At 33.6% G+C, this 100,985-nt stretch overlaps 7 protein-coding genes across 9 annotated transcripts; 4 read left to right on the top strand and 3 right to left on the bottom strand.

Moving 5' to 3' along the window:
- Positions 1-9,602: 9,602 nt before the first annotated feature.
- Positions 9,603-13,127, top strand: LOC133296580 (ras-related protein RABA1f-like). The gene is made up of 2 exons (XM_061495593.1): positions 9,603-10,024; positions 12,487-13,127. The coding sequence occupies exons 1-2, from the start codon at positions 9,804-9,806 to the stop codon at positions 12,917-12,919; spliced, it is 654 nt and encodes a 217-aa protein (XP_061351577.1). The 5' UTR covers positions 9,603-9,803; the 3' UTR covers positions 12,920-13,127.
- A 1,670-nt stretch (positions 13,128-14,797) lies between these two features.
- On the bottom strand, positions 14,798-17,682 carry LOC133296582 (uncharacterized). Its single transcript, XM_061495595.1, has 8 exons — positions 17,556-17,682; positions 16,965-17,002; positions 16,058-16,138; positions 15,832-15,915; positions 15,702-15,736; positions 15,427-15,512; positions 15,144-15,209; positions 14,798-15,045 (listed from the first exon to the last, which is right to left on the bottom strand). Exons 1-8 carry the CDS (start codon positions 17,620-17,622, stop codon positions 15,011-15,013), a joined length of 492 nt encoding a protein of 163 aa, XP_061351579.1. The 5' UTR covers positions 17,623-17,682; the 3' UTR covers positions 14,798-15,010.
- Positions 17,683-32,379: 14,697 nt separating this feature from the next.
- Positions 32,380-34,598, top strand: LOC133296581 (transcription elongation factor 1 homolog). Its single transcript, XM_061495594.1, has 5 exons — positions 32,380-32,505; positions 33,271-33,393; positions 33,574-33,644; positions 34,079-34,100; positions 34,221-34,598. Exons 2-5 carry the CDS (start codon positions 33,281-33,283, stop codon positions 34,282-34,284), a joined length of 270 nt encoding a protein of 89 aa, XP_061351578.1. The 5' UTR covers positions 32,380-32,505; positions 33,271-33,280; the 3' UTR covers positions 34,285-34,598.
- A 3,757-nt stretch (positions 34,599-38,355) lies between these two features.
- Positions 38,356-43,966, bottom strand: LOC133296579 (transcription factor VOZ1-like). 3 transcript variants are annotated; one of them, XM_061495589.1, is made up of 5 exons: positions 43,770-43,966; positions 42,916-43,163; positions 42,566-42,715; positions 39,532-40,033; positions 38,356-39,400 (listed from the first exon to the last, which is right to left on the bottom strand). In XM_061495589.1, the coding sequence occupies exons 2-5, from the start codon at positions 43,141-43,143 to the stop codon at positions 38,847-38,849; spliced, it is 1,434 nt and encodes a 477-aa protein (XP_061351573.1). In that variant the 5' UTR covers positions 43,144-43,163; positions 43,770-43,966; the 3' UTR covers positions 38,356-38,846. The 3 variants fall into 3 exon arrangements, with proteins under 3 accessions (XP_061351573.1, XP_061351574.1, XP_061351575.1); XM_061495590.1 differs by having other exon boundaries at positions 42,916-43,174; XM_061495591.1 differs by lacking the exon at positions 43,770-43,966 and adding an exon at positions 43,591-43,725.
- A 15,744-nt stretch (positions 43,967-59,710) lies between these two features.
- LOC133296583 (histone H3.2-like) lies at positions 59,711-60,296 on the top strand. The gene has a single exon (XM_061495596.1). It carries the CDS (start codon positions 59,794-59,796, stop codon positions 60,202-60,204), a length of 411 nt encoding a protein of 136 aa, XP_061351580.1. The 5' UTR covers positions 59,711-59,793; the 3' UTR covers positions 60,205-60,296.
- Positions 60,297-60,584: 288 nt separating this feature from the next.
- Positions 60,585-62,044, bottom strand: LOC133296584 (probable glucan endo-1,3-beta-glucosidase A6). The gene is made up of 2 exons (XM_061495597.1): positions 60,742-62,044; positions 60,585-60,622 (listed from the first exon to the last, which is right to left on the bottom strand). The coding sequence occupies exons 1-2, from the start codon at positions 61,952-61,954 to the stop codon at positions 60,585-60,587; spliced, it is 1,251 nt and encodes a 416-aa protein (XP_061351581.1). The 5' UTR covers positions 61,955-62,044.
- A 23,510-nt stretch (positions 62,045-85,554) lies between these two features.
- Positions 85,555-86,783, top strand: LOC133296585 (isoflavone-7-O-methyltransferase 9-like). Its single transcript, XM_061495598.1, has 2 exons — positions 85,555-86,319; positions 86,487-86,783. The coding sequence occupies exons 1-2, from the start codon at positions 85,555-85,557 to the stop codon at positions 86,781-86,783; spliced, it is 1,062 nt and encodes a 353-aa protein (XP_061351582.1).
- The last annotated feature ends 14,202 nt before the right edge of the window (positions 86,784-100,985 follow it).

The following is a 100,985-nucleotide window of genomic DNA, read 5'->3' on the forward strand; positions in this document are numbered from 1 at the left end:
TATTTGGAATCGGATACCGAATCCATTGAAGAGTTTGATTAAGAGGTTTGTAATTGGTAACTAACCGTGGAGTTCCACGCTCAATTTCAGATTGCTTATTGACATAGAAGGCAGAACAAGACCAAGGACTCTTGCTCTTCCCGATGAGACCTTTAGCAAGGAGATCAACAATTTCTTTTTGACAAAAGGCAAGAAGTTCACCACTCATTTGAATTGGACGAGCTTTGGTTGGGATTTGCCTTTCATTAAAATCCTTTTCATAGGGAAGATCTACGATATGTTTTTTCCTTTGCCAAAAAGAATTCGGAAGATCAAAACAGATTGTATTTTGGATTTGTTCAAGCAAAACTTTGATCTTTTGTTGAACTTCAGGCTGCTTTAACTGATTTTCAATATTCTTAAAATTCAAATCTCTCATGATGGGTTTCTTAAGAAATTTAAAAATAATTGGTTTGTCCAAATGATAAGTAATTATACCCTCATCTGTGATAGTTAGAGAAAAAAGAGATTTGATGAACGGAGTTCCAAGAATAACTCCATTTTTTAGGTTTTTAACAAGGAGAAACGGTGTTTCAACTTTTAAATTATCATTTTCAATGATTGCTTTAGAAAGTTTATAATTAACCTGAAGTTTTGAACCACTAGCAGTACTAAGCCGTTCAGAAGTCTTTTCAAAATATTTAGTAGGAATTAGACCTTCTTGAATGCAGTTTGAATCTGCCCTTGTGTCAAACAGAGCTTCAATTTCTAGGTCAAAGTTACCTACATTGAGTTTGATTGGGATGTAAAATTTTTGAATTGTTAATTGATTAATTAATCCTAAAAATTCTTCGTCTTTAAGATTTTTATCTTCATCAGGTTTAGACAGAGTATTTTCCATACTCGTTCCTGTTGATTCTTCATTTTGTAATTGAAGAAGGATGTTCTGATGAGTTTGTTGTTGTTCTTTGATTTGTTTAACTTCAGTTTTGAGAATATTGATCTCATACTGAAGATCTTGGACAGTTATAGGTTTGACAGTAATACTCTTTTCTAGTTTTTTAAGAGTATCTTTAAGATTAAACTTATTAGGAACCAACAACTCTTTAGATTTTGAAGAACTGGTTTCCAAAGATGATTTTAACTTTGCTAAGTAAGCTCTCTTTTCTTGGGGATTACTGATTGAATCTATGACTTCGAACAAAAGATCTTGTTCTTTAGTCAGGACATTAATTTCTTGTGAGGACTGTGAATCCTCACTAGAAGATAAATCATCTTCATGGATTTGATTTAAGTCTTCAGGAGATTCTTTTCCAGATTCTTCATCAGAGGATTGGATTAGAAGATTATTGATTTGTTCTTCAATAGATGGATCTAAGTTTAGGTTATTTAGTTTCTTCTTAAGCCTACAATATTTACTAATATGACCAGGTTTACCACAGCTATAGCAAATAGTTGGCTTAATTGGTTTGGATGTATTTTGTGATCTATTTGTTTCAGTATTTGGCTTAGGATTTTTATTTTTAAACCTTTTATTGTAATTTGGTTTCTTACGAAAATTCCTAAAAGTTTTAACCTGTTTTTGTTCCTGTTTTTTATGTTTTTTAGGTCAAGGAAGACCAAATTGTTCACAAAATGATCCTAGATCTTTACGATTTTGAGTCTTTTCTTTTGCAAGTTGACTTTGGATTTTATCATCTTGACAGATTTTTAAAGTTACCTTTTGGATATAAGCAACTAATTGTCCATAACTTAATTGCTCATAAGGAATATCTCCAGTTGGAGATTGATGACGGATTTTATCCCTAACTTTGTCTCCTAAAGATTTTGGAAGACCAACTAAGAATTTTTCTTTCCAGAAAGGTTGTTGACTATCATCTCGAGTGTAAACCCTGGTAAGGAAGGTATCTTTATACCAACGAAAGTCAGCTAAGGTTCTACATTTAAGATTGGATAGGAGTTCAGCAGAACGATCTTTCCATAAAGATGGATCACCAATAAAATGTTGGATAATGGTGAAAATTAATTGATTAACAGCATCTGTAATAGTTTTATCATCAGAGATTATTGGAATGCCATCAGGATCAATTTTAACAGCATTAAGAACTGAATTCTTTTCATCTTCAGAAAGATAATTATCCCACCAACCTTTGAGTTGACCAGAAAAGCCAGAGACAATAATATTGACAATAATTGCTTCAGAACAGTTATGAGAAGTTTGATAGGCAGTTGCAACCATAGTCATATGGTGCAGAGTATTGAGTATGTTATACTCTGATTGGCCATCTATGTTCCATTAATAGACGTTGTTACCATTGAAACTTTTGAAACTTGTATTCTTTTCTTCAAGTAGAAGATCAGGAGCAGTTTCCTTTTGATAATAAAGTTTGGATGGATTTCTCCAATTATTAATACCGGTTATGGGATTAATTTTAATTTCAGATTTGTTATCTGACTCAAGGGATTCATCACATTGACTTAAAGTATTGATAAGCTTAGTGGACCGTGTTTCTCTTTTATGAGACTGTTGAGTCTCTTGCTCAGAATGTTGAGGAGTATCTGGAATGGTTAAAGTGCTTAATTTCTCATCAATTTTCTTAAGAAAATCATCCTGAGACTGAGATTGAGTAGGTTTTAACTTTGCAAACTCTTTTCTAAGTTGATCATTCATTTTGAAAGGTTTGAACAAAGGTTTTTCTAAGATTTTAGAAGAAGATGCAGAGGATGAAGGTTCTACAGTTTTGTTAAGTTTTTCACCCAAAATTTGAAGATATTTGTTGGTGTAATTAGATTGTTCAATAAGATTTTTAAAATTCATTGGAGAGATTTGTTCATTTTCATCTTTTAATTTAAAAGGCGATGCAAGAATAGATCTACTTTTGTTATCACAAAGCTTTGGGAGATAGAAAGAAGTTGTAGGAGGAAATTCAGACTTAATGACTTCTCCTTCTTTCAGGTGCTAAACAGTGATGACATTAGCAGATTGTGGAGTTTTAAATGGATAATCAATGTCTTGTTGGACAGAATAAGCTTGAAACCAATCAAAGAAAGGAATGTTTAACTTTACTTTGTTAAGAAAGTTATAAAATTCTTCTTGGATTAGTTGTCTTTTAATTCCCTTATAATTTTGGAAGAACCATTCTTTTTGAGGAGACCGATCCTCAGAATTAAAGTCTTTCCTAAGGGTTTCCTTATCTATATTGAACTTAGATAACATCATAAGAATTATGCATAGAGGAATAGGTTGGAGATTGAATAGATTTTGGGGATTGGATAATATTTTGTTCATTTTCTTCTTCTTTTTGGGTATATGAAGGTTTAGGAATAGAAGAAGAGGTGTCCAAACCTTGGAGATGGAGATTGAACCTACTAGGTTCAGAGATTGTAGAGAAAGATCTCCTTGAAAGAGCTGATTGAAAATCTTCAGAACGAAAATCTTGAGTTTGAACAGACCTGGAAGAACTTGCAGAACTGAAAGAGTTTCTTCTGTCGAAGGTGATTTCAACAGCACCACTTGGGAACTGCTTGATTTCTCTGAAATTTGGAGTATCTCTAGGTTGAGCAGGTGTTGCCTTCTCAAGTCTCCATTTTTCTGGTAGGACTACGTCAGACCAACGGATGGTTTTGGGTACAGTGACATTTGCTCTAGACATGTCAGTAAGGAACAAAGTAGTTTCCCCAGTTTTCTTGGGTTTAAGAACCCTAGAGATGGAAGAATTCAATACTTTATATTGAATCCTAAAAAGCAAAGTTGCTGGAATAGATTCGGTTTTCATGTCCAGACCACTTGTTTCAACGTTCAATGTTAAGACATCCAAGATATTTTTATCTTGAAGACTAACCATACGATCAGGATAACAATTGAAAAAGATTGGTCCATTGCTTAGGCTTGTTTCAACAGTTCCAAGTATAGAATCTGTAAATTTGTTATGCATTGTATCACGAAGGCATAGAAGAACAGAAGCATTTAGACCTTCAATTCCAAGAGGTTTAATAGCCACTTGGACACATCCAATGTGCAGATAGTTATAACTCTGTTTATGAGTTTGTATAGATGATTTTGACAGGAGTTGAAATTCTTCAAATTCATTATTTAAAGGGATATTTCTTTCAATTGTTCTGATGATATAGTCAGATTTCCGAAGGAAGTTTCCTTCGGGTTTGTACAGTTCATTAGTTGAAATTCTGGGAATTTCCCAGTTATCCAGATCTTGATTAATATCTTCAAAAGAGATTTCTTCTTTAAAAATATTTTTTGTTTGATTTTTCACTTGATCTTTATGGATGGAAGAAGAAGATGGCTGAGATGATTTGAAAGAGAGCTTAGAAGAGAAAGATTTAAACATGATAATAAGACAGATGTATTTCCCATATATCATCACCATTATTTGGGTCCGTAGTAATACAGAGATAGATGTAAATTAACTTTTATCAACTGAGAATTAGATTAAGATTTTAACGTAAATAAACAACAGATTGTCAGAGATCTTCTTGATCCCTTGTTCAACATCGGCAAATTTGACTTACTGTCCTTCATATGGGACTTACTGCAACAGCTGAACAAGTTCTCAAGACTTTCATTTCTCATCCTACAATCATACATGCTTCTAACACATGTTAAAATAATGTTAACATAAAGCTCAGATAAATAACAGATAATTTAGATCTATCCATATATTTCTACTTCCCCATCAGGCTCTATACCAGTTCCCCATCAAGCTCCTATATATATATATATATATATATATATATATATATATATATATATGATTTTAAATTATATCGCAATATATTTAAATTATATCGCAAATCACATGGATTAATTGATTCGTAGTTATTTCAGTTTGATTAGTTGTCTCAAGTTTGAGTCCTAGATATAAATTCAGTAGAAAAAATATTGTCACTCTTAGATCTTATTCAGCTTGAATCAAATTAATTTATTAATTGATTAATCAGTGGAGCACTTTAAAAGAAATCATTATTTTTAATAATTATTATTACTATTGTATTATTTTCATACTTTTCATTTAGATTCACTTACTACTAATCTGAACTAACTTAGAATAAAAATAATGTTGATGTTTGATTATCACTGTTATACAATATTCTTGAAAGTTGCGCCTATCCTTTTACATCCTATTTGTCTTAACTTTTCAATACTTAAAATAAATGTTAGGAAAAGTATTTGTCATTTTAAACGACATAACACTCTGTCCTTGTAAGAGAGAGATAGACACACAAAAAATTTATTTAAATTTTAAATTAAAAAATCATCCACTTTCTCTCTCTTATGATTTCTATTTTTCTGTGTATATCTCTCTTCTAAAATGACATAACTTATGTCATTTAAAATGACAAATACCAAACTCATAAATGTTTGTTCAAATAAAGTAAAAAAAAAAAAATCTTTTACGAAGGAATGATGTGGTGCGTTAGTAAAAATATAAAACAAATATAGCGTAAGTTAAAAAATAACTCACAAAATATCATTGTATATTAAATTACTTAAATTTTTATGACATATCATTATTTTATATTTAAAATAATAGATTATCAAATAGTTATTAACTTAATTTACATAATTTATATAAACTAAATCAATAGAATAACGTCTTTCCAAGAGGATGGTGTCAGGTAAAGGAACTGCCGTTGTGATTGGATTGTTCTTGTACATCGGATTTGGTTCTCTTAATCTATGTAGCACCGATACTGACATGAGACACGTAACACGATACGATACGGAACTTTGACACATTAATTTTAAAAAATGTTAAATTTCGACATATTAAAACACGTTTTGATATTAAATAATATTTTTAATTTATGTAGTGCATATTATATTTAATATTCAATAATTTAAAAAAAAATAAAACTGAACTTATAATATTCATCAATTTTGCAAAGAAACATAAGATATCTCAAATATTTACTTTAAACTGAATAAAATGGTAATCGTGATCCAACGAATCTAATAGTTGGAACTAAAAACACAACACAAAGCAACCTTTGAACCTTTTTTGAATTTCTATAACGCGTGTTGGAGTGTCGGGGGTATCGGAGTATCTGAGAGTGTCAGAAAATGTCGGACACAACAAGTTAAGATTTTTGAAGTGTCGGTACTTCATAAGTTGTAACTTGCAAACGCATGCACTTGTAGCATACAGGGAGCATATATGATGATGGGCTTACAACATATATAATTTGGGTAAAATGTTTAACCTTTTAAATGACATAATTTATATTATTTCACTCTCATAAAGAGATGAGACTCACACCTTTATTTTTTTTTGTCAACTCTTTCACCTCATTTATCTATCTCTTTCTCTTTTTTAAAATGACACAACTTTATATCTTCATTTAAAATGAGACACACTTTTCCCATATAATTTTTAGTTGAACTTGAAAATTCTAAAATTGTTTTAAAAAGGGGAAGGTGATGCATTGGCAACCAGCGTTAAGGACAAAGCAATGCCATGGTCCCGCCACTGCAGTTGCCACGCATACAAAATCGAAAAACATGTAGTTTGATAGTGGCCGGTCATTGCTATATGAAAACCCAAAAAATGGCCTAAAAAATGTGTTTGCTTTAGGCCTAACACCCTAAAATGGTTGCTCAATATGGCCCCTGAATTTATTTGGGCTTTGATGAAACCAACTTATAGTCCATAAGAGTGTGTTGAAATTGTATTTGGGTTCCCAAAATAAAATAGGCCCATAACAAAAGAAAGACAACACAATTACATATTTGACTTTGTTGTGCTTAATACTTTTAAAAATTCTTTAATTTAGAACAGTTTATGAATTGACCAAATGATAAAATTTTATTTACCAATATATATATATATATATATATATATATATATATATATATAAGGTTTATTTTTTATGCGATCAATATAGATAACTTATCTATATTGAGCCAGAAACGACATCGTTTTAAAGCGAAAATCAAGGTATTTTTGTAATTATAATTTATTTCAGGGTTATAATAGTCTTTTTAATTATATTTTTTTTTTGAAAATACTTCAATCGGTTCATCGCTTCGCGACTAGTCCGATTCGGGGCGGGTCCAGGATTAAGGCGTTAATCTTTCACCATTTATCACCATTTTGAATGGTTATAATTTTCATTTTTTCTCTCTTCCTTTATCACATTTGATCCATCTTTGTACAGTTATGATTTAATAGTCAGATTTCATGTAATTTGATAAATGATAAGCCATATGTATATATATATATATAGGGCTTACCATTTCTCAAACTACTTGAGATAATTTTATCTCCGGCTACTAAATCATAACCGTACAAAGATGGATCAATGGTGATAAAGGAAGTGAGAGAAAAAGGGAATCATAAACATTCAAAGGTGAATCAATTAATATAAGAAAATAAATAAACAAAACGACGTAGTTTTCGGGTGGCCGGAGATAAAGTTATCTCAAGTTGCCGGAGAAATGTTTTTGTCATATAGGGAAAAACATTTCTCAAGTAGCTTGAGATAAGTTTATCTCCGGTCACTCCAAAACTACGTCGTTTTATTTATTTATTTCCTTATATTAACTAATTCACCTTTGAATTGTTATGATTCTCTTTTTTTCTCTATTCCTTTATCACTATCGATCCATCTTTATACGGTTATGATTTAGTAGCCGGAGATAAAATTATCTCAAGCAGCTTGAGAAATGATAAGCGCATATATATATATATATATATATATATATATATATATATATATATATATATATATATATAGAGGTAGGATCCTTTGACACCGGTATCAAATTTGAAGTTTGACACTTCATCTGAGAGCCGTTAGATCAAAAAAGATCAACGACTCTGATTTGGCACCATTGATCTTTTTTGATCTAACGGCTTTCAGATGAGGTGTCAAACTTTAAATTTGACACCGGTGTCAAAGAATCCTACCTCACACACACACACACATATATATATATATATATATGATATTCTTACTACCAAATGTTTCTATAATCGTTTTTCAGACGACAATCTCTGATAAGTTTTTAAAGAGAGAAAAAAATAGCTTTTAATGTACTCTACTGGTGGGAGTACATAGTTATATTAGAGTGATATTTAGTAATAAGAATATTTTACCTATATATATATAGGGGAAGGATACGGTAACAATCAATTAGTGTTACTACTAATGTTAATACCAATCAATTTAACCATTAAATCAATTATGTTGATCCAATGGTTATATTTATTTTCATCTTTGTATGATTATGATTCCTCATATTTAATACTTTATATTTATTTTCACCTTTGTATGGTCTTGATTTTCTATATTTAATGCTTTCACATTAAATATGGGGAATCATGACCATACAAAGGTGGAAAGACAATAACTGTTGGATCAAGATAATCGATCTATCAGTGAAATTGATTGGTAGTAACACTAATTGGTTGTTACAATATCCTACCCCATATATATAAGCTTATCTTAAAAAATTAATTAAATTTTTATTTACAATTTCTTAAAAAAATTATTTCCTTGTATTCAAAATAAAGAAATCTTTTGCGTAGGTTTTTTTTTTTTTTTTTTTTTCATATTACCCTTCTTGAACTTTCTACCTGTCTTTAATGCCTGTAGTTCAACCCAGGAGATTAGAAACGCTTATCCAGTAACAGGTGGCAACTAAATTTCATGAATTAGTGTAAAGTAATTCATTAGATTTGAGATGCCAAAATCTAGTTCTTTAAATTACAACCAAAAGTGTACCCCAAAAAAAGTACAACAGAAAAGAAAATGAGTTATTTTACTGAAAATATTAATTTTTAATTCAATATTTCTGAACCTGGTTTTTAGAAATAATTAAATAAAAAAGAATTCAATATTTATCTTTTAAAAAAAAGAAAGGTTATACTTACAACATATTTTTGTTTACAATCTTTTACAATCATAATCTTAACCGTTGATTTTTGTCAATCAATGGTTATTATTTATTGTGAATTAATAATTAATTAATAAATTTAATTGACGAAAACAATAACCGTTGATTGACAGAAATCAACGGTTAAGATTATAGTTGTAAAAGGTTTTAAATAAAAATAGGAGGTAAGGATAACTTTTCTTTTTAAAAAATATAAAATTATGTTATTTTAAATGAAAAAAGTGAGAAACAATAAAAAGTATAGAAAAAAAAGTAAATAATTTTTTTTAATTTAATTTTTAAATAAAAATACTAATTTTAAATAAAATGACTCTCAACAGAAAAAAAAAACAAAAAAAAACAGTAAATGTCTAAGTGTCTGTTTGAATCCTCTCTTTTTAAATTTAGAAGTTACTTATAAGGATAAGTTAAGCCAAATAAATTTTGTAAAAAACTCTTATAATGAAAAAAAAAATTTATAATAAAAAAAATTAAAAGTTAAAGCTTCTGGGAAGAGTTTTTTTTAAAACCTTTATTTATTTTTTTAAATTATATGTTTTTTTTTTTAAATGATGAGGCATGGATATATAGAGAGAAAGTAAAAAAGGACAGCATTCCCCAATATCTGCCAACTAATAAAACCCCACATTTCCAAGGCTCGCTGTTTCAATATCTAACGTTACCAAAATAAAGTTCCCTTTTTTTAACATTCTTCTATATCTGGTTTTCTTTCAAAAATTTCCAAACAAACCCCATGATGTTTCTTTTCTTTCATTCACACCAACCCAGTTCCCCCATTTGATTTTGATTCTACTTTCTTACACATTTCACAAATCAAAATTGTTTTTTTTTTTTTTCTCCTCTCTCTTTCTCTCATTTTCCCTCTAGCCAAACACCACATAGAAAACTACAAGTTTGTGTTGTGGGGCAAATGGGGGCATACAGAGCCGATGAGGATTACGACTACCTGTTCAAGGTGGTGCTGATTGGGGACTCGGGTGTAGGAAAATCCAATCTTCTGTCGAGGTTCACCAAAAATGAATTCAGCCTCGAATCCAAGTCCACCATTGGGGTTGAGTTCGCCACCAGAAGCATTCGGGTCGATGATAAGGTTGTCAAGGCTCAGATTTGGGACACTGCTGGTCAAGAAAGGTTCAAATTCTTTTCAAATTTTTTTTTAATTATTATTGTTAGTGTTATCTGACTTATCTCTCTCTTTCATGCTTGAATTGGGTTATAGCCATTGATTCTGTTGTGTTATGAAGATTTGATTTTTGCATTTAGGGAAGGAGGAATGAAGGTGGATATGTTATGTGGTTCGTTAAGGCTTTAAGCTGCTTTTGTTTTTCATGCGCCCTTTGTGCTGATAATTAGAATAGATGGTACATTGGAAGCTTTTCTGTTTTCCACATGAGGGAAAATGTTGTTGTTCTTAGAATTTTGAATTTTCCTTTTGCAGACGCCGTTTTGTTGTAAAATTATGATTGGACTTGCGCTTGTTATTTCAGAATGATGTATGCTTTGATTTCTTGTTGAAATAATCTAATTTGTTTCTTTTGGTGACTTTTAAGTTTGATAAGCAAACATTTCAATATTGTTGTTATGTTAATTCTCGTAGCTTCTTTGAAAAGGTGTTAGAGTTGCGCGTAACTTTGTAAGGAACATTTTAAGCAGGCAATAAAAAAATACGAAGACATCATCCTTTAGTACCACAAAGGTTAGCAATGTCTGAAGTTTATTATGATAAGGTGGTCAAAAAAGAAGGTCAAAATGATAATGTTTCTGACAATGTAGTTAAGGAAACTAGGGTTATGTGGGAAGTTGGATGGTAGGTGGCTTTAAATAACTCAAATTGGTTTCTTAACTAATAAAAGAGGAATTCAGACGAAATTTTTTAACACCATATATTTGGTTAGACTTTTCATTCCATTAGAACCTGTTGAGATCTCACAACATCTGGGTATATGGGTAAAGTACCCCTTATATTGACTTGGGCAATTCTTTCCCTTAAACTAGCTTTTGGAGTTGAATTAGGTCTACAGTCTGTTCTCAATTCTAATAGAACTGATTTTCTATACTATGTTAAGTTACACATTTCTTGGTGTCGAATGTCAATATGATTCCATTCTAGCTTTCTTTTATTGCGTGTTTAGTTGTTAATTATCAAGTGCATCTGAAAATCATACTTCATTTCCAAAATGATTCATTTGAATTTCCTCTTCAAAATGACCAAAATATAAGTGATAAAGCTGCTCCTTCACGACCTTTCAGAGTTTCAGTCACAGGTTCAAATATAAGAGATAGTCTTTTTGCTAAAAAGCAAGGGTAAGGTTGCATACGGGAATCTCCTTTCCCCTTTTGATGGCCAAAAGAGAACTTGTTCTTTTCTGTTTTTCTTTATGCAACAAAGTTGGAACTCGTATGACTTTCTTTCTAAGTTCATTTCTTTCTTAGCTACCAGCTTTCTGAGGAGCTTGCTATTTTTTGTTAGGTCTTAGAGAAAAGAAATCTAAGAATAAATGTATTTATAGGTTTAATGCCTGAGGAAGTGCAGGAAGGAAATTGAAAACGGATGACATGTCATTGCTAAGATATGAATATTATTTTCCATAGCATTTAAGATTGATATGTGAACATGCTAAGGTTATAGTTATAGCATGAGGGTTATAGGGTTGCTCGTAATTAGGTAAGGGACATATATTAACTACTGGATGATAGAAGAAATTAAGACAACTGGGTTTGTATTATTATGATTATGAATGCCTGAAATTTTTCTGTAAAATGATGGCTGAAAAGAATGTCAGTATGGTAATGCTGTTAATGAACTAGTTAGCTGAATAGTTATAGTCACTACAGAAGAAGCCATTGGGCAGCTAGTCAAGTTGGTTTCCTTCTAATGAAACAGTAATTCAGTGGAAACTGTACGTGAGACATATATATTTCCTTTATTTGGTTAGACATTCTGTGCCACTGGAATTTATTTTTAATTATAGTTGAACTGCGTCATTTAATTTATGTATCTGTTTGTGACAATATGGTGTTTTATTATAACTTCCTTCAGTGCTAGCTTAAGTTTTCAAAGATCCAATGCCTTTGACAATGCTGCTTTATTTTCAAAATTATGCCTTCAACAGTTCATTTCTAGTCTGCTCTAGTACAACTAAGTTGAAATTCATATGACTTTCTTTGAGCCATTACTGTTTTCTTTTCTGATTGACTGCTATCTTTCCGAGGACATTGATCCTATCTGCCAGGTCTTGGAGACAAGAAATATAAGAACAAAGATAAAAATACTTGAGGAAGGAAAAACTTAAAGGGAGAATGCACAAGAAGCTATTGATAAATAAAATTGAAAAGAAAGGAAGTTAATCTTCCTTTTCCTGTAAATTAAATTGGTTATTCAATATCACTTAGCTTCTTAATTGAGCTGGCCGATAATTAAATACCAAATATATGCAAGCAGGCCAGTAGTCTTGTTGATTCATAAATCCTAACAAGAATCTTTCAAAGTAACATCACCTAATTCTAGATTCCACGTCAATATGATGTACCATGCTGTATTTATTAACTTTTTATTTGAGATATCTATCTTAGTTTGCTTTTCTTTACCAAAGGTACCGAGCAATTACAAGTGCATATTATCGAGGAGCTGTGGGTGCTTTACTCGTGTATGATGTTACTCGCCATGTTACATTTGAAAATGTGGAGAGATGGCTAAAGGAGCTGAGAGATCACACAGATGCCAACATTGTGGTGATGCTTGTAGGGAACAAAGCAGACCTGCGTCATTTGCGAGCTGTTTCCACCGAAGATGCTACAACTTTTGCTGAACGTGAGAACACATTTTTCATGGAAACATCTGCCCTTGAGTCAATGAACGTTGAAAATGCCTTCACAGAAGTGCTGACCCAGATCTATCGTGTTGTAAGCAAGAAGGCCCTTGAGATTGGTGATGATCCAGCAGCTTTACCAAAAGGACAGACAATTAACATTGGATCACGTGATGATGTATCAGCTGTGAAGAAAACTGGATGTTGTTCTACCTGAGTATGTAGTAAAAGTTTCTGTATTTTGTACTTTTAGAATTTATGCCCTGTTTATACAGTGTAGAGATTGATATGAAAGCATGAAGATGATTCTCTAGGGAGCATCAAACTATTAAGTCTCTGCTTTGGTTTGTAGAGAATTCTGTTCAATGTTTGCTAGATGTTTAGGAAACATGCAAACTCATTTTTGCATAATTTATATTTTTCGTGTCGTTTTAAGATATTAATTTATCTAATTTCGGATTTATCAATTCGGTTCTTTCCTTAGTCTTTCGTGATACTTTTATTTGTTCTCATCTATGCTTGCATGTTGACAAAGCAGATTGTTCTGTCTGGTTCTTTCCCTGCATAGCTTTTTTCTTCCTTTCATAATGAAGAGAATATTGAAAATTTGATAAATTGTTTTCTCTTCCCTTTTGGAGAATAACTAGCTGCCGGGTATGATTATCATAACTCATTACTTGGAGAGACTTGATACTCAATATAGATTAGGAAAAGGTTAAATCTTCTTGTAGGGTTATCGAAAGGCCCTTTTTGATGTTTTTCCTTGGAGTATTGTTATCCATTGCTAATTGGATTTGGTTTTTCAAACTTTTTAATTATTATATTTTTCTTGGAGAGCTAGCATGCGCAAAGGCTAATATGCTTTCATTAATTAATTATATGATTGATAACCATATCATGTTAGGCATCAAGAAATACGTTGGTTGTTATTGACAGCAAAATATAAACAAACCACCTACACGAACGTTTTACGATTAGAAGAGAGTGATGACTCCTTTCACTTTCTTCTTTATTTTCTTTTCTATCATTTACCTTTCTCGTTTTTTTTTTTTTGTTATTGCTCCCTAAGTGATTTCAAGAGACCCTAAACTGATTTGGCCTCAAGCCACTACAATTGAAATAGCAATGAGAGGGTTAGATTATTTGCATGAAACCATATATTTAAATCTCAATGCGTCATCATTATACTTTATACCTAAAAAGAAAAAGGGAAAAAAAAACTCATTTGGACTTGTTGACAACATTGAAGGTTAGTCCTGCAATTTTGAAGACTAGTCTTGCTCGTGGTTCACAACCTCGTTGAGTTAAAGTTGATTTGCTTTTACACCCAAATTAGATTCTTTCCAAATGTGGTTACATACAAAAACTCACTGTTAGCGCTTTCACCATTTTGAAAGATTTCACGTGACATCTATGACATTTTCAGCTGAAAAAAATGTATGTTTTTAAACCTTAAGTGGGCTTTTAATAACCATGGTTTTGAGAGCATTTGAGTGTTACATTCTTAAAACAGAAAGTGCATGCTAGTAACTCCAACGATAAAAATAAAAGCATAGCATTTTTATTTTGGGAAAACATAATGTTGTCCATATGACTGCAAAAATGTGCCTCTCATAGCCACCGTAAGAAGCTGCAACCTTTATGAAGAATTATACTGCGAGAATTTTATTAGGAAATTAACAGTTTTGTTCAACTTGACAAACAAGTTTTGGGAAAATGACAGTTCTGTTCGATTTGGAAAACAAGTTGGACATTTTAGTTTGTGTTTGAATATCAATAAATTACTTATAATTAACAATAAATTTAAAAACTTTGTGCAAGCCAAAAAAACAATCATTTTCCATAATTGCTTGCCATATAATATTCATGAAGAAAACAACGTGAACGCATGCATTATAAGTTTAGTTGCCAAGAAAAGTGAGCCTCGAAGTAGCAAGATAATCAATAATTTGTGCTCAAGCAAAATTTTCAGCTTTCGTTAACAATTTAGATGCATAAACATTTACATTAAAAGATATTATAAGCAACTGTTATAAAAAAAAAAAAAAAAAGATATTATAAGCAACAAATGAAAAGCAGATGGAAGATGACAAAGGGCCAGAAAAAGAAACTACTTCCCTTGGCCAGACATGGAGAAAAAAGTACATACAATAAAGATTTCGAGCCACACACAATGAGGAAATAATTGCATTACATGTATGGTAATATCCAATATAAAGCTAAATGAACTTGTTAAAATGTAGTAAGGGCAAAGATTCCTCGAGCAAATATGGATTAAAACTAGGTCACACGACATCCTCCAGAAGATTTACTTGCGTGCTTCAGCCTTCTTCTGTTCTTTGGCTGAAACAATTGATTTAGTTATCACTTATCAGTTTCAACTTGCAAGCTTCGGGGGTATCAGCAAAGAGTAAGCAAACCAAACAGCATTTAAAACTTACCAGCTTTCTCTTCTTCTCGCTTTTTAGCAGCTTCTGCCCTTTGTTGACGTATAAGAGCTAAACGCTCTGCATGACAAGGAAATAGAACATTATTCATAGGGAAATGAAAGTCACACATAGCACAAGTGCTTTTTTTTCGTTTTTTTTTTTTTTTTAATCGGGAGGCGGGGGGGTTAGACTTTTAAGACTGATGATATATTATGTTTGTCATTTAACCCTGCAAAACATATTTTATTTCCATTAAACCTTTAATTAGAGACATTATTTCAAGAGCCACTAGTACCTAAATCTTTCTTGGCTTGTTCTGTTTTTCCTTGCTCTTGCAGCTTCATATAGCGCTCATGAGCTCTCTGTTTCTCTAGCTCCTCTCTGAAAACAGGTGTATATTTAAGATATTAGAAAAAACAATAATACAAAATCTTCACCTTCCAGAATTTGTCAATTTAGAGCAGAAGGATAAGACGAAAAAGAATGTACTGCAATCCTTTAACAATAAGCAACACCTTTTCAAGTGTGTGATTATCCCCGTAAACAATAAGCAAATGAAACGAAGCATACCTTTCACGCCTTGAAAGCTCAGTTGTTTTCCCAACCTGCATTGGGAAGTAAATAGCATTATTCTTCTCCATATAATTTAATAACTACAAAGATTTCTAATAAAGGGCCAAAAATGGAAAGATGAACTCACATCAACGTCTCTAGCTTTCAAGCTCTTCGGCTTTACTAAGTTAGGGTTTTCAATCTCGATAACCCCTTGAGTACCTTTTGTCTTCTGCAGACATTATATAGCAACAGTACAGTCAATTTCATATTGGTGGAGGCAGACCTTAGAAACATATAAAACACACACCAAAAAAAAAAAGAAAAAAGAAACGCAGTCCCTCTATATTAGTAATTGATTGTAATATACTAACGGTAGTTCCTTCTTCGGATTCTTCTTCAGATTCATCCCCGGAAGCTTCCTCAGATTCCTCCTCTTCATGCTCGGCTTCTTTCTATTAAGGTCATACAGAAAATGGCCATGTTAAATAAATAAATATTGATTTGTAAAACATCTAAAGAAAATGGAAAACAACTTAAGAAAAACAATGTACAGATTACCTAAGCTTAAGACAAACAAGGAAATAGTTTAAATCAGTATCCATTAAGATCTGAATTCATCAACTGCCATAATCTTCTATTCTTTTCAATGACTCGGGCCACTTCACCAAACTAAGCAATTAACCTAAGCTTAAACCCAAAAACTATAAGGAAGCGACCAAGAAGTTGTTTAATAGGAACCAAATTAAATAGTGCTATACTTACATAATCAAAAAAGATATTTAAACCTATAGAAAACTATCAGGTATGCATCTGAACGAGAGTAAGAGAGAGAAATCAAAGAAGCAGAGGAAAATTGTAAAGAACCAATTTAACCAAAAAACTTAAGCATGGATAACGTACAGACCCATTCTTCATTTTGTTTTTTTTTGTTACCTTGTGCTTAAATTCAACTGTTTAGAAGAATGAGTAATTGAACTCTAGACCATCTAGTCATGGGCTCATTTACCATGTAAAGAATTAATTTAACCCAAAAACTTAAGTTGTATTTATTTTATATTAAATCTCTTAACAAAAAATAAGCAATGAACCTAAGCTAAAACACAAAAACTAAAAGGAAGCGACCAAGAAGTTGTTTAATAGGAACCAAAATTAAATAGTGCTATACTTACGTAATCAAAAAGATATTTAAACATATAGAAAACTATCCTGTGTGCATGTTAATGAGAGAGAGAGAGAGAGAGATTGAGAGTGGAGGAAGGGTAGGAGGCAGAAGAAAACCTGTTTAAAAGACCTAGGACGGGTTGAGGTACCAGCAACTGCAGTAATCAAAAGAAACATTAAGTTTTCATAACTGCTTCATTTCTTTATGTCGATAAGAAATATCATTTCTTTATGTCAATGACTCACGTCTCATTCAACTGTCAGGGAGCTTGTATTTTCACAAAAATGAATCAGACAAAAGTACAAAACTCAACAATAAATTTCACAAGCCAGGAGGCCACGAACAGTAACTTGAATTCAGTTCAAATAACAAGATTTTCATAAATCTTCAAACTTGCAGTCATTCCAGATCTAACAATCCCGTAAATAAATAAAAATTCAAAAAAATCGAACAATATACTTCCATATGAAAATTGAAACATGCCCACAAACCAAAAATCAATAGCAATTACTCTTTTAAGCTAAAAATCAGATTTTGTCAAAAAAAAAATAAAAAAATGGGAAAAGCAAAGCACAGCGCATCCACAAACCAAAAACCAATATCAATTGAACTACCCTTATCTCAACGCTTATTCATCACAGCAAAGAGGTAAATTTTCGTGGGGAATCAAGCAGAAAAATAAAAGGGGTTGATTGAATTGTGCTTACTGAGGTCCTCCGGGGTAGAAAATTGGCGGCGACCAGTGGGCTTGCTCTTGTATTTTCCCCTTCCCATGGTGGAAATTGCAAAGGTGACCAAATGGAAAGGACCCAAAGCTACAAAACTTTTTTCTGTTTTCTGCAATTTATGTGAATAATAGCAAAGCGTGAGCCTTTTTTGGGATTCAAGTGGGAAAAAAAATTAAAATAATGTAATTAATTAAAATAATTACGTATTTAATGCTGTTTTGTTAACAATTACACATCTGTTACACAATAAGATGCTCTCTTTGGGCGTGACATGTGACGCCCCAGTGAGGCGTCTCCCTTTTTGTCCAAAATATTCAGTTTGTGGAAAACCCTAGTTTAGTAATTATAGTTTTCAACTGAAAACAATTTTCGGTGATCGAATCTGGCTTTTATTTATTGATGGGTTTCAGCAATTGTGATATTAAATGATATAAGTTATGTCATTTTAGGAAAGAGATAGACACAGAAAAATAGAAATCATGAGAGAGAGAAAGAATGTGATTTTTTTTTAATTTAAAATTTAGATAAAAAAAAAATTTGTATCTGTTTCTCTCTTAAAAGGATAGAGTGTTATGTCATTTAAAATGACAAACACTGTATTTATTTACATTACTTTTTTAAATACTATATCAAAATACGCAATTTTTTATGATTAATTATTTAATCTTTAATTTATTTTTAGATAATCTTTTATTTATTTTATGAGGTTGGTTATACTTATAATTTTTTTTCTTACAATCACTTTATCATTGTTAGATCATAATCAAAACAATAATCTTTATTTGATATCATTTTATAACTATTAATTTAATGATAAAAAATTACGAATATAAGAAAAAATTATCGAGTGAGATTTTCTATTTAATTTTTATTTAACTATAACAAAGTAATTATAAAAAATTATAAATATAATCAACCTCCTAAAATAAATCAAAGATTACATGATTAATCATAAAAAAATTGTGTATTTTGATATAGTATTTAAAAAAGAAATCTAAAAAAAATTAAAGATTATAGAAGAAAATAAATCAAACATTAAATAATTAATCAAAAAAAAGTTAGATTCGATCACCTAAAGTTGTTTTCAGTTGAGAACTATAATTACTGAACTAAGGTTTTCCATAAACTGAAACGATTGGGACAAAAGTTAATGTCTGTTTCACAATACTCATATCCGCTTAGTCGGATTTTTTATGAATATGTTCCGGAAAAAAAAAATATCAACCAGCAATCATGTAAACAAACTGATAAAGAGTTATTACAACTAAATAGTTTAAACACTCGGTAAATATAACTTGCCTCTTATGGTTCTACCCATCCGGATAATAAAAAACAAAAATTCAAATACTTTAAATGATTTTCTTTTGAATCACTTACTCCTTTATTTATTTTTATCATTTATTCACATTTTTTTTTTCACTCAAATCTATTCTTAATACTATTAAAAACTTAATTAATATGTCTAGTTTACCTCTCTTATAAAAAATACTTCACTATCTTGCGTATCATTTTCCTCCCCCAAACTTTGCAAAGGTTACTAAGGATATAACGAAATTTCTCAAATTTAAGGAAAATTTGTTGGTTTAAATTTCTGGTTTTGGAAATAGTTGAATATCAAACTTGTCAAATCTGATTTTGCACTCTTGTTATATATTTAAACTGATGTCTTATAAGATAGCATCATAAGTTTCTCTTTCTCGAAGGAAACTTGCACTGTGTCACTGTTGTCTTTCTTTTTTTTTCTTTTTTTTTGAGAAAAGGAAAATACAGCAACAAGGCCTAGTGCCTTAACATTATGGGGAAGCTAGTCCCCATGATATCATTACAAAGAAGCTGCCTACACTGAGGGGGAGGCTGGGTCAAAAAGGAAGGATCCGAGGACTGATCATGGAAGTTGGAAGCAAGCCAATCGGCCACAAAATTACCCTCTCTATGAACATGGGAGCAACGCACTATCCAGTTCCTGAGGATCAGAGAGTTAATTCTGGATATCAAATGGGAAAAGGGGTGGCTATCGTCACAGCCATTGTTAATAGCATGAAAGGCTGCAGAGGAGTCAGATTCAAGGCAAATTTTGCGGTAGCCTTTATCCCAAGCTAGTTGGAGGATGAGCAGGATGCCCCAGAGCTCCGCTCCAAATGCATTGATAGCTCCCAGGTTCTTGGTGAAACCAGCTAACCAATGGCCATTGTGGTCTCTTATAACTCTGCCACAGCCAGCCTTGCTTCCGAGAAGTCTACTTGAGCCAGCTGAGTTGGCTTTCACCCAACCGTGAGGGGGGGATACCAACCAATGAGGACCTCTCTGCGACACCGAGGGGAAAGCCCGACCGAGGAGAGCATTTCCTGAGAGTGATGAAAAGCGAGCACAAAGTTACGGGCATTGTGAACCACACTCATCGGTTGGGTGAGTTTGTTCTCAAAGACCAACTCATTATGACCTTTCCAGATGAGCCAGCAGGTGGTTCCAAAGAGCAAGCTCCAATGAGCTTGGCCAGAATTACGAAGGTTCTTTGATAACCACTGATGAAGGTTCCCGTGGAAGAAGTTGCTGATCTGCAGGAGCTGTGAGGTAGAGTGCCATATCTCTTTGGCCCAAGGGCAGTCGCGGAAGACGTGAAGACAATCTTCCACACGGTGGAGGCACCTAGGGCAAGCAGCTGAGTCTCCCATGTATCTGTATGATTTGTTGGCGTTGGTTAGGAGCTTATTGCCCATGAGAAGCCAGAGAAAGAAATTTATTCGATTGGGGCCATTCCAGTCCCAGACAAAGGACCAGTTGTTGGACAGCGTGTTGTTGTCGCCTCCAGTGAGGGAGTCATAAGCGGCTTTGATTGAAAATTTGCCATCTGAGGAGCTGGCCCAAATAACTTTGTCCGGTCCTATAGTGGGCGAAGGAGGGATGATACCAGCGATGAGGATGCACATGTTTGGAGGAAGGTAGCCCTTGAAGCTATTCCAATTCCAATTCCCATCCTGAGAGATGCAATCGACTACGACCCAATTAGAAGCGAAGGTAGGAATGGATCTGGTTGCATGATCAGAAAGCATTCCAACTGTGGGCACCCATCTGTCGTGCCAGAAGCTAGCCTTGAAACCATCCCCAAGGAGCACTCTGGAGCCGTTTTGAATGGAGGGCAACACCTCTGTACTCCTTTCCAGAGGTTTGACACCCCCCTCTAGAGGAGATAGAAGGCACCATATCATTACCCAAATTATACTTGCACCGCAAGACCTTGGCCCAGAGAGCGTCTTTGTTGGTAAGTAAACCATGATCGATTTTCATGATTAAGGCTTGGTTGAAAGAGCGAATCTTCCTCAAACCCAGGCCACCCACCGCTTTTGGAGTGCAGATTGTGTCCCAGTTGACCAAGTGGACCTTCCTGCTAGAATTAGAGGAACCCCAAATGAAGTTCCTAGAGAGCTTCTCAAGTTCATCACAGGAGGTCAAAGGAAGGGAGGCAGTCTGCATGTTGTAGGTAGGGATCGCTTCCAGCACGACTTTGGCAAGGGTGGAACGTCCTGCAAGGGAAAGTGCAGTCTGGTTCCAACCTGAGAGGCGATCATGGACTATTTGCAAAACGTGATCAAAGGAGTTTATGGCCAAACGTTTACTATGGAGGGGAACACCAAGGTATCTACCCAGGTCACCAAGGTCACCAGTGATGCCAAAGCCAAGACTCTCACTGATCTGGAAGGACCTATTGATGTTAACATTTTTGGATAACAACACTCGGGATTTGTCAGCACTGATCTTCTGGCCCGAAGCTTGGCAAAAGACTTTTAAAACTTGGTTGATGACATAAGCTTGTTCCAGAGAGGCCTCAGCGAAGAGCATAATGTCGTCTGCGAAGAAGAGATGGGAAATGGAGGGGCCATTGTTCTTAAACTTGAAAGGTTTCCACGCCTTAACTTGAGAACCCGTGAGGATTAGGTGAGCCAATTTTTCAACACAGAGAACGAAGATATAGGGAGAGGGGGGGTCTCCCTGTCGGATTCCTCTAGAAGGACAAAAGTTCTTGGTATTTCTTCCATTCCACAAGAGGTTCATAGAAGGGGTGCCAATGCAGGTGTCAATGACGTGGATTAGGTTGTCTGGAAGACCAATGTCCTTAAGAGTTTCGTGAAAAAAGTTCCAATCTAACCTGTCAAAAGCCTTCTCGAGGTCAAGTTTTATAGCCATCCATCCTTTGGAGCCTTTCTTGTTATGCATGGAGTGGATAATTTTCTGGGCAATGACAATATTGTATGTGGTGTTCCTCCCCTGGACGAAGCTGTTTTGGTTGGGAGCGACCAGTTCGTGCATGTTTTTCTTCAAGCGATTGGCAATGATCTTAGTGACAATCTTGTAAGAAACGTTGCGGAGGCTTATCGGTCTGAATTGTTTAATATATTCCGGATGGTCGACCTTAAGGATCAGGCAGATGAGGGTGTCATTTATCTCCTGGATCTTACTAGGGTTGCTGAAGATGCCTTGAACCAGGTTGCAAACTGAAGGTCCCACAGTTTTCCATTGCGTTTGATAAAAGATAGCACCAATTCCATCAGGGCCAGGTGCTTTAAACCTACCCATGCAGAAAACAGCAGCCTTGATTTCAGCATGAGTTGGGCAACTGCCCAAAGACGAATGATCAGCCTGCGAAATGGGAGGAAAAATATCAGGGAGAGGGAAGTCCCCATCAACAGTCCCATTCGCGGAGAAGAGGTGCTCAAAGAAGGAGATGGCATGGTTGGCTATCTCATCAGAATTGGCCAACCAAGCACCAGAATCATTACGGAGAGCTTCAATTCTGTTCCTTCTCCTTTTGGCGACAGTGGTGGAATGGAAGTGCTTTGAGTTTTTGTCACCGAATTTCATCCAGTTACATCTAGACTCTGAAACTAAGAAATCTCCTCCCGAACCAAAATGAGTTTCAGTTCTTTCCAGAGATCACGTTGGAGAGCTTCAAGGTTATGATTTCTAGAGTTGCACAGCTCCATGTCTATCCCCCTTAATCTGGCATAGAGCTTGTTCTTTTTTCTTTGGATGGCTTTGTAGCTGACCTCATGCCAATGAAGAATGTCCATCTGGAATTGGTTTCTGGCGGAGATCCAGTTGGGATGGAGCTCCCAGCACCTTTGAACAATGTCATGGAAGCCCTCAGCTGTCATCCTCGCTGCTAGAAACCTGAAAGGCTTGTCACCAACGAGGTGGACACCAGGCTGATCGTCGACCAATAGGATGGGCCTGTGATCCGAGCTGTAAAAAAGGTGGTGGTACAGGAAACGGTTGGCCCAGTTGATATTCCAAGATTCATTGCTGCATGCCCTATCAAGTCTTTCAAGAAGATTTCCCCCCTTCCATGTCATAGAAGGGCCCTTGAAGCCAATACCATGGAGATCACAGTTTTCCATGCAATCTGTGAAGTCCCGCGAGCTCCCCCAGTTGAAACCGCAGCCTCCATTCTTTTCAGATGGGGCCATTTGGGCGTTGAAGTCCCCCATGGTCAGCCAGGGAATGTTGTTGTCAACTGAGAGATTATTCCAGAGATTGACTCTCTCCGAACGTCTAGGGCTAGCGTAGATAAAAGTAACTAAGTTAGAGCAGTTGTTATTGAGATAAGTAATTTTAGTATGGATAAACTGGTGGTGAATTTTAAAATGCTGATGGACACATTAAAAATCATCCCACAGGATCCATAATTTTCCAGAAAAATCGATGGCATCCTGCTTAAAGGATTTATTGAAACCTAGCTTCTTAATTCTATTATCAGCTTTAGAACCACTAATCCTGGTTTGAATTGTACTTAAGCGATAACAATTGATTCTGACTTTGTTCCATTAAAATATTAGCTCTATTATTGATTTGAATTGGTATTTTAAATCTGCAATATTCATATAATAATCGATTCTTGGTTGGACAGTTGAAACTATTGTCCATTAGAGTAACTTATATTATATTGCTCAATTCTTCAAACATGCTATATGAATAGTAGATTTATAGCTCTATTTGATGTGAAATAGTTTCTCACTTATAGCTTTATGCTTTATGTTTTTAAAACAGTCGATATGATACCATATTTATAGATCAGTTTGATGTGTATTAGTTGCTCACTAATAGCTCCATGTGTAAAAAATAGTCTATATTAAATGGGAAAAATGTTTGTCCTTTTAAATGACATAACTTACATCCTTTCACTCTTACAAAGAGGTGGGACCCACACCTTTATTTTTTTTGTCCACTCTCTTTCCTCCTTTATCTATCTCTTTCTCTCACTTAAAATGACACAACTTTACATCCTTTAAAATGATACACATTTTACCCATATTAAAACACAAGTTTTATGTTTTCAAAACAAATTTATACCATTATATGTTGGCTTTGTAGAAATACATTAATTATTTACATAAAGGAATGTATTAGAAATTATTATAAAAGGTGTATCCATGTATCATATTCATAACAAATCGAGGCTAGAAAGTTTCTAAAAAGTGTAAATAGACATATTAATTAGGTTTTTAACAGTGTTAATAATATATTTAGATGGAAAAAAATATATGCAATAAATGATAAAAAAAAATATAGGAGATAAGAGATTGAAAGAAAATTTATAGGAGATTTTTTAAACTTTTCCCTAAAAAGAAAACACACAATTGCTTTTTACTATAAAAGAATTATTTTATCTGATTTTTTTTTTCGAAGATGAGATTTTAATGTAAGGATATATTTGGTGTGATATATGTATCAAAAAAAAAATTATTTGGTGTGATATATAAGGCCTGATAGTATAAATTTATATTATATGTTATGACATTTTTAGTTATTTGGTGTAACCATCGTATAGTATAAACTTATATAGCAGAATTCTTTTATACATCAAAATGATGTATAATATAATCAAGCTTAAGGAGATGGGATTATGCCTGATAAGGGATTGATGTATTAGGATCATTGACCATTGCAATTATCAAGAATTAATATATTATTTTAATTTATTAATTTTAAATTATTGGAGATTTTTATTTTTATAAAAATTAATATATATTTTTGGACAAACTGAAAAAAAGATTTTTGTAAAAATGAATATTATGACATATTTAGAAAAATTATATATATTCTTTTTTTTTGTAAATAATAATTTTTTATTAAAGGGTATTTTTATATATTTATTTTTATCAAAAATATTTATTTTTATCTTATCTAGTATTATATAGTGCATTACCAAATATTAGATGATATTATCTTAAATAATATCACGTCAAACATCGTATAATATTAAAAATTAATCATATCTTATACAATCAGGTCTTATACTATCGGGCTTTATCCTATACTGTACGTCAAACATGCCTATGTAAAAAATCAATTCAACCCAAAAGTTTAAGTGGTGTATTGGATTAGGATTTTAAAAGATTTTTTTTAGATAAAAAAATCTTATAGATTTTAAAAGACTATTTAGAATTGGAGGGACTTTAAAGACTTTTTTAAAAGATTTTTTTTACAATCAAGATTTCATAAGATTGGATTTTAAAGGATTTTAATAGAATTTATAAGATTTGAAATAACAATATGAATTTATAAGATTTTAAAAAACCATATGAATTTTTAACAAACATTCAAAATTACAAGAGTCAATAAAAAAATAACAAAAAAATGAAACAAAATTAATAAAAAAAAGTAAAATCTAATATAATTTTATCAATCAATATAACATAATATAATTTTTAACAAATATTCAAAATTACTAAGCAACAACTTTTCACATATCTAAAGTTATACTAGTCCTTCATGAATTACCATTTTCTCGTTTCTGCTCTTGGGTTTGACCGTTGAAAATAATCTTCTTCGTTTGGTATCAAAGCTATGCATATATGATTCTAAGATCCAAATTTTTTTAATTATTAAAATAATTCTAAATTTGCATATAGAACCTAAAGTTCATGATAAATTTCCGTTTGAAATTTTTTGCAATTGATCTTGAAAACCTTGGGGTTTTTGTTCTATGTAATGAGAGTTTTCTAACCATATATATCATATGCATATTTTTATTGAATATTCTAAGAAAATTTTGAATCTGAATTTTTGAGTTTTATTATATGAAAGTTTAGAAAATTTATCGAATATGCATATGAATATTCTAAGAAAATTTTGAATCTGAATTTTTGAGTTTTATTATATGAAAGTTTAGAAAATTTCTCAATTTTTTTTCAATCGATACAATGAAACTTTAAATTGCTTTCGGACTTTTGAAAAATAATTTTTTAGTTATCTATTGACACAAAAATTGTTTGAAATCCTTTCCTATAGTGAAGGAATTTCATTCATGAATGTGTTGTTACGAAATATAGGGTTCATATTATGAAAGTTTCAATCTTTCTTTAAATTGATATTGTTTCTTTGATATAAAACGAAAATTGATTTGAGGGTTTTAGTTTCCCGGTTATTTTTCCTCTATTTTATGTTATTTTTAATACAAAAATCACATCTTTTGTTCTAAGAAAAACTGCGACCCATAACTTGAAAAATAACTTTTTAAACTTTCAAAATTTATCAAAAATATATTATTTTGAGATATATTATATTAAAATCTCGTTGATTTGTTGTTTCTGGGTTGTTTTGTGATGAAAATCGTTCAAAAATATGCTATTTTTGAGTTTTGACGAAGCTCTCATGGCAGAACCCGATTTCGAGTGGGTTAACCTGTCAAAGGAAGAAGAAAACACTACAATAGAGAAATCTCAAGAAATTCTAGAGGTTATGGTGAGATTGTGAGAGAGACATCTTATTTATATTTTTTACTAAAAAGTCTCACGAAATCCACACCAATAGAAAATTCATTAAAATCGTTAGATTTTTGAATACTACAAGATTATTTTTTCATTGTTTAAAATCTTGATTGAATACCAACGGATTTGGACGAACTCTAAAATAATCTTTTAATATCCTAATCGAATACCACGTGACTTTTTTTCAATCTATAAAATCCTAATTGAATACAAATGGATTTTTTTGTCCAAAAATAATCCATTAAAATTCTTTGGAATCCCAATCCAATACACCCCCTAAGTTTTTGGGTTTAATTGATTCTTTATATGGTATTAGAGTCTTTATGACAAGTGGTCACGAGTTCAATCCCCAGTATCCTCATTTTCTTAATAAAAATAATTAATTATTGTGGACTTTCTTAACACAGATAGGCTGAGTCTGATGCATCATCTATCTTTCAAGCCTAATTGGCTCTCATATGAGGGGACATGTTGGAGAAAGAGTAAACCATTAATATAGTCTCATTCATCAGCTTAAACTTTTGGGTATATAAATTTAAATTATTATTGTAGAAAAAGTGTTGAATAAAAAACATGAAAAAGATAAAATATATGGACAATATTGCGTTCGTATCACAAAACTCGAATTATTTTGTTACATCAACTCTATCACATGCAATCAATAATTTTGTTTGGTTGGGATTTTTTTTTGAAAAGTTTTTTGTTTTGTACATTAATCATCAAATTAAAAACACAAAAAAAACCTTAAGAAAAAAACCACCAAAACAAAATTAACAACACAAAAAAGAATTCTTTTATAACTTAATGATGTAATGTTTTGTTTTTATTATTATAAGACTTAAAGTGATATATTTTTTAAATTACCTACTACTTAAATTACATCTTATAAATGAAATAAACTAGTTTATTTATTTTTTAAATTAAAATAATAATTAGATCAAATGAAAAAAAGGTTAAATTAAAATTAAATCATGATTTCAACAACAAAAAATCAGGTAAGAAACATAAATTCTTGGCCAAATTACTTATGAAAATAAATTATATTCAAGAAAAAATTTAGGGCTTGTTTATATGATAAGAATAGATAGGATAAAATTGTTGGATAGCATTAGGAAAGGATATGAGCATGAGTTCATATCTTATCTTGTGTTTGATGTACATTAGATAAGAAGTCTAATAGATAATATTATCATATTCGGTATTTGAAGCGAATCATATGGTGTCATGATATGATATAAATAGGAAAAATACCATTTTTAACAGAATTTCATATAATTTTTTGAAATTAATTTTGAAGCTATGTTTTTTTTTACTTACTTACACATTAGTTCTTATTTTAAAATATTACAAAAAAAGTAATTTATAATTTTAAATAAAATATATTAAAATACATAAATAACTTACAATTTTTTTAAAATAAAAAATTATATCCTTACCAAATAAATTTTTAAAAATTGAATTCGTTGTCAATATTTGTGACCGTTAACTTGTGCAAGTTAGCGGCTAGTGGTGGTGCGATAAGTGGTAGGCTGAAATGGTGCCAGTAATGGGCGGTGACAATTTTTGCTACTAATTAATGATGGTGGAAGTGGTGGCTAATGATATCGGTGATGGTTGGCGCTTGGTGTTTGTGGGTGGCGATGACCCGAGGTGGTGTTTGGTTGGTGATGATGGTGGTGGTGGTGGTAGCCAATAGAGATGGCAATAATGGTTGTGGTTGGTGCATTTGTGACTAGTGGAAGTAGTGGTGGTGGCGACGCCAACGATGACCGACAATGGCAATGATAGTTGATGCTTAGTGGTTAGGGGTAGCGATGGCTGGTTAGTGGTGGTGGAGTGACCAATAGCGACATAAACAATGGTTGTAATGGATGTTGTAGATGTGGTGGCCCTAGTAGTGACCAGTGGCAATTATAATGGTTGGCTGATGGCGGCAACAATGGTGGTGGTGGTGGTGGCGGCGATGATGGTTGGTGCTTGGTGGTGGGTAACAGCGGGCAGACGACATCAATGACAGTGGTTGGTGCGATGGTGGCAAATGGGATAGCCGATGGAATAGGTGATGGTAGCAACAATGGTGTTGGTGGTGACTAATGAAAATTGTGATAGCTCTTCAATGGTCATGGTGATGTTTGTGATAGTGGTAGCCGATGACCATGGTAGTGGTTGTAATGCCTGGCTACTTGTAGAATTAATGATTGTCCCGACAAACCAACACGAGACTTTTCAGCGTGCTTTGTCTTCACTCACACACCTCTTGGGAAAACTTCCCAAGAGGTCACCCATCCCAGAATTGCTCCGAGTAAGCACGTTTAACTATTAAGTTCTTCTGTTCTGAGCTACGAAAAGTATATGCATCTTGTTAGTATAGGTAGTACATATTAAATCCTTTAAGTCATCCTCAACTGTAGTGTCCCATACTAGCACAGTTTTTGTAATCCCTCTTTTTTCGGATGTTGATTTGATTCATTCATGTACCTCATAGCTGCAATATTTGGCATGAGCCGCTCATTGTCTGTGCCTCTTTTGCACCAGCGATCACCCCATGCCCTTGCCAGCCGTTGGGATTTACATGTCCACCAGCTTCCATTTGGTTCATCCTCGAACCACACCGTACTGGGAGAGAGGTTCTGTTTTGATACCACTTGTAATGTCTGGCTACTTGTAATATCAATGACTGTCCCTGTAACACCCTGTATATATCCGGTAATGTTATCATACTATCGTATTAAGCAGCGCTTAATTAAAAATGCGGAATATCTTTTTCTTTTCAATTATGATGACATTATCATTACCAACTTGCTTATTAACTAATTAATAAAACATCGCATGTATGCAATTGCAATAAAATAGCTAACTGAAGTACCTCATAACATAGATAATAAAAGTGTGTCTCTAGAAATCACGGGACTACCACAAGTAGGCCGGACCAACTAGCAGGTTATACAACTCCAATCTAAAAGTACTAACAGAAAGTGTCATGGACAATCCCCGTGCTCACTCAAATAAGGCAATAGCCCAACATCAGTCTCAACAACCACATAATCATAAATAGCGGAAAACATAAACAACATCCACATCCAGTCATGCAGCACTACAACATAAATATCATAATCAGCTAAGCTCTGGCCTCCTTCCGCCAGAGGCATCAGTCACCATACTACCTGAACCTGAAATAAGCATTCCCCAAACGTGGGGTGAGATCTCTAAACAATAAATCTCAGTAAGACAAGGGGTCCTCAAGGATCTTCCACCCCAAGCTCACTTACATGTGCAATATAAGTTTAAAAGCAGTTCATCAATATCATTTCTAAAATAGTGCAATGCAGCAGATAATCATGTCATGTGTGTCAATTCTATTCTACTGGCCAGAGAAATGCAGGATTTATATACGCCAAATACCCACACATAGTGCAAGACGCCACTTGCATTCTCCCCGGATCACCATATCGTATGATGCCACATACTCAGGCTTACCGTCAAGATGAAACAACACATGCATATTAAAAGCCATTACACATAAAGCTCAACAGCATTTCAAATATTCAAAGCATGTAACACAGCATGCATATAACCACACCCCCATGGGACATGGTGGAACCACAACATGGCTAAACCGAGGACACGAAAGCTTACCTTGCAAGCTAACACCCAAAGCCAAGAGTCCACATGTCAAAGTCCAAACACAGCAGATTCACAATCTGTTATGGACCAACAATACATCAACAACATGCACCGCAAGCATACAATATTAAGACAACGCCTTTCCATTACGTTTTACGTCTTAAGGCTTCTCCCCAAGCCATAAGCCCTTAATCATACGATTCTGACTTACATTAATTAATTACAGAAGTTCAACTTCCTCAAACTTGGGTCCACAAACCCATAGATCAGTTCTGGATGAACAGTACGCTACTATTCCTCGCAAACCCAGAATATCCGGATATTCCTCGAGGACATATCCGGATATGCAATATTCAGATATCTCACAGGAAATATCTGGATATCCAATATCCGGATATCACTCTGGCAATATCCGGATATCAATATCCGGATATCCATATCCGGATATCCATATCCGTATATCAATATCCGGATATTTCACGGCCAAATATTCGGATATTTCGCGACAGAATGCAGTTTCTGCATTTCGCAAAGATATCCTTCCAAGGTTCCATTTTTAACACTTTCAAACGTTAAAACATGCATCTTTAGGTTCATAGAGGTTCATACAATTGTTGGTTACTTGTTTAAGTCTTTAAACATACCAAGACATCAACTTTAAACCATTAAACTTATGATCAAAGGTTAGACAACTCACCAAAGTCCAAAACAGCCCACCAAAGGTGCTCTTGGAGCTCACAAGTGAGCTTCAAGGTTCTGACTTTGGGGAGAACGAAAATGAACCTATAAAGCTTGATTCTTTCACACCAAAGAGGCTTCTAGGAGCATCATCAAGTCATGACAAGACTCCCCCCCCCCTCAAGACTTATGAACTCAGCCCCAAAAACTCAACAAAACAGAGGCTCAAGTTCAAAAACAAAGTCTCGCACCCACTCCCAAGGCTTAGTCTCTCTCCCACAAAGAGTTTGATGAAGGAAAGAGGTAGAAAATGGCACTCAAGCTCAACAAAATGAAGAAGAATGTAGTAGCACACTAACACAAAACTGACCAGCCGCCCAACACTCAGAGAACAAAAGGAATGTCTAAGGTTTAGTGCCCAAAATGCATATATATAGCCACTTAAGCCTTTAACACACAGTATTAAATTTAATTGCTACACTTAGCATTTTAATTCCAAACTTTGTATTCTTAACCTACTCAATTTTACAAGAATTATCATATTTTTCTTATAATTTTCGGAGCACCTTTTTGGTACGCGTTTTTCATAGCCAGTACCAGATTCTGGCACCAGTTTTCATTATTTTGACTTGAAACTCGTTTTACAAGTCTTACACATTATTCTAGTAATTATCATACACTTATTATAATTTTCCGGGACACTTTTTCGGTACGCATTTATACCGACTAGCAGAACCGGTATCTGCACTTTTCTTCTGAAAAGCGACTTTCAGTATTATTACTCACTTACTATAATTATTAAAGCCTCATAATAATTATTAGGGTCAATTATGGAATCATTTCCTATTTTCTCATAATTTATTAATTAAATTCCTTAATTAACGGTGCGGGTTCTTACAGTCCCCACAAACTAACACGAGACTTTTCGTCATGTTTTATCCTCACTCACATGCTTCCTTTGAAAACTTTCTAAGAAGGTCACCCATCTCGGAATTGCTCAAGTTAAACATGCTTAACTATGGAGTTGCTTCAAGTAAATGTATTTTGTTAGTATAGGTAGTATGTATTAAATCTTTTAAGTCATCCTCAACTGTTCAATCTCATACTTGTACAGTCTTTGGAATCTCATACCTTATCCATTTCTAACCCGAGTCTCCTTAAAATAAATTCAGGATGAAATGTTATCATATCTTGTTGATTCACCAAATAAGTAATAAATATAGGATATGATACGTAACCAAAGGACCCTTAGAAACTAAACTATATTTAAAAGATAAAGGGTTAAACACTTCTCATGTTGCATGAAAAATGTTTTCTCATATTGTGACTCAACTAGTGGTAGACCCATACTTATTTATTTAGTTTTTTTAAAAAGCTTACACACAAATAGAAGGGTTCACGCCACAAAAAAACATTTTCCGTGCAACATAAGAAAATAATTGTCATGTAACATGAAAAATATTTTTTCCAAAAACAAATTATATTGTATATAAAATAAGAATTGACCTCCCAGGGACTATCTTTGCAAAGAGTTTAAAGCCTTAATCTGGGATCTGTTTCAAATCGAATCAATCGCAAAATGATAAATCAATTGATACATATAGGGGAATGATCCATTTATAATTTTTTTTACAAATTACACTACGTATAATGAGTCATACACTCTTTGATTGAAATATGATCGGTCATGTGTTTCCGCGGTTATATATTGAAGAAAAGCTCTAAACATAAAAACCCCTTTGTTCTGTTGTACACTTGTACGCGTCGTCAATACGCTTTCCTTTCATTTTGCGAACACTCTCTAATCTCTCTCTACCTCGGAAATTTGCGGATCGTGGTCGGTTCCTGACTCAGAATCATTGGTTAGTCTGTTAATTGTTTCGATCTGTGTATGCAATTTCATCCTTTCTTTATTTTACCTTTTTTCCATCGCTTAGGGTTTCGTTTGATTTGATTCCATTCCCCTTTTTTCCTTACGCCGTTTGGCTGCTGAGAAAATTCGGGAAACAAATGGGGGAAAATGGGCTTAACTTTGTTTTGCTAAATTTTGTGTTTTCTTTCAACTTTGATGGATTGTTTATCGCCTATTATGTCTGCGGGAATGAAAAACGATGCGCAATGAAGCGAGTCAGAAAGTTGAGAGCTTTTTGTTACATAAATTTTTTCCCTTATCGATGAGGTTAATCTATGCGTCGGTGTTTGGGAATCGGGATCATCAGTTCATCATGTGTATTCTAGGATTGATGGGTAATCTGTGAAGAATTTTATTTTTCTTGAATAATTGTGAAAAATAAATACAATAAAGTGAAATCAACCTTCCTGGTATTTACTATTGTCAAAAAGGGCTTGTATTACTGTTCGCAGTGTATAGGTTGTTAATTGTTAATCCTAGGAAACACGCATATGATATGTTTTACCCTTATAGCATTCTATTTCATATTTATTTGTCTTGAAATCCTATTTTGAATAGCAATTAGCGTTATTCAGTGTTGAAAGATGAGAAAATAATTACATATCTTAATGTACTGCTGGAAAACTTTAATTGGCAATATGACTTAAAATGCATAGTTGTTGTCTTTACTTTTTCTGAAATTTTTGCGTGCTTGAATATATGAAATGAAAATCAGGATTTGAGCTATGGGAAAGAGGAAGGCAAAAACAAAGCCACCTCCAAAGAAACGAATGGATAAGCTTGACACTGTCTTTAGCTGCCCTTTCTGCAATCATGGCACCAGTGTTGAATGCCGCATGTATGCATTTTTTTAACTACTTGTAAAGGGTAGTAGCATGTAGGCCTTTTGTTTCCTTGCATGTGCATCCAAAGACATTTAAGGCTAATTTTCTCTGAAATCACTCACTATCCCTCCATTTTTCATGTTAGGGATGAATACTACTCTGTCTGTAGCTCATTTTTGGAAATCTTTTGACAGTGATATGAAGAACTTGATAGGGGAAGCTTCTTGCGGGATATGTCAAGAGAGCTTTAGCACTACCATCACAGGTTTGTTTTTATATGCTGTGTTTAACATCTACAACATTTATTCTTAAAGCAGCAGTTAATTCCAGAGGGTATATAGTGCTTACTTTTATGATGGTATGTAAATAAAATATCTTCTTGATGTTTATAAATAACAACTTGATACTGAAGATTTCCCTTGACACTGGTCTATCATGATGTTTTTTAATTTCCTTCTTTAATGAACTTATTGTTATATGCCAAGTAGCGTTGCAGACCTTTCATCTCAATTTCATGGCATTTCAAAAATAAATAAATAAGAATAACAGATTTGTGGCCATCAGAAGAAAACACAAATTAATTTTTTTGATATTATTAAAGTGATCTGGAAAGTCAGGTATTCATTGTTTTATATATATGCTGAGAGCATAGGCATTGTAGATTTAGTTAATGATCTCACATTTTTGTTCTCTTTGCAGCTTTATCTGAGGCAATAGACATGTAAGTCCAATTACTATCTTGAAAACATCCTTCTCCATCCCCTCTCTCCCACATTCACCCACACAGCCCTTCCCCCACACACAGCCACGTGACTCAAGTAGTTTTATTGCAATGATGCAGATACAGTGAATGGATTGATGAATGCGAACGGGTGAACACCGTCGAGGATGATGGTGCTCAGTGATTGTAAGAACTAAGAATCCAGTTTTAGTGGCAGTGAATGGAATAACTGTCCAGCCTGTAATTATGTCAGTTCCGGTTGTGAGCACCAATGCCACTACAAGCTTAGTTCCTATGTAAACTTTAAACAGATTGTAATGCATCTATACAAGAACATAAGAATAATTGTCTATTTGAATGAAGCCACTTTGATCGGAAGCTATGTTAGCCCTATTTTAGTTTAATATTAGGGTATGTGTTGGTTGCATATGTAAAGCTGAAAGCTCTTGGATCTTCTTTTCCTTTAGGAGCAACCTGGAGAAAGGGGTTTGACGTGGAACCTTGGTGGATCTTGTTCACCTGGTTTTAACCTTTTCTTTTTTATATCCCCGTCATACTAGTAGAGTAGGGCCTGAAAAAAAAAAAAAAAGCAAATAAGCTGAATCAAATTGTGAACTTATTCAAACTGTATTAAAAGAATTATATTTTTTTAACTGAATTTAAGAATCGAATCATTTTATTTGAACTGATAAGAGATCTGAAGTATTTGTTTTTAAAACCGGTTCTGTTCAAGAATTAAATCAATTTATTAATTTGGTTTGATTTGGGTTAAAAATCAAATTATATCTATTTTTAGGAGTGAAAAAATTAAATTAATCAAATTGAACTATATCGTGTTTTTTTTTCAATCTGATTTAAGAGCAAAGTTATTTTCTTCAAACCGATTAAAAAATTAAATAACTTTTTAAAACCGGTTCAGTTCTGTATAGTTAACTGAACTGAATCGCACTAGTATACCAATTTTGCAACAAATTATTAGACATTTTACTATAATAGCCAAAATAATTTGAATCTACTCAGCATTTTTGGCTGAAGTGAGTCTCATTTGAAGCTCGTGTAATTCCTCATGGTAATGGTTCATTGATCAGTACACAAATATTATTGCACACATACTACACTGATGGTCTCGCCAAATGACATAAAGAGCAGATAGATTCCGTTAATGATCGTATGCATTTTTTTCTAATCCAACAATTTTTTAATTTTTTTTTACATATCCACCGCTTAATCAATTATTTGATTAGTTGGGTTCAAAACTCGAGACCAAGGCAAATAAATTTCTTATCACTTGAATCAATTACCATTGGTTCCTACAAACAATTTTAATGTTGCAACTCAAAATTCATAAGAGTCCAGGTATTAGTTTGGTCTAAAATATTTTAGAGTAAATATTATTTTGGATCTTCAATAAAAAATACGGAACTCATTTTAATTTCTTAGAAAAAAATATATTTATATCTTTTTTAGGAATTGATGTAGGTTTTTTTTTTTTTTGAATTTCTGAGGGGCTACAATTTTAAAGAATTAAAATTTTATAGGGACCATAATTCAGACTTTTTTTTTCTTCTAAAAGATTAAAATGAGTTCTGTATTTTTTATTATGGACCCAAAAAAGTATCTATTCTTAAAAAAAACCACTTTTTTTTTTTTTTTTTTTTTTTGATAACAAAACCACTTTTTAGTTGGGTGCATAGCCGATTTCGCAAGAGACATGAACAACTAATATATATTCGAAACTGATTGCATTTACTTGATTCTATTCCCTTAAAAATAACTTCATTTATCATGAGGGCAACTATTTATTACTTCTTTTATGACTCTACTTGAGTTCTAGAATCAAGTTAGTTTTTATTTTTCCAAAATTAATGTGAGAGTAATTGAGGTGCGTTTTCCTCTTAAACGTGATTATGACTATCTCCGGAATTTAAAATTTAGAGCTGAAAAAAGGGTCAACCCGGCCGTTTTATACTTCTATTTATGAAAACAAAACAAAGTTTTAAGCTATCATATTTGGGAAATGCATTTGTCATGTTACATGACAAATGAATAGTTGTTATATTAAGAAAAAGACAAAATAAATTTATTGAATAATGTGTCCTCTCACTTTTTTAATATTATATAATTTGTCTTTTTCTTAACATCACAACTATTCATTTGTCATGTAACATGACAAATGTATTTCTCATCATATTTTATGGCAAGTTGATGGGTCAAACCGCCAAGAAAAAAAATTGTATAAAAAGGATGCCCAATTTTTTGACATAATTTAATAGAGAATGATCTATTTATAAATTTTTGCAAATTATACTATGTGCCCGTTTGGATGGGCTATTTTATCTCTAAAAAAGTTGCTTTTTTTAAAAATAAAAGTCTTTTTGAGAATTTTTATATGTTTGTATAACAACTTTTAAAAAAAGCAAAATTTAAAATAAAAGTTAAAATACTGTTTTTTTTGTAGTTGGTTGCTTTTGAAAAAAGCAGAAATTAAAAGATAATATAATTTTTTTTTTTTGGAAATAAGATAATATAAATTTTTAAAATACAAATTTAACCTCATCTTATCATATCTATTTTATCTCTCTTATCCCACGATCATGTTATCTTATCTGTTCTTTATTGTAATTTTATATATAAAAATTGTTTTTTTATTTTAACATCCAAATAATTTTTTTATGTAAAAATGATTTTCAGATCATACATCTAAACGTAAAATAACTTTATGTTTTAGAAAAAATTCTTTTAAAAAAAGCAATATATAAAAAGTCATTTTTTAAAAAGCTCATCCAAACGGGCCCTATGTATTCCAGAAAGTACATAGTGTAACCTAATGTACTTCCGAGTGTGTAGTTTGTAAACAAAAAATTTGTAAATATAATTCTCCCTTAATTTAATTTAAATTTTATAGATGAACCTCTGGGATCACTTTGCTTATGCATAAAAAAAGTTAATGTAATTGTCTATTAAAAAAAAAGTTAATGTAATTGTCGTGTGAAGATGAAGTTATCTTCTATCCTTCTCAGCCTTTCCGGATAATCTCCTCAAGCTATTCCAATCCCTTAAACTTAGTATGAGAACTAACAATGTCATCCACGAATCAGCACAATTCACAAACTTGCAATTGCTCCCATTTTGCCAGAAGCCTCTTGTGAAGTAAAGGTATGGCTTACACCCTTTTTTTTTCAGGAAGAGTAGCTCCTTTTGTGGAATTATGGACATGACCACTGTTCACAAAACGAAGAGTCCCATGACCCAATTCAAGCCTTCCACCAAATCCTCATTTTTCGCCAGGTGAATCTTTGAGGAATGAAAATTAGTCCCCCATTTGCAGCTCATCGTCAAAGTCACAAATGCTAAGGTCACAAGTCACATTGCGTGAAAGAAAAGATTTTTATAAAAATAAAATAAAATAAAAAATCAACCCATCCCATGAAAGATTCAACTCATTTTGACCCGGAATTATACAGGACGGGTAGAAACAATTTGGTAAATTGAGACTTTCAACCCAACGCGTTATGTATAACATGTTAAGACTAGTCAACCTGATGGAGCAAACATGTTTTACCTGTTCTAACTCAAACGTACAACAAATACTTTTTTTCTTTTTCTTTTTTTATTTGAGTTAACCCAACTCAAATTACTTTTTTGAGGCAAGTTAGCTCTCTCTAGTATCTTAATTACTTCTTTGAAGCGAGTTGGCTCTCTCGTATCCTCACAAGCTTCTACTCTTTGAGCCAGCTATCCTAATTACCTCTTTGAAGCGAGTTGACCCCCCCCCCCCAACCGTACTCTTTGAGCCGGCTATCCTAATTACCTCTTTGAAGCGAGTTGACTCCCCCCCAACCGTATCCGTATCCTCACAAGCTTTTACTCTTTGAGCCGACTATCCTAATTACCTCTTTAAAACAAGTTAATCCCCCCCCCACCGTATCCCCACAAACTTCTATTATGTGAGCCGGTTACGAGACTAATTCAGAATACGAGACGAATAAAAAAATGAAGATATTTAAATTCTTCCTAAATGTGACATATGAAAATCAAACCGAGATATTTTCCTTTCCACTTACTCAGTTCCCTTACTACCAACTAAACTATCACTATTTGCTATATTTTTTTTTTTCTTTGTCGAGGGGAATTTATACGCGAAACTTGTCACTAACCATGGTCATGATCGTCATTATAGTAAATCAGTGACAAGATTTCAATCTCAAATAAGATGACAAGAAAACATCAAAGACAAGGTAGATCATATCACTGCTGAATTTCAAAGATTCCTTTCTTGATTTATAGAAAAATTACTCAAAAGAGGACTGATACATTTTATTACACAGCCAATATTATGTACCTTCGAAGGTTTGTCCCGCAGTTAATACCATAAAATAGTATAAATGACTTACATTAGCATGATTTGGGAAATAAAGTCAGCTGAATCACAGCAAGTTTGTGCCTAAACAGTGTCAATTCCGGTGATGCTAATTAGATTCTAGCAATCACCAAATTGCTAATCATACGGATATACAGCCATTTTTGCTGTTAAGTTCAAAGTTAGAATTCAGCATCCAGCAGAGCTTCTAATGCCGCACTCCAGTGAGAATGAGCTATTCACAATATCTCGACAAGGCAAAAAATGACCTTGGATTCTTGTTACTTAAGAGAAAGACTGAAAAAGCCAAATCAGAAAAAAGAGGATAAAACAAAAACCCAGCACAGAATAATGTATAACCCAGTTGAATGCAGCTCCAAGATAGATCATGTCCCATAATAGTCGCCCATGTTTTCAACAATATAGTCATAAGGTGCAGCTAACCCATACTCGTATGTTCCATTTAGTGGAGTCACTCTTTGTGAAGCTGAATAGACACCACCCATGCCAACTTTGGCATTAAGTTTGGCTCTGCCTTTGGCAGGCCTTTTGTTATCAGGCGGAAACTCAGCTGAGAGCCTTCCCATCTGCTTCTGCAGATCAGCAACTGAATCATTTGTTACCTTTGCCTTCGAGTTCTTCTTCCCATCAACAAGCTTCAGTTCCAATCGGTATAAGGCACATGCATCACACTTGCTAATCTCATATTCATAAAGGTGCCACTCAAAATGGTTCAGTGGTTGCGGATCCATATAATAGGATCTCTTCAGCCCTCCAAACTCATTCATCACTTGCTTTCTAGATTCATGCCAACCACGTCCACTATAATCTGGCAATGACCTCTGCTTCCTGTTTCCACTCTCAAATGCTCTTCGAGGCTTATCAAAGAAGAGCCACTCCCTAATAGTCTCACCCTCAAGAACAGAAAGATCAAAGAGCTCTGCAATCAAACAAGAAGTGAATTAGTTGAACAAAGAACATCTTGTCAACCCTTGTAGCAGATATTTTTCTAAAATAATAGCCTAAGGCTAACAGGTAAACCAAATAAAAGATACTGAAAGATTAAATTACCAGGTGCATTCCACGGAGACTTTGCAGTTGCTGCTCCCTCACATTCTGGGATGCCAACATCTTTTCCTTGTGCCTTTGCACTAAGAGCAGCAAAAAGCAAATTATCCTTCAAACCGATGCCCCCAGGCCGTAGAACTGGGGTCATGCCTGGTGGCCCTTCATTCAAAGCTAGAGCAGCATGAAAGCTACTGCAATAGTCTTGACACCAGTCCATCCCTTGCGCAGGTCTTGGACAGTCCCAAAGTGCACATTTTGGACCTAAGAAAGCAGAAGGAGGAGGACAGATACTTGGTAGATAGCTAGATATATGAGGAATAGCATCCTCCTCAGAATAACCTGTAGCATTAAAACTAGTATAAAAGCTGTGATTGAAGTCCTGATGCAAATCAAACTGATGATATCCTAAAGCAGGCCCATCTGGGTTGTTAGCCGCCACACTTTGAACTCCTGACGTGGATTGTTTGCACTCATCAACCAATGGGAAATCATGTTGCTGTTGGCCCTGATTTACAGTTAAATAAGGAAATTTATTACAATCACAGGTGAGATCCAATATTGAAACCAGACCAGCATTGAAACACTAGATAAAAGTACAATGTGTAAGAGTAGATACTGCACTTTGGGGTAATATGTCAATCTTTAAAAGCAAACAAGCTCAAGGCATGGCTAAACCATTACAGCCTCTCTCTTCTTTTTCATCATTCAAAACAGGAAGATAAAAAAGGACATTAAAAAAAACTAGCCTAAGGTGCGCTGCAATAGAAAATAACCATTCAATTAGGGCAGATAATTTCATCTGACCGATACAGATCCAAAACAGTACACTTACAAATGATTCAATCACCCTGGTAATCTATGAGACGCTCCAACATCTTGTTCCATAGATGGGCAAGAAATGCATATATTACAAAAAGAATGTATATATTACCAAGAAATGTATATTGTACACTTACAATTATAGATATTATATTCCCGTGAGGAAAAAATAAAAAACTGACTCATATTAGACAGTTTAATCAGAAAACCAGGAACTAGACCAATATATACCGCTCTCAAAAATTACATAGCCCAAAGACCAATTTTCTCTCGCACAAATCCATGGATATATATAGTATACCCCTCAGCTGTCATCATGCTATTAGTATTTGGTAATAAGTAGGTTTCCCCTGCCTAGTTTGAGTTCTGTAAAGAACCATTTCAACCCAAAAGCTTAAGCTATTAGGTGAAGGCCCATCAATGGTTTATATATATCTCTAACACGCCCTCACACAAGAGAGCCCACTGGACATGAAGGGTGGATAATGCACAGGTCCACCTACATGTGCCAAGAAATTCCACAAGAGAAAATGGGGGGCAGTGAGGATCGAACCTGTGATACTGAGGCTATGATACCATCTAAAGAACCATTTCAACCCAAAAGCTTAAGCTATTAGGTGAAGGCCCATCAATGGTTTATATATATCTCTTAACAAGTTCAAACCCCAAAATACACATATAGCCCTTAACCCTAGTTCAACCATGTCAAACCAGCCAACCCTACCTGTACCACTCACTGTTGTGGCCAGTCTAATTATCAGAAAATTGCAAAGAAAGCCCGCTTTCTGCTTTCCTGAGAAGAATCAGTTTCTCTTAAATCAGGGTTGTCGGTCAATGACTGTTCCATGCAGCCCAACAGAGTTAGTCCAATTTACAAAGTTCAAGCAACCTATGAAACATGATCAAACAATAATCACTTCAGAGCCTGTATTTTTTTTTTTGGTAACACTTCAGAGTCTACAAACTGAAAAGAATAAGGATTAAAAGCCAAAGTTTGAATCACGAGGTAAAAAGAAGAAAAGTTTTAACAAAAAAATGCATTATGCTTTAATTTATCACTTTCAAATATGTATTCTGTAGCTCAAAGTAGCTGGAATTAATAACTTGATTTTCTCCCAACCATATAGAAAGGGATGGGTTTATCATGCGCAAAGCATTAAGGGTCATGGTTATTAAATCGGGAATTGATTCATAAATCAGAGACCTATAATCAAATCGTGAATGGCAATGTATCACAAATCATAAGATTCATGATCAATTATTAAAAAAAATATAAAATATAATTTTTACATAATAAAACTACAAAAATAAGTATATAAATAAATAATGTCCTTATTTTCCCTTTTATGCACATTAATATCCTTACTTTCTATGCACATTAACTATTACATTTCTCCATGCTCCCCTCTCTCTAATTTCTAAAACCAAGCAAGAAAAAACCCCAACTTTTTTCAGCTGCCTCTTTTATTTCTTCTCTTATCTGCCACTACTTATATCAGATCCACAAATCCGAGGTGCATTTCACTTCCCACCGACCCAGCCACCCCCCCATCAGTGACTAATTTACTTGGCCCCTTTTATACAATACTCTTCATCTCCTTTAACCTCCCCCCCCAAAAAAAAAAAAAAAAAAAACACACAACAAATAAATAAATAAATAAAAAGCAAAGAAAGATATAAATAAACGAAAATTAAGGAAAAAAATATAAAGAAGAGGGAATGGAGAAACAGAAAATAATATAAGCATATTGTCTTATTTTGCAATCCATTTGAATGTACATTCTTGTGACTTCTAGATAAATAATAGATGTGATTCAATTGTCAAGAAAGGAGCAATAAGTTTCACAAGATAAATAAACATATATATTTATTCAATCCAAATATAACAGAGAAAAATAGATTTTGTTTGGTTTTGGTATACACTAAATATCTGGAGTAAAACAACCCCCTTTCATATTCCTTTGAAAAAAAAAGTTATCTTATCACATTTGGTGCGGATGTGAAAGACCATATCTTTCAGTTTGCATTAGACGATATCAACCATTTATGAAGCATTTGTGATTTATGAACGAACTTAAAGTAAGGCACCACTATTTACCCAAAAAAAAAAAACAGAGAAACTTCAAAATCATTACATAGTCAGCTAATGCCACAGAGACCGCAAAATTATTATGGCCAAAATAAATTATTTATCCCTAAAAAGAACAAAGACACTCACCTCTTGGAATATGGCCTTACCCCCAGCCTGCATAGCATGATCATTAGGTTCAGGCTTGGGTGCAGCTAATGGACTAGAGGCATCATCTTCCTCCTCACAGAGATGCAATAGCCGACAAATATCAGTGGAGAATGACCCAAGACTGCCACCCTATATTCACCCATAAACATCACAGTTCACAATCACAGCTTTACCACTAATATTGGCATTCAAGTTCACACGTGTTCATCACAAATTGAAAAACAAAATATAGGTTAGAAACAAGCACCTATGATAGATATCTCAATCTCAAGCAAAGTCCACCAGTTACATTACAGCTAAGAGGAAGTACTACATGAATATGATCTTACTTGCTGCAAAGAAGAAGCAGGTGAAGGCTCATTGAGCTCAGCCTTCCACTCACGAAGCATCTGATGGACTTGTTCCTCAAGGACTACAGCATCAACTGAACGGCTCTCCTTCCTGGCAAACTGCAAGCTCAGAAAAATCAGCTGCAGGTCATCAACACGGTTCTTCGCCTTGTCCTTAAAGAGCCTGTGTGATGCAGACTTGCAGCTGGTCTTGGAAACCTTCTTCATTGCTAAACCTGAAGTTTTACCTATAAAAACCCTAGACTCGTCAATATAACAAACAGAGTTTTAGTCTACCAAAAATAAAAACCACAAAAAATGAAAGAGAAAACTCAAAAGGTGCAAACAACTTGCAGGTAAGGTTATCATGATCAGAAGCATATTCCAGACCATTCACGCCCACAAAAAACTCTAAATTCTAACACTAAGAATCCAACAGCCCCATCTGAGAATTAAATTAAATTTAAATTATATAAAAGAGACGTCCCATTTTTAACTAATTAACCAAAAAACACAAGGGTAGGAATACAAACCCTAAATATACAGATCGAAACATTCAAATAATCTAAAATCTATTACAGAAAAACAAAAATTAAAACCCCCAAAAAAACACATAGTTAGGCATCATAAGAAACCCCAATTCTGAAGGAAAAAAATAACAACTCAAGGACACACCACCAAAACATTGGGAAGCAGAACCGATCCAAGTCAATATTCAGTAAGAAATGGAAAACCCAAAACCTAAATTCGATGGAAAAATCGCAAAACGAAAGGAACAGCAAAGAAATGTTGTAGATCGATTGAAAGGTGTGACTTTTGCATGCAAGGCTCAAAAACAAAGGAACGATGGTTACCTCAGATTCTGTGATAATCACTTTCCCAAATAAATTGTTGGTGTGACTTTTCAGCTGAATAACAGAGGGTTCAGTTTTCTCTCTCTGACTCTTCCAAAAATTGAGAAGGTGAGGAAACTGATATAAAGGAATGAAAAGCAGAGATAGATAGAGACAGTGAAAAAAAAAAAAAAAAATAGCTTTTTTGTGTTAGTGACTTCCCTCCCTCTCCCGTAGCTGCTCACTGCTGAGTCTATAAAAGCAAAGGATATATTACAGTGCATTGGATAACAGTGTTTTTTTTTTTTTATACGTACATGGAAATTATACACGTAACTTAATATAAATTATCTAAATTTTTTGCCACTTACAATGCTATAATATTAAGAAAAAAATGTATATCATTTTAAAGAATATAAAGTTGTGTCTTTTAAGTGAGAGAAAAAGATAAATCATGAGAGAGAATGGATAAAAAAAGTTTTAAAGATATAAGTCTCAACTCTTTATAAAAGTGAAAGGATATTATATGTGACATTTAAAATGACACACTTTTTCCTATTATATAATACTTTCTCGCTTTGCATCCTCAAAAAAATGTAACAGTTGTATTGGACTGCTCTCTGTTTTTTCATTCTTTCCTCTATATTTATTTTATCAAATAGACTCAAATTAATTATTATTGCAATTCAGTAACTCATCAAAAAATGGAATTATTACTACAATTTTATAATTTCCATATTTTTAATTTTTGAGAAATGTGACTATTGAAGCGGGTTAAGAAATATAAGTGAAATTGTTTTTAATGTAAGTTGTATACTTGTTGGGAATATTGTTTGATATGTAATGGGAGACAATTTCTCGCACCAAACACACGCAAAAAAGTAACTGAGATTCATTTATTTTCTTTCTCTCTTTTTTTCTTAGTGCATATTTAGATCATCTCTTTTTTAAGTTAGAAGCTATTTATAAGTAGAAGTTAGGCCAAACAGGTTTTGAGAAAAGTTCTTATAATAAAAGCTCTTTTTTCTATAATGGAGAAAAAAGTTAAAAGCCAAAAGCTCTTAGGAGGAGTTTTTTTTAAGCTCTTATCAACTTTTCTTGAATTGTGTATATATTTTTAAAGGAAGAGTTATAAAGATAGAGAGAGAATTCTCTTGAAATATATGTTTTTAAGCTAAATTTTTTATGTAATTATCAAACAACTTTTAACTTTTTTAAGCTTTTTTTTTTTTAACTTTAGCTTATAAGTAGCTTCTAACTTAAAAGAGAGAGGATCCAAGCAGGCTCTTAATGGGTCTCATCCACTTTTTTTGTATATTGTATGAGATATTTTATCTCATGTAACATAATAAACAATATCCTCACACACACACACACATATATATATATAAGCTTTAATGTTTCTAAAGTGAATGTAGATAAGTTATCTACATTCACTCCCAAAACGACGTCGTTTTGAATTGAAAAATTAAAAAATTATAATGAAAAAGACTATTATAACCCTGAAATAAATTATAATTACAAAAATATCTTGATTTCTGCCTCAAAACGACGTCATTTTGGACTCACTGTAGATAAGTTATCTACATTGACTGTAGAAAAAGCGAACCCATATATATATAGTGGCGGACCTATTTAGTTTTTTATGTGTGCAAGTGCACACATAAATTTTGTCCTACATTCTTTTTTTAGTAAAAAAGATATATATTTTTTAATTAATTATGAGTGTCACTCAAGGAGCAATTTTAGTGGCTATATTACGAGGAATAAAGCACAAATACTAAGAAAGAAACATATCTTATTTATTGCTTATGTTTTAGTGGTTTTATATCGTTAAGTTGATTACTATTTTTTTATGTTAAGTTCAAGTTTTTTTTTTCTTTTGTTGTTTGAGGATCATATCCCTCATATTATATGAATAAAATTTTTTGTCAAGTTATATAATATTAAAGAAAGTGAGATGACACATTATTCAATGAATTAGTCTTGTCTTTTTCTTAACAAGACAAAAAATTTGGTTCATGTAACATAAGGGATATAATTTTTTTTATATTCTTTTATATTTTAATGCATTTAAAATTTTGTTTAAATTTTTTTTCCGGGAGCACTGACCCCAAATCTTCTTCACTAAATATTCGGACTAAATATGCACACATAAATAAAATTTTCTGGGTCTGATACTGTATATACATACATACATATATATATATATATATATATATATGAATTTGATATTTATCATATTGTAGGGAATATTTTATCTGTTATACACACATAAAAGTATGTGGGGCTATGTAGAGTCACGTGAAGAGAGTAGAGAAAAAAAATATAGATCTCACATACTTTTATGTGTGTGTAAAAGATAATTTGATTTCTACAATATATAAGAGACATTAATCTTATATATATATGTGTGTGTGGGATATGATCATTTGATACCGATGTTGAACATTTTAGTTTAACACAAAATCTTAACCGTTTATTTCCTCCAATCTGACGGTTATAATTTATTGGATCATACTTATTAATTAATTAATAACTCCCAACAAATTATAAACATTCGATTGGCCATGTATGCATAAAGAGAGTCATTGTTCGACAACTAGCCTTTTCTTTTTCAAATACAGACCACACACTTCATCAAGAGTGGTCTTTCACGAGTCTTCGCAAGTGTTGGTTTGGTACAAATTTATAATCTTCCCAACAAAAGGAATTTAATGGGTAGCATTTTTATTTTATTTTTCACGGCCAATGATAAAGATTTTAGCGAAAACTGAAACTGGACCCTTTTTTTTTTTCAAAAAACAATTGAACCTTTTTAGAGTATAATTGACAGATTTGAATTCTCTCATGTGGAAAAGTGGTCATCTGCCTGTGGTCATGTTATTTAATCACAGCCATTCATTTTCACTCATTGATGATGATAAGAGAGAGAAAAATATATAATTTTTAAATGAGTGGTTATGATCAAATAACATGATCACATGACTATTTTTTCACATAAAAGGATCCAAATCCATAATTGACTTAGTTCATATAATGTTTTTCTAAATTTCAACTGTTTCATATTAAAACTGTTTTCCAAAATAGAGGTTGAATGCGTTATTTGGTAATGTATGTTATATACTTTAGGATATGTTTTCGGGAAATTGATAATTGTATAATGTATATACTAGGTGAAGTATAATGCAGAGTTTAAGTCATTGAAAAAAAAAAAGTAGGGTTGAAAGTGTAGTTTAATGATTTGTGTGAATGTAAGCATGGATTGGCGGGGCTACCAATTAATGTAATGGTGATAATTGATAAATGCGTGAGAAGTATATGAATAATGTAAGTATTATAACTCAATTTTAGATTATCGATTGATGTGGCCATGAATTGATCTGTGATGGTGAGGAAACATCCGTTTATAATTTTTTTTTATAAATTAGACTAAGTATGACCGGTCATACACTCTTGATTGAATTATGACCGGTCATACTTAGTGTAGTTTGTAAGAGTTTGTAAACAAAAAGTTTGTCAATATAACTGTTCCCGTGTGTATATATATATATATATATATATATATATATATATATATTATTGGAAGAATAAAAACGTTTAAGCTTCTTCTTCAATGTTGAACTTGGTCAAATTACTGTAACAAACATAGTTAGATGTTGGTACCTCAACCAGACAACTGCTCAAAAAGGGAGAAGAAAAATCCAACAAAAGTATGGAACCCCACCATCAATTAGACAAAAGGCAAAGAAAAAGTGATTCCTTTTTCATGCCAAACATGAGAAGTGAAAATGAAATTCTTCTATAAGATTAATAGATGAAAGATAATCGGGTTAAGTAAGGAATAAAGTGCACTTCCACTACCATCTAACATATTCCCGTTTTGATGCTTATGTTGGAAGAGTTTTAAAGGAGGGTGATTAATGGAATCCTTGTTTAAGATTACCAGCATCTCAAGCTCTATCATCAGACCACCATATATGGGATACCCATAACCCTCTATTTCTCTGAAAAGGAAACTTTAAAAATGGGTGACGTGGGTTGTAGTCTTAATTTTGTAATAAGTAATAATTGCCCGCAATTAAATGAGGATCAAATGTGGTGTATATATGCACTTGGTTTATTTTTTATTTTTATATTTAGTTGATGTACTTTTATTAATGATTATGAAATTATATTTTATTATTTACATTCTTTCATGTTTTGGAAAAATTACAAATTGTTAATAATAATTTTTTATTATTTTCTTTGTAGATTCTTAAAAATAACAACCGAACGCTCCCTATAATTGCCACCAAACTAGTGGTCCAATCACATGAATTGGTTCGTTTTAATTTTCATGTATTTCAAGTTAAAATGGCGACCATCGTATTAAACAAAACATTGTCTTTTACGAGATTATGTAGCTATGCTCTAATTAATAAAGGACATAAGGTCATTTTTTTTAGTAGATAATATAAGGTCATCTTTATAAATAGTTTAGTCGATAGAGAGTTGTAAAACATGTAATATAAGTATGTAAGTTCATATTCCGCAATGCACTGTGCTTTTTTTTCCTTCTCTTCTTTCTCCCTTCCCTCCCCCGCTTGTAGGATTCCATATAAGCTTCTTGGAAAAAGAAAAAAAAAAAAAGACGCAAGATCATTGTTATTCTGCAGTGCAACTGCAGATTGCATGCCTATTCATGCCTGTGTGAGAAAAGAAAAAGTGGATTGATGGAAAATAAGTGTTTTATTTTAATTAAAAAAAGAGTGGACTTGAGTTGAGATGACAAAATGACATATTTTATTATATGAAGCATTTTCTCTGCTCTCAGCTGATGGCGTCACATCTTTGCCACTATATAATTTAATATATAGTGCTGCAAATTTATTTTGCCTAATACAATCTGCATGATATTATTAATACAAATAGCCAAATAGAGAACTTTAAACCCCAAGCGAAGGAATGGGGTAAAAATTAAATTGTTCTTCCTACGTCAAATATAAAAGAATAAAGGGTTTGGTTTTTCTAAAGTTACTTTAGATAATTTTATCTAATGTTCATCGAAACGACGTCGTTTTGGGGCGAAAATCATGGTGTATTTGTAATTTTAATTTATTTCAGGGTTATAATAGTCATTATCATTCTGATTTTTTAATTTTTCAACCCCAAAACGACATCGTTTCGATGAACATTAGACAAAGTTATCTAAAGTAATATTAGATACTTTTTTCCCAAGAATGAATGTTCATTTTGTGAGTGTATGGCTCTGTTTGATAACTGTTTTTAAAAATATTTTTTTGATTTTTAGAACAAACAAATCAAAAAAATACAAGGTTTGTTTTGTAAATATAATAATTAAAAACTATAACTGTTTTTTTGTTTTTAGAATCAAATTTAGATAACATGTCTGAGTTATTTTTGTTTTCACTTTTAATTTTTAACTTTTAAAACAAAAAAACATAAGAAAAACACTTAATTTTATAACTATTTTACAAAACAGTTTTAAGAAGATGAAAAATAAGAACGCAATCAAACAGGCCCTATATTTTTCTAAACATGGTTTTCAGATAATGTTATATTTGTATTCTTTATTATTGAGCTAGTTTGCTGTTGTGGGCCAAATGATAAAAATATGATGTATTTGTTTTGGAGTCCATGTCCTATTAGATTGCAGGGGACAAAACGACCGTACTACGGTCAAATATCAAATATATCTCCGGATGATGATACATTCGGTAAGTATCACCGTTATAGAGCAGTCAACTGCGTCAAGTTGATTGACAGGTGTTGCGAACACGGCAAATATATCGGTCGTACAAGTAATAAAGTGATTAAGTAAAAGTATCGTTCGCACGAGGACTAATTTCAAACAATAGTTTCGTCGTTTTTATCTAAGTTAGACAATTCAAAAGTAATTTCGCAGGTAACCAATATTTAATTAAAAATTAAATATAAAAGACAGTAAAAGAAATTAATAAAAAAGATAATTTGAAATAAAAATTGAGTTTTAAAATCAAGAATAAAAATGCAGTTAGGTTTACTTCACCTCCGATCCCCCTTAATTGGTTTAATTACAATTCAATAATATTATATCTCAATTATTTCAAACAAATCATCATCTAGAAATTAATTGGTTAAATCCTAATGTCTTAGTTCTTTAACCCTTTAACCCAATCGGAATCCTAATGTCTTATAAATTCCTTTTAGATTAAGCCTTAAGCGCGATGAATTACAAAAGGTTGCAATTCCTACAAGCCTATGTCTAGATCATGCAAGAATTGGTGTTCTACCCCTGTCTATATCAAGATCCCAATATGTCTATTGTGAACCCTAACCCTCTTTATCCCTATATAATTGGCCAGATCATACAAGAATTTAAACATGTAAATCAAGGTAAACACAAATAATTTAAGACAGTTTATTAATGAAAAGAATTAAACCAAAACAAGGATTCACGTCGGATCCATATTCCTAACTACTAAGAAAACTAGCCAAACATAGTTGGCTTAAACAAAACAAAGAAAGAAAAAGAATCAATATTGTTCAGTCTCATTCAAGCTCTTCTCTCTCTGAAATCTCCAACTCTGGACTCCGGTGTTCTCCTCCTTCTTCTGAACATGCTTGCCTCTAACAAATTGTGCCTTTGTGTTTCCCAGAGATGCCTTTTTATAGGAATGAAATCATATCTTTTAATTTTTCATAATATCTTCAATGGAATCTTCACTAGAATCTCTAATCATATCTTTGATCCAATCCTTCAAATCTTTCCCTTTTATTTAATGGAAAATTTTCCTTAAAAATATTCAAACGAAGATTTGATAAGATATTGAATGAAAATATAAGAAATCTTATGAAAATATTATTGAAAATAAAATAACAATTTAATTTTAATTCTCATAACTTTTAATTACTTCTAATTAATTTCATGCTCATATTGACCCTTAATACACCAGATTGATTTCTTCCTGGCTAGAAGAGAAGATAGAACTTCTTGTGTCGAATGTAAGGTCTACCCTGGAGAGTGTGTTCCTACGCAACATAAGCTGGTAGTCTTGGATGTTCGGTTCAACAAAGTACGTACAATGAAGAAGAGGGCTCAGAATCCAAGGATAAGGTGGTGGAAGCTTAAGGAGGGAAAAGAGAGAGAGTTCAATGATAGAATGTTGCACGAAGGACCTTGGGAGTTTGATGGAGGAGTAAATGCAATATGGAATGAGATGGCTAAGTGTATTTAAAATTTGGGACGGAGGGTGTTGGGAGAAAGCAAAGGAAATGGATTTCATACAAAGGAAACATGGTGGTGGAATGGAGAGGTGCAAGAGGCAATTAAACATAAGAAGGAGTGCTTTAGATCTTTGCATAAAAGTCCCAGTGAAGAGAACCTGCAAAAGTTTAGATTGGCGAGAAAAAATGCAAAGAAAGCAGTGCGAGAAGCGAGAGGCAAGGTTTTCGACGAGTTGTATAAAAATCTTGGGAGCAAGGATGGTGAAAGAGGTATTTATAAACTTGCAAGGATAAGGGATAAGAAAAGTAAAGACCTCACTCAAGTTAGATGCATCAAGGATGAAAATCAAAAACTTCTGGTGAGAGATGAAGATGTAAATGAAAGATGGTTGAAATACTTCAACAAGCTGTTTAATGGGATGAAGATACAAGCGAGGTGGACTTAGAGGACGCGTATGATGATATGAATATAAGATTTGTACGCAAAATTAATACACATGAAGTTAAGGAGGCTTTAAAGAGGATGAAGACTAATAAAGCCTTGGGGCCTGATGGTGTCCCTATTGAAATGTGGAGAGGCCTGGGGGATGTGGCAATAAAATGGTTGACCAATCTTTTTAATAAGATTCTCCAGACGAATAAGATGCCTAATGTATGGAGGAAAAGTATGATTGTGCATATCTACAAAAACAAGGGAGATATACAGAATTGTTCAAACTATAGAGGCATTAAGCTAATGAGTCATACTATGAAGTTGTGGGAGAGGGTTATTGAACATCGCTTGAGGAGAGATACCAAGGTTTCTGTAAATCAATTTGGATTTATGCCAGGAAGATGTACCATGGAAGCCATTTTCTTGATGCGACAACTAATGGAAAGATACCGAGAAAAGAAGAAGGACTTGCATATGGTGTTCATAGACCTTGAGAAAGCATACGATAGGGTTCCAAGGAAAGTTTTATGGTGGGTCCTGGAGAAGAAAAAGGTTCCATTAAAGTATGTAAAGGCAATCAAGGATATGTATGATGGGGCTACTACATGTGTAAAAGCTTGTAACGGATCATCAAGTTATTTTCCTATCACGGTAGGTGTACACCAAGGGTCGGCTCTAAGTCCTTACCTCTTTGCCTTAGTTATGGATGAACTAACAAAAGATATTCAAGAGGAAGTGCCATGGTGTATGCTTTTTGCAGACGATATTTGTGCTTATTGATGAGAGCAAGGAGGGTGTTAATAGGAAACTTGAATTGTGGAGAAGCACATTGGAATCCAGAGGATTCACATTAAGTCGAAGCAAGACTGAGTATCTGAAGTGTGAGTTTTCTCTGGTACAAGATGAGGACCAAGAACCTGTGCATCTAAATGGTCAAGAGGTACCCAAAAAAAATGCTTTTAAATACTTGGGCTCCATTTTACAAAACGGTGGAGAGATTGATGAGGATGTAAATCACAGAATCAGAGCAGGGTGGATGAAATGGCGTAGTGCATCTGCATTTTTGTGTGACCGCAAAATTCCCCTGAAGTTAAAAGGAAAATTCTATAAAACGGCAGTACGACCGGCAATGCTATCTGGAGCGGAATGCTGGCCAGCACATAGGCAACATGAGCATAAGATAGGAGTAGCAGAGATGAGGATGTTAAGGTGGATGTGTGGTTACACAAGGATGGATAAGATAAGAAATGAAGATATTCGACGAAAGGTTGGAGTAGTACCGGTAGCCGAGAAGATGAGAGAACATAGATTGAGGTGGTTTGGGCACGTGATGAGAAGACCCATGGATGCTCCTGTAAGAACAGAAGTTTGTTACCAAAAGCTAAACACAAAAAGAGGCAGAGGTAGGCCGAAGCTTACTTGGGGGAAAGTAGTAAAACAATATTTAATGGAGTGGGATATAGATTGGCGGACAGTATGTCTTAGAAAGGAATGGAGAAAAGCTATAAGTATGGTGGAGGGTTAGACCCGCTGTTATTCCTATGTTCCATATGGTCCCTTTTTAGTCCTTTTCCCCTTCATTTCCCCCACTTCTTCTTATCCCTTTCTTTTTTACTTTTATTTATTTATATATACATATATTTTTATTTTATTTTATTTTATTTTATTTTATTATTTTATTTGTGTATTTTTATTTATTTATTTATTTATTTATTTTTTTATTTTTTTTTTTTTATTTTTATTTTATTTTTATTTTTTTTTTACTTTTTTTTTCCAACTGTTTTGTATCTTTCATGTGGGTTCATCTACCACCGACCCCAATTAATTTGGAATAAAGATGTTGTTGATGTTGATGTTGATGTTGATTGACCCTTAATACATAGTAATTTGGAGACTCATCAACGGGTTCAGTCCCGCCATGAACAGTGACGGAACAACATGCCACCTAGGCTCCCTGCTCCGAACGCGTCAAGCAACCAGATGAGTGTGTTTCTTCACTAGAGCCGTCAACCATGGTGACGTGAATGGCAGCCCTGTCAGCACAATCTCGTCAGCCATCTTGACGGGTTGTGCGGCCACAGGTTATGTGGCAGCAATATTCCTCCACTCCCGCCACTTTCCTTGACGGCACATGCTGTCGGTGACCACGAGTTTTGCGTGAGGGGTGTCCTGTACATACACAATTAATGTCTTCATTGACACTTACGAGAATACTTTTTGGTTATATATGGTATTAGTCGATGCTGCTCAATACGTAACAATTTGGTGTTTCTATTTTTTGCATTTGATATTGACTAACTATTCGTATTTTATTTTATATCGGTTCTTGCAATGTGTATTTAAACATCTGTTGTTTATTTAGTTATTTTGAATGTCCTCTATCCTATTTTTTGTATTTTATTTGCATAAAAACACAATATTAGAATAAAACAATTTCCTTCATTTGTATATTATAATGGTTCTAAAATTAACGGTGTAGGCAGTTTGAGCTCCGAAGGGGAAAAAAGAGTAATGTATATTGTCCGAGGCTTGTCCTTTGAAGATCTACTTAAGAAGATTCGTCTGAAGTTGAAGTTGCAACAAAATCAAGTAATATCTTCAGTTACAGGTAGAGTCCCATGTGGAAATCACAAATATGTAGGTTTTGAAATAACTGATGATAAAGAGATTGACATTTTTCTTGGAACATTTGTCCAAAACTCTACTACGTCTCAATTTATTGAGTTATACGTGGATATTGAGACATCAGAGGATCTGTCAACACCAATACGTAGGTTGGACCTTAACAGTCAGAAAGAAATTTCATCGTCATCGGTACCCTAGCCCACACAATCAACCACTGCGGATGGAGAAGAAAACGACTATAATGTTGAACCTGATAATGAAGAGGAATAGGATAAGGATGAAGAAGATGAAGACACTCTATTGGCAAATGACGATGATCAGAATGATAGAGATCCAGGTGATGATGAACATCATGATGATCCCATAACACACCAGATTGTTATCCCTATGTCCAATGTTGCGGTTGTTCCACCATCATCAGTTAGTCAGTAAACCAGTTACCTATTTGACTATCTTTCCTTTTATGTGTGTAAACCAGTCATCGGCCCAATGATGAGTCAATCAACTCATCTTAAGGTTCCCACCATCCAAATCCACTGCGAGTGGAGATATTCCCATGTATTGCTGAACTACATTCTCCCAATTCGCATGGGTATAGCCAGAAACGACTCGTCCCTCAGAGGCTAAACCCATAATGGCCTCAACATCCTATAAAGTAATAGTCATCTCTCCAATGGGCATATGGAAAGTGTGAGTCTCAGGCCTCCACCTTTCAACCAGTATAGTAATCAACCCATGGTCAATCTGTCATGACAAAAAAAAAATAAAGTAAAAAACATTTAAAGGTCCTTATTATTGCTAACATGTATACAACAAGTATAAATTCATAACTGAAACATACCGGTAGTCGTCTCATGCGACCCGCATGCCAGAAACCTGCACGCATCAAATGCTGTTGCAAGTCCAGGGGAATATCATCAGGGTTATGCACGTCTCTGATGCCCCTACCCTCTGAGGCTTGTCTCACTCTAAGAGACTTCAAATGTCTGTCGTTCCACACGACTTGGGACCTGTGAGATAGCTGCACATCTTCATCCAATACACCCCACTCTTTTGGACCGGGGTCAATGCAAGGTCCATGACTAGCCATTTAACTAACAAAAATTTACAAAATTTATCAATAATCATAGGGACTATATAATTAAAACAATAATTGCATTGATTATTTAATCAAATTTAACATCAAATTTTATTACTATTAATTAAAACACTAATTACTATTACGACATAATAATTAGATTAATGGTTTGTCCTAAAGCATTTTGTATAGAAATTAATTATTTGACAAATTTATTTTTTATGCCAACGATTTCCCAATATTGTATTATTAATCAATTAGTTTGGATAAAGGATTAAATAACATCATTAATATTGAACAAAATTTTAAATTATAATGACTATTCAATTATTTAATTTATAACTAAAAATTAATAATTTAACTTAATATGTCAAATTGTTAGGGTTTCATTTACTAAGCTTACATCTGTAACTATATAATAGTCAAAACAATTGTTACGAGTTTAATAATTACTAATTAACGTTATTATAAATATAATAAATCAAAATTACGATTAAAGATTAATGTTTACACTTTTCAACATTTATTACTTATTTTTCTTACAAGTAAGTTTTATAGCATTGTAAATCACAATTCGATTACTATTAATGAAAACACTATTTAAAATTACAACATCATAATTACTCTAAAGGCGAATCCATGAACTCCTTAATGATCCTTTTATCGTGCACATGTTACCGAGTTTTAAAGAAGTCATTCGAGTTCCATCTGTTTTTTACGAACAACTATTCCCTTACAAAGATGATGAATCCTTTTGACTTTGTACTCATGCCCAAGTCATGCCTAAAATTATATTGTTCTCCCCATATTTTAGGCAGATAAAGTTGTATAGTCAAAGTACAACCCTTGGATATGTATTTGATGACAACCTTAAGTCTAATAATTATAATGACCCTAACTGGTAAATCTTAGTTAGAGATTTAATTTAAGGATTTAAATGCCATAATTAGATTCAGTGAGTGATTTCGAGTATTTTGACTGTAATCATGACTATGTTATGAATAGTGCGTTCTGCCGGAGAATTTACAGTTTTGTGAATTAACCGGTAGAGCTTAAATGAGCAAAATAATTTTAGGAACATAATTTGAAAATTCTGAAGACAAATATGAGTTCAGAACGAAAAATTGTATAGTCTGGCACTTTCCGTGAAAATCTCGTGAATAGTGTTTCTACCGGGTATTTTGTACTGCTGTTTAAGCAACCGGTAGAGCCCAGAAACAAATAATTGATGAAATAAGAATAATAAAGTCCAATATATGCCAAGCAAGTCAATATAGGCCCAAGAAAATGATAAGTTTATAAGTTTAAGTTTCATAAGTAAATGAAGTACAATTAGTGATTCACAGTGCATTTCGTCAAAAACGGTGCAAAAATCATACTGTGAATTATGAATATATTTTTGTAAGAATTAAAAAGTAATATAAATGATTTTAGAAAAATAAAAATATATTTGTAGCTTTGAGTTAGTTCCGGGTTAGTTTAAGTGAAAATACGCGAAAGAAAAATACCCGGGTAAAAGGCCACATATGCTCACCTTCTTAAGTCACTTAAGTCTCATTTCCAAATCAGTTTCTCTCTCCTCTCCTCACTCTCAAAACCGAGCTGCAGCCATGGGGGAAGGGTTTGGGGTTGTCTTCTTCCTTCTTTGATTTCTCCATGGTTAAGCCACCAAATCTTCCACCCAATATACCAATCTCATAGGAAATCGTCCAAGGAAGCTATTCCACCCTTCCATTTGAGCTGATTTCGTTTGTGGAGGGAGATATTCATCACTCCATTTTCGGATTACTATTCATCCAAGGTGAAAAAGGGGGTTTTTGGTGGAGTCTTGCTTGTTGGTCACCTTCTAGACCTTGTATAAGCTTTTGGAGGTAATGAACCTCTATTTCCATGGTATTATTTTGATGATTTGAGTTATAAAAGTTATGAGTATGTTTTGGTAGGAAAGCATTGTGTATTAAACTTTGATTTAATGATGAATCTTTGATGTCTTGGATTTAAGAAATGAAAATAAGCATTTGTATGTATGTAAAAAAAAAAAATTAGAAAAAAATCCTATGCTTTCCTCTACATGTTCGGCCATCATAGGTGAAGAGTAGGTTGTTGTGCAAAAATTTTATCTTAAGTATTAAGAAGGTTTAATGTGTAGGAATTAAGTGGAAATTTGATAAATTACTGAGAATGCCAAAGTGGGAAAAATTATATGAAATATGCCCTTAGGTTTAGGCCTTGTGGGGCTTTGGAGGGACTTTATGCTCCAAAAATTAAGTTGGAACCTTAAGAAAACATGTATTTGTATGTGTAAGTTACATGTAAGTGAAGAAAAAGAACCTTTGTCTATGTCCTTGTAGTGTTCGACCTAGAGGGTGGTATAGGGGTATATTTTGTTACATTTTATTGTAAATAAAATGTGTTGTAATTCATTGTATAAAATTGATGAGTTAAGAAGTGAAATGACTTGAAAAATGGTTGAAAAATACTTTGATTTCCTAAGGGTATGTCCGCGGCTTTTGAAGTAAAATGGCATGAATGATATTGAAAATTCTCAAGTGAATACTTGATTAAAATGAAAGAATGCTAACGAGTATAAGGTGGTCTAGACTTGCGTATTGGCATAACATTGGCAAAAGTATAAAGAAAGGAAGATACGCGATAAAATGTATGCCTTATGGAAAGTCTAGGCATGATAGCATTTTATTGATTTGTATTTGTGGATTCTTGCTCTAGGTGCACCTAGGGACTAAAAAGGATCGGAATCTCTTGAAGACATATAAGTAACTTGTGCAACAAGTAAGCGTATTGGTAAAGCTTCAAGAGGTAAGCTCTATGTTTAAGGAGTCTTTTCCTGCTTGAGTGCTCCACCATGGTTAGTGAACTATGGTTGGACTGTATGACTGTGATTTAGATGCTTTGTATAGATGCATTCATATAGAGTTATTTGATAACATGATATGTTTTGCTCTGATATGACTTCTGTAATATGATTTCTGTAACAATCTCTTGCCATTGATTGTATAGTACCCGGACGTCCGCTTTGGGGTCCTCCCTCGAGACTGATGGTGTACGCCTCTGATATGTCTGGTTCCGCTTTGGGGTCCTCCCTCGGGAACACGTGCGTTGATTTTCGCTTGGGGTCCTCCCTTGGGAATGACGACGCACATCTCTGATATGATATGGATATATGCTCTGTTCTGTTATGATATCTGTTATATGTTGTATTCGTATACTTTGTATCTGACTTTCATGCAGGAGTGAGCCAGGGGTATGGAGAATTCTCTATAAACCTGGAGCTTATTGAGATTTGTAATCTCACCCCTCTTTGGGGACATATTTTCAGGTGCCCAGACTCCCGGTGAGTCCTCACTAGGCAGGGACACGACACGTGGCTGAGGCAGTTGACAGATCGGATTTTGAGTGGCTGTAGGCTACTACCTTTTTGGAGTGTTTGATGTATTTTAGTATTTTCGCATTTGATGGATCATGATATTGATCCTTTATTGTGTATATGGCCTGTGCCTTACATTACCATTAAATAGCTTGATATCGTGCTAGTTTAATGAAGCCACCGATACTTTATCTTGGTGACCCAAAACCAGGAACAAGTTCAGATAATAATCACATAATGCATATAAGTCCTTGATCACATAGTGCATATGAGTCCTCACAATCATTATCTCATCATAGATCATCGAATGTTCACCTTGATTTTCGCAAGGACCTTTATTTATTCAAACATACAAATAAAGAGAGACAATAATATGAAATAGATAAAATAATATCTGATATTATTCATGAAAATATCAAAATACATAATATAATATCATCCAACCACTTAGATTGTCTTTATGACGCTTATATTAACAAGCACCACCTCAACAACCGACAACAAACCAAGTTAGTCTTCTAGTCGTCTTCCTTTGTTGAGCCTAGCTACCTGGAAAAATAAATTTCATAGTTGGAATGAAATAAACTATCATATTCTCAACATTCTAAATAATAATATTTCAGTCCATTTCATTTTATTTTATCTATTTTCACTAAGAAAAAATCATTTTAGTGTTTAAAAATATTTTAATGCTTAATGTTTTTATTTAGTAATCAAGAAGATTATCAGAATGATGGGCTTGAAAAAATTAGAATTGTTTATTTAGTTAATATTTTTATCTATTGCACCTAGAAACAAGTGAAGGATCTGATGGGCTTGAGGTTTAGAGAAAAGGATTCAAAGCCCAATTTTTTGGCATTTGACCCTTGAGCTCCCATTTTCAGAAACCGCGCAAAAAATGAAAATCAATTTCCTTTTCTTGTTTTTTTTTTTCCTCTCCCCTTCAAGGATACATCGATCCGTGTCACCCCGTTTAATTCAATCTCAACCTTCCATCATAATCAGATGAACGATTGTCATTCAACACTAGCTATTCCTCCACACTCCACGTCACCGATCCGCGTGATGCCACAACTACAAACAAACGACACCCGCCCATTCCCTCCTAAAGGATTCAACGGTTACGATCATCATCTACTCATCTCTCTTATGCTTCGCGCACAAACCCCAATTCAAACCTCACGGTATAAATAACCACATCCAATCACTAACTATTATAACTCTCACGAGAAGAAAAGAAAAGAAAAGAAATCAATTTATTTTTTTCTCTAAAACCTTCTCTTTCGGTCAAATTATTAGATTCCGGTGACCGGCAATGGCTCGCACCAAGCAGACCGCTCGCAAGTCCACCGGCGGCAAGGCACCGAGGAAGCAACTGGCGACGAAGGCTGCTAGGAAATCTGCTCCGGCCACCGGCGGCGTGAAAAAGCCACACCGTTTCAGGCCGGGGACTGTGGCGCTCCGAGAGATCCGAAAGTACCAGAAGAGCACGGAGCTTCTGATCCGTAAGCTTCCGTTCCAGCGACTGGTCCGCGAAATTGCGCAGGACTTCAAGACTGATCTTCGGTTCCAGAGCACCGCCGTGGCGGCGCTCCAGGAGGCCGCGGAAGCTTACCTGGTTGGTCTTTTCGAGGACACTAACCTCTGCGCCATTCACGCGAAGCGCGTTACCATCATGCCAAAGGATATTCAGCTCGCGAGGCGCATTAGGGGCGAGCGCGCTTAAGCTTGAGTTTGTGTGTAGATAATGACTAGTTTTGTTAGTCCTCAAACGTTGATGTGATCTTATTTCAATGGTTTTGTTGGATTGAACTGGTGTAAGCGCTTTATTAATGAAATTATTACTCTTGTTCTTCAATCACTGCCTTGTTCTGTTTCAAGTGCTATTTGTATGATTCTAATTTTTAGACAGTGCTTATTTTTTTGAACGTGCGTCTCACAAAAGCATTAACAGAATTTGAAGGAAATATCATATTTCAATAAAGATGTGACGTATAAATATAATATTTTTATTTGGGACATTATTCAGATACCACTACCGATACGAATAAAGCAATATTTCGAAGCTATTGTTTTTCAAAAGCAATCTTTTTCCTTTGTTCATCTTTACATAGTCACGCTTGGGAACTTGCAAGAAGGTCGACCTGTTATAAGAAAACAATATCATCAAAACTGTAATTAGAACATGAGTGTAGAAAGTATAAGATGAAAATGAAAGGAAGCGAAGTGATGAAGATAGGTTTGTGTTGAAGTGAAAACTCACTGGGATCTGTAGTTGTCTGCTCTGCAAGTCCATTGAAATAGCATGTGGCTCCTTGACTTCTAAACTTAGCCCAGTAAGTGGTAAACACGTAATTTGCATGATCAGTGACCGAAACTGGCTCATAGCATTCTTTTCCTGGTGCAAGTGCTTCACAATTAACATTCTCTTCGTTGCAGGCATAGGACAAAGCTGCTGCCAATTCCATTTGGTTTGCTTCTCTTGCTGCCACACACCACACTTTCCCTTTGTAAGGTACATTGTTCTCTGGAGCTGGTAATGGTGCAAAATCTGTCAAAGGTTGCTTTCCTGTTAAGTCAATATCATAAATTAGAGTCCCATCCGGGTGCAAGAAGCCCCAATGTCTTTCTGTTCCTGGACCAGTCTTTTGGTTTTCATCAAACAGTGAAAAGATGAAGGTGGTTATTGCAACCCCAGGTCTAGCTGGGGTCCCAATGGGTGGTTTTGTTGTCATTCTTTGGATGAGATTGCGATTGTATGTAGCTGCATTGTATATGTTTGCTCCAGGTTCTTCTATGTCACCAGAGTTCGGCCATCCTGTTTCAGATATAACGAGCTGGATGTTGGAGTAGCCGAGTTTAGACATTGCAAAGATAAGGGAGTCAAGCATTTGGTCTAACAAATTGGTGTAGACTAAGCCACTACCAGGGTCACTTATGCTGAAATTTCCCCTGAACAGAGCAAAGTCAAGGCTAATATTGTAGGGGTCCTGTGACCATGGGAAATATGGGTATGCATCAATGAAGAAAAATGAGTTTGTTTTGTCTAAGAACTTAAGCAATGGTACTATCACACTGTCTATTATGTCAGATCGGAATCTCCCACTTGAAGGTGGGAAAGTTGATTGTAAGACATCCATCGCCAATGGGGTGCCAATTTTGATGCCTCTGATATTCTGAGCTTTGAGAGATCTTCTGATGCTTCGCATTGCTGGAACAAGATCATGCCACATTTGGTGGCCTTGTTCTGAATTGTAGCTTAGCACCTCATTGCCTACAAGTAGGAAGCGAATCATGGTTTTGGGGTAGTAGGGGAGGACATTGTTCCTCACCCATTCATCTGCTATGCTTTGGTTGGTAGCAATGCCTGAGATTTCATTGTTTGGGATCATGATGGAAACTTTGAGCTTGGTTGTTGATAAAAGCCTTAAAATTTCGGGGTTGGCATCATACAGCTTCACACGGCCAGCGTCCATTGTTGTTAGTAACTCAATGGACCTATATGGAGAGGGAAGATTGTTCCCAAGTTGGCCATAGTTCACACCAATACTGCTTAAGGCTTTCGCTCCTGTACAATAGGGAAAATTGATGTTATATAGTTTAGAAAGTATGATACTGCAGCAGAAAAGGAATGTGTATATATCTATATCTTTCGAACTTACTTGATAATGAAAGTAAACAGACGAGAAATATAGCCAGAGGACCCATTTCTCCAACTTTTATGCTAGGCCTCCCAACAGTTGCAATAATGGTTAAGGAATTAGAGTGAGGTAAAGAGAATATTAGCAGTATCAATTTATACATGAAATGAAGACTCGTAGCAAGAAATCATATATCTCTAGCAAAAGGATCTTCGTGAGTGTATACAAGACTCGTCGGAAAGGAATGAAGAGTTTCAACACATAGATAAATGATTAAACTAGTTGTAAAAGGCAAGGGTGTGCTTTCTTTGCTTCTTGCTTTGATCTGTTTTCCAATCTATTTTATTGCAAGAAATGCAGTTACGTTAGTCACAAACTTTAGAAGGGGAAAGAAGCCACAGAAGTATGAAAATCAGACTAATGAAATGGTGTCACGTATCTCTTGTGAAATAAGACAAACTGTTGCGACAATTTGAGAGTAGCCTCCTTCTAGATCTCGACACGGCCATAGATTGTTTTTACTTACATAGTGAAATTCAACTCTCCAATAGCTCCTTCTTCATTACTTGGATAACCGATAAACTGCTTGACTGAAAGCATTTCATGACAGTCGCGTATTGTGTCTCGTTGGAGAAATTATTCAGGGTGTAATACGCTAATTCATCAATATTGTTGTACTCCCACGTTTTCTAACTTGGTTTTAAGAAATCAAATTTTAAAAATAATAAAAAGTGAGCTACGAATTTATATGAAGGGATTATTATTAATGAAAATGGCGAATTGCATTTAATTAGAGGGTAAATTGGCTAGGATAGATTTTGCTCTAAATATGTGAGAGTTGTGAAGAATGATTTTAGCTATGCCTATTACGTTAAATTATAGGTGCAACTTGTCCTATTCTTTAAAAAATTTAAGGTCTAACATGTAGCTGTTACTCTATTTAAGTTTATCATGCCTTTTTTTTTTTTTTGGTAAGCAGTTTATCATGCCTTTTAAACCTATTAAGAATTACAAAAAATAACTAAAATAATTTTATTTCATTTAAAATAAATAATATGTTATAAGCCAACTTGTGAACTTATATAGATCAAATCTTGTAGAAGTATACATATGACATGTTTATATATATAGGTAGGATCATTTGATACCAGTGTCAAATTTAAATTTGACACCTCATCTGAGAGTCGTTAGATAAAAAAAGATCAATGGTGTCACATGCTTACAAATCAGAGTCGTTGATCTTTTTTGATCTAACAGCTCTTAGATGAGGTGTCAAATTTCAAATATTTGACACTGGTGTCAAATGATCCTACCTCACACACACACACACACACACACACATATATATATAGGGGTTTACATTTATGCAACTGCTGTACGTGCAACAATCAAATACTTGCCATATATATACTTTAAAATATTAAATGCAAGGAATCATAACCATACAAAGGATGAAAACATTAAATGTGGGGAATCATAACCATACACCTGTCGTTGCTGTACGTAAAGCGGCTGCAGAAATGATTTTACCATATATATATATATATAGGGAAATAGTTATCATATATCACATAAGATAGTTCTCTTACGTTGCACACTCATAAAATCTTATACTTATTTTTTCTTTTCTTTTCTTCTTTTTTTAAAAATTATGGGCTCCACAACTTTGTTTCACTCACATAAGATATGTATCTTATGTGACATAAGATTAATAGCTCCCATATATATATAGGGTTTTATATTTCTGCAACTGCTGTACGTGCAACAGTCAAATACTTGTCATATATATACGTGAAATCATTAAATATGAGGAATCATAACAATACATAAGATGAAAGCATTCAATTGTGGGGAATCATAACCATACACCTATTATTGCTGTACATAAAACGGCAGTAGAAATGATTTTACCATATATATATATATATATAGGCTTTAATGTTTCTAAAGTGAATGTAGATAAGTTATTTACATTCGCTCCCAAAACGACATCGTTTTGGGTTGAAAAATTAAAAAATTATATTGAAAAAGACTATTATAACCCTGAAATAAATTATAATTACAAAAATACCTTAATTTCCGCCTCAAAACGACGTCGTTTTGGATTCACGGTAGATAAGTTATCTACATTGACTGTAGAAAAAGCGAACCCATATATATATTAGATCTAAGTCGGTTCTATTTTATAAAATATATTATGTTAGGTTGGACCAAATATTCAATATAGGCTGCATAACCTATTTACACGCTTACATCAAATATACTAAATTTCTTTAGAAAATATAAAAAATAAATAAAAATTAGGATAGTGGATGCAATTTTCAATCTATAGTAAAGTTATGATTATTTCACACTAGTGTAAGTTACATTCTTAATTTTATTCATTGATTTTATATATATCTAAATATGGGTCAATTATGAAATTTTTTTGTGGCAGGGGACTTATTTAAATGTAATTATAAATATTTACTATGTTTAGAAAACTTTAGATAATTGGTGCACATTTTGGTGTGATGAACCAGGGATGAGCCTCAACTTTAGAGTTGTGCATGTTTACTAAGAGTGTAAATGAGTCCTACAATCTATTAGGACATTTGGTCCTAGCCTCAAGACTTTGACCTAGGAATTCTATGCGAATGCCTGGAGTGCCGATCATGATAATGCCCACCGCGTATATATATATATATATATATAATGACCCTCACATTTAATTATGGATTTAATACGAAAGGAAAAATTAAAGATATCGTATTTTTGAATAGTGTCGTATACGTGAATAGTGAGAATAGTACTGTAGAGATGAACAGTACCGTATGTATGAATAGTAAAGAAAAGATTTGATAAATAAAAGATGAAATCAATAAATGGTGTGTCTGGTTAACTACTTGGCTTTGAACCATTTTAGTGATATTTGTTTGGATTCCCTATTTTAGGTGCGCCTAAGAGTCTTGTTGAGGATCCTACATCAGAGGAGGCTTGGTAACTCGATTGTTGGGTAGGCCATCTATACAGCTTTGAGAGGTAAGCTCTATGTTTATGGGTCCTACTTTGTGTTCTGCCATAATGTACGGACTGTGGTCAGGTTGTATGACATGTATGAGATATATGATATAGATGCATTCATATAGAGCTATATGATGATGTGTTTACTTTGATATGATTTGATGTGTTTACTTTGATATGTTTTGATATGATTTCTGTAATAATCTCTAGCTATTGATTTGTATATGCACTGATGTCCGCTTGGGGTCCTCCCTTGGGACTGACTGTGTATATATCTGTTATATGTTGAGTTCCGCTTGGGGTCCTCCCTTGGGAACATGTGCACTGATTTCTGCTTGGGGTCCTCTCTTGGGATTGACTGTGTACACCTCTGTTATGTGATGATCTCTGGCCATTGATCCTATGTGCACTGATGTCTGCTTGGGGTCATCCCTCGGGACTGATGGTGTACACCTCTGATATGTTCTGGTTCCGCTTGGGGTCCTCCCATGGGAACACGTACGTAGATTTTTGCTTGGGGTCATCCCTTGGGAATGACTGCGTACGTCTCTGATAAGATATGTTTTGTTCTGATGTGATTATTGTGATGATTTTGTATATGATATTTGTTACGTACGTAGATTTTCGCTTGGGGTCATCCCTTGGGAATGACTGCGTACGTCTCTGATAAGATATGTTTTGTTCTGATGTGATTATTGTGATGATTTTGTATATGATATTTGTTACGTACGTTGATTCCCGTTTGGGGTCATCCCTTGGGAATGACTGCGTACGTCTCTGATAAGATATGTTTTGTTTTGATGTGATTATTGTTTTGATTTTCGTAAATGAATTTATGTGCCTTGATTCTGCTTGGGGTCCTCCCTTTCAAAATACTACGTGCATCTCTGATAAGATATGTATATATGCTCAATTTAGTTATGATATTTGTTATGTGCGTTGATTTCCGCTTGGGGCTCTCCCTTGGGAAATACTGCGTGCATTTTTGATAAGATATGTATATATGCTTGTTCAGCTATGATATTTGCTTATATGATGTTTTATATATTATGTATCTGACTGTCATGCAGGAAGTGAGCCCAGGGTATGTAGAGTTTTCCATAAACCTGGAGCTTACTAAAGATTCGTCTCTAACCCTGTTTGAGGATATGATTTCAGGAACATAGTTAATTGAAGAGCCTTCACGAAACAAAGACACTACCCGTGGCTAGAGGTACTAGTATGAGGATATGAAGTTCTGGGTGGCCGGACGCTACTATTTATTATAGATGTTATTTTTGGAGAATATGTACTGTTGTATAGTGTTCTTTTCATTTTGGGATCATGATGTTTGATCTATTATATAATATATGGTCCGTATATGTTTTGTACATGTGTTCATATTTGATGCATGTACATTTGTGTATTCAGATATGTGCATGTGCTGAAATATGTATGCTGTTAGACATAGTGGCACAGAGCTAGTTATGCATGCACCCATAGATGGGTATATAGTCCTATATAGATATCTGGTATTTCTGAAATCATATATGGTATAAACTGTTTATCAGGAACCTTTGAGAGTAGGATTGGCAAATCCCCAGTTGTTTAATTTACAGAGGTTACTCTCCCCGATTTTTGTCTTCGTCAAATACGAATTAATTTAGGAGAAGTATGCAATGTGAGATATCATGTGAAACGAAATGAAGAATAAGAAAGAAAAAAGTTAGCTTGTAATTTAGTAAGCTAATGCAAGATATTAAGTTAAGTCTTCCGCTGATGCATGTTTTGTATCATATGTATGTTAATTGAACTGGCTCGAGACGGGAATGTTACAATATATGTCACAGGTGAGGGGCAAACAGGTACCTTACAATGCTCAGACACTACAGAGGGTCTTGAAGTCCCAGTTTGATCCCACTATTAGAACCTATCCCTACCAGGCCATGATACATAATTTTGAGTTACCACTGATTGAGAGGATTAGATAGCAAAGAGATCCTTTATTAATTTTTAGGCAGATTCTGGTAGTCATTGCCAAACCTGGCACCCGATGGAAGATGACTCAGGGACCTAATCCTGTACCTCAGCTCATTGTCCATGGTGACTTATTACCAGTAGCAAAATTTTGGTACAAGTTCAATGTATATATTTTGCTACCCTTATTTCATCATCACGATTACAACGTTCCATGGGCTCCACTCTTTTATCTTATCATGCAGGGGACTGATATTGACGTTTGCACATCGCTAGCATATTCACTTTATGCTACAGCTCACACGCGTAGTTCGCGAGCTTCCTTGGGCCACAATTATATGATTCAGGCTAAATGTTTAAGTGCTGGGGTAATTAGCCCAGTAAATAGCGAGAACCTTAGGCAGGAGGTTATGATTTCTGTTGTTGCCTTCTTAACTAGCCCACCATCAGTTAGGGATGATGCAGATGCTACTGAGGATGTTGCTGATGGTGCCCGTCGAGTAGCTGGAGGAGGATGCCAAGGCCGTCGCTCACTCAAATCATCACAGTTCGTTCCCTAGAGTAGAGGATTACTTTTGTATTGGAGAGGCAGGATCATCTCCAGACATAAATCGAGGCTATCATGAGACATCTCTCGATCTCTATTATGCCAGTAGCTTTAGTTCCACCGCCACCACCAGACAATAGGGGTGTTCATCAACCGATTCAAACCGCAATAACCGAACCGAAAAACTGATAACCGAATAAATCGAAAACCGAAAAACCGAGAACCGAAAAAAACTGCAAATTTTAATTGGATTGGATCGGTTTTCGGATGGGTTGATGAAAACCGATCCAATCCAAACCGATCCAATATATTAATTTTTCTCTACTTACGTGGATTTTTCTCTCCATTTATAGCCCAAAAATTTCTAAACCCAATACTCATTAACCCATCAACTAAACCCAAGGAAAAACTTAGTCACATATCATCAACAAAATTTAATCTGGGTAGAGCTTCATATCTCATTGTTAAAAAAAAATTATATTATTGTTTACTAACGCTTTTCTATTTCAAAAATAAAATAAAATTTACAAAGCCTATTATACAAAAGATGTTATTTGTACAATAACCATGAAACAAATTTTAAGATTTTCAAAAAACCGAAAACCGATCCAATCCAAACCGAAAAAAATTGGATTGGATCGGATCGGATTTGAAAAAAAATTCAAACCGAATGGATGATTACATGATCAAACCGAAGGATTGGATCAGATGATTTTTGCTTCCAAAATCGATCCAATCCAGACCGCGAACACCCCTACCAGACAATGAGGGAATTTTTGAGTCTTCCGCTGATAATGCCTCAGATAAGATATGACATGATGCCACAAGACTTTATTTTCCTTTTTAATTTTTAGGACCATTTTATTTTTCTTTTTTATCTATTTTGAGTAATGATATTCCCGGTGATGTACTCATGATTTTTTTTTACTTACCTTGTTGTGGACATGACTGATACTATGGTTGACTTTACCTGTTGATTCTTCTTGCTTATTTGATATGTGCAGTTCTTTATTTATTATTTGTTAATTGCTGAGGACAACAAGTTCCTAAATCTAAGAATGGGGGCGCACTAGACATATAGTAGCAGTCGGTACAATTATGATCCCTGTTGTGCGTGTTGCAAACTTTGTCAGATAAATAAGGAACATTCTTTTCACTTTTTCTCTTATTTTTAATTTTTTTCTGTATTTGATTTACTGATAATAATCAAATTATGATAATGAAGAATTAATAAAGAATAAGTTAATGAATTAATTCATAGTTTGATGGCTTGCATTTATTTTGATTTTATGAATAAGCACTAATTGAGTAAGTCTAAGAGTCAACAAGGATATTGAATTACAGTATGGGTGATTGAGAAAGAGCATAATTAATTGAATTGCACATATATAATTGTGAGGTTTTGAGCCTAAACAAAAAATTCTTTTCGGTGTGCACTTCACTGTTGAAAATACTTATAGAACTTGCTTTGTTTCTCCTTGAAACGATTGTTTGCATGCACTTTTGAATTTATTGAGGCATTTTATTGTTTTAACTACTTGGCCAGATAGCCACCCATTTTAATATTTCTTGTTTAGCCCTTTTGAGCCTAAACTTGTTTATTTCTAAGTAACTTGTTATTTAATTAGCCACTCCACATACATATCTATCTTAGATAAAATTGGATTCTAGAATTTTCATGGTAGAGTGTTAGCATGAACAATTTACTTTATTATGCTTATTGTTGAAAAAGAAGGTTATGTGAGTTGAGCAAAAGCAAAGGCTGAAAAAATAGTAAAAAAAATAAAATAAAATTTGGTCTTGCCTTTTAAATTCTATGCAAATAAACATGTTGAGAAAATTTGAAAATGAAAAAGAAAAAAAAGAGTATTAGGGTTGAAAATGAAAAATACTGAAAAAGAAAAGGAGGAAAGAGAGAGAAAAAAGATTGTTGTTTAAAATTGCTTACATTTATATCATGATCCTTCGGTGTTTTACTTTTTTAGCCACAATTTCCCTTGAATATCCAACCTTTAGCCAGGCCCCATTACAACCTAAATAAAGATCTTAGGATCTTTTGTGCATGCTCTGTAATAGTGGAGAGTGAGAATATGAGCAAGGTCATAGAAGTATTAATTCAATGAAGGTTCAAGTGAAACACTTTCCCCTTTGACACTTAAGTGATGAGTGAAATGTATAATTCCAGTGAGGGGTGTGTGTTGAATTCAGTTACTATGTTCGCTTGATAGATCTCACGCTGTGATTTTATGACTTGTTTTCTTTCAAGACTGCTTAGTTGGAAGTTTGTTCCTAAGCCTCTGTTGTTTTTCACTAAGTCTGATCACTTATGGGTTAATTTATTGTCTGAGTTTTATATTGATGATTCATTGAGCACAACCTACATTTTTGCATTTATCCTATTCTTTTAAATCAGTCCATTGTTGAGGACAGAAGTGAGTAAATCTGGGAATAATTTGATTAGTGTCAAATATATCATGTTTTTAAGATCAAATATATATTAAATAATGGTGAAATATGGTAAAGAACATAGGATTTTATAACTGGGTATGATTCTGACTTTAAATATGTTGTTTTCAGGGTTGAAATATAAAATTCAAACATTGATGGATTGAAGAGACCAAAGAATGTCAGAATGCTTGCTGGCTTGCACGCTCGAGCAAGCAAGTCCAGTGAGTTAACCCTGATGAACCTTAATGCTTCTTTTGCTCGTTGGCTCAAGTCCAGCGAGGACGTTCCTGTATTCGCATTCCTTTGCCCTGCAGCTCGCCCAAGCGAGCAATGCAAGCAAGGAGTTAAACTTTGCTCACTAAGCGGCTCGCTTCAGCGAGCTATGATCAGGATTAAAAGCCTATAATCTTTCTTTAAAAACACGGGTTAGGGTTATTCCAAATGCATTCTGCAAGCGGTCGGAGACAAATAGGACAAAAGAGAATGAATTCTTGGAGGAGAAGGAAGTTGAAAATAATCAAGAACTCACTGTGGATCTTTCCTACTAAGTCACTATGAACAATTATTGCTTTCTTTCACCTTTTGTTTTAATTTCCATGAACATGTTAGGCTAATATACTTTTTGTAGTTAAGGCAAGACAGAACCAATGGGTTCCTGGACTTTGTTTAATTATTCTTGTAATTAATATTCATATTTCAATTATGCAATTAATCTATTTAAATTCTTAGTCTTGTTTATGATATGATCAATCTCGAATGGGCATTAGAATCTTGCATGTCAATAGGAATATTGCTTTATTAATTTTGTTTGGTTAATTGCTAGAGTTTGTATGTTCTAGGAATATGCTTATAAATTTTGACGTATGATTCTTGATCTTAAGGCTTACTCTAGAAAAAGGCTCTAAGGGGTTAGGGCCTTGGAATAAAGTGAAGAACTAAAACCACCAAGGGATTAGGGATATACTTAATTTAGAAAGGATCATCGATAATTGATTGCGAATGTTGATAGCATGAAAGTTAGACTTGTTAGGAAACCATTGGGGAAGTCGAATTCCTAGCTACATTCGTATGAATTAAATAAGCATGCTTTGAAGAGAAGTTAGCTAGTTGCACTACTGTCCTTGAGGGCTTCATTTAAGTAATCGCCAACTTTTTCATCATGTAAAGCAGCATCACTTTGATAATAGCACTAAGATCACATAGGATATTATCCACTTCTAATTTACCTATGGTGCATGGAATACTGAAGCTTTCTGGATCCTTGACTTTAGTAGGTAACTTCTTTTGGATGATTGCATTACATTCCTCTGTCAGAGTTACCGTGTCCAATGCCCTTAACTTACGCTTCCTTGACAACCAATCTTTCATGAACTTTGCATAGTTGGTCATATTCTCTAAGGCTTCAGCAAAAGGAATGTTGATCTGCAACTTCCTAAATGTGTCTAGAAACTTTGAATTGTTGCTGCTTCTGAATCTCTTGCTTCAATCTCTGAGGATAAGAGATTCGAGCATATGGAGAGAGATCCAATGGCTTATTCTGTCTTTCTAGAGCTTTCTTTTTCTCCCACTTGAATAGTTTCTTTTTCGCTTTTTCTGGATAGCTTTTGTTAATTTCAATAATATTCTTTGCCTTTTCTTGCTTCTCTTCTTGAACACTGGGCTCCGCTTCCCTTTTCTTTTCTTCAGATGGTTTCACTATGGGCTGAATGACTTTTCCGCTCCTTGTGGTAATTGCATTGCAGTGCTCTCTAGGATTAGTGACAGTGTTTCCCGGAAAAGTACCCTTAGCTCTTTCAAACTATCGACATGACATAGACACTCCCTATGCTCACAAAAGACTGTCATGACATATACATCTCAAAATATAGTAAAAACTCGTAAAATATGTCATGTACAAAATAAAATGACATGTAAGTCTCATGTCAAGTAATAGCTCTACCGTGGCCTCCTGCCATGTGATGCCTCAGCACCATCAGCTACCGTACCTAAAATGTAAGCCCCAAACGGGGTGAGATCAACCATCTCAATAAACTAGGGGTCATTGGAGGGCTTCTTCACCTCTAGGTTCACTTCAGGCTTAATCATAGTGTAAAAATCATGTATGCATCAGAATATGTATATCAATGAATGTGTGCAATAATAAATCTTGCTGGCTAGAGAATATAACAACTATGCATTACACAAGGAAGCACTGTCTTGCAACATACCATATGAGGAAACACCGTCTCATACTAAGCATAAGGAAACATCGTCTTATGCCTCACACAAGGAAACACTGTCTTGTGTGGCACACATACATACATACATACATATACATGCAACATATAACAAGTCATATCCACATATCATATAAAAGTACCATCCTCCCTCGGAGTCTGATGGAACAAACGAGGGATTAACCCCAAGGACCGAAAGCTTACCTGTCAAGCATTGTCCTCCAATGCACTCCTTGTATCCAAGTGGTCACAACCAAAATCTCTCACAATATCACAACCTATTGCAAATATGTGAAGACAATCAAAATATATATACTAGTCTACCATATTCAATTTTCAAGACTACACATACAAGACACCTACACTTGATTTTGAGTCCAATTTATCAAAGTGTTCTAAATGGCAATTTCATAATTTTTCCTTTTTCGGGAACCAATCCCAAGCATGTTTATAAAAGTGAGCTATATCATTCATTATCTCAACATTGATCACTTATCCTCTTTGAAAATTTAGAGAAAAACTAGGTTCTTTAGTCTAATGGCGCCTGAAATGGATCCTCATCAACTATTTGGTCTCCTTGCTTAATCTTATACCACAAACATCAAAGAAACAATAAGACAACACATCAACATCTCCTAAAAAATTCCCATTTTCGGGTTACTATTGACATGAAAACCTAACATACATATAAATATATAAAAACTTGATTGGAGTAGAGATTTCTTACTACAATTGATACTAGGATGAGGGGAGATTCCCAAGCTTCCTATGGTTGAAACATCCTAAAATCACTCAAATTCTTCATAACTCGAAATGTTAAAGGGGTGATATCGCACTCTACACAACTCTCCACTTGAAAATGATAGTTTGGCTTTGAAGAGAAGAGGATTTGACACACTCTTGGCTTTGGAACCAAGTGGATTGGAGGTCTCTAGTTCTCTCTATGTATTTTTGAAATTTCCAATCAAAATCCTCTTTTCTCTCAAGTTCAGCGTCTGTTTCGAAGAAGAAGAGGGAATAGTGGCTGGGTTTGTCACTAAAGTGTGGTTGTTTGACCCAATGAGTATAAACTTATCTATCCCGCTCACTTAACTCTATTTTCAATTTTACACATTGGTTTACAATATTTTTGTGGTAATGTTACCATTTTATTTTCACTTTAGGGTAACTTTGTTTACCAGCATTTTTACCACAACATTGTCATTTTTACTCTTTTTCACCAAAGGTGACTTTATTTCTTTTTCTTCTGCTTTCCTTATAGTTATTCTTCAATATTACGATTAAAATCATTAATTAATAGTTAAATCCGCAACTACATGTAAGGGCTATTACAATCAAGGAAGCACAGACACTCCTAAAAACAGGGAGTGTCATGTCCGACACGTCAACACGCTCCGACACGTTCCGACACGCGGTCAACATTCTCGACACGTTGACCATTTCGACACGCGAATTTGACTGTGTCCGACACGGTCAAATGACATTTTTGTAATAAAATTATTTTTCTTAAAAAAAAAATATTTTTAAAAATTAAAATATATTAATAAAGCATCTACCTGATCATATATATATATTTATTTTTGCCTTTTTCCCTTCAGTAGATAAGAGATCATCTCAGCATCATTGTTGTCAATCCCTATTACGCTCTTGTTGTATCTCCTTCTTTGTGATCTCTCTCTCTCTCATCTGATTTGATTTCTCTATCTGATATTATCTCTCTCATCCCAGTTCCTTTTTTTTAGTAATGCTTTACACCTTTGTAACGTGTTGAGGGGTATTATTAATTTAATTTCATTTTTTATTAAATTATTGAATATTAAATGAAATATACGCTATATAAATTAAAAATATTTAATACTAAAACGTGTCCCAACTTGTCGAGAAATCCATATTTTTTTAGGATTGACGTGTCGGAGTGTTGTGTCGTGTCACGTGTCGCGTGTCGTATCGGTGCTACATAGATTATAATTGACCCGGTCGAGGTACCGGGTCACTGATTTAATCAGTGGGTCACTAGACTTCAACCGCATGACTCGGTAAGAATATGCTAATCTATAATTTATACTAAAAAATTATAAATATACTTAAATACTTATAAAAAACAATATTAATTCCAAATATTTAATATAAAAAAAATAATCACACATCATTATCCAATAAAGGATCAAACAAACATATAATACTTGTGATATTGGTGCTTCAGTTTCAGTAGATAATATCTCTAGGCCTATAAATTAAATCAAAATTCCATGCATAATGCATAACTAAGATAATATTAGTGTTGTAGGTACATAATCTATGTAAGTTAATAAGTAACAAATCACTCATATATTTCAAAATAAAACAAGCCATTTTTGTATTTAAAAAAATATATCCTTTATGAATTTTTTTTTTATGAACTGAGTCTGGTTACCGGTTGAACCAATCGGCTCATCGATTTTTTTCAAAACTGGCCCAGGTTGCATCAATTCGCATCGGTTCTAATATTTGACCGATCCACTGCTTTACAGAGATCATTTATATAATCAATTTATCAATTCTCCAACGACGTCGTGCCATATTTATGACAACACAGGTGATAAGTTTGGTAACATGGTACGGAGTGGAACTTTGCCTCGATTGGAGCGCATTTGAATCCGTAGACAAAAGAAGAGAAAAATAAACATGTAGTAGTTCACACACGCACACTTCAAAGAAGAACAGCTTGACAGATGACTTCCGCCAATATGAGTTGACGAGCACGTCAAATCACGATTTAGTTATGTCTCGAATGAAATTTGTCATGTCACATGTGTATGTAACGTGATATTTAAAACATACTAATCAAGTAGCTGTGAAGTTAGAAGGAAGAACAAAAGTGAATTTCACATTATCTAAAGAAATTGCAGCAACGTTGGATCATAATAGATACTAATTAAATAAAAATGTGATAATTAAAAAAATACAAATAAGTAGTATTATTTAATTAAATCGGCAATTCTGATCAAGTAGTATTACTTAATAAAAATTTGAAAAATAATTTTACATCTCAAAAAAGTGATAATTAAATAATACTAGTAGGTCAGAAAAATACATTGATATTTTATTAACTAATTCAGCAACGTGTGCCAGGTGCCTATCAATAATAATAGTACTGCATTCTTATTTTAATATAAATCTATAATTTATATAAAAAAAATCATAAACAAACTTTTGTAAAAAAATCAATTGCAAATATTTTAATATAAAAAAATAATCACACGTCATTATCCAACTAATCATCCAACAAACATATAATGCTTGTGATATTGATGTTTTAGGTTTCAGTAGACGATATCTCTAGTTATAAATTAAATAAAAATTATTTGCATAGTATATAACCAAGATAATATTAATGTTATAGGTACATAACCTATGTAAGTCAATGATCAACAAATCACTCAAATATTTCAAAATAAAACAAATCATTTGTGAATTTTAAAAAATAATATCCTTTATGAATTTTTTTTTGGAACCAATTTTGTATAAGAATCGGATCGGGTCACTGACTGAGCCGATTGAGTCATCGATTTTAATCAAAACTGGCCAAGTTATACAGGTTCGCACTAATTCCAATACTTAGCCGATTCGCTGCTTCACGCAAACAATTATATGACTGATTTACTGATTGTTGGATAGATTAGGCTCGCCGATCCGTGTTTATCAACGCTAGTGATAAGTTTGGTAATAGAGAATTTTTATTAAGATATTTGAAATTATTAATTTTTTTTTATCAACGCTAGGAGATTCATCCTATAATAGAGAATTTTTAAAAAATAATAACATTTAATTATTTATTAAGATCTTATATCTATTGTGGAAGCTAATCTAAAACTAATTTGGGGAAATGTTACAGCCGCACCTGTACAGGGACAAGTGCAAGGCTAACTCTATTACATTCAAATAAAAATTTAAGACTATATTTTTATACATAATAATTATGACTAACTAGAAATCCGGAGTCGTTATCCTCACTGCCCACTGCTAGCCCGATTCCTTGCAACTTGATTTACTGAAAATCTGCTCCTCCCGAAGGATCATTGCAGTCAAACAAACACAAATGTCAGCAAAGCTGGTAATCCTAATCAAAACATAATTATATAAAACTAATATAATAATCAAATAAAAATTGTAATCACATAACATTTGGATCAAATTTCAATTTCAATATTCATCATATATATATATATATATATATATATATATATATATGTATAATTAAATCAGTTATTATCTTTATTAAATTACCAGAACCATGGTAAGAGATCCTGCCAGTCACAAATAATCAAATTGGCCATAATCAAAACATCTCTTCCTAGTGTGCACACCTCTTCCCAAAGTTGCTACTAGTATCCCGGATATCCTGCCAGATACCACTTTGAGAAGAACAGATAATCTCTGTTCACATCGTATAAATATATCGGAGGCATAAAGCCCAAAGGTTGTGTTCATTACTTTAGGAGGTACCAACCCTAACTATAACTTTAGCAGGGACCACACATGGGGGACCATATTCAACATACATTACAGAACCATTGTAAGGGGGAACCACACATAAAGTTCAATTTCTTGCAACACGTACCTTACTGCATGTGAGTTAACACCCACAACCGTACTCTCCTCCTACCACAAAAAAAGTAGCCCAATTCCAAATCCTTGCAAGTGCACGCGCGATCTGCACCCAGAAATCACCCCAACTCACAATGCTGACCAGTAATGAAGCTCAGGAGTAAACTTGGGGGTTCTTCGCAAGTAACCAGTACAATTAGTGTGTCACAACAATAACGACAAAGGTAGTGGATGAGTAATGTCAACGAACGACGTCGTCTGCCTATAATACACACATTTAAGTCATCTTCAAAATGTCATCGTCTTTTTTCCACCATGGACTGTTTCATTATGAGTTAGCAAACTAACGTGACAAGTATGCACCATTACATTGGCCATTGGGTGCCAACTAACAGAAGGACTAACATGGCTTGTTTTTTAAAATTTAAGCGACCACGAGTGCCCTTTTTTTATTGCAAGGGACCAAAAAGGGTTTTGTGAAATTTGTCAGGTACGAAAAAATGTATTTACTCTTGTTTTAACTACTTGGCCAGATAGCCACCCATTTTAATATCCTTTGTTTAGCCCTTTTGAGTCTATGCTTGTTTATTTCAGAGTAACCTGTTTTTTCATTAGCCACTCCACATACATATCTACCTTAGATAAAATTGGATTTTAGAATTTTCATGGTAGAGTGTAAGCATGAACATTTATGATGCTTATTGTTGAAAAAGAAGGTTATGTGAGTTGAGCAAAAGCAAAGGCTGGAAAAATGGTAAAAAAATAAATAAATATATTTGGTGTTGCCTTTTTTTTTTGGGTACAATTTGGTGTTGCCTTTTAAATTCTATGCAAATAAACATGCCGAGAAAGTTTGAAAATGAAAATGAAAAAGAAGAGTATTAGGGTTGAAAATGAAAATACTGAAAAAGAAAAGGAGGAAAGAGAGAGAAAAAAGATTATTGTTTAAAATTGCTTACATTTATATCATGATCCTTCTGTGTTCTACTTTTTTAGCCACAATTTCCCTTGAATATCCTACCTTTAGCCAGGCCTCATTACAACCTAAATAAAGATCTCTTGATCTTTTGTGCATGCTCAAAATCTGTGAAGAGTGAAAATATGAGCAAGCTCATAGAAGTATTAATTCAATGAAGGTTCAAGTGAAACTCTTACCCCTTTGACACTTAAGTGATGAGTGAAAAGCATAATTCCAGTGAGGGGTGTGTGTTGAATTCAGTTACTATGTTAGATTGATAGATCTCACGCATTGATTTTATGACTTGTTTGCTTTCAAGTCTGATCACTTATGGGTTAATTTACTGTCTGAGTTTTATATTGATGATTCATTGAGCACAACCTACATTTTTGCATTTATCCTATACTTTTAAATTAGTCCATTGTTGAGGACAACAGTGAGTAAATTTGCAAATGACTTGATGAGTGTCAAATATATTATGTTTTTAATATCAAATATATATTAAATAATGTAGAAATATGGTAAAGAACATAGTTTAAATTAATAAATATAAAAGAACATAGGATTTTATAATTGGGTATGATTCTGACTTTAAATATGTTGTTTTCAGGGTTGAAATATTAAATTCAAACATTGATGGATTGAAGAGACCAAAGAAAGTCAGAAGAGATAAAGTCCAAGACAAATGAAGAAAAAAGAGCGTTATTTTATGCTCGTTGGCTTGCACGCTCGAGCGAGCAAGTCTAGTGAGCTAACCTTAATGAACCTTAATGCTTCTTTTGCTTGCTGGCTCAAGTCCAGCGAGGTCGTTCCTGTATTCGCATTCCCTCTCCCTGCAGCTCCCCCAAGCGAGCAATGCAAGCAAGCAGTTAAACTTTGCTCACTAAGCAACTTGCTTCAGCGAGCTGTGATTAGGATTAAAAGCCTATAATCTTTCTTTAAAAACACGGGTTAGGGTTATTCCAAATGCATTCTGCAAGCGGCTGGAGACAAAAAGGAGCAAGGAGAACGAATTCTTGGAGGAGAAGGAAGTTGAAAATAATTAAGAACTCACTGTGGATCTTTCGTGCTAAGTCACTATGAACAATTATTGCTTTCTTTCGTATTTTGTTTTAATTTCCATGAACATGTTAGGCTAATATACTTTTTGTAGTTAGGGCAAGACGGAACTAATGGGTTCCTGAACTTTGTTTAATTCTTCTTGTAATTAATATTCGTATTTCAATTATGCAATTAATTTGTTTAAATTCTTAGTCTTGTTTATGGTCTGATCAATCTTGAATGGGCATTAGAATCTTGCATGTCAATAGGAATATTGCTTTATTAATTTTGTTTGGTTAATTGCTAGAGTTTATATGTTCTAAGAATATGCTTGTAAATTCTACGATGTATGATTCTTGATCTTAAGGCTTATTCTAGAAAAAGGCTGTAAGGGGTTAGGGCCTTGGAATAAAGTGAAGAACTAAAACTACCAAGGGATTGTGGATTTACTTAATTTAGAAAGGATCGTCGATAATTGATTGCATGAAAGTTATACTTGTTAGGAAATCGTTGGGGAAGGCGAATCCCTAGCTACACTTGTATTAATTAAATAAGCATGCATTAAAGAGCAGTCAACTAGTTGCACTACTGTCCTTGTGGGCTTCATTTAAGTAATCCCCAACTTTTTCATCATGTAAAGCAACATCACGTTGATGATAGCACTAAGATCACATAGGATATTATCCACTTCTAATTTACCTATGGTGCATGGAATACTAAAGCTTTCTGGATCCTTGACTTTATTAGGTAACTTTTTTTGGATGATTGCATTACATTCCTCTGTCAGAGTTACCGTGTCAAATGCCCTCAACTTACGCTTCCTTGACAACCAATCTTTCATGAACTTTGCATAATTGGGCATATTCTCTAAGGCTTCAGCAAACTGAATGTTGATCTGCAACTTCCTAAATGTTTCTAGAAAATTTGAATGTTACTGCTTCTGAATCTCTTGCTTCAATATTTGAGGATAAGGGATTCGAGTATATGGAGAGAGATCCAATGGCTTGTTCTGTCTTTCTAGAGCTTTCTTCTTCTCCTACTTGAATAGTTTCTTTTTTACTTTTTCTGGATTGCTTTTGTCAATTTCAATAATATCCTTTGCCTTTTCTTGCTTCTCTTCTTGAACACTGGGCTCCGCTTCCCTTTTCTTTTCTTCAGACGGTTTCACAATGGGCTGAATGACTTTCCCACTCCTTGTGGTAATTGCATTGCAGTGCTCTCTAGGATTAGTGATAGTGTCTCCCGGAAAAGCAGCCATAGCTCTTTCAGACTATCGACATGGCATAGACACTCCATATGCTCACAAAAGACTATAGTGACATATACATATAAAAAGATAGCAAAAACTCGTAAAACATGTCATGTACAAAATAAAATGACATCTAAATATCATGTCAAGTAATAGCTCTCCCGTGGCCTCCTACCATGAGATACCTCAGCACCATCAGCTACTGTACTTGAAATGTAAGCCCCCAAACGGGGTGATATCAACCATATCAATAAACTAGGGGTCCTTGGAGGGGTCCTCCACCCCTAGGTTTACTTCAGGCATAATCACAGTGTAAACATCATGTATGCATCAAAATATGTATATCAATGAATGTGTGCAATAATAAATCTTACTGGCCAGAGAAAATAACAAGTATTCATTACACAAGGAAACACTGTCTTGCAACATACCGTATGAGGAAACATCGTCTCATACTATGCATAAGGAAACATCGTCTTATGCATCACACAAGGAAACACCGTCTTGTGAGGCACACAAACATACATTCATATACATGCAACATATAACAAGTTATATCCACACATCATATAAAAAAGTACCATCCTCCCTCGAAGTCTGGTGGAACAAACGGGGGATTAACCCCAAGGACCGAAAGCTTACCTGTCAAGCATTGTCCTCCAATGCTTTCCTTGTATCCAATGGGTAACAACCAAAATCTCTCACAATATCACAGCCTATTGCAAATATGTGACGACAATTAGTGGTAAAAAAAATTAATTTATTCTTTTTAAAATAAAAAATTATGAATTTATGATTGTTTTCAAAATAATTACATATTTATTGCACAATATCATGTCCAATTTGTGTGTCACCAGTCACGCCTAACTTAGGCGTCACCCAAGAGGCAGTCACGCCAAATTTAGGCGTCACTCGTCTGGTGTTGACACGTGTCACAAAAAATTAACAATTTAATCTTAAAACTTCTGAAGGCCATAACTTTTGACTCGGGTATCCGAATCAGGTAATTTTTTTATTCTACATAACTTTTCGAGATCTACGTAATGACACCTTATTTGATATATTTTATCTCTCACAAACATAATTTGAATTTCCAACAATGAGACTTTATCTTATAAGTCGTGGTCTGAAATTAATGATGGTATCAAAGTGGATTAGTCCATATATAAATAAGAATACTTATGGGGTGTATTGGATTAGGATTTTGAAAGATTTTTTTGAGATAAAAAATCTTATAGATTTTAGAAGACTATTTAGAATTGGACGGACTTTAAAGATTTTTTTAAAAGATATTTTTACAATCAAGATTTCATAATATTGGATTTAAAGGATTTTAATAGAATTTATAAGATTTGAAAGGACAATATGGATTTATAAGATTTTAAACAACCATATGAATTTTTAACAAACATTCAAAATTACAAAAGTCAATAAAAAAATAACAAAGAATTGCAATGATATTAATAAAAAAAAGTTAAACCTAATATAATTTTTTCAATCAATAAAACATAATATGATTTTTAACAAACATTCAAGATTACTTAGCAACAACTCTTCACATATCTAAAATTATACTAGTCCTCCATGCATTAAATTTTCTCGTTCATGCTCTTGGGTTTGATCAATGAGTTAAAAATTATCTTCTTCATTTGGTATCAGAGCTATGCTTATATGATTATAAGATCCAATTTTTATTTATTTATTAAAATAATTCTAAATTTACATATGGAACCTAAAGTTCTTGATAAAATTTCGTTCAGAGTATTCATTAATTTTTTTTGGGGCTTTTGAAAAACAAGTTTTTAGTTAATCTCATATTTGATAATCCAATTTGATGCCATCATTAATTTCAGAACATGACTTGTAAGACAAAGTCTCATTGTTACAAATTCAAATTGTGTTTGTGAGAGATAAAATATGCCAAATAAGGTGTCATTGCGTAGATCTCAAAAAGTTATTTGAAATAAAAAAAATTACCCGATTCGGATACCCGAGTCAAAAGTTATGGCTTTTAGAAGTTTTACGATCAAATTGTTAATTTTTTGTGCCACGTGTCAACACTAGATGAGTGACGCCTAAATTAGGCGTTACTGCCTCTTGGGTGACACCTAACTTAGGCGTGACTAGTGACGCCCAATCAGGGCGTGACACACTGCTATACATCCGTAAATATTTCCGAAACAGCCATACATTTATAATTTGTAATTTAAAATGCAATATATTAATTTTTTTGCCGACAATTAGTAGATATATACTAGTCTACCACATTTAATTTTCAAGACTACTCATGCAAGACACCAACACTTGATTTTGAGTCCAATTTATCAAAGTGTTCTAAATGGCGATTTCATAATTTTTTCTTTTACGGGAACCAATCCCAAGCATGTTTAACAAAGGGAGTTATATCATTCATTATATCAACATTGATCACTTACCCTCTTTGAAAATTTAGAGAAAAACTAGGGTCCTCAATCTAACGGCGCCTCCAATGGATCCTCCTCAACTATTTGGTCTCCTTGCTCAATCTTATACCACAAACATCAAAGAAACAGTAAGACAACACACCAACATCTTCTCAAAAATTCCCATGAAACAATGAGTATAAACTTATTTATCCCGCTCACTTTAACTCTTATTCCAATTTTACAAATTGGTTAACAATATTTTTATGATAATGTTTACCATTTTACTTTTCAATTTAGGATAACTTTGTTTACCCGCATTTTTACCCTAACACTGTCATTTTTACTCTTTTTCACCAAATGTGACTTTATTTTTTTTCTTCTACTTTCCTTATAATTATTCTTCAATATTATGATTAAAATCATTAATTCATAGTTAAATCCACAATTACATGTGAGAGCTATTATAATTAACCTGGTCGAGGTACTGGGTCACTGATTCAATCAGTGAGTCACTAGACTTCAACCGCATGACCCAGTAAGAATATGCTAATCTATAATTTATACTAAAAAATTATAAATATACTTAAATACTTGTAAAAAAATAACATTAATTTCAAATATTTAATAAAATAAATAAATCACACATCATTATCCAACAAAGGATCAACAAACATATAATACTTGTGATATTGGTGCTTCAGGTTCAATAGATAATATCTCTAGGCCTATAAATTAAATCAAAATTCCATGCATAGTGCATAACTAAGATAATATTAGTGTTGTAGGTACACAATCTATGTAAGTTAATAAGCAACAAATCACTCATATATTTCAAAATAAAACAAATTATTTGTATATTTAAAAAAATGATATCCTTTATGAATTTTTTTTTTGGAAAACAATTTTTTTTTTATGAATCGAGTCTGGTCACCGATGGAACCGATCGGGTCATCTACATTTTTCAAAACGAGTCGGGTTGTACCAATTGGCATCGATTCTAATATTTGGCCGATTCGTCACTTTATGGGGATCATTTATATCACCAATTTATCAGATCGATCCAGTCGGCCAGGCCATATTTATGACAACACTGGTGATAAGTTTGTTAACTTGGTACGGAGTGGAACTTTGGCTCGATTGGAGCGCATTTGAATCCATAGACAAAAGAAGAGAAAAATAAACATGTAGTTCACACACGAACACTTCAAAGATGAACAGCTTGACCAGATGACTTATGTCAATATGAGTTGACGAGCACGTAAAATCACGATTTAAAATACACTGATCAATTAGCTGTGAAGTTAGAAGGAAGAAGAAAAATGAATTTCACATTATCTAAAGAAATTGCAGCAACGTCGGATCATAATAGATACTAATTAAATAAAAATGTGATAATTAAAAAATACAAATAAGTAGTATTATTTAATTAAATCGGCAATTCTGATCAAGTAGTATTACTTAATAAAAAATTGAAAAATGATTTTACATCTCAAAAAAGTTATAATTAAATAACACTAGTAGGTCAGAAAAATACATTGATATTTTATTAACTAATTCAGCAACGTGTGCCAGGGGCCTATCAATAATAATAATACTGCTTTCTAATTCATATAATTAACATACTTAAATATTAATTCCAAATATTTTAATATAACTCTATAATTTAAATTAAAAAATTATAAACATATTTAAATACTTGTAAAAAAATAATATTAATTCTAAATATTTTAATATAAAAAATGAATCACATGTCATTATTGGACAAATAATATAATAAACATATAATGCTTGTGATAGTGGTGGTTTAGGTTCACTAAATGACATCTTTAGCTATAAATTAAATCAAAATTACTCGCATAATGCATAACCAAGATAATATTAGTGTTTGTAGGTACATATCTTATGTAAGTCAATAATCAACAAATTACTCAAACATTTCAAAATAAAATAAATCATTTTTGAATTTAAAAAAATGATATCCTTTATGAATTTTTTTTTGGAATTTTTTTTTTCTATGAACTGAGTCGGGTCACCGATCGAGTCATCAATTTTCACCAAAACCGACCGGGTTATATAGGTTCGCACTGGTTCCAATACTTGGCTGATCCATTACTTCACACAAACTAATTATATGACCGGTTTACTAATTCTCGAATAGCTCGGCTGGTCCATATTTTTTACAACACTGGTTATAAGTTTGGTAACCTGGTACGGAGTGGAACATTGGCTCGATTGGAGCGCATTTGAATCCATAGACAAAAGATGAGAAAAATAAACATGTAGTTCACACGCCACACTTCAAAGAAGAACAGCTTGACCAGATGAGTTAAGCCAATATGAGTTGACGAGCACGTAAAATCACGATTTAGTTATGTCTCGAATAGTTTGCCATGAGTATGTAACGTGATATTTAAAATATAGTAATCAAGTAGCTGTGAAGTTAGAAGGAAGAAGAAAAGTGAATTTCACATTAACTAAAGAAATTGCAGCAACGTCGGATCATAATAGATACTAATTAAATAAAAATTTGATAATTAAAAAATACAAATAAGTAGTATTATTTAATTAAATCTGCAATTCGTATCAAGTAGTATTACTTAATAAAAATTTGAAAAATGATTTTACATCTCAAAAAAGTGATAATTAAATAATACTAGTAGGTCAGAAAAATACATTGATATTTTATTAACTAATTCAGCAACGTGTGCCAGGTGCCTATCAATAATAATAGTACTGCATTCTTATTGATATAATAAAGAGAACATGACGCGGTATTGGATTCTTAAATATTCCAGAGAGGTATTCAGGACAAAAATTGCAGTGTGTATGTAACGTGATAATTAAATGATACTAATGAAGTAGGTCAGGACACGACATTGATATTTTATTAATTCAGCAACATGTGGGAGGTGCCGATCAATTAGTATATATAGCAGAAGCAGAGCAAGTTGAGTTCAGAGCAACAGAGCAAGTGACAAGTTCTGAACATAAACACACAACACAATCTGCATTCGATATCATTCTCATGGCTTCCATGAAAGACTTCAAAGCAAGTGAACTCTTTCAAGCTCAAGCTCACTTGTACAAACACATGTGTAACTTCATTAGTCCCATGTGTATCAAGTGGGCCGTTAACCTTGGCATACCTGATATCATTCACAATCATGGTCAACCCATTACTCTTCCCGAGCTTGTTTCATCTCTTCATGTTCCTCATTCTAAAGCTACTTGTGTCCAACGTCTCATGCGCTTATTGTCACTCAACGACTTCTTTGCAATCATCAAAACCGATGACACCAAAGAAGCATATGCTCTTACTCCTTCATCACAACTCCTTGTCAAAGGTACTGACTATTGTTTGTCTTCAATGGTTCAGTTGATAAACCACCCAACTCTTGTTGGTTTATTCCATCAGTTGGGTAAATGGACTTCTGGTGAGGACCCCACAATCTTTGAGACCGCATCAGGTCCTGGAGCCTTTTGGGATTTTATTCATCAAAATACCACGGATATGGAGAACTTCAATGAGGCCATGGAGAGTGATTCTCATATGGTAAGGTTGGCTTTGAATGATTGCAAATCAGTTTTTGAGGGCTTGGATTCTCTAGTTGATGTTGGTGGTGGAACTGGAAACACAGCTAAGATTATTTGTAAGGCATTTCCTAATTTAAAATGCACGGTGTTGGATCTTCCACAAGTTGTAGCAGACTTATCTGGAAATAATAATTTGAGTTATGTTGGTGGGAACATGTTCAAATCTATCCCTCATGCTGATGCAATTTTACTCAAGGTATGAGATGACTTGCTTTCTCTATACTTTCTACAAATACGTGGATGCATACTTATTAATTTTTCAAGTTTGTCACATTATTCGGTACATTTTTTAATATATAGTTAATCCTTAACAGAAGTGATTGACAGTCTTTCTAATCCTTAACTTGTTTTTCACTCTTGCAGTGGGTGTTACATAACTGGAATGATGATGATTGCATAAAGATACTTAGAAATTGTAAAGAAGCTATTTCAGGCAATGGAGGAAAAGTGATAATCATAGATGTGGTGATCAATGAAAAGCATGATGAGCATGAAATGACAGAAGTAAAGGTCCTTTTCGATATAATAATGATGACTTTGCATAATGGAAAAGAGAGAGATGAAAAGGATTGGAAGCAAATCTTTGTCAAAGCAGGCTTCAAAAATTACAAGATATTCCCTATGTTTGGTTTTAGGTCTCTTGTTGAACTTTATCCCTAAACCTTTGTTGTAATTTTCTAAAAATATTTTCACTTGTATTGCGTTAAATAAATTTCTAAGTCATCGATCCACTTGAGTTTTAACTCAAGTGCTAGGCTTGGAGTGAAATTTAGGTAGAAGTTGTAGGTTTAATTTTTATAAATCATAAAATAAAGCTTCATATAGTTAATATGAAGTGGATAGATCGATGATGATAGGGCAATTATAGCTTCGGTTCTTATATATAGCTTTGTAAGACTAGCTTGGTTTGAGGTCCTTTGTCTCCTAAGGAAACCTAAATCCAACTCTTGTTTCTTGTTAATTGGAAATTAAAATTTGGTTGTGTTTATCATACATGAAACGCGATAAAAAATTTAGATGCTCTTTTTCTGATTTGCGTAATTACTTTATTAGCATCATGCATCTGGTAAGAATAATATTTACAGTAATAATAGCGTTATAAAAGCACAACTAATAAAGAATATTTACATTTCCCACCACGTTATTACAAACTTAAAGGTTTATTATAAATAACGTAGCAACGGGCTCTATTTGAAGAATCAAAAACCCAATTTTTTTTGCATACGATTAAGTTTTTGTGAATATGCATTGGGTGCATGGACTCACGCACTAATCCCTTGAATATCTCTTTGAATTGTTTTTGTGGCCTTATATCTGATGGGCTTGTAATTGAAACCATGAAACTTGTAATCGATGTTCTCATCCCTCCTGTCCAGACAACGGATGCTCCTGGAGAATATGTTCGTATGACCCTCTATGGTGGAATTATCTTCAACAGGACTGAAAGTTGAAGATGATGTTATAGGAATAAAGGCTTCTTTGGATTAGCTTTTTTATCTCCAAGAGCTGTTTTTTTCAAGGAAAAAAAAATCACTTCTCACTTTAAATTGGTTTGAATGTTTGCTTTTAGAAAAACAGAAATCACAAAAAAGTCAAAAATTTATTTTTTTTAGAAACTAAAAATTTTAACTTCTAAAAAAAACAGAAGTAAGTCAAATCTTTTTTTGAAAACTAAATATTTTTATAAAAATATAAATAGCTTTAACTTTTGTAAAAAATACTTTTAAAATAAAGAAGAGATAAAAATTACTTCTTCTGATTTAGCAGGTCACAGTCCACAACAATTTTGATACAAACTGTATGTGGATGGAGCTTACAGCTCAATCAGCAACAAAGGGACTTGTGGTGGCTTTATTTGCTCTTTAGCTGGAGAATGGATGAGTGGTTTTGCTTATAACATTGACACTTGTAGACCCTTAGACGCAGAATCTATGGGTTGGATGTGATTCAAAGGAGGCTCTTCAATGTTTAGAGACTTTACCTCCCCACTGTGGCTACTCCTCTTTTATCAACCGTATCAAAAGTGCTAGCCAAGTTCTGGGTCGTTTACAACCGGTGTTCTTTCCCAGAGAATTTAACTCTTGTGCAGATGGTTTAGCCAAACTTGGCTTCTCTTTGAGTGCTGAAGAACTGCGTTTCTTCCCTTCTCCCCCTTCTAGTATTCTTTCTTTTTGGAATGTAACTAAATCCAGGATTGCGATGGAGCATGTTGTTTTTGACATACATCATCTTAGTTTGTAGTTTTTGTTTTGTTTGGGCTTTGCCCTCCCTATTACCAAAAAAAGAAAGAAACGGGCTCTAAGAGTAGATACATTTGAGTTTTCTACACTCCTAAAAAAGTTGTGGACGCTGGTTGGTTTTTGTTTGCTCATTATCTCTTGGGTAAAAAATAAATTGTAAAAGAAAATGCAGAGAATTGGAATTGGGAAAAGAGAAGATACGGAAAAAAAAAATCAAAAAAGACTGACTATTGGCTATTATCTACAAAAAAAATAAATTGGTCGTTAAAAGTTTCTTCTCTCACACGCCATCACAATTAATCATAGAAATAAAAATTAGTCAAATAAAAAGATAAATAATAGGACAAAGTTGCATGGCAAGCTTATAAAATTTTATGTTTCTTTTTGGACAGTTTTTCCCTTGTTTTATTATAATATTTACTTTATTATAATATAAAAAATTAAAATTAAAAAAAAATTGAAGTTGCTGGCCGATGGCCCACACCACGCCCCTCCATTAGTCTATAAATACACCCACAATCCCAGTGCACGTTGACTTAATAAGATCGTGCCACGGCCCATCAGACCACACCTTCAAGCTCAATCACAATCCCCACATCAAGAAAAACTCAAACTTTTGGTAATAATTCTTAAGGGGTGTTTGGTTGAGGAATTTTTTTTTGAATATTAGGAAAATGTAATTACTAGGAAAGTGGTGAAAAAATGAGTTTGATAGGAAAGTTAAGAAAAAGTTGTTTGGTAGGCCAAAATTATACCGAAAATATTAGATGAAATTTATTAAGCCTATGTTTGGTTGATTATATAATATTACTAGGAATGTGATGTGATATTACAAATATACCCCCACTTTTTCTAAATATTCATCACAATTTGGCTCACTGTCTTCTTGCCAGAAAAGATGCGGACCTTGTTCGTACTCTACTGCAAAACGAACATGTTAACAAAATGAAATTTTACCCACTTCACATGTAATCTAAACCCAGATAATCATATATAGGACAATGAAAAATAATTAAAATGAAAAATATAGTCATCATTCAATTTTGTTTTTTTCTAAAAAAAAGTAGAAAATTATTTTCAGCTTAAAAAGTTAAAATTTCATAATGGAACCATATACACAAAAGACATGCAGATCTAGTAGATCTTGTTCGTACAGTGCAAAGAAACCCAGTGGTAGGATCTGTAACATCCCCGTCTCGAGCCGGTTCAATTAACATGCATATGATATAAACAGAAACAACGGAAGACTTAACTTATGAAAATACGAGCTAACTTTTTCTTTTTTCTAGTTTAATTCTTATTCGACGGAGACGAAAATCGGGCAAAGTAACCTCTGTAAATCGAACAACTGGAGATTTTCCAATCCCACTCTCAAGAGTTCCTGATACACAGTTTATACAGTATATAAAATCATATACCCTTCCATGTGCGCATGCATAACTGGGCTCCGTGCCCCTATATCTAACAGCATGCAATCCACCACGTAAACATAACTGAATACTACATCGTCATATCAACATGCCTGAATACACAAATGTACATGCATCAAACTGAAAGACATGTACAAAATATATACAGGCCATATACAAAGTAAAGGATCAGACATCATGATCCACCAAAATGCTAAAATACTAAATAACATAAATACACTCCAAAATAGTAGTAGCCTACAACTACTCAAAATCCGGTCTGTCCAAACGCCTCAACCATGAGTCGCGTCCCTGCCTAGTAAGGGCTCACCGGGCTGAGAACCTGAAATGATGTCCCCAAAGAGGGGTGAGATAACAATCTCAATAAGCTCCAGGTTTATAGAGAATTCTCCATACCCCTGGCTCACTCCTGCATGAAAGTCAGATACAGAGTATACCAATGCAACATATAACAGATATCTTAACAAAACAAAGCACTTATACATATCTTATTAGAGGCGTACATAGTCATTCCCAAGGGACGACCCCAAGCGGAAATCAACGCACGTGTTCCCAAGGGAGGACCCCAAGCAGAACCAGAACATATCAGAGGCGTACACCGTCAATCTCAGGGGAACCCCAAGAAGACATCTGTGTACCATACAATCAATACATAAATCATATCAGAACAAGTCATATTATCTTATCGAATAGCTCTATATGAATGCATCTATACAAAGCATCAAAACAATCATACAATCCAACCATAGTTCACTAACCATGGTGGAGCACTCAAACACGAAAAGACTCCTTAAACATAGAGCTTACCTCTTGAAGCTTTTATAATCCGCTTACTTGTAGCACAAGTTACTTATATCGCTTCAACAAGATCCAAACCCTTTTCAGTCCCTAGGCACACCTAGAGAAAGAATCCAAAACAAAAAGAAATAAAATGCTACCATGCCTAGATTTTACATAAGGCATACATTTTATCGCTTACTTTTGTTTCTTTACATTTTTGCCAATCCTATGCCAATACACAAGTCTAGACCATACTTCCATAATTCCTCTTATTAGACGTTTTTTTCTTACAATTTTAATTGCCCCAAAGATCTTAAATGGCCGAAACCAAGGCTAGGAAGGCTAGGAATTGCATTGAATCAATTTACAAAATCAATAGTCCCTTGAACCCTCACTCGTCTCCTAGATTTCGTATAGCAATTTTACAAAACCTAATGGCCTATCCTTACCTTCAAAGGCCGTGGGATGCATACCCGGAGAACAAGATATTTTTCAAAAAATTTCAAACCATTTCACTTCATAATCTTATCAATTTCATGTATTGGAAACTACACATTTTATTAAAATAAAATGTAACTAAATCTATCCCTAAAACTCCCTATAGGCCAAAATCCAAGAGGGAGAAACCAAGGTTTCGCTTCTTTTTCATGCAATTTTCTTCACTTAATAAATAACCCACATATACATATACCTATATATATTTATCTCTACAAGGTATCCAACTAAATTTTTGAACACCAAACCCCTCCAAAGTCCCTCAAGGCCGAAACGTAGGGGACATAACACCATGGAATTTTTTTCTAATTTTACACATATTCAAATGCTTATTTCACGTTCCTATGTCAAACACATCAATAATCCATCATCAATTCAAATTTTAAACTCAAGGTTTTACCACCAAAATATATCCTACATTTTTCAAAACTTAAATCATGAAAAACAAACCATAGAAATAGAGATTTATTACCTCTAATCCCTTGTACAAAGCCTAGAAGGCAACATCCAAGCCAAGCTCCATCAAAAACTCTAATTTCCACCCTTGATAATAGTAAATCAAAAAGGGAAAAGGAATAACTCTTCACACAAGCAATTATAGCCCAAACCAAGTAGTGGAATGGATTCCTTGAGTGATTTACTATGATTTTCGTGTGATGGACCTAAGGATTTGGTTGAGTGTGGAGGGAGAAATCAAAGGATGAACAAAGCTTGCAAAACCTATCTCTAATGGGGGAGGGGATCGGCCATGAAGAGAGAGAAGGAAGGGAAGCTGATGTGAATAGTGCCAACTTAAGTGATGTGGACATATATGTATAGGTGGCCCCTTTTTATCGGTTGTTTTCTTTTCGCGTATTTCCACTTAACTGACCCGGAACTAGCTTAAAGCTACGGACATATTTTTATTTTTCTGAACTCATTTATATTAAATTTTATTTCCTAAGGAACAATATTAATTATTCACAGTATGATTTTTGCACCGTTTTTTAACGAAATGCACTGTGAATCACTAACTGTACGTCGTTTGCTTACGAAACTTAAAATTTATAAACTTATCATTCTTGGGCCTATTTTGAATAGTATGGCATATATTGAACTTTCTTATTCTTTTTTCATTAATTATTTGTTTCTGGACTCTACCGGTTGCTTTGACAGCAGTACAAAATACTCGGTAGAAAACATTATTCACGAGATTTTCACGGAAAGTGCCAGACTATACAATTTTTCGTTCTGAACTCATATTTGGCGTCAGAATTTTCAAATTATGTCTCTAAAATCATTTTGTTCATTTAAGCTCTACCGGTCAATTCACAAGAATGCAGATTATCCGGCAGAACGCACTGTTAATAACCTAGTCATGATTACAGTCAAAATACTCGAATTCACACTCTGAGTCCAATTATGACATTTAAATCCTTAAATTAAACCTTTATTTAAGATTTACCAGTTAGGGTCATTATAGGTTCGAGTGTCGGTCGTCTCCCTCAAGGTCGAGCAGCTAAACTCGCCAGAAGAAGGATTGCCATTTTAAAATTGTTCTCTGAAGCAGCGTTGCCTTTCTCAATACATTTGGTCAGGGTTACTTTTGACACAATTTTGGCATCAACTTTGAGAACGACTGAACGAGTAGATTCACATCATAAATTTATTTCTAACTGAATGATAGTAGTTCAATTGGTGTATAAGAGCTAAATATATAAGGATAAAAATATGTATTCGATATTTTTTAATACTATTTTTAAGAGTAGTTTAAATTCCTAGTCATGATTACAATAAAAATACTCGAATTCACGCTCTGAGTCCAATTATGACATTTAAATCTTTAAATTATACCTTTATTTAAGATTTACCAGTTAGGGTCATTGTATTCACCCCCACCTTTTAAGGATTTTGCGCACAAAATCAAAATATGACAAAGCACATACCTGACGTCAAACCCAGGATACTGCTGGAGAATTTCATTCTCCTGCTCCCAAGTAGCATCCTCAGATGTCAAACCTTCCCATTGTACCTTGAGCATGGGAATAGTCCTGTTTCTCAGTACTTTTTCATCACGAGCTAGAACTTTCAGTGGTCCCACAACAAACTTCAAGTCTTTCTTTACCTTAATATCGTCTTGCTGAACAATGTGGGACGCATCCGGTACGTATTTGCGAAGCTGACTAATGTGAAAAATACTATGCAGATTTGACAGATGTGGAGGTAAGGCAAGCTGGTATCCCACAGGTCCGACCCTCTTTATAATCTGGTAGGGCCCAATGAACCTAGGACTCAACTTCCTCACTCCTAGAGCACGCCCAACACCCGTAGTCGGAGACAAACGGATAAACACATGATCCCCTTCAGAAAATTCAAAGGGTCGATGCTTTGCATCATAATAACTCTTTTGGCGGCTCTGAGCTTTCTTCAATCGATCCTTAATCATCATAATTTGATCAGTAGTCTCTTGGACCATATCAGGCCCAAATAACTGTCTCTCACTAATTTCTAACCAACAAGTCGGCGCCCTGCACCTGCGGCCATACAAAGCCTCATAGGGAGCCATGCCCAAACTGGCATGATAACTATTATTGTAGGAAAATTCCACCAGAGGAAGATACTTATCCCACGCAGTCCCCTGCTCTAAGGCACAAGCCCTCAACATGTCCTCCAGGGTCTGAATAGCCCTCTCAGTCTGACCATCAGTCTGGGGATGATAAGCCGTACTCAGTCTCAACTGCGTACCAAATGCCTGGTGCACTGCATCCCAAAGTCGAGAAGTGAATTTAGGGTCCCGATCATTAATGATACTTTCAGGAACACCATGAAGTTTCACAATCTCCTTCACATATAATCGAGCCAACTGCTTCGCAGAGAAACTCGTTTTGACTGGTATGAAATGTGCAGACTTTGTTAATCTGTCTACCACTACCCATATCGAATCAAAACCAGCCTGAGTTCTCGGTAATGCCACTACGAAATCCATAGAAATACTGGCCCATTTCCATTCCGGAATATCCAAGGGCTACAATAATCCAGAAGGTCTCTGATGCTCAATTTTAACTTTCTGACATGTCAAACACTTTCACAAACAGAACAATGTCTTTCTTCATGCCCATTTCCATTCTCTCTTTCCCTACCTCTATTGAGATTTCATATTTTAACAAGCTGGAACAGAATCCCATCAGAAGTGGCTGAGAAGATGTTAGGTAAGGGGTAGTACAAAGGAGATAGATAACACTCAAGAACTGATGTTATTATTTCATTATTGGGTTTGAATCACTGTTGCCTTTTCTTTTATACTAGCTCCCTACATTTCAATATTGTAAAACTCCTAACAATTTCAGTTATATACATGTTACTACCATCACAACTACACAGTCCAATGATGATTCAACAATCCTCTATAAGTTGCTCTTTTAACGACAAGAGGAGAATATACCTAGTTTAATATTTCTTAAAGTAAAAAATTTAAATTCTTCTGTGTAAATGCATTGAGTGTCATTTATATCGAATAATTTTCACATTATAAACAAATATTGTGACAACGTCAGATCAAAATAGACAATATATTGTTAAGTCTATTTCCTTGAAGAAGAAAAAAATTGAGATAAGCAATGTTATTAAATCTAACCCGGTCGAGGTGCGAGTTCACTGGTTCAATCAGTGGGTCACTAAACTTCAACCGCATGAGCCAGTAAGAATATGCTAATCTATAATTTATACTGAAAAATTATAAACATACTTAAATACTTGTTAAAAATAATATTAATTTCAAATATTTTAATATAAAAAATAAATCACATATCATTATCCAACAAAGGATTAAACAAACATATAATACTTGTGTGATATTGGTGTTTCAGGTTTAGTAGATAATATCTCTAGGCCTATAAATTAAATCAAAATTCTATGCATAGTGCATAACCAAGATAATATTAATGTTGTAGGTATATAATCTATGTAAGTTAATAAGCAACAAATCACTTACATATTTCAAAATAAAATAAATCATTTGTATATTTTAAAAAAATGTTCATTTTTTCTGCAGTCAAAGTAGATAACTTATCTATATTGAGCCTAAAACGACGTTTTTTGAGAACAGAAATTAAAGTATTTTTGTAATTATAATTTATTTCAGGGTTATAATAGTCTTTTTCATTATAATTTTTAAATTTTTTAATACAAAACGATGTCGTTTTGAAAGTGAATGTAGATAACTTATCCACATTCACTGTAGAAATATTAAAGCCTTAAAAAATGATATCCTTTATGAATATTTTTTGGAAACAATTTTTTTTATGAACCGGATTTGGTCACCGATTGAATCGATTGGCTCATCGATTTTTTTCAAAACCGGTCAGATTATACCAATTCGCATCGGTTCTAATACTTGGCCGATCCACTACTTCTCACAGATTATTTATACTACCGATTTATCAATTCTCATATCGACCCGGCCGGGCCTGTCCATATTTATGACAACACTGGTGATAAGTTTGGTAACTTGATTCGGAGTGGAACTTTGGCTCGATTGGAGCGCATTTGAATACATAGACAAAAGAAGAGAAAAATAAACATGTAGTTCACACACGCACACTTTAAAAAATAGCTTGACCAGATGACATACGCCAATATGAGTTGACGAGCACATAAAATCACGATTTAGTTATGTCTCGAATAAAGTTTGTCATGAGTATGTAACGTGATATTTAAAATATACTAATCAAGTAGTTGGGAAGTAGGGGTGAAAGTGGATCGGACCGGCCTACAGGGGCCTACGGCCTAGTCTATATTAGGTCGAACTTGACCTATTACATATAGTCAAATAGAACAAGCTCGGACTTTTAAAGAAGCTTATTTAGAAAGAAGATGATAGACTTTTTTTAACATGCTCGGCCTATAAGCTTGCAGGTCGGCCTATATATTATATTATTTATTTTAAATAAAATAAAATAATATTATTTGTAGTAGCACGAAATGGTTCTATTTGGATGTTAAAATTGTGATTTTTGTTTTAACAACAGAATTTGAGTATTTTGTGAAGTTGATTCATGGTTCTGCTTGTAAGTTAAAAATTAACAAGCTAACAGGCAGCCAAGCCAGACCATTTGTTTTTTTATAAACGGGTCAAGTCAGGCTAACAGTTAAACTCGTACTAGGCTCGGGTCAAGCCAAATTGAAATTTTTTGACATAGACTTCGGCTTTTTGAGGAAAAGTTCGGCCCAGCCCAGCCCACTTTCACCCCTACTGCGAAGTTAGAAGGAAGAAGAAAAGTGAATTTCAAATTAACAAAGGTCGGATCATAATAGATACTAATTAAATAAAAATGTTATAATTAAAAAATACAAATAAGTAGTATTATTTAATAGAAATTTGAAAAATGATTTTACATCTCAAAAAAGTGATAATTAAATAACACTTGTAGGTCAGAAAAATACATTAATATTTTATTAACTAATTCAGCAACGTGTGCCAGGTGCCTATCAATAATAATAATACTGCTTTCTTATTGATATAAATTAACATACTTAAATATTAATTCTAAATATTTTAAAATAATTTAGATTAAAAAATTATAAACATACTTAAATACTTGTAAAATAATAATATTAATATCAAATATTTTAATATAAAAAAGAAATCACACGTTATTATCCGACAAATGATATAATAAACATATAATGCTAGTGATACTGGTTCTTTAGGTTCAATAGATGACATCTCTATCCATAAATTAAATCAAAATTACTTGTATAGTGCATAACCAATATAATATTAATGTTATAAGTACATATCCTATATAAGTCAATAATCAACAAATCACTCAAATATTTTAAAATAAAATAAATCATTTGTGAATTTAAAAAGATGATATCCTTTATGATTTTTTTTTCAGAAACAATTTTTTCTAAGAACTGGGTCGGGTCACCGATTGAACTGACCGACACGTTGACCATTTCGACACGCGAATTTGACTGTGTCCGACACGTACCGACACGCTCCGACACGGTCAAATAGCATTTTCGTAATAAAGTTATTTTTTTAAAGAAAAAATATATTTTTTAAATTAAAATATATTAATAAAGCTTCTACCTGATCATATCAATTTATTTTTTTTTGCCTTTTTTTCCCTTAAGTAGATAAGAGATTATCTCAGCATCATTGTAGTCAATCCCTATTACGCTCTTGTTGTATCTCCTTCTTTGTGATCTCTCTCTCTCATCTGATTTGATTTCTCTATCTGATATGATCTATCTCTCATCCCAGTTCCTTTTTTTTAATGCTTTCCACCTTTGTAACGTGTTGAGGTGTATTATTAATTTAGTTTCATTTTTTTATTAAATTATTGAATATTAAATGAAATATACGCTATATAAATTAAAAATATTTAATACTAAAACGTGTCCCAACTTGTCGAAATCCATATTTTTTTAGGATTGACGTGTCGTGTCGTGTCACGTGTCGTATCGGTGCTACATAGATTATAATTGACCCGTCGAGGTACCGGGTCACTGATTTAATCAGTGAGTCACTAGACTTCATCTGCATGACTCGGTAAGAATATGCTAATCTATAATTTATACTAAAAAATTATAAATATACTTAAATACTTATAAAAAATAATATTAATTCCAAATATTTAATATAAAAATAAATAAATTACACATCATTATCCAATAAAGGATCAAACAAACATATAATGCTTGTGATATTGGTGCTTCAGGTTCAGTAGATAATATCTCTAGGCCTATAAATTAAATCAAAATTCCATGCATAATGCATAACTAAGGTACATAATCTATGTAAGTTAATAAGCAACAAATCTCTCATATATTTCAAAATAAGACAAACCATTTGTGTATTTAAAAAAAATATCCTTTATGATTTTTTTTTTTGGAAACAATTTTTTGTTATGTACCGAGTCTGGTCACTGATTAAACCGATCAGGTCATCGATTTTTTTCAAAACTGGCCCAGGTTGCATCAATTCGCATCGGTTCTAATATTTGCCGATCCACTGCTTTACACAGATCATTTATATAATCAATTTATCAATTCTTAATTCGACTCAGCCAGGTCGTGCCATATTTATGACAACACTCGTGATAACTGATAAGTTTGGTAACATGGTACGGAGTGGAACTTTGCCTCGATTGGAGCGCATTTGAATCCGTAGACAAAAGAAGAGAAAAATAAACATGTAGTAGTTCACACACGCACACTTCAAAGAAGAACAGCTTGACAGATGACTTCCGCCAATATGAGTTGACGAGCACGTCAAATCACGATTTAGATATGTCTCGAATGAAGTTTGTCATGTCACATGTGTATGTAACGTGATATTTAAAACATACTAATCAAGTAGCTGTGAAGTTAGAAGGAAGAACAAAAGTGAGTTTCACATTATCTAAAGAAATTGCAGCAACGTTGGATCATAATAGATACTAATTAAATAAGAATGTGATAATTAAAAAAATACAAATAAGTAGTATTATTTAATTAAATCGGCAATTCTGATCAAGTTGTATTACTTAATAAAAATTTGAAAAATGATTTTACATCTCAAAAAAGTGATAATTAAATAATACTAGTAGGTCAGAAAAATACATTGATATTTTATTAACTAATTCAGCAACGTGTGACAGGTGCCTATCAATAATAATAGTACTGCATTCTTATTGATATAAATTAACATACTTAAATATTAATTTCAAATATTTTAATATAAATCTATAATTTATATAAAAAAAATCATAAACAAACTTTTGTAAAAAAATCAATTCCAAATATTTTAATATAAAAAAATAATCACACGTCATTATCCAACAAATCATCCAACAAACATATAATGCTTGTGATATTGATGCTTTAGATTTCAGTAGACGATATCTCTAGTTATAAATTAAATAAAAATTATTTGCATAGTGTATAACCAAGATAATATTAATGTTATAGGTACATAACCTATGTAAGTCAATGATCAACAAAACACTCAAATATTTCAAAATAAAACAAATCATTTGTGAATTTTAAAAAATAATATCCTTTATGAATTTTTTTTTTGGAAACAATTTTGTATAAGAATCGGATCGGGTCACTGACTGAACCGATTGAGTCATCGATTTTAATCAAAACTGGCCAAGTTATACAGGTTCGCACTAATTCCAATACTTAGCCGATTCGCTGCTTCACGCAAACCAATTATATGACTGATTTACTGATTGTTGGATAGATTAGGCTCGCCGATCCGGGTTTATCAACGCTAGTGATAAGTTTGGTAATAGAGAATTTTTATTAAGATATTTGAAATTATTAAAAAAAATTTATCAACGCTAGGAGATTCATCCTATAATAGAGAATTTTTAAAAAATAATAACATTTAATTATTTATTAAGATCTTATATCTATTGTGGAAGCTAATCTAAAACTAATTTGGGGAAATGTTACAGCCGCACCTGTACAGGGACAAGTGCAAGGCTAACTCTATTACATTCAAATAAAAATTTAAGACTATATTTTTATACATAATAATTATGACTAACTAGAAATCCGGAGTCGTTATCCTCACTGCCCACTGCTAGCCCGATTCCTTGCAACTTGATTTACTGAAAATCTGCTCCTCCCGAAGGATCATTGCAGTCAAACAAACACAAATGTCAGCAAAGCTGGTAATCCTAATCAAAACATAATTATATAAAACTAATATAATAATCAAATAAAAATTGTAATCACATAACAATTGAATCAAATATCAATTTCAATATTCATCATATATATATATATATATATATATGTATAATTAAATCAGTTATTATCTTTATTAAATTCATTTAGTGGAAAGAGAACCATGGTAGACCCGGAGATCCTGCCAGTCACAAATAATCAAATTGGCCATAATCAAAACATCTCTTCCTAGTGTGCACACCTCTTCCCAAAGTTGCTACTAGTATCCCGGATATCCTGCCAGATACCACTTTGAGAAGAACAGATAATCTCTGTTCACATCGTATAAATATATCGGAGGCATAAAGCCCAAAGGTTGTGTTTATTACTTTAGGAGGTACCAACCTTAACTATAACTTTAGCAGGGACCACACATGGGGGACCATATTCAACATACATTACAGAACCATTGTAAGGGGGAACCACACATAAAGTTCAATTTCTTGCAACACGTACCTTACTGCATGTGAGTTAACACCCACAACCATACTCTCCTCCTACCACCAAAAAAGTAGCCCAATTCCAAATCCTTGCAAGTGCACGCGCGATCTGCACCCAGAAATCACCCCAACTCACAATGCTGACCAGTAATGAAGCTCAGGAGTAAACTTGGGGGTTCTTCGCAAGTAACCAGTACAATTAGTGTGTCACAACAATAATGACCAAGGTAGTGGATGAGTAATGTCAACGAACGACGTCGTCTGCCTATAATACACACATTTAAGTCATCTTCAAAATGTCATCGTCTTTTTTCCACCATGGACTGTTTCATTATGAGTTAGCAAACTAACGTGAAAAGTATGCACCATTACATTGGCCATTGGGTGCCAACTAACAGAAGGACTAACATGGATTTTTTTTAAAATTTAAGGGACCACGAGTGCCCTTTTTTTATTGCAAGGGACCAAAAAGGGTTTTGTGAAATTTGTCAGGTACGAAAAAGGGTATTTACTCTTGTTTTAACTACTTGGCCAGATAGCCACCCATTTTAATATCCTTTGTTTAGCCCTTTTGAGTCTATGCTTGTTTATTTCAGAGTAACCTGTTTTTTCATTAGCCACTCTACATACATATATATATATATATATTTGGTGTTGCCTTTTTTTTTTTGGGTACAATTTGGTGTTGCCTTTTAAATTATATGCAAATAAACATGCCGAGAAAGTTTTGAAAATGAAAATGAAAAAGAAGAGTATTAGGGTTGAAAATGA

This window comes from Gastrolobium bilobum, unplaced genomic scaffold (genome assembly GCF_033153095.1).
Source record: "Gastrolobium bilobum isolate Gb01-03AN ecotype WA unplaced genomic scaffold, APGP_CSIRO_Gbil_v1 utg20749, whole genome shotgun sequence".
Lineage (NCBI taxonomy): Eukaryota > Viridiplantae > Streptophyta > Magnoliopsida > Fabales > Fabaceae > Gastrolobium > Gastrolobium bilobum.

What these genes read in the sequence shown, in the direction of transcription:
- LOC133296580 (XM_061495593.1), top strand. Translation starts at nt 9,804, where the DNA reads ATGGGGGCATACAGAGCCGATGAGGATTACGACTACCTGTTCAAGGTG. An exon ending in GACACTGCTGGTCAAGAAAG is followed by an intron (nt 10,025 to 12,486) that starts GTTCAAATTCTT and finishes TCTTTACCAAAG; the next exon opens with GTACCGAGCAATTACAAGTG.
- LOC133296582 (XM_061495595.1), bottom strand. Translation starts at nt 17,622, where the DNA reads ATGGGAAGGGGAAAATACAAGAGCAAGCCCACTGGTCGCCGCCAATTT. An exon ending in ACAAGCCAAGAAAGATTTAG is followed by an intron (nt 15,210 to 15,426) that starts GTACTAGTGGCT and finishes CTTGTCATGCAG; the next exon opens with AGCGTTTAGCTCTTATACGT. An exon ending in GCGAGAAGAAGAGAAAGCTG is followed by an intron (nt 15,046 to 15,143) that starts GTAAGTTTTAAA and finishes CAATTGTTTCAG; the next exon opens with CCAAAGAACAGAAGAAGGCT.
- LOC133296581 (XM_061495594.1), top strand. Translation starts at nt 33,281, where the DNA reads ATGGGAAAGAGGAAGGCAAAAACAAAGCCACCTCCAAAGAAACGAATG. An exon ending in ACCAGTGTTGAATGCCGCAT is followed by an intron (nt 33,394 to 33,573) that starts GTATGCATTTTT and finishes ATCTTTTGACAG; the next exon opens with TGATATGAAGAACTTGATAG. An exon ending in TTATCTGAGGCAATAGACAT is followed by an intron (nt 34,101 to 34,220) that starts GTAAGTCCAATT and finishes GCAATGATGCAG; the next exon opens with ATACAGTGAATGGATTGATG.
- LOC133296579 (XM_061495589.1), bottom strand. Translation starts at nt 43,143, where the DNA reads ATGAAGAAGGTTTCCAAGACCAGCTGCAAGTCTGCATCACACAGGCTC. An exon ending in CTGCTTCTTCTTTGCAGCAA is followed by an intron (nt 42,716 to 42,915) that starts GTAAGATCATAT and finishes GGGTGAATATAG; the next exon opens with GGTGGCAGTCTTGGGTCATT. An exon ending in GTAAGGCCATATTCCAAGAG is followed by an intron (nt 40,034 to 42,565) that starts GTGAGTGTCTTT and finishes ACTGTAAATCAG; the next exon opens with GGCCAACAGCAACATGATTT.
- LOC133296583 (XM_061495596.1), top strand. Translation starts at nt 59,794, where the DNA reads ATGGCTCGCACCAAGCAGACCGCTCGCAAGTCCACCGGCGGCAAGGCA.
- LOC133296584 (XM_061495597.1), bottom strand. Translation starts at nt 61,954, where the DNA reads ATGGACGCTGGCCGTGTGAAGCTGTATGATGCCAACCCCGAAATTTTA. An exon ending in GCAGACAACTACAGATCCCA is followed by an intron (nt 60,623 to 60,741) that starts GTGAGTTTTCAC and finishes TTCTTATAACAG; the next exon opens with GTCGACCTTCTTGCAAGTTC.
- LOC133296585 (XM_061495598.1), top strand. Translation starts at nt 85,555, where the DNA reads ATGGCTTCCATGAAAGACTTCAAAGCAAGTGAACTCTTTCAAGCTCAA. An exon ending in CTGATGCAATTTTACTCAAG is followed by an intron (nt 86,320 to 86,486) that starts GTATGAGATGAC and finishes TCACTCTTGCAG; the next exon opens with TGGGTGTTACATAACTGGAA.